At 43.6% G+C, this 123,537-nt stretch overlaps 5 protein-coding genes, 1 long non-coding RNA gene and 1 other non-coding gene across 18 annotated transcripts in view; 4 read left to right on the top strand and 3 right to left on the bottom strand.

Annotated features, from left to right (window-relative positions):
- Positions 1-4,617: 4,617 nt before the first annotated feature.
- Positions 4,618-6,796, bottom strand: LOC121573453 (notch-regulated ankyrin repeat-containing protein A-like). Its single transcript, XM_041885456.2, has one exon. It carries the CDS (start codon positions 6,280-6,282, stop codon positions 5,944-5,946), a length of 339 nt encoding a protein of 112 aa, XP_041741390.1. The 5' UTR covers positions 6,283-6,796; the 3' UTR covers positions 4,618-5,943.
- Positions 6,797-18,189: 11,393 nt separating this feature from the next.
- On the bottom strand, positions 18,190-77,025 carry LOC121573450 (exonuclease mut-7 homolog). Of its 3 annotated transcripts, none has more exons than XM_041885453.2 (21): positions 76,897-77,025; positions 73,845-73,919; positions 67,675-67,739; positions 66,957-67,118; positions 63,317-63,502; positions 63,055-63,108; positions 62,814-62,953; positions 62,612-62,718; positions 62,432-62,505; positions 62,211-62,249; positions 61,883-62,049; positions 61,106-61,253; positions 60,374-60,575; positions 60,015-60,124; positions 59,491-59,677; positions 57,305-57,462; positions 56,704-56,925; positions 56,530-56,583; positions 56,278-56,409; positions 19,485-19,551; positions 18,190-19,353 (listed from the first exon to the last, which is right to left on the bottom strand). In XM_041885453.2, exons 2-21 carry the CDS (start codon positions 73,867-73,869, stop codon positions 18,965-18,967), a joined length of 2,688 nt encoding a protein of 895 aa, XP_041741387.1. In that variant the 5' UTR covers positions 73,870-73,919; positions 76,897-77,025; the 3' UTR covers positions 18,190-18,964. The 3 variants fall into 3 exon arrangements, with proteins under 3 accessions (XP_041741387.1, XP_041741386.1, XP_041741388.1); XM_041885452.2 differs by lacking the exon at positions 76,897-77,025 and adding an exon at positions 76,684-76,756; XM_041885454.2 differs by lacking the exon at positions 76,897-77,025 and adding an exon at positions 75,043-75,118.
- trnat-ugu lies at positions 48,212-48,285 on the top strand. Its single transcript has one exon. It is a non-coding gene; the product is annotated as a tRNA-Thr (tRNA).
- An 84-nt stretch (positions 77,026-77,109) lies between the features above and the next one.
- Positions 77,110-88,517, top strand: LOC121573451 (hsp90 co-chaperone Cdc37-like 1). 4 transcript variants are annotated; one of them, XR_006661407.1, is made up of 9 exons: positions 77,111-77,401; positions 78,638-78,919; positions 80,963-81,053; positions 81,203-81,318; positions 81,913-82,035; positions 82,909-83,082; positions 83,219-83,290; positions 86,551-86,680; positions 86,902-86,990. XR_006661407.1 is itself a non-coding variant. In XM_045222511.1 (8 exons), exons 1-8 carry the CDS (start codon positions 77,294-77,296, stop codon positions 83,756-83,758), a joined length of 1,089 nt encoding a protein of 362 aa, XP_045078446.1. In that variant the 5' UTR covers positions 77,110-77,293; the 3' UTR covers positions 83,759-84,743. The 4 variants fall into 4 exon arrangements, 3 of the variants coding, with proteins under 3 accessions (XP_045078446.1, XP_045078447.1, XP_041741389.1); XM_045222511.1 differs by lacking the exons at positions 86,551-86,680; positions 86,902-86,990 and adding an exon at positions 83,636-84,743 and having other exon boundaries at positions 77,110-77,401; XM_045222512.1 differs by lacking the exons at positions 86,551-86,680; positions 86,902-86,990 and adding an exon at positions 83,631-83,773 and having other exon boundaries at positions 77,110-77,401.
- Positions 88,518-93,413: 4,896 nt separating this feature from the next.
- LOC121573447 (GTP:AMP phosphotransferase AK3, mitochondrial) lies at positions 93,414-105,308 on the bottom strand. 2 transcript variants are annotated; one of them, XM_041885450.2, is made up of 5 exons: positions 104,866-105,307; positions 102,386-102,505; positions 99,155-99,327; positions 97,181-97,299; positions 93,414-94,056 (listed from the first exon to the last, which is right to left on the bottom strand). In XM_041885450.2, exons 1-5 carry the CDS (start codon positions 105,011-105,013, stop codon positions 93,936-93,938), a joined length of 681 nt encoding a protein of 226 aa, XP_041741384.1. In that variant the 5' UTR covers positions 105,014-105,307; the 3' UTR covers positions 93,414-93,935. The 2 variants fall into 2 exon arrangements, with proteins under 2 accessions (XP_041741384.1, XP_041741385.1); XM_041885451.2 differs by lacking the exon at positions 102,386-102,505 and having other exon boundaries at positions 104,866-105,308.
- A 3,034-nt stretch (positions 105,309-108,342) lies between these two features.
- LOC121573449 lies at positions 108,343-111,975 on the top strand. 4 transcript variants are annotated; one of them, XR_006002048.1, is made up of 4 exons: positions 108,343-108,950; positions 109,447-109,481; positions 110,191-110,359; positions 111,934-111,975. It is a non-coding gene; the product is annotated as an uncharacterized LOC121573449 (long non-coding RNA). The 4 variants fall into 4 exon arrangements; XR_006002049.1 differs by having other exon boundaries at positions 110,191-111,043; positions 111,934-111,973; XR_006002050.1 differs by lacking the exon at positions 111,934-111,975 and adding an exon at positions 110,936-111,534.
- A 138-nt stretch (positions 111,976-112,113) lies between these two features.
- The window catches only part of LOC121573448 (probable RNA 3'-terminal phosphate cyclase-like protein), an 11,532-nt gene continuing 108 nt past the window's right edge, over positions 112,114-123,537 (top strand). The window contains exons 1-7 of one of the 3 annotated variants that reach the window (XR_006661406.1): positions 112,114-112,153; positions 112,687-112,834; positions 113,554-113,679; positions 115,188-115,273; positions 122,813-122,862; positions 123,099-123,222; positions 123,327-123,537. The exon at positions 123,327-123,537 is cut by the window's right edge and continues 108 nt beyond it. Coding sequence is in view for 1 of the 3 variants with exons in the window: in XM_045222510.1 (XP_045078445.1) it covers positions 113,579-113,679; positions 115,188-115,273; positions 123,099-123,222; positions 123,327-123,378 (363 nt within the window). In the remaining 2 variants the exon portion in view is untranslated. Of the gene's footprint in view, positions 112,154-112,556; positions 112,835-113,553; positions 113,680-115,187; positions 115,274-122,812; positions 123,223-123,326 lie in introns of those variants that run through there. The other 2 variants (XR_006002046.1, XM_045222510.1) reach the window with 2 other exon arrangements.

Genomic DNA, 123,537 nt, shown 5'->3' with positions numbered 1-123,537 from the left:
CTGGGAGAGAGGGGAGAGGGGATCCGGATGGCCTGGGAGAGAGGGGAGAGGGGATCCGGATGGCCTGGGAGAGGGGAGAGGGGATCCGGGCAGGCCTGGGAGAGGGGGGAGAGGGGATCCGGATGGCCTGGGAGAGAGGGGAGAGGGGATCCGGGCAGGCCTGGGAGAGAGGGGAGAGGGGATCCGGATGGCCTGGGAGAGAGGATCCGGGCTGGCCTGGGAGAGAGGATCCGGGCTGGCCTGGGAGAGGGGGAGAGGGGATCCGGATGGCCTGGGAGAGAGGGGAGAGGGGATCCGGGCAGGCCTGGGAGAGAGGGGAGAGGGGATCCGGATGGCCTGGGAGAGAGGACCCGGGTTGGCCTGGGAGAGGGGAGAGGGGATCCGGGCTGGCCTGGGAGAGGGGGAGAGAAAGGCGGAGAGGGGGTCTGTGCCCCTCACTATTCTTCTCTATGGGTAACGGGGGCTGGGACTGCCTGGGCTGGGGGGTGGGACTGCCTGGGCTGGGGGGTGGGACTGCCTGGGCTGGGGGGTGGGACTGCCTGGGCTGGGGGGTGGGACTGCCTGGGCTGGGGGGTGGGACTGCCTGGGCTGGGGGGTGGGACTGCCTGGGCTGGGGGTTGGGACTGCCTGGGCTGGGGGGTGGGATAGGGAAAAATAAACATAAGCATAGACACAACAGAGAGTTTAATGATTTTTTTACTGGCTTGTACACAAACGTACAAAAATATTACAGCACTCATTTCCTCAACACACATCATCATGATCACAGTGTTACAAATGTTCAAAAAGAAAATACAGAACAAAAACAAGAAAACCCAAAATCAAACAACACGATGGAACATCCGCATCACTCATGAAACGCAGACATTTGTTTTTGTTTCGCTCGAAAAAAAGCAAAACGAAAACAGAACTTGGTCCCCCCCCACAAAAATATGTCAGCACTTTATCTCATACATTTACACCTATCCAGTCATCCACTCTCGGGCCATAAATGTTATGACACTGTTGAGTAGAACAACCATACGCTGTGCAATTTTTTTTTGTAACAATGATCTTACCATCAAATGTAGGAGGAGGGCAGCACTTCAGAAAAGAAAGTGCTCCAAGATATTTTCAGCATATATATATATATATATATATATATATCACATACATATATATACATACATACATACATATATATATATATATATATACACACTACCGGTCTAAAGTTTTAGAACACTTACTCATTCAAGAGTTTTTCTTTATTTTTACTCTTTTTTGTGTTTCTAACTGTAAGTGGCTCTGGATAAGAGTGTCTGCTAAATGACTAAAATGTCAAATGTAGTGAAGACATCAAAACTATGAAATAACACATATGGAATCATGTAGTAACCAAAGAAGTGTTAAACAAATCAAAATATATTTTCAAATTCAAATATCCACCATTTGCCTTGATGACAGCTTTGCACACTCTTGCCATTCTCTCAACCAGCTTCACCTGGAATGCTTTTCCAACAGTCTTGAAAGAGTTCCCAGCTTCATGAGGTAGTCACCTAGAATGCATTTCAATTAACAGGTGTGCCTTCTTAAAAGTTAATTGGTGGAATTTCTTTCCTTCTTAATAAGTTTGAGCCAATCAGCTGTGTTATGACAAGGTGGGGGTGTATACAGAAAATAGCCCTATTTGGTAAAAGACCAAGTCCATATTATGGCAAGAATAGCACAAATAAGCAAAGAGAAATGACAGTCCATCATTACTTTAAGACATGAGGGTTAGTCAATCTGGAACATTTCAAGAACTTTGAAAGTTTCTTCAAGTGCAGTCGCAAAAACCATCAAGCGCTATGATGAAACTGGCTCACATGAGGACCGCCACAGGAATGGAAGACCCAGAGTTACTTCTGCTGCAGAGGATACGTTCATTAGAGTTACCAGCCTCAGAAATTGCAGCCCAAATAAATGCTTCACAGAGTTCAAGTAGCAGACACATCTCAACATCAACTGTTCAGAGGAGACTGTGTGAATCAGGCCTTCATGGTCGAATTGCTGCAAAGAAACCACTACTAAAGGACACCAATAATAAGAAGAGACTTGCTTGGGCCAAGAAACATGAGCAATGGACATTAGACCGGTGGAAATGTGTCCTTTGGTCTGGAGTCCAAATCTGAGATTTTTGGTTCCAACCGCCGTGTCTTTGTGAGACGCGGTGTGGGTTAACGGATCATCTCTGCATGTGTATTTCCCACCGTAAAGCATGGAGGAGGAGATGTTATGGTGTGGGGGTGTTTTGCTGGTGACACTGTCTGTGATTAATTTAGAATTCAAGGCACACTTAACCAGCTTGGCTACCACAGCATTCTGCAGCGATACACCATCCCATCTGGTTTGGGCTTAGTGGGACTATCATTTGTTTTTCAACAGGACAATGACCCAACACACCTCCAGGCTGTGTAAGGGATATTTGACCAAGAAGGAGAGTGATGGAGTGCTGCATCAAATGACCTGGCCTCCACAATCCCCCAACCTCAACCCAATTGAGATGGTTTGGGATGAGTCGGACGGCAGAGTGAAGGAAAAGCAGCCAACAAGTGCTCAGCATATGTGGGAACTCTTTCAAGACTGTTGGAAAAGCATTCCAGGTGAAGCTGGTTGAGAGAATGCCAAGAGTGTGCAAAGCTGTCATCAAGGCAAAGGGTGGCTATTTGAAGAATCTGAAATATAAAATATATTTTGATTTGTTTAACACTTTTTTGGTTACTACATGATTCCATATGTGTTATTTCAAAGGTTTTGATGTCTTCACTATTATTCTACAATGTAGAAAATAGTAAAAATAAAGAAAAACCCTTAAATGAGTAGGTGTTCTAAAACTTTTGACCGGTAGTGTATATATACCCGATCACAAAGATACAAACAATCTTTGCAAAAACACAACGTTTCACAAAGTTAACACACAAAACATTACAACCTGGAGTTGTTTTTATACAATAGTATTTTGTTGTGTTCCTTTTTTTCTATTCAGAAAAAAATAAAAATTTGACTTGATAAAAAGCCAACTTAAATCAACAACAGTCATCAGTGCAATTAAAATATATATCTAAAAAAATATCAAGTTTAAGACAAGCAATGCATATTTTTTTGTTCTGCTAATACCAATCTATTCCTTGATGTTTCTTTCTATCGCTATAGTTTGCTTTTCATGGAAGGACAGCCCTTAACCCCTGGTGTCTCTCTACTCACTGTAGGCAGGGAAGACCCCCAGGTAGCAACTTAAGACCACACACAGGAGAAGAAGAGCAGGCCACACAGGAGGAGAAGAGCAGGCCACACACAGGAGGAGAAGAGCAGGCCACACAGGAGGAGAAGAGCAGGCCACACACAGGAGGAGAAGAGCAGGCCACACACAGGAGAAGAGCAGGCCACACACAGGAGGAGAAGAGCAGGCCATACACAGGAGGAGAAGAGCAGGCCACACACAGAAGGAGGAGAGCAGGCCACACACAGAAGGAGAAGAGCAGGCCACACACAGGAGGAGAAGAGCAGGCCACACACAGGAGGAGAAGAGCAGGCCACACACAGAAGGAGGAGAGCAGGCCACACACAGGCCAAGGAAGGGGAACACAGCTCAGCTCACTCAGGACACAACAGTCAGATGCATGCAGCACACACAGACTCACACAGACATATATACACACACATTCATACGTGCACGCATGTGCACTTTCTCTCACACACAAGCACACACCTGCACACACTGGGCTTTTAATTGAATGACTCTGATGCTATCAGATTTGTATCTTACACTTACTGTTGGCCATTGAGTAAAATAAAAAAATGAACAAAAATAAAAAGTAACATACAAGCAGCATTGAAACAAACATTAGGGTGCCATGACTTTAAAAATGCAGCAGGCAGTTTTTTTTAAACTTTTTTTTTTAATATCCTGCAATAGTCATGTAGATGTTAGTCATCATAATATAACAGTAATAGTAGGTTTTCACTCCTGCTCAGTAGTAACTATTTCTAAGCCTCAGCTCCTGCAGTTACCCTTACAGGCACCAGGGGGCGTAAAAGGCTCTGCATTTTGTGCAATCAAACTCCCTGCATTTATAAGTCATGCAATAAAATTCAATTTTTGTGACTAATAGAAACTTCAAACAAAACGACTATATAATGCATTCGACTGATGAAAAAAAAAAACATTTGCAATGTGTGTTGGCAATGTGTGTTTGCAACCATACCTTTACAGAAAGGCAAAAAACGCTTTGCTTGTGAGATTAAAGTTTGGTTGTAGTGAGGGAAATAAATTGTCCCAGATGAAGATAAGAAAGAAACGGGCTTAATTAATATTAAATAGACATTATTGGTTTTGCAGAAGAAATACCATAGTTGTCTCCTAGCCTAAAATCACTGGATTGAATAACATTGGCTTGTGGTCTACTGCCAAAATAGCTGTTACTTAAATGTCTGTGTGGGTATGAGCATTATTTTGGCCTATAGACCAAATCAGCTAGATCAGCGGTTTCCAACTAGGAGTACTAGGACCCCTGGGTGTACTTGGCCTATCCACAGGGGGTACTTGAGAAGACTCATGAGACCATAGACCTACTGGTAAAATGCACATGATGGGGTACTACAGGAGTACTCCGGGCAGAGCAAAATTCAGTTGGTGGTACAGTAACCAAAAATGGTTGGGAACCACTGGGCTAAAGGATGTGTGTGACTCCCCATATTGGAGTGTTGTGGAGTGAGCAAGAGTCCAATGGTTTTGAATACTTTACAGTCGAGGTAGTTGGCAAAGAAAACCAAACAACAAGTTCATGAGGGACAAAGAAGAGTCTCTTTAGCACGGTCGAATGTAGGCTTATTGTGACATGATGGGGTCTCCTACAGGACAGTTTATACTATGATACGCATAGAGTCTGAAGCAGCTTTATAAGTCACCCTAAATATTCTTAAATGTAATAGATTTGATTTGAAAAAAATAACCACAGCATATTCTAAATGCATCTTGTCAATGTACCTTCATAAATAGAACCCAGCCTGCATTCACAGTGATGACCAGGGTGTTGTTCGTTAAAATACTGAAAGGAGATTATGCGACTTAATGCGACTTTCCTGACGTTTTGATACAAAGCGAAAGCAGCGGTTTATATCACATTAACTAACCATTGACACTGCGGTCGCACTGGCCTGAAAAGACATTGATGCATGCCCGCAGCCTGCTTGAAGAAGGCAAAGCCCATTTAGCTACTTTTTATAAAGAAACAAAGTAAAGCTATTGTGTAAAGTACTTAACAACATTTAAGTCAATAGTTGTTACAATGATTACACATCTGGAAAAGCGAATTGGATATATAGGCCTAATAATGCTGCTCTTTGTAATAGATCAAATCTTTTCATTTAAAACAGAAATATAATAGCCAAATACAGGATGGCCTTCATTTCCCGTGTTCACCTTTTCTTCCCTTTCATATATTCCAGCATGCAACCACAGCAACAAGTGACATCTTTTAGTATATAAAATAATTTTAAAGGGTCCTACAAGTGAACATCGCAGCTACAGGTCGACACCTCCATATGAAGCCCAATAAAGAAGCGTTTCAATGTAACCGCGGCAAAAAAATATATAGAAAGTATATCTCTGCGTAGAACTAGGCTGCTATCAGGTCTCGGGACCCAAACACTGGCTTACTTATTTTATACGTCCCAATCTATTACACATGTTCAAGAAAAAAGCTTTAGTACCAACCCACCAAAATGGCGTTTTTTTTTATGCTGAAGCGGATACAAGAACCATGTGGTGTTTGACTCACGAGTGAGAGAGACCCCCGTTTGGTTTTGATGAAAGGGAAGTTACTGTTTTTTGTAGGCTATAATTTGGCACAACTATAGATCGAAACGCAAATTTACAAGAGCCTGGCTTTCCGTGTGTTTACCTGACAGCAATGTAGCAGATCACCGTGCGCCAGAGGAGTACTTTGCCTTAGTGATGAGGTATAGGACTATGTCTTGGTGTCCTCCAAAAGCGGCAATGTGTAAGGCACTCCACCCTTCCCTGTTCGCCAATCGAATATCGGCTCCGAATTTCACCAGCAGTTTTACAAGTTCGAGATTCCCGTCGATTACTGACTGATGCAACGCCGTCTGTCCTTCGGGCCCGAAGGAGTTGACATTGAATTCGCAGTTTGTCATGTTCTGGAGCAAAGAGTGGAGTTCCTTTGTGTTGCCTTGCTTCACCGCCTCTTGGAATACTATCTGAGGCGCAGAGCAAGTTGATACATCCCCTTGACTCATGGCGAAACCGGGTTATAGGGATAGATCCTGTGATTTTCTATGTGATAATCACTGGTTGAGTCTCTGGTGTGGGAATAGTGCCCAAATACTGGATTACTACCAGTTCTAAGGCACTTTAAAAAAGTTTATACTATAGATAAGATGGTAAAAACACTATATATCCCAAAAAGGACATATACAAAATAACACACTTGGTGTGCAAAAGGTTGTCAATGGTTGCGAAATCCAAATCCCTACAAAGTGTGTTTATAAGAGATCCAAGTGTCGCAAAGTGTAGTCTCCCCCTCTTCTCCGTCGGTTGTACTAGCAGCAACAGGTAGTATAGGCTATATTGCAGAGATGGAGCAGAACGACAGTTGAAACTTTCTTCCGTAGGTATTCTGGATGAACGGCCACGGTATCTCCAAACGAGGTAAATGAATAGCAGTTCAATCTGGGCAGGTCGGTTGTTCTTGTGATTTAACCCTCTTGCCTGCAGGATACTGGAGCCGCCGCAGTTCGTCTGGCAAGGGTGGCTGTGTGAGACAGGTAGGATCCACATAAGTGCAATGAACAAGGCTATATTCCCCAACCGTTACATTACAACGTCCACATCAAAAACACTTTTATGCACACTTTACGCATACGGTTGAGATACAATTACCGATCATTATTATGTTATGATTTAAATAGAAAACATGTGGATACTACTTGCCTGTGACAATTGGACGGGTCCTGGCGATTTATGAAATTCCCCCGCGTGCCCCGTGCTTCGCGTCCTTCGTGCGCTCCCAGTGAGTCTCTGCTCTACAGTGCGCGCAAGGGGGATATTTTACGCGTCCTTTATTTGCATGACAATGGTACTCCATAGAATCAACTCATGTCAAATGGGCGGAAACCGAGCGAGGTAATTGGCTACTGGGTCCGTTTGGGGAGGGTCCGCAAGTGTGAAACCGTAGAGTAAGGCGTGGTCTGGTGGAAACAAATGTCCTATAGAAATAAAACCAAGCGGCATCTATAAAATTGACAATTTTACTCCCTCGCGAGAGAGACGTGACTCAAGGGAGGATGGTGTTGAAGGAGTCATAAACGACATCGTGAAAAAATGCAGAAAAGCAATATAATGTTGTTTAGGAGAGCGGCGGATCCAAGGGGTTAGCTGGAGTATTGCGCATGGAGCCATAATGCATGTTGCAAAAACTCTATTCGAATAATAATATGCCATTTAGCAGACACTTTTATCCAAAGCGACTTACAGTCATGTGTGCATACATTTTTACGTATGGGTGGTCCCGGGGATCGAACCCACTACCCTGGCGTTACAAGCGCCATGCTCTACCAATTGAGCTACTGAAGTCGTATTTCGACGGACAAATAGTGCAACCACACGAGCAGATTTTTAAAAAGTTAAATGCAAAGGAGTGATACTGTACTGTAAAGGGCCTGTTATGTGTCCTCTTTCATGTCATGGTGTTAATTCGGGCTCAGAAGGCGTTAAAAGTTACAAACTAGCAAAGCCGAGGTGTGATTTGCTACTACATGGCAAAAATGATGTCCAACTTCCTCTGAAACACTGAAAAGTAGCAAGGGAATGTCACCATTGGTGTAGAATAAAATACTGCGTGTGCTACTGCCTATGGTAGGCTGGACAATAAAACGAGTCAAAATTCTGAATTCAAAAGGCTGAAAAACGGCTGAAAAACGGCCAAAGAACATTTGCTGAGCTTAAACACTAGCGCGAGGCCATTTCATGTGTCCAGCCTACCTATAGGTAGAGATCTGATACTCTACACATAACATGTGGCCAAATATAGATAAGATATGCTTCTTCCATAGAGTCACGACTCTAAAATAGTAAAAACTAAAACTTTGTTAGGTTTATCAATTTCACATAAACAGATAATGTATACCCTTATCTAACATAAAAGAGGGTGACAAAATACGCATAAGCCTACTTTAGGAAATAAATAAATTGCCTTATTTACTTGTCTGCAGTCTAGCTCTTTTGGCAATAACGATGTATAAATTGGACAGAGAAAAACAAATGGCCACTTAAACTTCTATAAAACAACTGGAGCCCAAGTCTAGTGGTATAGCCACCCTCCATATAATAACTCCACGAGAAGAGACACCTCTATGGCGGTTACGATCCATCTCAATGTCAACTGCGGATATTCCAGTTGTTTTAAAGTGACATGAAGCAATAGAACTTCAAATAACAAAAGCCTGTGCGACTTCCTTTTGCAAGTGAAAAGAGGTGACGTTGCGCATAGAATGGCACGCAGTAGCCTAGTTCAACCACAGCATAGCTACCGTGGGAACCGGACGGCTGCGATTGTACGTTTTGTCGCGCCTTGCTGGCCTCGAAACCACACAAGGTATTTTGAGCCTTTTGCTCCGTTTGGTATAGGCTTCACTAGCCTGGGAGTCCTATCTATAGACCGATGTGTGATACCTTAAGAACCCTGTCTTTTCATGGTTAAACAGTTTCCGTTTGTCCTCAGGTTCCCACACGCTCCACTGTACACTCCATTTACATTTACATCATTTATCAGATGCTCTTATCCAGAGCGACTTATAAATTGGTGCATTCAACTTATGATAGCCAGTGGGACAACCACCTTAAAAAAAAAAAAAATGTATGGGGGTGGGGGAAGAAGGATTACTTTATACTATTCCAGGTATTCCTTAAAGAGGTAGGGTTTCAAGTGTCACTACACTCCGCTGTACATTTGGTGCACGTATGCGATGACTCCTTCAGTTGAGTAATAACATAGGCCTGTACATCTGATACGCAGGACTACTTTATCTCACCACCAGACTCACCACAAAGGTAAATGCACGTAGTAGCTTACAAACAATAAACAACTAGTAACTTTGCTGGCTATGTTAGGAAATCTATGATGTACTCATTAATATGAAAACAATTCAGCTGACAAATTCACATAACGGAAAAGCCACAGTTGAATGGTTTCATCATACACCTATGTGGTGTATTACTCATTCTGCATACGTTTCCATTTATTTGTACCATAGCTGAGAGAAACCCGAGAGAAACCGAGTGCATTTTGATATCACACATCACTAAGTGCAGACCTTTGGTTCTTGTTGAGACACAACGAATATCAAAATGCAGGCAATAATAGTAACCTTGACATACTCCTTTTGGAAAATGTATCATAGACTACTTTGCAGTGTCTGCGCTGTGTAGACCTATTTTATCGTTATTTCATGTCATGGCACCAAATATAGGCATCTTTAGACAATACTAAACCGAAGCACACAGTCATTGAACTCGCCAAACTAGCCAGCAGAGACCCTAAACATCCCAGGAACATCTGTCTGCTAATCAAAAAGCAGTGTCCTGGCCAGTTGGAAAACATTGACACAGAAGCCACGCTGTTTCCCAAACTGCGACATGTGCTCTCCTCTTGCTACTTGTCATGTCTAGGGGAGTAGGCCTATAGTTGAAGTCTGGACAATGTTAAAACGGGATTTTCTAATAGGTATTGTTCCTGTGGATACACTCCAATCCTCTCCACTTAAATTGATAGATTATCTTTTAGCAGCAGCAAGAAAATGTGTAACAAAATGCTGGAAAAATGAACACGCACCCTCAAAACATATGTGGTTAGATCTATGCCGGGAACTTGCTGACATTGAGAGAATTACATCAATCTTGCAACATAGACAGCATAGGTATGAAGGTGTCTGGTCAGAATTCCTGACATATCGTACTGGTCTTATTCTGTAATTTCAGTTTTTTTTTTTTTTTTTCTGGGGGTTTTCTGTGGGTTTATCCAAATTGTATTCTTATTCACTCTTGAAGTATTTGCTCTATACAGCCAAAATGTACCCTTAACATGTGAATGTTATTACGCTCCGTTGTAAAGACAGCAAAGATATGTTGTGTATGTATGGTACATGTTCTTTATGTGCTCTTGAATAAAAATAAAAATAATAAAAAATAATAAAATTAAGGGATTTTCTGTAGATGGAGCAAACGAAAGCAGTCAAACAGTAATTTTGGATACATTTTTTGATTAAATAAGTAAATTAATATTTTCATCAAGATGCAAAAAAACGAGTACTCTAACATTATTTGCTCACAATTTTCTCTAAAATGCTTTGACAGACTTGAACTAACTATTCGTTCTATTTGTAGTCTACATGTTACCAACTGGAGTGGAATCTTTGTCATTTTAACTCACACCATTATTCCAAATGTAGCATTTTACCCTACCCAAGCCCATGCGCAATCTGTACGTAAAGTAGAATCAGGGGTCTCCATAGGATGACCAATAAACAAAAATGTGAGAGGAATGTGACAAATGTGTCGGTGCTTGTAGCGCAACGGGTAATCTCCCATATTTGGAGGCCCTCCGTAATTTCAAGAGGGTGTCGAGTCGTAGAAGTCAAAACAACAACAGTAGCCTAGTAGCCTATCCTACTTTTCAAACTTCTAAACGGACAGCTACTGAATGGTCTATAATAAGCGGTGTGAAATAAATACCAGATCTATCCTATTTCTATTTCTGATAAACAAGACCATTTTTTTCTCATCGACAGAGCGCAGGGATTCTGTCAAGCGAGCTGTGACGTTTCAATAGAGGGAGGGGCTTCGGAAACCAATTCATTACAGCACCACGTGTTTAAGGAGCGTGGGAAAGAGGCGAGCTTTTCTTCCCAGCAAAGAAAGAGCGAGGATCAAATAACATAGTGCAGCAAAAACTGCGAACAGGCAGCTACTATACGCAGCGCGGCCAGACCTAGATAGACCCTGCAACCGGACAGGGACTGCCAGGCGAGGCAGTTTATTTCAGGAGGGCTGGAGAGAGCGCACGCGAAAATAATAGTTGTGCAAAATACTTAAAATACTATTCAGGGTTCATTGAAACATGTCATTTTTATTTATTTTTTAAACACTTCAAAGTTAGAAATAGACTAAATGGAACACAGTACACTTTCAGTCAGTTCGTGGAAACCATGAGAACGCACCATGAACTTCCGTTTTAGATGATAGATTATCCAAACACCAGTCTTCTCTACACTACAACAAAACCCGAATTGACCTACATTCTATTTTTATATAAATCCGTTTTTTTTCTCTCTACAGGAGGCTTCCTCAGCCAGACAGTGATCAAATGTTTCGGTCAAATTGCCAAGCAACAGTTTCGAGTTTTAATGTCACATGCACAAGTACAGTGAAATGCCTTTCTTGCAAACTCAAAACCCAACAATGCAATAATCATTAACAATGTATTACTAGAAAAAAAAAACGATAAATTAAAATAAGAAATATTAAATACACAATAAAGTAAGTAAGCATACTATATACAGGAAATATTTTTACAAAGTCAGTTCCAATACCATATTTACAAACGCAGGGATACTGGAGTGATGGAGGTAGATATGTATAGGGTAAGGGGACTAGGCAACAGGAGATACGATAAACACAGCAGCAGTGGCTTGTGTGTAGAGTGACAGTGTGTGTGTGACTGTGTAGGGCCCTGTGAGTGTGCATAGAGACAGTGCAACAATTGAAATAAAAGGTCAATAAAGATACAAGGTTAATTCAGATAGTCCGTGTAGCTATTTTGTCATATTGCTTGGGGATAGAAGCTGTTCAAGAGCCTGTTGGTGTCAGACTTGATGCCCCGGTACCTCTTGCCGTGTGGCAGCAGAGAAAATAGTCTATGGCTTGGGTGGTTGGAATCTTTCAACGATTTTCAGGGCCTTCTTTTGACACCGCCTGATATAGTGGTCCTGGATGGCAGGGAGCTCGGCCCCAGCGATGTACTGGGCTGTCCACACAACCCACTGTAGCGCCATTCGACCGAGGGCGGTGAATGTTGCCATACCAAGCAGTGATGCAGCCAGTCAACATGCTCTCAATGGTACAGCTGTAGAAATTTCTGCTTTGTCATTATGGGGTATTGTGTGTAGATTGATGAGAAGAAAAAAACAATTGAATCCATTTTAGAATAAGGCTGTAACGTAACAAAATGTGGAAAAAGTCAATGGGGTCTGAATACTTTCCAAATGCACTGTATCTACAACACAAAATCCATGTGTACGTGTGTGTTAGTGCGTATGTTTGTGTTTGTGCCTATGTTTTTGTTTCTTCACAGTCCCCGCTGTTCGATAAGGTGTATTTGTATCTATTTTTAAAAAATCTAATTTTACTGCTTGCATGAGTTACTTGATGTGGAATAGAGTTCCATGTAGTCATGGCTCTATGTAGTACTGTGCACCTCCCATAGTCTGTTCTGGACATTGGGACTGTGAAGCGACCTCTGGTGGCATGTCTTGTGGGGTATGCATGGGTGTCTGAGCTGTGTGCTAGTCGTTTAAACAGACAGCTCGGTGCTTTCAACACGTCAATACATCTCACAAATACAAGTAGTGATGAAGTCAATCTCTCCTCCACTTTGAGCCAGGAGAGATTGACATGCATATTATTAATGTTAGCTCTCTGTGTACATCTAAGGGCCAGCCGTGCTGCCCTGTTCTGAGCCAATTGCAATTTTCCTAAGTCTCTCTTTGTGGCACCTGACCACACGACTGAACAGTAGTCCAGGTGCGACAAAACTAGGGCCTGTAGGACCTGCCTTGTTGATAGTGCTGTTAAGAAGGCAGAGCTGCGCTATATTATGGACAGACTTCTCCCAATCTTAGCTACTGTTGTATCAATATGTTTTGACCATGACAGTTTACAATCCAGGGTTACTCCAAGCAGTTTAGTCACCTCAACTTGCTCAATTTCCACATTATTCATTACAAGATTTAGTTGAGGTTTAGGGTTTGGTGAATGATTTGTCCCAAATACAATGCTTTTAGTTGTAGAAATATTTAGGACTAACTTATTCCTTGCCACCCACTATGAAACTAACTGCAGCTCTCTGTTAAGTGTTGAAGTCATTTCAGTCGCTGAAGTAGCTGACGTGTATAGTGTTGAGTCATCCGCACACATAGACACACTGGCTTTACTCAGAGCCAGTGGCATGTTGTTAGTAAAGATTGAAAAAAGTAAGGGGCCTAGACAGCTTGTTAAAATGTAACGAATAAACTCTATAGACCTATAGACTGTAGCCCGTTTGAAGTGAAGTGGAAATGGATTCTGATTCAGACAAATCCAATGTTGATGCACTGTTATCGCATCTTCACATTCAGGCTTTTTCCAACACCTACAGTGCCTTCAGAAAGTATTCATCCCCCTTGACTTATTCCACATTTTGTGTTACAGCCGGAATTCAAAATTGATTAATATATTTATTTTTCTCACCCATCTACACACAATACCCCGTAATGACGAAGTGAAAACATGTTTTTACAAATGTTTGCAAATTTATTGAAAATGAAGTACAGAAATATCTCATTTACATAAGTATTCACACCCCTGAGTCAATATTTTAGAGTCACCTTTGGCAGCGTTTACAGCTGTGAGTCTTTCTGGGTTAGTCTCTAAGAGCTTTCCACACCTGGATTGTAAAATATTTGCACATTATTCTTTTAAAAATGCTTCAAGCTCTGTCAAATTGGTTGTTGATCATTGCTAGACAGCCATTTTCAAGTCTTGCCATAGATTTTCAAGACGGTTTAAGTCACAACTGTAACTAGGCCACTCAGGAACATTCCATGTCATCTTGGTAAGCAAATCCAGTGTATATTTGGCCTTGTGTTTTAGGTTATTGTCCTGCTGAAAGGTGAATTTGTCTCCCAGTGTCTGTTGGAAAGCAGACTGAACCAGGATTTCCCCTGTTGATTTTGTTTCTTGTAAGATTTTATTTGATCTTTTATAAACAATACCCTCAGACCCCTATCTCCAGCGCCCGCATCACTTTCCGCCAAATGGCTTCAAACTGCACCATTTTGTTTCTCTCCGTCTCCCACACACTTTAAATGTTTAGATAATAAAGCATTTCCATTGCGTTAACAATGGAGGATTGGTTGATTTCCAGTTTTTAAGTATATGTTTTTTTAAGATGATTGACGAGAAAAGTATCGTCCAACCCAGCGGGTATCTCACTGCACCCTCATTTGCCATGTCTTGAAATATGCAGGCAGATGGATTAAAAGTACATTTACATTGTTATACTTCTGGCAGCCAACTTTCTAACTCCGCCCATAACTTTTGGACTTCATAACATCCCCAGAAGGCATGGATTATTTAGTCATTATTAGTTTTACACTTCAGACATGATTCTGCCGTTGTGAGGTAGAATTTGTCAATTTATACTGGATTAAGCGTACATTTTCCGTTAACTGTAATCTCATTGGGAATGTTGGAACATATCTTCCATCTTGTGCCAATATCAGCTCTTTTCCTCTAGGATTTTGCCTGTGTTTAGCCCCTCAGGGGTGCGTGCTTAGTCCCCTACTGTACTCCCTGTTCACCCACGACTGCGTGGCCAAGCACAACTCCAACACCATCATTAAGTTTGCTGACGACACAACAGTGGTAGGCCTGATCACCGACAACGATGAGACAGCCTATAGGGAGGAGGTCAGATCCCTCAACGTGAGCAAGACAAAGGAGCTGATTGTGGACTACAGGAAAAGGAGGGCCGAACATGCCCCCAGCGTCATCCGGGTTAGGGGAGGGTTTCGCCGGCTGGGATGTCCTTGTCCCATCACGCTCTAGCGACTCCTTGTGGCGAGCCGGGTGCATGCATGCTGACTTCGGTCGCCAGCTGCGGCTGCCTTCCGGGTTAAGCGAGCAGTGTGTCAAGAAGCAGTGCGGCTTGGCAGGGTCGTGTTTCGGAGGACGCATGGCTCTCGACCTTCGCCTCTCCCGAGTCTGTACGGGAGTTGCAGCGATGAGACAAGACTGTAACTACCAATTGGATATCACAAAATTGGGGATAAAAATAAAACAATATGAAAGGTGGTACACAATGATGTGTTGTATTGGATTTGCCCCAAACATAACACTTTGTATTCAGGACAAAATGTTCATTTATTTGCCACTTCTTTTGCAGTTTTACTTTAGTGCCTTATTGCAAACAGGACCCATGTTTTGGAATATTTTTATTCTGTACATGTTTCCTCATTTTCACTCCGTCATTTAGGGTAGTATGGTGGAGTAGCTACAATGTCGTTGATCCATCCTCAGTTTTCTCCTATCACAGCCATTAAACTCTGTAAAAGTTTTAAAGTCACCATTGGCCTCATGGTGAAATCCCTTAGCGGTTTCCTTCCTCTCCGGCAACTGAGTTAGGGAGGACCCCTGTATCTTTGTAGTGACTGGGCGTATTGATACACCATCCAAAGTGTAATTAATAACTTCACCATGCTCAAAGGGATATTCAATATCTGCTTTTTAAAAATATATACAGTACCAGTCAAAAGTTTGGACACCTACTAATTCCAAGGTTTTTCTTTATTTTTACTATTTTCTACAATGTAGAATAAAAGTGAAGACATCAAAACTATGAAATAACATATATGGAATCATGTAGTAACCAAAAAAGTGTTAAACAAATCAAAATATATTTTATATTTCAGATTCTTCAAATAGCCACCCTTTGCCTTGATGACAGCTTTGCACACTCTTGGCATTCTCTCAACCAGCTTCACCTGGAATGCTTTTCCAACAGTCTTGAAGTTGTTCCCACATATGCTGAGCACTTGTTGGCTGCTTTTCCTTCACTCTGCCGTCCGACTCATCCCAAACCATTGGGTTGAGGTCGGGGGATTGTGGAGGCCAGGTCATCTGATGCAGCACTCCATCACTCTCCTTCTTGGTCAGATAGCCCTTACACAGCCTGTAGGTGTGTTGGGTCATTGTCCTGTTGAAAAACAAATGATAGTCCCACTAAGCCCAACCAGATGGGATGGCGTATCGCTGTAGAATGCTGTGGTAGCCATGCTGGTAAAGTGTGCCTTGAATTCTAAATAAATTACAGACAGTGTCACCAGCAAAGCACCCCCACACCATAACACCTCCTCCTCCATGCTTAACGGTGGGAAATACACATGCAGAGATAATCCGTTCACCCACACCGCGTCTCACAAAGCCACGGCAGTTTTGGACTACAGACCAAAGGACAAATTTCCACCGGTCTAATGTCCATTGCTTGTGTTTCTTGGCCCAAGCAAGTCTCTTCTTCTTATTGGTGTCCTTTAGTACTAGTTTCTTTGCCGCAATTCGACCATGAAGGCCTGATTCACACAGTCTCCTCGGAACAGTTAATGTTGAGATGTGTCTGTTACCTGAACTCTGTGAAGCATTTATTTGGGCTGCAATTTCTGAGGCTGGTAACTCTAATGAACTTATCCTCTGCAGCAGAGGTAACTCTGGGTCTTCCATTCCTGTGGTGGTCCTCATGAGAGCCAGTTTCATCATAGAGCTTGATTGTTTTTGCGACTGCACTTGAAAACACTTTCAAAGTTCTTGAAATGTTCTGTATTGACTGACCCCCATGTCTTAAAGTAATGATGGACTGTTGTTTCTCTTTGCTTATTTGAGCTGTTTTTGCCATAATATGGACTTGGTCTTATACCAAATAGGGCTATCTTCTGTATACCCCCCCTACCTTGTCACAACACAACTGATTGGCTCAAACGCATTAAGGAAATAAATTCCACAAATGAACTTTTACGAAGGCACACCTGTTAATTGAAATGCATACCAGGTGACTACCTCATGAAACTGGTTGAGAGAATGCCAAGAGTGTTCAAAGCTGTCATCAAGGCAAAAGGTGTCTATTTGAATAATTTCAAATATAAAATATATTTTGATTTGTTTAACACTTTTTTGGTTACTACATGATTCCATATGTGTTATTTCATAGTTTTGATGAATTCACTATTATTCTGCAATGTAAAAACTGGTAAAATGAAGAAAAACCTTTGAATGAGTAGGTGTGTCCAAACTTTTGACTGATCAATAGGTGCCCTTCTTTGCGAGGCATTGGAAAACCTCCCTGGTCTTTGTGGTTGAATCTGTGTTTGAAATCCACTGTTTGACTGAGGGACCTTACAGATAATTGTATGTGTGGGGTACAGAGATGAGGTAGTCATTAAAAAATAATGTTAAACATGATTATTGCACACATAGTGAGTCCATGCAACTTATTAAGCACACCTTTACCCATGAACTTGCCATAACAAAGAGGTTGAATAGTTGACTCAAGACATTTCAGCTTTCACTTTTTTATTAATTTGTAAACATTTCCAAAAACATTATTCTACTTTGACATTATGGGGTATTGTGTGTAGGCCAGTGACAAAACAATCTCAATGTAATCCATTTTAAATTGAGGCTATAACACAACAAAATGTGGAAAAAGTCAAGTGGTGTGAATACTTTCTGAAAGCACTGCAGAGTCAGATAGATATACAGTTGAAGTCGGAAGTTTACATACACTTAGGTTGGAGTCATTAAAACTCATTTTTCAACCACTCCACACATTTCTTGTTAACAAACTATAGTTTTGGCAAGTCGGTTAGGACATCTACTTTGTGCATGACACAAGTAATTTTTCCAACAATTGTTTACACAGATTATTTCACTTATAATTCACTGTACCACAATTCCAGTGGGTCAGACATTTACATACACTAAGTTGACTGTGCCTTTAAACAGCTTGGAAAATTCCAGAGAATGATGTCATGGCTTTAGAAGCTTCTGATAGGCTAATTTATATCATTTGAGTCAATTGGAGGTGTACCTGTGGATGTATTTCAAGGCCTACCTTCAAACTCAGTGCCTCTTTGCTTGACATCATGGGAAAATCAAAGGAAATCAGCCAAGACCTCAGAAAAAAAATTGTAGACCTCCACAAGTCTGGTTCATCCTTGGGAGCAATTTCCAAACGCCTGAAGATACCACGTTCATCTGTACAAACAATAGTACGCAAGTATAAACACCATGGGACCACGCAGCCGTCATACCGCTCAGGAAGGAGACGAGTTCTGTCTCCTAGAGATGAACGTACTTTTGTGCGAAAAGTGCAAATCAATCCCAGAACAACAGCAAAGGACCTTGTGAAGATGCTAAAAGTCAATGAACCCTTCCTGTTGAAATGGAGCAATAAGATAAGCACATAATGACATCCAAAACGTTATACTAATAATTCAAGAAAAGTAAAAAACAAACTAAGATGTTGGCTGTACCACCATCCTAATAAGATAAGAATGAAATAAATAATTGAAAGAAATATGGAACGCCATCAGTGATGACGAGAGTTCCCTTTTTATAAAACAACTTATTTTATAATCAACAATAAAATACAGGATTCAATGCATGAAGGCCACAGAATACAGAATAGTATGAAGCCCCTTGTCACTTATGGAAAAGTAGTTAAAATCAAACCGGCTTTGAGATGAAGAACATATATCTTCATAAAACATATACTACTAAAAAAGATTCCCAGACAGTAGACCGCAGTCATAACCTGATCCATACCCACATAAAAAGACAAACCAGTCTTTCAACTCATAATAACATATGGCTTCAAAACTGAAGGTAATTTGAAGGTAAAATTGAAGTTAATTCCATTGTAATAACATAATAACAGTCTCTGTAGAACGGGACGATGTAAACTAGGAAGATGAAAAGGTAGAGGAAATGGAAAAGCACCAAAATAGGTGTGTGAAGACAGTAATCAGTACAGTAGGCCTAGTTCAGTCAGCGGCCATTTTGATTCCTGCAAGATGGACTGAGAGTTTAGGGGTCAGAAGTTAGGGGTCGGGCCTGTTAGGTTGAAGAACTCGGAGTATCCTCAGTATCCTCAGTTATACACAACACTTCCTGAAACTGTGACAGGACCCTGCTGAAGTGGGAGCCCTCCCAGAAGACCTTGCCACAGCCGGTGCAGATAAAGAAGAAGGGTATCCTGGGTAGCAGGCCGGGGGGCACGGTGTGCAGCTGTAACACCGCTCCCCGAGGGAAGGTGAGGGTGGAGGAGTCCAGGTCTGACAGAGGGGCCCAGCGACAGTGAGGGGAGTACCTGGGGACCCCTGGGGCCAGGAACGGGACCGGGACAGGGGGGGTGGAAAGGGTGGGAAGGGTCAGAGGATCCAACGAGTCGTCCAAGGTCTCACCCTCCGGTGGAACAGGAGCCTGCTGCTGTTGTTGTAGAAACCCTGCAGAGAGGAACAGAAAACTCACTGAATATAAAATATTTGTCCCGCAGGAACTCCATTCATTTACTTTTCTAAATTAAACGTCTCACATTTGAAAGAAAAGGTGTCTGAGGAAGGGACAGGGAACGTACCTCTCTCCTTCAGCAGGCGTGTCATGTCTTCTCTAGGCATCTTCAGGTACTGGTCACTGTTACACACCTTTAAATACATAAAGATACAGGTCACTGTTAAGGTCTCCGCATGCTTCGGTTTGGCTGGAGCCTAGCCGAGAACCGAACAAGTGTTCTAGCCTACTCCCTTAATAGACCTTAGCTTGAAAAACGAGAAAACGCTTCCATAGTACTGTTTGTCCATCTTGAGACGCCGTAGCAAAAATAAACTTCCTCAAAATAGTCAGAATGAATCTAAGATAGCTCAAGAAATCTGTCATTCATTTTGACGTTTTTGCAGAGGAGATCTTAGTTGCGCAATTTTACATCTAACTAAGCTGTTTTGTGCAGTACAAACCCTTACCGAACACCAAAACGTCATACAATTTAGTCATAATATATGCAAGAACTGTTCCGAACTGTTTCAGATGGGAAGCATCCGGACGCCTTTACACACCCAGCCCTCCTACACACCTTGAAATACAGAAAGAAAAGTTAATATTTAACTACTGTATTACATCGGCATGGTATTCACAAGAGACATGAATGGAGCATGGAGCTGGCAACACCAGTGGGCCCACATGTACTGAATAAATGTGCCTGTGTGAACTGTAAGTCGCTTTGAATAAACACGTCTGCTAGCCAAAAAAAGAGACTGTGTAAAACTTCCTCTCCAAGGTAAGGCATTTCATGTGATGTTGTGAAGACCATCAGGCATTTCCGCAGCACCCACACACCAGACACAGACACACAGACACCAGACCAGGAGTCAACCAGTGTCTACCCCACTCTCTCTCTCACACACACACACATATACACACACCTCACCCCCCACCCAACCCAGGGGACAGAGAGGAACTGTGGAGACAACGTTGACGCCTGAGTAGCATTCACACGTCCTTGGTGCTTTTGTGTTCTCTAGTATACCGTTTGACATGGCTGAGCCCTCGTCTGTAGCCCCCTTGGCAGCAAGCTGGTGCTAAACGCCCTGTAAACACACCTGAACTCCACCCCTGTATAACAACACCACCACTTAAAGAAGGGGGCTGTAAATCAGACAGACAGACAGTAGAGAGAAAACAGGGTTGTATTCATTGGGGGAAAGTGTAGCAGCGAAAATGAGCGTCCCTCATTGTAAAAGTTTAGGTAGTCCCTCCCCGTTTCAGTCTTTTGAACTCCGTTTGGTGCCTAATGAAGACGACCCAGCTCAGTTCCTGGCCTCTGTGGACAGATTGAATTATAGTAGCTACAGTGTTAATTAATATACTTAGCATTAGAACATTAACAGTCTACGTTAATAACACGTATAATAATGTGTATATGATATGTTATGAGTTTGATCATTTTCTGGACTAATCGTGATCCTATTCTGTCTGTTACTAACACTGCTTTCACATAGGATTCACAGCATTTTGCCGGCATCCCTGGGACGAGTGCTAGTAGTGGTGTGCCGATGTGGGTGGGCGTCTACTTTAATAAATCCATTGAAAATATACACCATCAAAAAGAAATCCATTATTCATGTGTTTAGGCATGTCCTAAGAAAACATTAAGACTAATTCAATGATTTTTCAAAAGAATAGAATAGCATATTTTGCGTTTAATTAGGCCTGTTACAAGTCTGTGTAGCCATGGCTGCGCCATCCAAATGAAATCAATTGTTAGTTATTTTGTTCATTAAAACAGACAAGACACACCTACCCAATCACAGTCAACACACATATACACTGAGTGGACAAAACGTTAAGAACACCTGCTCTTTCCATGACATACTGACCAGGTGAATCCAGGTGAAAGCGATGATCCCTTATTGATGTCATCTGTTAAATCCACTTCAATCAGTGTAGATGAATGTGAGGAGACAGGTTAAAGAAGGCTTTTTAAGCCTTGAGACAATTGAGACATGGATTGTGTATGTGTGCCATTCAGAGGGTGAATGGGCAAGACAAAAGATTTAAGTGCCTTTGAACGGGGTATGGTAGTAGGTGCCAGGCGTACCGGTTGGTGTCAACTGGAACAATGCTGGGTTTTTCACGCTCAACAGTTTCCTGTGTGTATCAAGAATGGTCCACCACCCAAAGGACTTCCAGCCAACACAACTGTGAGAAGCATTGGAGTCAACATGGGCCAGCATCCCTGTGGAACTCTTTCGACAACATGTCGAGTCCATGCCCCGATGAATTGAGGTTGTTCTGAGGGCAAAGGGGGGCGGGGGGGTGCAACTCCATATTAGGAAGGTGTTCCTAATGTTTGGTATACTCAGTGTACATTATAGTAAAAATATAACAGAATAAAATACAAATAATATTCTTCCTATACAACTTGTGGAACCTCTAAAAAAGTGAGATTTTGAAATGGAGCCCAAGCCCATGCTTTTTTGATCCACATGGAATCTCTTTCCTACCCCACTCCACTTTGTTAGGGAGCAGGCGTAGGGTCTGATCTTCATGACACTGATAGAAAATAATAGCAATCTATATTTTCAAAAGCATGTCTCATGCTCATATTTCACAACCTCCTCAGGCTTTTGGAGTTGCCTATAAGTGATCGACGCAAAATAAAAGTCCTACTCTTGATTTAGGCTACATTGTTGCATGCTAAATGTTTCTGATCAGTGATAGATGAGCAAAGGAATAGATTAGCTGTACCGGCTCCACTTATTTGCCCAGCCAGAAACAGATGAACCAAATAGCCTATACAGACAGATTCAGTGAAACAAAATCACATTGATTGATTATCAGACAAGTCAGTGAAGTCACAGGCTTCTGGTCGGGAGTAGACCTAGGATACTAGGCGACTGCGAGTGAAGAGCAAAAATAATCCACTTGTTAAACTTGATTGGTTTATCAAGACGAGTCCCAACCCTTTTCTAAAAGCAGCGCGACCCAATCAAACCGGTGCTGAAATGATCATCTAGTTTATTACAAGGATTGGATGACTTTGGGAGTTTCAGTAAGCAACAATTTGATACATGCATTCAATTGCATTAAATCAAATCAAATGTGTATTTGTCACATGCGCCGAATACAACAGGTGTAGACCTTACAGTGAAATGCTTACTTACAAGCCCTTAACCATCAATGCAGAGTAAGAAAATATCTGCTAAATAAACTAAAGTAAAAAAAAGTAAAAATAAAATAACAATAATGAGGCTATATACAGGGTGTACAGGTACCGAGTCAATGTGCGGGGGTACAGGTTAGTTGAGGTAATCGAGGTCATATGTACATGTAGGTAGGGGTAAAGTATTTATGCATAGATAATAAACAGTGAATAGCAGCAGTGTATAAAAGGGGTCAATGCAAATAGTCCGGGTAGCCATTTGATGAACTGTTCAGCAGTCTTATGGCTTCGGGGTAGAAGCTGTTAAGGAGCCTTTTGGACCTAGACTTGGCGTTCCGGTACCGCTTGCCGTGCGGTAGCAGAGAGAACAGTCTATGACTTTAGGGCCTTCCTCTGACACCGCCTAGTATATAGGTCCTGGATGGCAGGAAGCTTGGCCCCAGTGATGGACTGGGCCGTACGCACTACCCTCTGTAGCACCTTGCGGTTGGATGCCGAGCAGTTGCCATACCAGGCGGTGATGCAACCAGTCAGGATGCTCTCGATGGTGCAGCTGTAGAACCTTTTGAGGATCTGGAGGACCAATGCCAAACCTTTTCAGTCTCCTAAAGGGGGAATAGGCGTTGTTGTTCCCTCTTCACGACCATGATAGTTTGTTGGTAATGTGGACACATTAGACTACTTTATTCCGGTATGTGTGTCATTCAGTGATATTCATTCCCACAGTCATTCTTTATGGATCCATCCAGTTGTGGTTAAGAAAACAGTGCATGCTTAGTGGTGGGCTATGCGATGAGATGGGTTAAGTGACATGCCGCGCAAAGTTTAGAACTGGCAGGAGGGGAGGATAGTAGTAACGGGCGCTGCCTAGCAACCATTAAGAGCGTAGTGCGTGTCAATGCTGCCTCAGCATTACGGCTACGTTTCATACTGAGCCGTAGGCAGAACTTTACCGAAAACATTACTAGGTCGTTTGGCGGAAATAAAAGCTTTGGCTTTGATACCGGCAATACCTTTCAGATCTAAAGAAAAGGAGGAATAAAGATGGCGGAAAAACGTCTTCGTATGAAAGGGATATAAGCGATGGGAGTGTAGATCCTCCATGGAGGTGTAGGAGTGACACCAGGTGCTAACCTCTGGCTGTCTGGTTGGAGACATCGCTCTCACGCCCTCAGTATTCTACCTTGGCTGATCTCTCTCACACACACACACACACACACACACACACACACACACACACCAGCGTTTCAGCCAGGAAAAGAGTCACTATTTACTCAGCTCAAAGTTTCCCATGGTTGAGCAAGTCAAAACCTGCTCCCGTAACTCTCCCAGCTTATCCATGTACTCACACACTCCATTCTTTCTTTCCATCCACGTTTGTTACACAGACACAACACACCGTCCTCACACACACAGAGACACACGGTCCTCACACACACAGAGACACACACTGTCCTCACACACACAGAGACACACACTGTCCTCACACACACCGTTCTGACACAAATACAGACAACATCATTCCCTCTCTACACACAAACACACACACACAATACAATAAAATGCCACCTTGGTGTTAAAATGTGATTTGCATTTTGCATTTGCATCTTTCTCAAAGTATATGAATAGCATATGAATCATTGTTTAAAACAGTAGAGGCAATGTTTTGTCTAGAGAGAGCAAATTAAGTAGCCTATGTAATACTAACTACTTAAAAAATTATGAAAGTAAGTTAAAATACACTTAGATAAGAAATACAAGTTGTCCATACATAGACACAAAATGTACACTGTGTAAAATGTTTCATGAGTGTTGCAAAGATACAGCTCTCTCTACTCTTCTTACAAGTCTGGGTATCTCACACTTTTTGGGACAAAGCCAAAGAGAATGTTCCTTGTTGTGACAAGGCTATCAGAATGTGATACTGTGTTTCAAAGGAGAGGTGGTAGAGAAAAGACTAGAGAAGAGAAAGACAGAGGGACAGCGAGTGAAGAGGGAGAGGAAAGGTGGGAGGTGGTGGGAGAGACTTTTCTTCAACCCACACAAACACACACACACACACACACACACACACACACCAACAGCACAGTCCCGCTCTCCTCTCCTCAGGCCGCTCCCATGGGAAAATCCTGGACCGCACACAGGGGGCAGGACTGGCCGGCTGCTGGGTCACATAACCCAGTGCTGCTAGCCAATGGAGAGCTAGTGAGCCAGCCGCTAGCCAATGGAGAGCTAGTGACCCGGGCCGCTAGCCAATGGAGCGTTAGTGACACGGGCCGCTAGCCAATGGAGAGCTAGTGTGCCGGCCGCTGGCCAATGGAGCACTAGTGACTCAGGCCGCTAGCCAATGGAGCGTTAGTGACCTGGGTCGCTAGCCAATGGAGCATTAGTGATTTCATTCAAACTGCAGCGAGCGGAGAGAGTCAGGTAAAGATCTGCTAGGGAGGGAGGGAAGGAGGTGTAACAGCGTGGGAACTGGGGGGAGGGGTGTTGGAGAGAGAGAAAGAGCGCGAGCGAGAGACTCTCCAGGACCTGCCTCTCTCTCCACTAGTAGTTACCTAACCTCTCTGCTATGTGGTGGTTGGTATGCTAGGAACTATGGCCAACACATAGACACTGATGCAAAATAAAAGCACATTATTTGTTTGTTTCATTGAAACCAAAATAAAAGCTAAGTACTGTGCTAAATACATGTGGGTTGTGGTACAAACCAAAGCTGTGCTTAAAATGATTAAATGAACCAAAATAAATACTATACAGTCAGTGCTCACACATGTGGGTTGTTGTGTACATGACATAAAAATAAACTGTATATATGCTTTACATGAACTGATATGTCAAATAAACAAAACCTTTCAAACCATCAAAAAGTGCTATTTTTTTTAGACTTTCCCAGTTACAACTATGGCAATTAGTTGTTTAAGGGGGTAATGAGTGCATTTAGCTGCACTCATTGGGTTTGAACTCCCCACTTTCACATCACAGGGACCCTGCAGCTCTGATTAGTGCATCTGGGTTAATGAGTAGGTCTGACCTGTGAACCCTGAACATGGAACAGCTAGGGGCCTGTCTTAACTGGATATCTATTATCTACAGACTACCTCAGGCTAACGTCACAAACAGACAGGTCGGCAGCCAGGCATGTTTTCCCCTTTGTGTTTCCACCAACATACAGCTGCGTGAAGTCAGATAATGTTGGGTTAGGTTGATAATGTTGGTTTAGGTTGATAATGTTGGGTTATATTGGGTTATGCAGCCTAGACAATGTTGGGTTATGTTGATAATGTTGGGATGTGCTGATCATGTTGGTTCATGTTGATAATGTTTGGTTATGTAGCTTAGATCATGTTAGTTTTGTTGATAATGCTGGGCTACGTTGATAATGTTGAGTCATGTTAATAATGTTGGGTTATTTAACCTAGACAATGCTAGGCTATGCCGATAATGTTGAACCATGTTGATAATGTTGGGTCATGCAGCCTGGATAATGTTGGGTTATGTAGCCTTGATAATGTTATGTACAGTGCCTTCGGAAAGTATTCAGACCCCTTGACTTTTTCCACATTTTGATACGTTACACAGCTTTATTCTAAAATTGATTAAATTGTTTTTTTTCCCTCATCAACCTACACACAATAGCCCATAATGACAAAGCAAAAGCAGGTTTTTAGAAATGTTAGCAAATTTATTACAAATAAAAATATCACATTTACATAAGTATTCAGACCCTTTACTCAGCACCTTTGGCAGCGATTACAGTCTCGAGTCTTCTTGGGTATGACGCTACAAGCTTGGCACACCTGTATTTGGGGAGTTTTTCCCCTTGTTCTCTGCAGATCCTCTCAAGCTCTGTCAGGTTGGATGGGGAGCATTGCTGCACAGCTATTTATAGGTCTCTCCAGAGATGTTCGATTAGGTTCAAGTCCGGGCTCTGGCTGGGCCACTCAAGGACATTCAGAGACTTGTCCCGAAGTCTGAGGTCCTGATTGCTCTGGAGCAGGTTTTCATCAAGGATCTCTCTGTACTTTGCTCCATTCATCTTTGCCTCGATCCTGATTAGTTTCCCAGTCCCTGCCTGCTTAAAAACATCCCCACAGCATGATGCTGCCACCACCATGCTTCACTGTAGGGATGGTGCTAGGTTTCCTCCAGACGTGACGCTTGGCATTCAGGCCAAAGAGTTCAATCTTGGTTTCATCAGACCAGAGACTCTTGTTTCTCATGGACTGAGAGTCTTTAGGAGCCTTTTGGCAAACTCCAAGCGGTCTGTCATGTGCCTTTTACTGAGGAGTGGCTTCTGTCTGGCCACTCTACCATAAAAGGCCTGATTGGTGGAGTGCTGCAGAGATGGTTGTCCTTCTGGAAGGTTCTCCTATCTCCACAGAGGAACTCTAGAGCTCTGTCAGAGTGACCATCGGGTTCTTGGTCACCTCCCTGACCAAGGCCCTTCTTCACCGATTGCTCAGCTCTTGGTGGCTCCAAACTTCTTCCATTTAAGAATGATGGAGGCCACTGTGTTCTTGGGGACCTTCAATGCTGCAGAACCTTTTTGGTACCATTTCCCAGATTATGTGCATCAACACAATCCTGTCTCGGAGCTCTACGGACAATTCCTTCGACCTCATGGCTTGGTTTTTGCTCTGACATGCACTGTCAACTGTGGGACCTTATATAGACAGTTGTGTGCCTTTCCAAATCATGTCCAATCAATTGAATTTACCACAGGTGGACTCCAATCACATTGTAAAAAAATCAAGGATGATCAATGGAAACAGGATGCACCTGAACTCAATTTCGAGTTTCATAGCAAAGGGTCTGAATACTTATGTAAATAAGGTATTTCTGTTTTTAATTTTTTATACATTTGCTAAAATTTCAAAAAGAATGTGTTCGCTTTGTCATTATGGGGTAGTGTGTGTAGATTGCTGAGGATTTTTTAATTTTTTTAAAATCCATTTTAGAATAATGCTGTAACGTAACAAAATGTGGAAAAGGTCAAGGGGTCTGAATACTTTCCGAAGGCACTGTAGCCTAGATAATGTTGGGTTGCGCTGACTTTTGATGCCAATGCAAGTTTCTGGGTTTCTTCAAACATGTTTTTCCCTTTCTGTTTTCCTCTAACTGTGAAGTGCGATAATGTTGTGTTATGTTAATAATCTTAGGTTATGGAGCCTGGATAATGTTAGGTTATTTACATTTACATTTTAGTCATTTAGCAGACGCTCTTATCCAGAGCGACTTACAGGAGCAATTAGGGTTAAGTGCCTTGCTTAAGGGCACATCGACAGATTTTTCACCTAGTCGGCTCGGGGATTAGAACCAGCGACCTTTCGGTTACTGGCACAACGCTCTTACCCACTAAGCTACCTGTTAATAGTGTTGGGTTATGTAGCCTAGATAATGTTGTGTTATGTTAATAGTGTTAGGTTATGGAGCCTAGATAATGTTAGGTTATGGAGCCTAGATAATGTTGTGTTATGTTAATGATGTTAGGTTATGGAGCCTAGATAATGTTAGGTTATGTTAATAGTGTTGGGTTATAGAGCCTAGATAATGTTAGGTTATGTTAATAGTGTTGGGCTATGAAGCCTAGATAATGTTAGGTTATAGAGCCTAGATAATGTTAGGTTATGTTAATAATGATAGGTTATGCAGCCTAGATAATGTTGTGTTATAGAGCCTAGATAATGTTAGGTTATGTTAATAATGTTAGGTTATGGAGCCTAGATAATGTTAGGTTATGTTAATAGTGTTGGGTTATGGAGCGTAGATAATGTTAGGTTATGTTAATAGTGTTGGGTTATGGCGCCTAGATAATGTTAGGTTATGTTAATAGTGTTGGGTTATGGAGCCTAGATAATGTTAGGTTATGGAGCCTAGATAATGTTGTGTTATGTTAATAATGATAGGTTATGGAGCCTAGATAATGTTATGTTAATAGTGTTGGGTTATGGAGCCTAGATAATGTTAGGTTATGTTAATAGTGTTGGGTTATGGAGCCTAGATAATGTTAGGTTATGTTAATAATGTTGGGTTATGTAGCCTAGATAATGTTGGGTTGTGCTCACTGTTGGTTTCAGCCAACTCTAGTTCAGAGAGTTTAGTTTTTTCTTGGCAGGAATGTAATCAGGACAACAGGATTTTGTCTAGGGATGGGTCAGTTCCAATTATATATCAATGGAGGAGAAATTCATGATTCATCAGGAAGAATCCCATCCTCTCTCTCACTTTCTCTCGCCTAGCATACGTTATGTTGGAGCTCAAAAGGGTACGTTAGGTTAGAGCGCAAAAAGAGGGCCAGTCAACTAGGCAACAGAGCAAATGATAATGAAGAGCCTTTATGGCCGTGGCTTAGCTCTCGGATCCCGGCCGGTAGGGGCTTTGTTTGGTAGTGGCTTGGGAACAGCCAGGGGCTCCACACACGCACAGAAACCCCCATTGATTGTTGCCCTCCTAGCCCTCAGTGTTGAGAACTCTCTTCAATTACTGGCCGATGAAGAGGATAATAGTCTCAGCATTAGATAGGTCACAAATACTGTTCCCTGGCCCTGAGTTAATTCTACTTTCCCTTTCACCTCTCTTTCTTTCATTCTTTCTTTCCGAGGCCAGATAGGTGAGGCTTACTAACTCCAGACAGCTCCGGACCTTCCGTCTGGCCACTCTACCATAAAGGCCTGATTGGTGGAGTGCTGCAGAGGTTGTCGTCGTTCTGGAAGGTTCTCCCATCTCCACAGAGGAACTCTAGAGCTCTGTCAGAATGGCCAACAGTTTGCTGAAGAGGATAAAATCAGCTATAACATAAATGGATTCAACTACTAGTCTGTGAGTGTTGCTGACTGGAAGAAACTGTTTTTGGAATATAGATTGAGGGACAAGTAGTAGCTATAGATTGAAACATGCTGCAACTGGAGCCTAGAATACTACATTCCATTTCATGGAATCTTGGATGACTGTAATTGTCCAGCCAAATGACTGCGGTCTCCGTAATAACCGTTGGAATAGCAATTATTTTTTACATGTATGTTTTTACGGAAATATTCTCCTCCGCTCCTGATCGCATGTGCTGCCATAGAAATGGAATGAATAGAACGGGTGTCCCCATTCAAGTCAATGATGGCATAACGGGTGGATCGGCAGCCATTGCGAGTGTACCTATAGGTACCCACAGTTTACCAATCAAATTGTCAGGATTAGAGGTTCCAAGCCCGTTCTAATCATTCTATTTCTACGTGTGCTGCTGCTGCATTGTGGTGGGCGTTGCCTAGTCATCCAAAATACTTGTTTACTACAACACCTTGCTTGTTTCAGCAACGAGCAACAAAGTTTCATCACGTTGTTAAGATTCCACGTTAGCTGTTATCACTGTGTTATCGCTGTGTTATTATTAGCAACACATATAGTTCTGTAATGGTCAGGTTCAATAGAACCACTAGTCATATCTCATAAAATACACAGCCATCTCCACACAATTCAAAGACCAGGGCCCGTATTTATAAAGCGTCTCAGAGTAGAAGTGCTGATCTAGGATTCCCCCACCTCATGTAATCTTATTCAATATGATCTAAGACACCAAACTGATCCTAGATCAGCAATCCTACTCTGAAACGCTTGATACATACAACCCCGTGGGTTTACTGAGTGAGATAAGAACAATGTTCACAATGTTTCAGATAGAAATAGAATGAACAGCGGACACGATTCCCTACGACAGACAATCCGATCATAACTGTTCCAAAAAACAGTTAGTGAGTGCACCCACCCCACTCACTCCAAGTCAACATTCGCTCATAATCTCTTCCGAAGCTTCTGTCTGTGACGGCTCCGTCATGGGAGCGCCACCAGATTCCGTTGCGCAACCCTGCTACCGCGGCCGCATATTTCACACCTTTGTTCTCATACAAGCACACACAAGCATGCACGGAATGATATTGTAACGTTCCGTGATTCATCCTCAACTGTAAATATTGACAGTGGCTGCTGCTCTGCCCCGCAGGAGCCTCTCCCTGAGAAAGCTGTGGGACGGGACTGGGAAGGGTGTGTGGGGTGGTGGGACAAGGACGTTGCCAGGGTAGGGAGACTAGGGTGAGGTCAGGAGAAAGATGAGAAAGCTGTGGGACGGGGAAGGAGAAGGGAATTTCTACACTTCGATCTCACGCCTCTTCAGGTACAACAATGCACATATCTTTGTTTCAGTTTCACAAAATTGTGGCTGCCACTAGGTGTTTACTGAGCATGAAACTACCTAGATAAAAGTATAATTGCGTTGATGGATAATATGCATAAATAGGGTTTTAATACCCTAGAAAAAATGTCCAATGATTGTCTTATTCATGAAAAAGTTGTTGAAGCGTACAGGCAGAGGTAATAAGCATTCTTCCATCAGCGTGTGAAATCAATGGATGACACACAACAATATGAATGACCACTGACAGCGGTAATCATGTGGTCCAGTCAGACCAGTCTATAGATGGGACATCTAGCTAGGTAAATAATGTGTGGTTAATCTGAGAACACACACACACACACAGGATGGCAGGGTTAAGTGGTAATGATGCAGGATAACTCATCAGTGTGTGTGTGTGTGGAGGAGAGAGGAGGGGGAGGAGGAGGTTAAGAAGGAGAGAGAGGGTAGAGGAGGAGGTTAAGAAGGAGGAGAGGGGAGGAGGAGGTTAAGAAGGAGAGAGAGGGTAGAGGAGGAGGTTAAGAAGGAGAGAGAGGGTAGAGGAGGAGGTTAAGAAGGAGAGAGAGGGTAGAGGAGGAGGTTAAGAAGGAGGAGAGGGGAGGAGGAGGTTAAGAAGGAGAGAGAGGGTAGAGGAGGAGGTTAAGAAGGAGAGAGAGGGTAGAGGAGGAGGTTAAGAAGGAGAGAGAGGGGGGAGGAGGTTAAGAAGGAGGAGAGGGGAGGAGGAGGTTAAGAAGGAGAGAGAGGGTAGAGGAGGAGGTTAAGAAGGAGAGAGAGGGTAGAGGAGGAGGTTAAGAAGGAGAGAGAGGGGGGAGGAGGTTAAGAAGGAGGAGAGAGGAGGAGGTTGTTAAGGAGTTGGGTTGGTATGGAAGGAGGGGGGGGGGGTCACCTCTGCTGCTCTGCTGGTGTGAAAGCAATGAGGTAAAGCCAATAGAAAGAGCAGAGAGTTCCTGTGTCACTGCTCTCCTCCCTCCCTCCCCCAACCGGCCCCGGCTAAATTCCCCAGGGCCAGCGGCAGTCCCTTTCAGTCTCCTGTGACACAGTAATTATAAGTGTGGGAACTGAATCTGTCCCTTTTTCAGTGCCCCTTCGCCCCCTAACCAGCTCTCCCTCCTCCTCCGCCTCGCCCCATCCTACCCCACCTCAGCCCTCTAGCTCAGCGGCAGTGCACCCCACCCCTCCCCCCCTCCCCAGCAGCCTGCACTGCACTGACATTCATGAGCTGCACACCAGCTTGCCTCCCCCTCACCCTCTCTCCCTCCAGCAACAGAGCTCTCAAAGCAGTCAGTGCAACACTGCTGTCTCTCCCGCTCTCTGTCAACCACCCCCCACCTCCCCCCGCTCCTCATCTCCAGCCACCCCCCCACTCCCTTAGCTCGCTATCTCCATGCTGATAACCATGGGAACCACACTGTGGGAAGTTCACAAAAATAGACAGACAGAGGACGAAAAGGAAGGGAAGAGAAAAGAAAGAAAGGAATCCATTCAGGGGGGAGGGGCTTATCTAGATGGACAGGTACGCGGGTGTCCAATCACCTCGACCGTCATCTCGCCCCAACAGACGTAGTGTAATCTTTCACATCAATGGAGCTGCTGCTTTGATTCGAATCAGTTGAATCTTTGTCACCCTGGTGATCACACAGACACACTGGCTCTGGGAAGCAGTGGACGGCCGAGAGGCCTGGTGTGGCGCTGTCCTAACTCATTAGAATGGGGATGAGAATCATTGGTTCTTATGGAGTAGCTAGCTTGCCTATAGTAGTCCCCACACTACACACCACAGTAGCTGCACTGGGACAGTTTACAATCCAGGGTTACTCCAAGCAGTTTAGTCTCCTCAACTTGCTCAATTTCCACATTATTCATCACAAGATTTAGTTGAGGTTTAGGTTTTAGTGAATGATTTGTCCCAAATACAACGCTTTTAGCTTTTGAAATATTTAGGACTAACTTATTCCTTGCCACCCATTCTGAAACTAACTGCAGCTCTTTGTTAAGTGTTGCTGTCATTTCAGTCGCTGTTGTAGCTGACGTGTAGTGTTGAGTCATCCACAATCTTTTTATCATCAATTTCTCTCAGCCAGTCATCAGTCATTTGTGTAAGTGCTATGCTTGTTGAATGTCCTTCCCTATAAGCGTGCTGAAAGTCTGTTGTCAATTTGTTTACTGTAAAATAGCATTGTATGTGATCAAACACAATTATTTCAAAAAGTTTACTAAGGGTTGGTAACAGGCTGATTGGTCGGCTATTTGAGCCAGTTAAGGGGGCTTTACTATTCTTAGGTAGGGGAATAACTTTTGCTTCCCTCCAGGTCAGAGGGCACACACTTTCTAGTAGGCTTAAATTGAAGATATGGCAAATAGGAGTGGCAATATCGTCCGCTATTATCCTCAGTAATTTTCCATCCAAGTTGTCAGACCCCGGTGGCTTGTCGTTGTTGATAGACAACAATCATTTTTTCACCTCTTCCACACTTACTTCACGGAATTCAAAATTACAATGCTTGTCTTTCATAATTTGGTCAGATATACTTGGATGTGTAGTGTCAGCGTTTGTTGCTGGCATGTCATTCCTAAGGTTGCTAATCTTGCCAATTAAAAAAACATTAAAGTAGTTGGCAATATCAGTCGGTTTTGTGATGAATGAGCCATCTGATTCAATTAATGATGGAGCGGAGTTTGCCTTTTTGCCCAACATTTCAGTTAAGGTGCTCCAAAGCTTTTTACTGTCATTCTTTATGTCATTTATCTTTGTTTCATAGTGTAGTTTCTTCTTCTTTTTATTCAGTTTAGTCACATGATTTCTCAATTTACAGTACGTTTGGCCAATCGGTTGTACAGCTAGACCTATTTGCCATCTCCTTTGCCTCATCCCTCTCAACCATACCATTTTTCAATTCCTCATCAATCCACTGGGATTTTAACAGTTTTTACAGTCATTTTCTTAAATGGGTGCATGCTTATTAGTAACTGGGATAAGCAATTTCATAAATGTGTCAAGTGCAGCATCTGGATGCTCGTCATTACACAACACGGACCAACAAATATTCTTCACATCAACAACATAGGAATCACTACAAAACGTATTGTATGACCTGTTATACACAATATTAGGCCCAGCCTTTGGAACTTTGGTTTTCCTAGATATGGCTATTATATTGTGATCACTACATCCGATGGATTTGGATACTGCTTTCAAACAAATTTCTGCAGCATTAGTAAAGATATGATCAATACATGTTGATGATTTAATTCCTGTACTGTTTGTAACTACCCTGGTAGGTTGATTGATAATCTGAACCAGGTTGCAGGCACTAGCTACAGTTTGAAGCTTTCTCAAGTGAGCAGCCTGATGAAAGCCAGTCAATATTTAAAATCACCCAGAAAGTATACCTCTCTATTGATATCACATACATTATCAAGCATTTCACACGTTATCCAGATACTGACTGTTAGCACTTGGTGGTCTATAGCAGCTTCCCACAAGAATGGGCTTTAGGTGAGGCAGATGAACCTGTAGCCATATTACTTCAACAGTATTTAACATGAGATCCTCTCTAAGCTTTCCAGGAATGTGGTTCTAAATATAAACAGCAACACACCCACCTTTGATATTTCTGTATATCTTATAACCATGTATTGCTACCACTGTATCATCAAAGGTATTATCTAAGTGAGTTTCAGAGATTGTCAGAATATGAATGTCAACTGTTACTAGCAAATTATTGATTTCATGAACCTTGTTTCTTAAGCTACATATGTTAACTTGGGCTATTTTAAAAACTTTTCTGGGATGCTTGATTATTTGTCATGCTTTACTGGGAAGCTTGGCAAAGGTAGACATGCTCTGGGTTATTTTTATTAGTGCAGGGTGAGCTGCACAAAGTGGACTTCCTACTAGGGAACACCACCTCAGTGCTAACAGTATTACTCTGGTTCATAGGCATATGATTACTGCATACAATAGCTGTAGGATCAGCAGAAGCATTCCAGGCAGTAAGAGGGACATAAATGAGTTTACTTACATTGTGTCTTCCAATGCCCCTAGGATAATGTACATTTGCTGAAGCATGATGACAACTCAGCGACACAATGGTAGGGATTAAATGAGCTGGACTTGGGTCATTGATAAGTCGTTGTCTCAACGCAGCCTGTGGTCTATGCATAAGCTTCTGAAAAAGTTATAATAACATCAAATTCTGTGGGGTTAGAGAGCATGGTGCCACAGCATGGTCTGGACTCTGTGGGGTTAGAGAGCATGGTGCCACAGCATGGTCTGGACTCTGTGGGGTTAGAGAGCATGGTGCCACAGCATGGTCTGGACTCTGTGGGGTTAGAGAGCATGGTGCCACAGCATGGTCTGGACTCTGTGGGGTTAGAGAGCATGGTGCCACAGCATGGTCTAGACTCTGTGGGGTTAGAGAGCATGGTGCCACAGCATGGTCTGGACTCTGTGGGGTTAGAGAGCATGGTGCCACAGCATGGTCTGGACTCTGTGGGGTTAGAGAGCATGGTGCCACAGCATGGTCTGGACTCTGTGGGGTTAGAGAGCATGGTGCCACAGCATGGTCTGGACTCTGTGGGGTTAGAGAGCATGGTGCCACAGCATGGTCTGGACTCTGTGGGGTTAGAGAGCATGGTGCCACAGCATGGTTGTCGGTTGGATTCATGTATGGGCCATACTGAACGGGACAGTTCTGTAAGTCACTTGGGATAAAACAGTCTGTCAAATGACCATATTTATACTTACTGTACTGGCACTGCCACGCTCTCAATACACCCTCACCCACCCCTCTATCTAAATAATAAATAATAATAATAATATGCCATTTAGCAGACGCTTTTATCCAAAGCGACTTACAGTCATGCGTGCATACATTTTTGTGTATGGGTGGTCCCGGGGATCGAACCCACTACCTTGGCGTTACAAGCGCCGTGCTCTACTAGCTGAGCTACAGAGGACCACAGCAGGTAGCCTAGCAGTTAAAAGCATTGGGCCAGTAACCGAAAGGTCTCTGGTTCAAATCCCAGAGCCGACTAGGTGAAAAATCTCTCGATGTGCCCTTTAGCAAGGCGCCTAAGTTAACCCTAATTGCTCCTGTAAATCACTCTGGATTAGAGTGTCTGCTAAATGACTAAAATGTAAAACTAGGTTTTTATCTCATTGAGACTAACCTGGTTAAATAAAGGTGAAATAAAAACATGAGGACTCCTCTTTCTCTTCTTCCTATGCCACAGCCTACAGTTTGTCACGTTCGTTGAATGACGGGTCAGACCAAGGCGCAGCGTGATATGCGTACATGTTTATTAACGTAATAAACAACACGACAAAACAACAAAGGAAACTAAACGTGAAGTCCAAGGTAGTACAGAACAACAAACCTTACACGGAACAAGATCCCACAACTAGACAGTGCCAATAGGCTGCCTAAGTATTGTCCCCAATCAGAGACAACGAGCGACAGCTGCCTCTGATTGGGAACCACACCGGCCAACATAGATCCACACATACTAGATCACAAACATAGAAAACGCACAACAAAGAATATACACACCCTGACTCAACATTTAAGCGTTCCCTGAGTCAGGGCGTGACACAGTTCCTGTTCCTGATCCAGTTCCTGTTCCTGTTCCAGTTCCTGTTCCAGTTCCTGCTACAGTTCCTGTTCCAGTTCCTGCTACAGTTCCTGTTCCTGTGAGAAAACTGCTTTTGTCTTGAGGAGAAGAGGGGTAAGGCGAAAGACGCAAGTAGCGCATCATCATCTCTTATTTTTGACCCTAACCGACCCAACCGGGGCTGGCTAGCTATTTTTCCATTCCATTTTTATACACTGACTTTCAGTACTGGTCCGGGTCTCTCCCTCTCCCAGCCCCAGCAGCCCTTTCCCAGGCCAAGGTCTTTAACTTCCTGGGCCCTCTACCTCGGCTGTCCCCTGGGGGTGTCTCGTTTCCACCCTTCCCACCCCGGACTGCCCAGCACTTCCAAAGCAAACAGACTCCCAACCCTGATAACATCACGCAGGCAGCATAGCAGGCTGGATAGAGGACTGAGGGGGAAACGCTGCCAGGCTCAGGCTGACCTCCTTTCCGAACACACACACACACACACACACACACATTAGCATGCACTTTTAACAGACGCACATGCATAGACATGGACACAGGCGCATGAGCATGCTCACACACACACACACACACACACACACACACACACACACACACCAACAATACATCACAATGATGGATGACACAAGAGAGCACATAGCCAAACGTCCTTAGACGAACAGCAATACGTCAAAAACACAATCATTCTGACGCACACGCATGGTCTGTGTTGGGTAGTGCTGAGCGATTAGTGCTTTTTGAGTCCGGTTAGGTTCCAATTCCATTATTAAATAATAAATCAAGATTCTCGATTTCGGTTTCCATATTTTATTTTCAAACATTAAATGCACTATGCATTATGTGGGTTGAATGCTGTAACACAGAATAAAACAATTAATACAGTCCCGTGATGGTAGTGACTTCCCATTACTGCTTATCACTTATCAACCATCAGTTATTCACATTACTTCACTAAAATATTTCAGTTGTTGTGTATATTACATTTGATGACTTTATCATTTCATTCCAAGTCCTCATCTCATCTCATCTCTATAGAGCTGCTGCCTCTGCTGTCTGACAAAATCACTATATTAGTAGTTCTTCAAAGTAAATAAGGCCTACTTTTATGACTGCTGAATACCAACTATCAATCACTTAGATAATGTATTTTCAGGTAGATACCTCATGAAGCAACTGCTCTCTATGTATCCCCTCTTGTCTAGCATAGCAGGCATAAAAGAAACAGACCGGACAAGTAGCCACGCAATGGATTATGGTTATTGTAGTTAATTATCACGTTTTCTGCGCTAAACTATGTAGAATATTGGCCCGTTGGAAACTACAACTCCCTACTACATTGCACAGTTCGGTCATGATCTGATTTATCTCTAGAGAAACTTCAGTGCAATGTGTGCATTGAGCTCACAGAAAAAAACTGAACAAAATGGATTTTCAAATAATTGAACCAAAGTCGGTCAATTAGTTGTTTAAAAACCGAAAAATAACCTACATTTCGGTTAATCGCACAGCACTAGTGCTGGGGGTCTCCTCAGGGATCAGCGTGTCTCAACCTGGTGCTGCTTACGCAACTAACATTCTCCTGCACTGTGTGTGTGTATGTGTGGGTGTCTCTGTGTGAGAGTGTGTGGATGTGTGGGTGTCTCTGTGTGAGAGTGTGTGGATGTGTGGGTGTCTCTGTGTGAGAGTGTGTGTGTGTGTGTAGATGTCTCTGTGTGAGAGTGTGTGTGTTTGGATGTGTGGGTGTCTCTGTGTGAGAGTGTGTGGATGTGTGGGTGTCTCTGTGTGAGAGTGTGTGTGTGTGTGTAGATGTCTCTGTGTGAGAGTGTGTGTGTGTTTGGATGTGTGGGTGTCTCTGTGTGAGAGTGTGTGTGTGTATGTCTCTGTGTGAGAGTGTGTGTGTGTATGTATCTCTGTGTGAGAGTGTGTGTGTCTGTGTGAGTGTGTGTGTGTGTGGATGTGTGGGTGTCTCTGTGTGAGAGTGTGTGCGTGTGTGGATGTCTCTGTGTGAGAGTGTGTGTGTGTGTGTGTGTGTGTATGTGTGGATGTCTCTGTGTGAGAGTGTGTGTGTGTGGATGTCTCTGTGTGAGAGTGTGTGTGTGTGTGTGGATGTGTGGGTGTCTCTGTGTGAGAGTGTGTGTGTGGATGTGTGGGTGTCTCTGTGTGAGAGTGTGTTTGTGTGTGGATGTGTGGGTGTCTCTGTGTGAGAGTGTGTGTGTGGATGTCTCTGTGTGAGAGTGTGTGTGTGGATGTGTGGGTGTCTCTGTGTGAGAGTGTGTTTGTGTGTGGATGTGTGGGTGTCTCTGTGTGAGAGTGTGTGTGTGGATGTCTCTGTGTGAGAGTGTGTGTGTGGATGTGTGGGTGTCTCTGTGTGAGAGTGTGTTTGTGTGTGGATGTGTGGGTGTCTCTGTGTGAGAGTGTGTTTGTGTGTGGATGTCTCTGTGTGAGAGTGCGTTTGTGTGTGGATGTGTGGGTGTCTCTGTGTGAGAGTGTGTGTGTGGATGTGTGGGTGTCTCTGTGTGAGAGTGTGTTTGTGTGTGGGTGTCTCTGTGTGAGAGTATGTTTGTGTGTGGATGTGTGGGTGTCTCTGTGTGAGAGTGTGTTTGTGTGTGGATGTGTGGGTGTCTCTGTGTGAGAGTGTGTGTGTGGATGTGTGGGTGTGAGTGTGTGGATGTGTGGGTGTCTCTGTGTGAGAGTGTGTGTGTGTGTGTGTAGATGTCTCTGTGTGAGAGTGTGTGTGTGGATGTGTGGGTGTCTCTGTGTGAGAGTGTGTTTGTGTGTGGATGTGTGGGTGTCTCTGTGTGAGAGTGTGTGTGTGGATGTGTGGGTGTCTCTGTGTGAGAGTGTGTGGATGTGTGGGTGTCTCTGTGTGAGAGTGTGTGTGTGTGTGTAGATGTCTCTGTGTGAGAGTGTGTGTGTGTTTGGATGTGTGGGTGTCTCTGTGTGAGAGTGTGTGTGTGTATGTCTCTGTGTGAGAGTGTGTGTGTGTATGTATCTCTGTGTGAGAGTGTGTGTGTCTGTGTGAGTGTGTGTGTGTGTGGATGTGTGGGTGTCTCTGTGTGAGAGTGTGTGCGTGTGTGGATGTCTCTGTGTGAGAGTGTGTGTGTGTGTGTGTGTATGTGTGGATGTCTCTGTGTGAGAGTGTGTGTGTGTGGATGTCTCTGTGTGAGAGTGTGTGTGTGTGTGTGGATGTGTGGGTGTCTCTGTGTGAGAGTGTGTGTGTGGATGTGTGGGTGTCTCTGTGTGAGAGTGTGTTTGTGTGTGGATGTGTGGGTGTCTCTGTGTGAGAGTGTGTGTGTGGATGTCTCTGTGTGAGAGTGTGTGTGTGGATGTGTGGGTGTCTCTGTGTGAGAGTGTGTTTGTGTGTGGATGTGTGGGTGTCTCTGTGTGAGAGTGTGTGTGTGGATGTCTCTGTGTGAGAGTGTGTGTGTGGATGTGTGGGTGTCTCTGTGTGAGAGTGTGTTTGTGTGTGGATGTGTGGGTGTCTCTGTGTGAGAGTGTGTTTGTGTGTGGATGTCTCTGTGTGAGAGTGTGTTTGTGTGTGGATGTGTGGGTGTCTCTGTGTGAGAGTGTGTGTGTGGATGTGTGGGTGTCTCTGTGTGAGAGTGTGTTTGTGTGTGGGTGTCTCTGTGTGAGAGTATGTTTGTGTGTGGATGTGTGGGTGTCTCTGTGTGAGAGTGTGTTTGTGTGTGGATGTGTGGGTGTCTCTGTGTGAGAGTGTGTGTGTGGATGTGTGGGTGTGAGTGTGTGGATGTGTGGGTGTCTCTGTGTGAGAGTGTGTGTGTGTGTGTGTAGATGTCTCTGTGTGAGAGTGTGTGTGTGGATGTGTGGGTGTCTCTGTGTGAGAGTGTGTTTGTGTGTGGATGTGTGGGTGTCTCTGTGTGAGAGTGTGTGTGTGGATGTGTGGGTGTCTCTGTGTGAGAGTGTGTGTGTGTGGGTGTCTCTGTGTGTGTGGATGTGTGTGTATGAGGCATCCACATATTGTCTTTATGCCCCTCTTACACTATGACCTGAGAGCAATTTCTTGAAATGCCTGTCATGTTATGTTTATACAAGATATATTTTCCAGAGATTAAGCAGCAAGAGACCAGTACACTGTTGACAAGAGCAGGAGACCCAACACAGAGCAGGAGACCCAACACAGAACAGGAGACCCAACAGAGAACAGGAGACCCAACACAGAACAGGAGACCCAACACAGAACAGGAGACCCAACAGAGAACAGGAGACCCAACAGAGAACAGGAGACCCAACACAGAACAGGAGACCCAACAGAGAACAGGAGACCCAACAGAGAACAGGAGACCCAACACAGACCAGGAGACCCAACACAGAACAGGAGACCCAACAGAGAACAGGAGACCCAACACAGAGCAGGAGACCCAACACAGAACAGGAGACCCAACAGAGAACAGGAGACCCAACACAGAACAGGAGACCCAACAGAGAACAGGAGACCCAACACAGAGCAGGAGACCCAACACAGAGCAGGAGACCCAACAGAGAACAGGAGACCCAACACAGACCAGGAGACCCAACAGAGACCAGGAGACCCAACACAGAGCAGGAGACCCAACACAGAACAGGAGACCCAACAGAGAACAGGAGACCCAACACAGAACAGGAGACCCAACAGAGAACAGGAGACCCAACACAGAGCAGGAGACCCAACACAGAACAGGAGACCCAACAGAGAACAGGAGACCCAACACAGACCAGGAGACCCAACACAGACCAGGAGACCCAACACAGACCAGGAGACCCAACACAGACCAGGAGACCCAACACAGAGCAGGAGACCCGACACAGGAGACCCAACACAGACCAGGAGACCCAACACAGACCAGGAGACCCAACACAGAACAGGAGACCCAACACAGAACAGGAGACCCAACACAGAACAGGAGACCCAACACAGACCAGGAGACCCAACACAGACCAGGAGACCCAACACAGACCAGGAGACCCAACACAGAACAGGAGACCCGACACAGGAGACCCAACACAGACCAGGAGACCCAACACAGACCAGGAGACCCAACACAGACCAGGAGACCCAACACAGACCAGGAGACCCAACACAGACCAGGAGACCCAACACAGACCAGGAGACCCAACACAGACCAGGAGACCCAACACAGACCAGGAGACCCAACACAGACCAGGAGACCCGACACAGGAGACCCAACACAGAACAGGAGACCCAACACAAAACAAGTGACCCGACTTTCGGTTGACCAAGTTTTTTTTCTTTTTTCTGGGGACAGCCCTACACTGTACTGTGAGTCGCTTTGGATAAAGAGAGTGGCATATTAATATTATAACTAAAGAATGGCAGGCAGCTCTAGAAGCTTGGTTAGTTGATTTTGCAGGATGTGTAACTGGGGTCGTTGTCTGTCACAGACACACCAGCGAGCTAGCTAGCTACCGTAGGCTATGACTAAGTTCCTTGCTGGTGTTCCCTCCGCTCCGTTCTGGGAACACACACTGCTCGGCTCTCTCCCTGTGCTGTGGGCGCAAAAAAGTGGACCCCCTCATCACTCCCTCCCTCCAGAGCGGTTTCTACTCTGGAGGACATAAACAGCTCTGTCTGCCCTGGGCCAGTTCTCATGACATCACCACATAGCAGGAATTCATATTTTCTCTCTCTCTCTCCATATTTTATCCCTCTCTCTCTCTTCCTCCCTCTAACTGCTCCCCCTTTCTCTCCCTCCATCTAACTGCTCCCTCTCTCCATCCAACTGCTCTCTCCCTCTCTCCCCCTCTAACTGCTCTCTCCCCCTCTAACTGCTCTCTCCCCCTCTAACTGCTCTCCCCCCCTCTAACTGCTCTCTCCCCCTCTAACTGCTCTCTCCCCCTCTAACTGCTCTCTCCCCCTCTAACTGCTCTCTCCCCCTCTAACTGCTCTCTCCCCGTCTAACTGCTCTCCCCCCTCTAACTGCTCTCCCCCCTCTAACTGCTCTCCCCCCTCTAACTGCTCTCTTCCCCTCTAACTGCTCTCCCCCCCTCTAACTGCTCTCCCCCTCTAACTGCTCTCCCCCCTCTAACTGCTCTCCCCCCCTCTAACTTCTCTCCCCCCTCTAACTGCTCTCCCCCCTCTAACTGCTCTCCCCCCTCTAACTGCTCTCCCCCCCTCTAACTGCTCTCTCCCCTCTAACTGCTCTCCCCCCTCTAACTGCTCTCCCCCCCTCTAACTGCTCTCCCCCCCTCTAACTGCTCTCCCCCCCTCTAACTGCTCTCCCCCCTCTAACTGCTCTCTCCCCCCCTCTAACTGCTCTCTCCCCCTCTAACTGCTCTCTCCCCCTCTAACTGCTCTCTCTCCCCCTCTAACTGCTCTCTCCCCCTCTAACTGCTCTCTCCCTCTCTCCCCCCTCTAACTGCTCTCTCCCCCTCTAACTGCTCTCTCCCCCTCTAACTGCTCTCCCCCCCCCCCCTCTAACTGCTCTCCCCCCTCTAACTGCTCTCCCCCCTCTAACTGCTCTCTCCCCCTCTAACTGCTCTCTCCCCCTCTAACTGCTCTCCCCCCTCTAACTGCTCTCTCCCCCCTCTAACTGCTCTCCCCCCTCTAACTGCTCTCCCCCTCTAACTGCTCTCCCCCCCTCTAACTGCTCTCTCCCCCTCTAACTGCTCTCTCCCCCTCTAACTGCTCTCCCCCCTCTAACTTCTCTCCCCCTCTAACTTCTCTCCCCCCTCTAACTGCTCTCCCCCTCTAACTGCTCTCCCCCCCTCTAACTTCTCTCCCCCCCTCTAACTGCTCTCTCCCCCTCTAACTGCTCTCTCCCCCTCTAACTGCTCTCTCCCCCTCTAACTGCTCTCCCCCCTCTAACTGCTCTCTCCCCCTCTAACTGCTCTCCCCCTCTAACTGCTCTCTCCCCCTCTAACTGCTCTCCCCCTCTAACTGCTCTCTCCCCCTCTAACTGCTCTCCCCCCTCTAACTGCTCTCTCCCCCTCTAACTGCTCTCTCCCTCATATTTCTCCATCTAACCCAGTCTTGCTTGTTGTCTCTCTCTCTGTCCTTATTTTTCTCACATATTTTCTCCCTCAAGTCAGTCTCTCTATCCATGCCCCCCCCCCCTCCCCTCCATCTCTCGCGATCTGTCCTTATTTTGCTAAAGGCCTCACATTGGCCCATCAGTCAGACCTTTTCCATTTAGACAGTGTCAGACCACACAGCACACACTGTAGTTTTTTTTTTACATTACAACATGACTACAACTCAGAACACACAGAACAGTAATTCAGAACACACACACATAACACTACAATGTGACTGACTACTACACAGAACACTAGGAACACACATACGGAACAGTAAGTCAGAACACTAGGAACACACATACGGAACAGTAAGTCAGAACACTAGGAACACACATACGGAACAGTAAGTCAGAACACTAGGAACACACATACGGAACAGTAAGTCAGAACACTAGGAACACACATACGGAACAGTAAGTCAGAACACTAGGAACACACATACGGAACAGTAAGTCAGAACACTAGGAACACACATACGGAACAGTAAGTCAGAACACTAGGAACACACATACGGAACAGTAAGTCAGAACACTAGGAACACACATACGGAACAGTAAGTCAGAACACTAGGAACACACATACGGAACAGTAAGTCAGAACACTAGGAACACACATACGGAACAGTAAGTCAGAACACTAGGAACACACATACGGAACAGTAAGTCAGAACACTGGGAACACACATACGGAACAGTAAGTCAGAACACTGTAGGTTAGAGAGGAGCGTCCGTTCCAGAAATGGAGAAAGAGCTCAGAGCAACTGGTGGAACGCTGGGGGGGGGGTTAGTACAGGGGAAATTACGCACTACTTCATTGTATTGGTGTTTGGAGGAAAAGCCCCATTGAGGGTCCCCCCCTCCCACAGACACCTCTCTGGTCTGGCTATAGGAGAAAGCAGGGTCAGGAAGCAGCTTGGCTCCCAGACAATGGGACACATCAGGCCAGCCCAGGCAGGCACTCTCTCTCTCTCCCTCTCTCTCCCTCTCATACTCACACACACACTCACACACACACACATGCTAGCCAGCCAATCAAAACACAGCGTACAAAAAGCACAAACAGAGCAAGACAAACAGGACATTCCAGCAGCCGGGTGCTCCGGATTCCTCGCCACGGCTAATCTGAATCAGAGAGAGCGGGAGGGCCCAGTGTGGGGGAGACACGGGAGGAAGGGGTGAGGAGGGGTGTGAACAGGAAGCGGTGGCCAGATTATTAACTCTAAAACCATCCCCAAGATCTTTAATGAAGTGTCCTTGAGCACGCCAACCCCGGGGTCCGTCCTCACACAGTCACAAGCTCTCACACCCACACACGTAGACACAGGGTCCGTCATTCTGGCTAACTGTGTAAGGTAACATGCATGGAACGCTTTCTCTCACACACGCCACACGCACAGACACACGGTTCACACACACACCCACACAGACATACGGTTCCCACACACACAGGTGTGCTATGTGATCCCCGGGCCAAAATAACTGTGGGAAAACAGACTAGACGTGGGTCTTTCGGACCAGATGCTTGCTGACAGACAGCTCATCTTATGGCTCATCCAGGGATGTCAACATCAGCCCACTTCTCTTCCGGAAACTCTACTCTATTGTCTTACAGGATAGACAGACAGCTGTGAGAATCAACTTGAACGTGGGACAGCAGTCACCCTGAAGATAAGCTGCACAGGTTCAATAACTGCAGACTGTCTCTCTAGGGGATTTTCCTCTCTCGACTTTCACACGCTCACACTCTCTATCAACTTTCACACGCTCTCTATCGACTTTCACACACTTTCTATCGACTGTCACACACTCTCTATCGACTTTCAAACGCTCTCTCTATCGACTTTCACATGCTCTCTCTATCGACTTTCACACACACACTATTGACTTTCAAACGCTCTCTCTATCGAATTTCACACGCTCTCTATCGACTTTCACGCGTTCTCTCTATCGACTTTCACACACACACACACACACACACACACACACACACTCTATTGACTTTCAAATGCTCTCTCTATCGACTTTCACACACACACACACACACACACACACACTATTGACTTTCAAATGCTCTCTCTATCGACTTTCACACGCTCTCTATCGACTTTCACACGCTCTCTATCGACTTTCACACGCTCTCTATCGACTTTCACACGCTCTCTATCGACTTTCACACGCTCTCTATCGACTTTCACACGCTCTCTCTCTCTCTTCTTTCTCACACACACACACACACACACACCAGGCAGAGACATATCAATCATCTACAGGGCCCCAGGCTTTTCCTCAGTCCGCAGACAGCCTGTCTGTCTGTCTGTCTGTCAGTCAGTCAGTCAGTGTGTGTGTGTGTCTGTGTCTGAACGGTGTGTGTGTGACTTCGCTCCGAGCCCAGTCGCTAACAGGAGACACGGACCCTTTGCCACACACAGTGGGAAATATTTGGGATGGTTTCCCCTAGGAATGTATCGGCGTGTCTGAGGAACGTCTCTCCCCCTCTTACCCTCCCTCACCCCTCCTCATTTTACATTGACAAGCAGACGCTCTTATCCAGAGCAATTAGGGTTAAGTGCCTTGCTCAAGGGCACATATTTTTCACCTAAATCAGCTCAGGGTTTCGAACCAGCGACTTATCGGTTACTGGCCCAACGCTCTTGAGACCTGCTTGTGCAAAGAAACACGAGCAATGGACATTAGACCGGTGGAAATGTGTCCTTTGGTCTGGAGTCCAAATTTGAGATTTTTGGTTCCAACCGCCGTGTCTTTGTGAGACGTCGTGTGGGTGAACGGATGATCTCTGCATGTGTATTTCCCACCGTAAAGCATGGAGGAGGAGGTGTTATGGTGTGGGGGTGTTTTGCTGGTGACACTGTCTGTGATTAATTTAGAATTCAAGGCACACTTAACCATCTTGGCTACCACAGCATTCTGCAGTGATACGCCATCCCATCTGGTTTGGGCTTAGTGGGACGATCATTTGTTTTTCAACAGGACAATGACCCAACACACCTCCAGGCTGTGTAAGGGCTATTTTACCAAGAAGGAGAGTGATGGAGTGCTGCATCAGATGACCTGGCCTCCATAATCCCCCGACCTCAACCCAATTGAGATGGTTTGGGATGAGTCGGACAGCAGAGTGGTCCTCTGTAGCTCAGCTGGTAGAGCACGGCGCTTGTAACGCCAAGGTAGTGGGTTCGATCCCCGGGACCACCCATACACACAAAAAAAAAAAAATGTATGCACGCATGACTGTAAGTCGCTTTGGATAAAAGCGTCTGCTAAATGGCATATTATATATTATATAAAAGTAGCCAACAAGTGCTCAGCATATGTGGGAACTCCTTCAAGACAATTGGAAAGGCAATCCAGGTGAAGCTGGTTGAGAGAATGCCAAGAGTGTGCAAAGCTGTCATCAAGGCAAAGGGTGGCTATTTGAAGAATAGCCACCCTTTGTTTAACACTTTTTTGGTTACTACATGTGTTATTTCATAGTGTTAATGTCTTCACTATTATCCTACAATGTAAAAAATAGTAAAAATAAAGAAAAACCCTTGAATGAGTAGGTGTGTCCAAACTTTTGACTGGTTGTGTGTGTGTGTGTGTGTGTGTGTGTGTGTGTGTGTGTGTGTGTGAGAGAGAATAGGTATTAATTGTGTTGCAAGGCCAAACCCAGATTCCGACACACAGATACCCTTTACTGGGAGTGTGAGAGTGTAACCCAGTGAAGGGTAACTTAAAACGTCTCATCCTCTCACATTCTTCCTTTTTTCTCTCAGCCTGTTGCCCCCCTTTGTAGATCAAAGCTCAAAAGAACAGAGTCCTCCAATCGTCTCTCTCTCTCTCTCTCTCACCCTCTTCTAGCTCCCTCACTCTCTTCTCTCACTATCAATCTCTCCCTTTCACTCTCTTCTCACTATCAATCTCTCAGTTTCCCCCACTCTCACGGTGTTACAGTTCCTGTCACTCTTGTTTTCACTTCTCACTCTATGGCTCGTGGGAACCTCAGTTCTGCAGTGCTGTGCGTCTGTCTAGGTCTGGGGCTAGGCAGGCAGGCAGGCAGGCTGATGTCTAGTCTCTCTCACTCACCATCTTCACCATGTCTGCCTCCTAAATGGCACCCTATTCCCTATATAGTGCACTACTTTTGACCACGGCCAATAGGTCTCTGGTCAAAAGTAGTGCACTACGCAGGGAATAGGGTACCATTTGGGATGCCGCCCACCTCAACACTTAAAAAAAAAGAAGGGATAAAAGGCCGGGGCAGACATCTGATGATCACTCGACGGAAAATATAGATTGGGATGGGTACGGCAGGGTCAGAGTTCTGCGTCCCAGAAGGCATCTTATTCCCTAAATAGTGCACTACGGCTCTGGTCAAAAGTAGTGCACTATAAAGCGAATAGGGACGCAGCCAAACCCAGAACAGTGGTAGTGGTGGTGAGAGAGTTAGGTGGACTGTGAACCTAACTCTATCCACCTATCCCCTCAATGGAATTCTGGGAGCGGAACGATTTCAGAGATTAAATGATATGGGCACGTCAAGGTTAAATTCTACAGATATCTGAAAGGATAGATAGGTCACCATAAAGGTCACCAGAGCAGAAGTGAAACCTCCTTGGTGTTATAGAACACATTTTGATATTTGATCTCTAGAGTGATGATAGCGGTAGTACAGTGTGATGTGACTTATTTAGTACAGCTCAACCCGTGTCTGGAAGGAACTCCTCCGTTCTGTTACTGTAGGAATCCCAAATGATTTCTATGAGTAACCCACAAACCTTTTCTGAGAGCCTTGGTTATCGTTGTGGTATGTCCCGTGTAGCTCAGTTGGTAGAGCATGGCACTTGTAATGCCAGGGTTGTGGGTTCGATTCCCACGGGGGACCAGTATGAAAATGTATGCACTCACTACTGTAAGTCGCTCTGGATAAGAGCGTTTGCTAAATGACAATTTTTTTTAAATGTAAAGTGTCTGGCTATACAGAGACCAAAGGCTGGCAGACAAACAATGATCTGATCTAAGCACACACTGCCTTCCCATCACTGAGTTAATCTCAGAAACTACTGTTACAGATAGCTGGTCTACCACTTCTCCCAGTTGTTACAGCGGTCGTTTCACAAAATACTGCAGTGTCATTTGAACGAAAGTCCTGCTAAAGAGAGTCAGAGTTGGGAATTATCACTGGGTTTGTACGACTGTGGTAAAGGTCAGCATTTAGAGAAGCAAAATGGAATCCAATCTCAGATTCACACACAACTTCAAACAGTAAAAGAGAAGTGAGTGGAGAGGAGAGATAGACAGAAAAAGAGCGAGAGAGAGTGCGCTACAATTTCCATCTAGACACCGTTGCCCTAGAGCACTCAAAAAACGATTCATACCTCGGCCTAAACATCAGCGCCACAGGTACCTTCCACAATGCTGTGAACTATCTAAGAGACAAGGCAAGAAGGGCCTTCTATGCCATCAAAAGGAACATAAAATTCGACATACCAATTAGGATCTGGCTAAAAATACTTGAATCAGTTATAGAACCCATTGCTCTTTATGGTTGTGAGGTCTGGGGTACGCTCTCCAACCAAGAATTCACAAAATGGGACAAACACCAAATTGAGACTCCGCATGCAGAACTCTGCAAAGATATCCTCTGTGTACAACAAAAAACACCAAATAATGCATGCAGAGCAGAATTAGGCCGATACCTGCTAATTATCAAAATCCAGAAAAGAGCCGTTAAATTCTATAACCACTTAAAAGGAAGCGATTCCCAAACCTTTCATAACAAAGCCAGCACCTACAGAGAGATGAACCTGGAGAAGAGTCCCCTAAGCAAGCTGGTCCCCAGGACAACAACACATTTACACCCAACCAAATCATGAGAAAACAAAAAGAGAATTACTTGGAAAGAATTAACAAAAAAACAGCACAAACTAGAATGCTATTTGGCCCTAAACAGAGAGTACACTGTGGCAGAATACCTGACCACTGTGACTGACCCAAACTTAAGGAAAGCTTTGACTATGTACAGACTCAATGAGCATAGCCTTGCTATTGAGAAAGGCCACCGTAGGCAGACCTGGCTCTCAAGAGAAGACAGGCTATGTGCACACTGCCCACAAAATGAGGTGGAAACTGAGCTGCACTTCCTAACCTCCTGCCAAATGTATGACCATATTAGAGACACATATCTCCCTCCGATTACACAGACCCAAAAAGAATTAAAAAACAAATCCAATTTTGATAAATTCCCATATGTATTGGGTGAAATACCACAGTGTGTCATCACAGCAGCAAGATTTGTGACCTGTTGCCACAAGAAAAGGGCAACTAGTGAAGAACAAACACCATTGTAAATACAACCCATATTTATGTTTATTTATTTTCCCTTTTGTACTTTAACTATTTGTACATCATTATAACACTGTAATATACATAATGACATTTGAAATGTCTATATTCTTTTGGAACTTCTGAGTGTAATGTTTACTGTTAATATTTATTGTTTATTTCACTTTTGTTTATTATGTACTTCACTTGCTTTGGCAATGGGCTCCCGAGTGGCGCAGCGGTCTAAGGCACTGCATCTCAGTGCTTGAGGCGTCACTACAGACCCCCTGGTTCGATTCCAGGCTGTATCACAACCGGCCGTGATTGGGAGTCCCATAGGGCGGCGCACAATTGGCCCAGGGTCGTCCGGGTTTGGCCGGTGTAGGCCGTCATTGTAAATAAGAATTTGTTCTTAACTGACTTGCCTAGTTAAATAAAGGTAAAATAAATAAAAAATGTTAACATATGTTTCCCATGCCAATAAAGCCCTTAAATTGAATTGAAGAGAGAGAAAAAAAAAGAAGGGGATTACTGAAATAAATGACATGGTCTTCTCTCAGGCGGTAGAGGGGTTAATCATTGGCCGTGTGTATCAATGGGCCACACAGGGGGTATAGAGGGGGTTCAGGACCAGGAATGTCCTCTAGTGCCTCCCAGAGAGAGAGAGAGGCTTTCAGGGGGAACAGGGGAGCAGAAAGGGAGGGGGTCTGAGTTGAGGCTGGTCAAGAAAGACACCCATCCACTGTGTGTGTGTGCAGAACGGGGGAGCTGGAAGTGGGGGCTCGGTAGGGCTTTGGTGGGAGTTGAGGCTGGGCCTGGTCAAGAGAAAGACACCCACCCACAGCTAATCAAAGGACTTTACAAAGGGGTTAACTTGGCCTGGGTGGGCTTTCAACAGTGAGAGCTCAGACACGCACCCTTCCTTCCCAATATCAACCTCTTTCCCCCTTCATATCACGCATCCCTTCACTGTTTCACCACTGACTATATAGAAGTGGTTTGTCAATGGCCTACGTCACACAAGGAACTGAAGTTCAATTGTGTATAGAATTCAGTCTATTGGATCTGTTTACAAAGCTGCTCACTTTGCTTAGTTTAAGACACTGGTTTTTGCAACTTTTCATGAGTCTTTAGCAGCAATCAAACATATTTCAGACCACAAACCAACTCTCAAACTAAACTAAACTGAGGTCCTCTCTCTTCCACATATACTGTATAGGTTAGAAGAAGCAGTGTAGTCAGAGTCAAAACCATTTGAGGCAAACAGACAAACAGTCTCTGCCTGGGACCAATGGTGGCTGGAGGCATTGAGGAGGGAGATATTTGTCCAGTAGTCAGTCAGTGACCACGAGCTAAGAATTTACAAGTGGGAAGGAGGGACCCTTGGAGGTCAGGACAGAACACCCAGGTCTTGTCTAAAATCTGTCCTGTAGTCTGACTGACTGACTAGCCTCAACTTACAGTGCATTCGGAAAGTATTCAGACCCCTTCTCTTTTTCCACATTTTGTTACGTTACAGCCTTATTCTAAAATGGATTAAATAAAAAAAAATCCTCAATCTACACACAATACCCCATAATGACAAAGCAAAAACAGGTTTTTAGACATTTTTGCAAATGTATAAAAAAAACTAAACAGATACCTTATTTATATAAGTATTCAGAACCTTTGCTATGAGACTCGAAATTGAGCTCAGGTGCATCCTGTTTCCATTGATCATCTTTGAGATGTTTCTACAACTTGATTGGAGTCCACCTGTGGTAAATTCAATTGATTGGACATGATTTCGAAAGGCACACACCTGTATATATAAAGTCCCACAGTTGACAGCGCATGTCAGAGAAGAAGGAAGGTCGAAGGAATTGTCCGTAGAGCTCAGAGACAGGATTGTGTCGAGGCACAGATCTGGGTAAGGGTACCAAAACATTTCTGCAGAATTGAAGGTCCCCAAGAACACAGTGGCCTCCATCATTCTTAAATGGAAGAAGTTTGGAACCATCAAGACTCTTCCTAGAGCTGGCCGCCCGTCTGATGAAACCAAGATTGAACTTTGGCCTGAATGCCAAGCGTCATGTCTGGAGGAAACCTGGAACCATCACTACGGTGAAGCATGGTGGTGGCAGCATCATGCTGTGGGGATGTTTTTCAGCGGCAGGGACTGGGAGACAGTCAGGATCGAAGGAAAGATGAACGGAGCAAAGTACAGAGAGATCCTTGATGAAAACCTGCTCCAGAGCACTCAGGACCTCAAACTGGGATGAAGGTTCACCTTCCAACAGGACAACAACCCTAAGCACACTGCCAAGACAACGCAGGAGTGGCTTCGGGACAAGTCTCTGAATGTCCTTGAGTGGTCCAGCCAGAGCCCGGACTTGAACCCGATCGAACATCTCTGGAGACCTGGAAATAGCAACGCTCCCCATCCAACCTGACAGAGCATGAGAGGATCTGCAGAGAAGAATGGGAGAAACTCCCCAAATACAGGTGTGCCAAGCTTGTAGCGTCATACCCAAGAAGACTTGAGGCTGTAATCGCTTCCAAAGGTGCTTCAACAAAGTACTGAGTAAAGAGTCTGAATACTAATGTCAATGTGATGTAGGTTTTTATTTGATTTTTCTCAAATAAAATAAAATTTCTAAAAACCTGTTTTTGTTTTGTCATTCTGGGGTATTGTGTAGATTGAAGAGGGAAAAAAACAATATAATTCATTTTAGAATAAGGCTGTAACAGAACAAAATGTGGAAAAAGTCAAATGGGGTCTGAATACTTTCCGAAAGCACTGTATCTTCAAACATCTGAAATAAGAATCATATCTTATTTCCCCACACTTAAATGTAGAAAACAACAATACATCAAAACATTACCCCAGTAATGTTTGTTGGTAAACATTATAGGTATTGCCCAATAGAACATGAAAAGATGGACTTCTGTAGTTAGAGGATCGTACAAATAAACAGATGACTTGACAGCATATGGTATTAAAGAATCAGGTCTGAACATTATCCCTCTTATTTCATGCCTGTTCTACCCCCTCTACCTCTTCCATTTGATCCTCTGTCCAACTCTCTCTATCCTCTGTCTGCATATTTCACCTTCTCTCTATCAATCTCTTTTATCCTGTCTGCATATTTCACCTTCTCTCTATCAATCTCTTTTATCCTCTGTCTGCATATTTCGCCTTCTCTCTATCAATCTCTTTTATCCTCTGTCTGCATATTTTGCCTTCTCTCTATCAATCTCTTTTATCCTCTGTCTGCATATTTCACCTTCTCTCTATCAATCTCTTTTATCCTCTGTCTGCATATTTCGCCTTCTCTCTATCAATCTCTTTTATCCTGTCTGCATATTTTACCTTCTCTCTATCACTCTTTTATCCTGTCTGCATATTTCACCTTCTCTCTATCAATCTCTTATCCTCTGTCTGCATATTTCACCTTCTCTCTATCAATCTCTTTTATCCTCTGTCTGCATATTTCACCTTCCTCTGCTTTACATCCATTCTACTGTTTCTTCCATCCTCCTCCCCGTCTCCCGCATCCTCCTCCCCGTCTCCCCCATCCTCCTCTCCGTCTCCCCCTCTGTCTCCCTACGCCTCCTCTATGCCCTCCTCCTCTCCTCTCCTCTCCGTGGCTGACCCCTCTCTCTGCTCTGTCTGTCTGTCTTGTCGGTTCCCAGCAGACACCTCCTGTTTACAGCACACAGTAAAGATCCCATTGTTCCAGTGATATTACCACAGTAGGCACTTCAAACATTATGATTTACAGGAAACTGGTCTCCAGCGCTGCCCTCTCTCTGCTACTTCCTGACACACTCAATTCCTTTCCACCATTCCAGGACATGACATGTGTCTTAGATATACTGTATAGTACTGGACATCCCTTGGGCAAATGACTGACTAATAACTCTGCTAACACGTCATAAGTGTCTTTTTTGTATCATTCATGACGAATACATTAAAAGGAACTAAACTACCATGAGCTGGCTTATTCCGTACACATCACCCTAGCAACCAATATTTTTCTGTTGTTTATGTTCATAAGAGTTCCACACCCTTCAGTTTCACACCCTTGTTCAACAGTTGCTCTGATAGTATTAAAGCTAAAGAATAATGTGCACAAGTCTATGATGACATAATGCACGACCACATTCACAAGTCCCCTGTAGCTCAGTTGGTAGAGCATGGCGCTTGCAACGCCAGGGTTGTGGGTTCGTTTGCCACGGGGGGCCAGTATGAAAATGTATGCACTCACTAACTGTAAGTCGCTCTTGATAAGAGCGTCTGCTAAATGACTAAAATATAAAATGTAAATGTAATGTTATGAACAGGAAGTGATACAGGGAGTTATCTGGAAATCAGATGAGTGTTCTTTCTAATGATTTCATTATGTAGATTATTATCTTCAGAGTGAAACAGAAATGATGAAACTGTCCATGTGAAAATGACTGTAAGTGAATACACATGCATGTGCACGTACCAGGCCAAACTGTCCGCTTGCCGGTAATTGGGGCTTTTAGCCGATAATACTTTTTTTTTGCCGGCCCTAACTGTCCGGGAGCAAAAAACATTTCATTGCAAAATAATGCTTTTCATTCATTGATGGAAATACAGAATCTGCTCTTTCTGACACCATATTGAAATCACAACGTCTTAACTGCATGTGACTCTGTAGGAGGATTTGACTCCGTGTCAATTCCAATCTGTGCCCTTCTCTTTATATACAATTTGACAATTGATAATATTGTCACCCATCAGACTGTCAATTTAATCTGGTCTTTAGGCTAACTCTTATTGTGTGTGTGAATTAGTTTAGATATATTACCGAACCAAAATATAAACACAACATGTAAAGTGTTGGTCCCATGTTTCATGAGCTGAAATAAAATATCCCATTAATGTTCTATACCCACAAAAACTTTATTTCTCTAAAATGCTGTGCACAAATTTGTTTACATTCCTGTTAGTGAGATAATCCATCCACTTGACCGGTGTGGCATATCAAGAAGCTGATTAAACAGCATTATCATTACACAAGTGCACCTTGTGCTGGGGACAATAAAAGGCCACTCTAAAATGTGCAGTTGTGTCACACAACACAATGCCACAGATGTCTCAAGTTGAGGGAGCGTGTAATTGGCATGCTGACTGCCGGAATGTCCACCAGAGCTGTTGCCAGAGAATTGAATGTTAATTTCTCTACCCTAAGCCGCCTCCAATGTTGTTTTACAGAATTTGGCAGTACGTCCAACCGGCCTCATAACCACAGACCACTTGTAACCACGCCAGCCCAGGACCTCCACATCCGGCTTCTTCATCTGCGGAATCATCTGAGACCAGCCACCCAGACAGCTGATGAAACTGTGGGTTTGCACAATCAAAGAATTTCTGCACAAACTGTCAGAAACAGTCTCAGTGAAGCTAATCTGCGTGCTCGTCGTCCTCACCAGGGTCTTGACCTGACTGCAGTTCGGCGTCGTAACAAACTTCAATGGGCAAATTATCACCTTCGATGGCTACTGGCAAGCTGGAGAAGTGTGCTCTTCACGGATGAATCCCAGTTTGAACTGTACCGGGCAGGGCAGTTTGCTGATTTCAACGTTGTGAACAGAGTGGTGGTGGGGTTATGGTATAGGCAGGCATAAGCTACGGACAACAACAACAATCAATCGCATTATTGATGGTAATTTGAATGCACAGAGATACCGTGCCATTCACCCGCCACCATCACCTCATGTTTCAGCATGATAATGCACGGCCCCATGTCGCAAGGACCTGTACACAATTCCTGGAAGCTGAAAATGTCCCAGTTCTTCCATGGCCTGCGTACTCATGTTTGGGATGCTCTGGATCGACGTGTACGACAGCATGTTCCATTCCCGCCAATATCCAGCAACTTCGCATAGCCATTGAACAGGAGTGGGTGAACATACCACAGGCCACAATCAACAGCCTGATCATCTCTATGCAAAGGAGATGTGTCACACTGCATGAGGCAAATGGATGTCACACCAGATACTGCCTGGTTTTCTGATCCACGCCCCTACCTTGTGACCAACAGATGCATCTCTGTATTCACAGTCATGTGAAATTCATAGATTAGGGCCTAATTTATTTATTTCAATTGACTGATTTTCTTATATGAACTGTACCTCAATAAAATCTTTGAAATTGTTCCATGTTGCGTTTCTATTTGTGTTCAGTGTAGTTTAGGTGTAGATTCGATGGGCCATCAGCTGCGCAGGCTGACTGGCGGTGAATGAGGGGCAAATTCTTACAAACTGCTTATAAACACAAATTCTGTTAGTGATGTTAAGATTCTAACAACGACAGTGTGTTCTATAGACTTATTTAGGAAAAGTCAAGGACAGGGTGGACATTACTTAAAAAATGGCAGAGTAATTTAAAATGTAAATGTCCGGTAAACTTCTCAAATATCCAGTAAATTAAAATCTTGCCGTTCACATTGTCCGGTGCCAAACTTCCCTAACGGAAACCATGGCACGTACGCACACGCACATACAAACGATTACACCCACACACACACTGTTGACCGACCTGACAACGGCTGAATATGTCTGACTGGGTTGGCTGGACGTTGAAGTGTTTCAGGACTCGTACTGCCTGGTCCCGGGCTTTTTCTGAGCAGTCCAGCGCAATGCAGCGCCCCTCTCCCACCTGGGACTTCAGCTAGACACACAAACACACAATGAACATCTCCTGACTCCGCATATACAAACTGTTCAGTTAGAACCCAGTTCAACCACAGACATAATGAGACATTCACTCGAACATGCAGTTCATATTTACCGTCTGGTACGGCTGACCACAGGTGAGTATGACTCGTCCGTCTTCTTGGGCTAACTGAGGAACAGAAGAAAATATAGAGAGAGCGTCATTCTCCAAGTTTCTGCCTCAGTGAATATGTGTGTGTGTGTGTGTGTGTGTGTGCCTCTCTATTGTCAGTCCTACTGTGTATCCTACCTGTGCAGCCACCCTGTGGTCGTCAGTATTCTCCAGCAATACCACGTCGACCCCCAGACAGCGCAGGTAGCGCCCCAGACCCTGTAGCATGTTGTCACACACCACACGCAGCTGCTGAGGAGCCATGGGGGGGGGCAGTGGACTCTGACTCTCCTCCCCAGGCTGGGGAGTTCTCTCTGGGCCTAGGGTCGAGGTTGGGGCTGGGGCTGACTCCCGGCGTGCCTGATATTACAGAGAGAGAAAGCTTTAAACATGGGTTGTGTTCAATAGAGAGAAACGTTTTGAAATAGGGAGGTACTTCCTGACCCTGTCCAATAAGACCTAAACCCTGCTCTGATTGGTAGAGGAGACATTCTAAAAAGAGCCATTCTATCCCTGCTTGGTTCTACGTAGCCTATGAAGTAGAATCAGAGTACTGAAACCACCCAGGACTAAGTTGTGTGAACTTGTCATCACCTCATTGAGCTTTATAGGGAGTAACACTTCTTGGAATTCAAGTTTCATGATGTTTAAAAAATTTAGCCATGACAACCCTGGCTAACCCTTAACCAAACAAAACAATAGTGGCGGCGATGTGGCGAAGTTGTAGTTAGCCTCTGACCCGGGCTTGCTTCTTCTTCTCCTCTTTACTCTTCTTCTCCGCTTTACTCTTCTCCGTCTGAAGTGAGGAGATCGAGCACAAGTCCTGTGGCAGCCCAAAGCATGCTGGGTCACAAGAGAGGGCTGAGTAGACGTCCAGTAAGCAGTACGCGTCGACAGCTGGAGAGAGAGAGAGAGAAAAAGAGACCATATTAGAGACCCATATTTCCCTCAGATTACAGAGATCCACAAAGAATTTGAAAAAACAAACACATTTTGATAAACTCCCTTATCTACTGGGTGAAAAAACCACAGTGTGCCATCACAGCTGCAAGATTTGTGACCTGTTGCCACAAGAAAACGGCAACCAGTGAAGAACAAACACCATTGTAAATACAACCCATATTTATGTTTATTTATTTTCCCATTTGTACTTTAACTATTTGCACATTGTTACAACACTGTATATATACATAATATGACATTTGAAATGTCTTTATTCTTTTGGAACTTCTGAGTGTAATGTTTACTGTTAATATTTATTGTTTATTTCACTTTTGTTTACTATCGACTTCACTTGCTTTGGCAATGTTAACACACGTTTCCCATGCCTATAAAGCCCTTAAATTGAAATTGAAATTGAGAGACAGAGAGAGAGAGAAGGGTGAGAGAGAGAGAGAGAGGATGGTGAGAGAGAGAGAGAGAGAGAGAAGGGTGAGAGAGAGAGGAGGGTGTGAGAGAGAGAGAAGGGTGAGAGAGAGAGAGGAGGGTGTGAGAGAGAGAGAGAGAGAGAGGAGGGTGAGAGAGGAGGGTGTGAGAGAGACAGAGAGAGAGAGAGAGAGAGGAGGGTGAGGAGGTAGACGTGAGAAGGCGTGAGAGAAAATAACTGGAAAGAATATGTGATGAAGAGATAAGAGAGTTCATAAAGATAAGAGGAAGATCAAAAGAGAGAGATAGTATCGTCTGTCCCTTTATCTCTTCAAAGACAGACAGCATTTAAAATGTCTACACTAGGATACTACTGAAGTATGAGGACATATATTGGGCAGGCATTCTAGGAAGTAGCTATGGACATTGGAACGAGGCTCCAGTTCAGTTCCCTTTATTGGCCTTCGCAAGAATGAGAGAGAGAGAGAGAGAGAGAGAGAGAGAGAGAGAGAGAGAGAGAGAGACGGAGAGAAATAACGCATGCAGAGCAGAATTAGGCCGATACCCGCTAAATATCAAAATCCAGAAAAAAGCCGTTAAATTCTACAACCACTTAAAAGGAAGCGATTCCCAAACCTTCCATAACAAAGCCAGCACCTACAGAGAGATGAACCTGGAGAAGAGTCCCCTAAGTAAGCTGGTCCTGGGGCTCTGTTCACAAACACAAACAGACCCCACAGAGCCCCAGGACAGCAACACAATTACACCCAACCAAATCCTGAGAAAACAAAAAGATAATTACTTGACACATTGGAAAGAATTTACAAAAAAACAGAGCAAACTAGAATGCTATTTGGCCCTAAACAGAGAGTACACAGTGGCAGAATACCTGACCACTGTGACTGACCCAAAATTAAGGAAAGCTTTGACTATGTACAGACTCAATGAGCATAGCCTTGCTATTGAGAAAGGCCACCGTAGGCAGACCTGGCTCTCAAGAGAAGACAGGCTATGTGCACACTGCCCACAAAATGAGGTGGAAACTGAGCTGCACTTCCTAACCTCCTGCCAAATGTATGACCATATTAGAGACACATATTTCCCTCAGATTACACAGATCCACAAAGAATTCGAAAACAAATAATATTTTGATAAACTCCAATATCTATTGGGTGAAATACCAGTGTGCCATCACAGCAGCAATATTTGTGACCTGTTGCCACAAGAAAATGGCAACCAGTGAAGAACAAAACACCATTGTAAATAGAACCCATATTTATGTTTATTTATTTTCCCTTTTGTACTTCAACTATTTGCACATCGTTATAACACTGTATATAGACATAATATGACATTTGAAATGTCTTTATTCCTTTGGAACTGTTTTTTTTTTTATTGTTGATGATCTATTTCACTTGCTTTGGCAATGTAAACATATGTTTCCCATGCCAATATATCCCTTTGAATTGAATTTTGAGAGAGAGAGTGTGTGTGTGTGTGAGTGTGAGTGTGCGTGTGCGTGTGTGTGTGTGTGTGTACCTCCGTAGCGTGTGGGTTTACCTGCGTATCGTAGCTGACTCGTCCTCAGTGGTCGTCTCTCCCAGTTAGACAGCTGTTCCATCTTATCCAGGGGTTTCCCCAGGACCTGCTGGACCAGGAGACTAAGACCCTTCTCTGATGGGCCCTCCCCAACCAGCACTCCACGGGGACCCCCACTGCCACCCCGACTGCTGGCACTACGCTGCATCTAGGGATCACACACATACAGGATACTGGTCACGCTTAGAAGAGGGGAGGCCTATTTTCAATAATGTAGTAACACGGCCTGTTTTTATATAATCTTATAATGTAGTTTTGCTGCTTTTTAACCTATATAGCCTACCATCTACAAATACAAATACAAATCTATACCCCCAGAAGAACTTGAATGTAGTCTTGACTGTGCCTCAAAGCTTGCAGCTAGAGAGTGAAAATACTCAGATGATCTTGGTAATGTATAGTCAGATATGCCGTATGTACATAACCCTCTCTAGGGCCAACACGCTCCAGTAGACCAGGTGGGTCTGAGGTGAACTGTACTGTACCTGTTGGTGCACGTTCAGTAGATCTAACACTCCTTCCATCTTCAGAGGTTCCTCAGAGAACTGGGACCATGTGGCCAGGAGACACTTCAGGTCCCCTGCCATCCCATAACCTGGACACAGACAGAGTCATGTCAGACCAGGGTTCAAAATAGTATATAATTGAGCCTGCCTGGATTATTCCATTGGTTCATTCCATTGTGTCAGACGAGCTCAATAAAGCACATCTAAAGTATTAGGACAATCATTTGAACATAGGTCTGGCCGACACATGGACAGACAACCTAAGGCACATCAAGACCCTTTCCCCAAATGTTTTGAAGACAAAAATAAATCCAATATAGACCGATCCCTCCACTCACCCAGCTTGAGGACTGTGGGAGCAGAGAAGAGGCTCCTGATAAAGGTGACAGTGATGTTGTGTTGAGAGAATCCATGGGCACACAGGTCCAACAGGAACACCTGGCCTGGCACAGCCAGCTGGATCAAAGCTACCCTCTGCTGGGGAGACACTGCACCGAACCCTGCCCTCCACTCCATGTCCACACCTACTATACAACCAGGCTGGAGAACAGGGGAGAGGAGGGGAGATATTTAGGGGTTGGGAATATTCAGACATGCTTATATAATTAAGCAATAAGGCCTGAGGGGGTGTGGTACATGGCCAATATACCACGGCTAAGGGCTGTTCTTTTGCACAATGCAACGCGGAGTGCCCTGGATACAGCCCTTAGCCGTGGTATATTGGCCATGTACCAAAAACCACAGAGGTGCCGTATTGCTATTGTAAACTGGTTACCAACGTAATTAGAGCAGTATAAATAAATGTTTTGTCATACCCGTGGTATACGGTCTGATATACCATGGCTGTCAGCCAAATCAGCATTCAGGGCTCGAACGGCCCAGTTTATAAATGCTATTATTTTACCACAGTTAACAGTTTTCATAGGTGTTTAGTGCTTACATGGGATTTAGGCTGCACATTTTCTACAAGAGAACCTTTATAAACTAAGCTTATTCAAATTATTACATGCTGTCGTGTACACACACACACACAAGCCATCAGTGGAACCACCTCTCTGATTGATTGATACCTGTAGCACTGTCTCTCTGCAGAGCTGCAGCCCCTCCAGGGTCTCCAGGAAGTGGACATGGTCCCTGGTGATTGGCAGCTGGTAGAACCTATCACGGTGTGCCTGGGGCGGGTCCCACGACTCAGCACTGCAGCCTTTAGATACCTCCCTGAAGAAGAGGCACAGGATTGAATGTGTGTGTGTGGACAATGGACCACACACAGACGTTGATTGACTGATTGATAAGATGACATTATTTTCCTTCATTCCTACATTCTCTCCACAGCTCCTTCCCTAAACAAGGGTGGTAGGCTCTCCACAGCTCCTTCCCTAAACAAGGGTGGTAGGCTCTCCACAGCTCCTTCCCTAAACGAGGGTGGTAGGCTCTCCACAGCTCCTTCCCTAAATAAGGGTGGTAGGCTCTCCACAGCTCCTTCCCTAAACAAGGGTGGTAGGCTCTCCACAACTCCTTCCCTAAACAAGGGTGGTAGGCTCTCCACAGCTCCTTCCCTAAACAAGGGTGGTAGGCTCTCCACAGCTCCTTCCCTAAACAAGGGTGGTAGGCTCTCCACAGCTCCTTCCCTAAACAAGGGTGGTAGGCTCTCCACAGCTCCTTCCCTAAACAAGGGTGGTAGGCTCTCCACAGCTCCTTCCCTAAACAAGGGTGGTAGGCTCTCCACAGCTCCTTCCCTAAACAAGGGTGGTAGGCTCTCCACAGCTCCTTCCCTAAACAAGGGTGGTAGGCTCGCCACAGCTCCTTCCCTCAACGAGGGTGGTAGGCTATCCACAGCTCCTTACCTCAACGAGGGTGGTAGGCTCTCCTGTGTGTCCCACACCCCAAACGGCAGCCGATCTTTGGGGAGACCGTAGCGTAGTGACCACTGGGCAGCACTGACCATCCCACCATATTTGACCATCAGCTCCACCAACTGGATTTGCAGCTCTGGGTCGTCTGCCACTGTGGACTGACCATACTCGTCAATATAGTGAACACAGAACACACACACACACCATCAATCAACCAACCAATGACTGAGAAACTGAGATTATATCATGCATGGGCCCTGTTGTGCATTTTTAACAAACTAAACTAAGCAAAAATTGAAGCTAATTTCACATGGCGTACCTGTACATGGTCACTCCAGTTCTCCTCTGACATGCCTTTCTGAAAGACAGAGGGGTGAGAAGTGAGGACATGTGAATGGGGTGAAAAGCAGAGGCCTCACAGAACATAAAGAAACATACTTTAATTGAATGACCTGATTGCAAGTGACACTGCATAAGAACGCCTGTTAAATTACTCAAATGTAAAGGTATCATGTTAAAGGCCCCAGGCCTGCCGCTTACCTCCACAAACCTTTTATACATGAGGAAACGCATGGAGTCCGATTTACGCTTGTACACAGAGTTGGGACACAGGCCTGCAAAGTGAAAAATGAAACCACTGAAAATATTGATTAGGCACACTGATACACATGGGCACATCAGAAAACGCACACACACACATGCGCACGCACACAAACACACCTGGGTCGATGTTAAATTTCTCCATCAGTCGAAACACTTGTTTGCTGAGCATCTTAGGCTGGATTTGATCAGTTTGATGTTTGGAGAGGGACAAGCGGGGGAACTGCCTGCAGTGAAGCACAAGGAAACATAAACCACCCAACTAATGTCACAAACGCACACACACACACCGCACAGAAAAAGAGAGTCAAACAAACCATACCTGCATAGTTGTGCTATGCTGAAGTCAGGATGGCACCAGGAGTCCAGCAGTGTGACCATATGTTCCTCCAGTTTAGGATGGCCGCTTACAAATGATTCAGCCATAGGAAGCTTGTCCTGTAGAATCAGGGGGACACACATCTGCAACACACACACACACACACACACACGAGGGGGTTATGGTTTAGTAGCAACACACACAGACACACCTTTGCTTTTGATAACAAGTTCTGATCTCTCACCTCCTCCATATCCAATTCATTCTGAAGCTCCAGTTTCATGGTTAACAACGCAGCCTGAAAAACAATTATAACATTGAATCAAATATACGTTACTAATTGTTCATATCTAAAAACATTCATTTCGATTCCAAAACAAGAGATTTATAGTTTCATTAATTCACCTAATACAGCTTTGTCTGACTCCATCATGATTAACTCATTTGATTCCCATCCACCCCGCCACAACAACCAGATGAAGGAGAACAGCAGAACACTAACCCACCTCCCTGTAGCAGTTGAGAGCCTGCAGTCTGATGATATGCAGCCTCAGGGTGCTCCGGTCCAGACTACCCAGCTGGTAGATGTCTATGAGAGGATCCATGAAGCTGGGCTGGGCGTCCGTGAGGAGGATGAGAGCACGACGCTGCAGCCCCAGTTTAGAGACCTCCGGGACGGCCTGGAGGGTCACCTGGGGTTAGGTTTGAATTACAAATGACGCTTTGTGATGGTTTCCTTTAACTCATAGTAGCGACATGTCTTAATTAATAAACCACAAGCATACAGTGCATTCGGAAAGTATTCGGGCCCCTTCACTTTTTCCACTTTGTTACGTTACAGCCTTATTCTAAAATTGATTTAATTGTTTTTTCCCCCTCATCAATCTACACACAATACCCCATTATGACAAAGCAATAACAGGTTTTTAGAAATGTTTGCAAATGTATTAAAACACGGAAATATTACATTTACATAAGCATTCAGGCCCTTTGCTATGAGACTCGAAATTGAGCTCAGCTGCATCCTGTTTCCATTGATCATCCTTGAGATGATTCTACAACGTGATTGGAGTCCACCTGTAGTACATTCAATTGATTAGACATGATTTGGAAAGGCACACACCTGTCTATATAAGGTCCCACAGTTGACAGTGCATGTCAGAGCAAAAACCAAGGTCGAAGGAATTGTCCGTAGAGCTCCGAGACAGGATTGTGTTGATGCACATAATCTGGGAAATGGTACCAAAAAGGTTCTGCAGCATTGAAGGTCCCCAAGAACACAGTGGCCTCCATCATTCTTAAATGGAAGAAGTTTGGAACTACCAAGACTCTTCCTAGAGCTGGCCGCCCGGCCACACTGAGCAATCGGGGGAGAAGGGCCTTGGTCAGGGAGGTGACCAAGAACCTGATGCTCACTCTGACAGAGCTCCAGAGTACCTCTGTGGAGATGGGAGAACCTTCCAGAAGGACAACCATTTCTGCAGCACTTCACCAATCAGGCCTTTATGGTAGAGTGGCCAGACGGAAGCCACTCCTCAGTAAAAAGGCACATGACAGCCCGCTTGGAGTTTGCCAAAAGGCACCTAAAGGACTCTCATACCATGAGAAACAAGATTCTCTGGTCTTATGAAACCAAGATTGAACTCTTTGGCCTGAATGCCAAGCATCACATCTGGAGGAAACCAGGCACCGCTCATCACCTGGCCAATACCATCCCTACGGTGAAGCATGGTGATGGCAGCATCATGCTGTGGGGATGTTTTTCAGTGGCAGGAACTGGGAGACTAGTCAGGATCGAGGGAAATATGAACGGAGCAAAGTACAGAGAGATCCTTGATGAAAACCTGCTTCAGATCGCTCAGGACCTCAGACTGGGGGCTAAGGTTCACCTTCCAATAGGACAACGACCCTTAGCACACTGCCAAGACAAAGCAGGAGTGGCTTTGGGACATGTCTCTGAATGTCCTTGAGAGCCCAGCCAGATCCCGGACTTGAACCCGATCAAACATCTCTGGAGAGACTTGAAAATAGCTGTGCAGCGACACTCCCCATCCAACCTGACAGAGCTTGAGAGGATCTGCAGAGAAGAATGGGAGAAACTCCCCAAATACAGGTGTGCCAAGCTTGTAGCGTCATACCCAAGAAGACTCAAGGCTGTAATCGCTGCCAAAAGGTGCTTCAACAAAGTACTGAGTAAAAGGAATGAATTCTTACAGTACCAGTCAAAAGTTTGGACACACCTACTCATTCAAGGGTTTTTCTTTATTTTGACTAGTTTCTACATTGTAGAATAATAGTTAAGACATCAAAACTATGAAATAACACACATGGAATCATCTAGTAACCAAAAAAGTGTTAAACAAATCAAAATATATTTTATATTTGAGATTCTTCAAAATAGCAAACCTTTGCCTTGATGACAGCTTTGCACACTCTTGGCATTCTCTCAACCAGCTTCATGAAGAATGCTTTTCCAACAGTCTTGAAGGAGTTCTCACATATGTTGAGCACTTGTTGGCTGCTTTTCCTTCACTCTGCCGTCCGACTCATCCCAAACCATCTCAATTGGGTTGAGGTCGGGGGATTGTGGAGGCCAGGTCATCTGATGCAGCACTCCATCACTCTCCTTCTTGGTAAAATAGCCCTTACACAGCCTGGAGGTGTGTTGGGTCATTGTCCTGTTGAAAAACAAATGATAGTCCCACTAAGCCCAAACCAGATGGGATGGCGTATCACTGCAGAATGCTATGGTAGCCATGCTGGTTAAGTGTGCCTTGAATTCTAAATAAATCACTGTCAGTGTCACCAGCAACGCACCCCCACACCATAACACCTCCTCCTCCATGCTTCATGGTGGGAACCACACATGCAGAGATCATCCGTTCACCTACTCTGCGTCTCACAAAGACACGGCAGTGGGAAACCAAAAATCTCTAAATTGGACTCATCAGACCAAAGGACAGATTTCCACCGGTCTAATATCCATTGCTCGTGTTTCTTGGCCCAAGCAAGTCTCTTCTTATTATTGTTGTCCTTTAGTAGTGGTTTCTTTGCAGCAATTCGACCATGAAGGCCTGATTCATGCAGTCTCCTCTGAACAGTTGATGTTGAGATGTGTCGGTTACTTGAACTCTGTGAAGCATTTATTTGGGCTGCCATCTGAGGTGCAGTTAAATCTAATGAATTTGTCCTCTGCAGCAGAGATAACACTTGGTCTTCCATTCCTGTGGTGGTCCTCATGAGAGCCAGTTTCATCATAGCCTTGATGGTTTTTGTGACTGCACTTGAAGAAACTTTAAAAGTTATTGAGATTTTCCGGATTGACTGACCTTCATGTCTTAAAGTAATGATGGACTGTCGTTTCTCTTTGCTTATTTGAGCTGTTCTTGCCATAATATGGACTTGGTCTTTTACCAAATAGGGTTATCTTCTGTATACCACCCTTACCTTGTCACAACACAACTGATAGGCTCAAACGCATTAAGGAAAGCAATTCCACAAAATAACTTTTAACAAGGCACACCTGTTAATTGAAATGCATTCCAGGTGACTACCTCATGAAGCGGGTTGAGAGAATGCCAAGAGTGTGCAAAGCTGTCATCAAGGCAAAGGGTGGCTACTTTGAAGAATCTAAATTCTAAAATATATTTTTATTTGTTTAACACTTTTTTGGTTACTACATGATTCCATATGTGTTATTTCATTGTTTTGATGTCTTCACTATTATTCTACAATGTAGAAAATAGTAAAAATAAAGAAAAACCCTGGAATGAGTAGGTGTGTCCAAACTACTGAATGGTACTATATGTAAATGTGGTATTTCCGTTTTTTATATTTTTTATAAATGTGCAAACAATTGAATCCAACTTAGAATATGGCTGTAACGTAACAAAATGTGGAAAAAAATAAAGGAAAAAGTAAAGGAACAGTCTGAATACTTTTCGAATGCACTGTCCATTTCGGCTTGCACCTTCCTCAGTGTGTGTGACAGTGTGTGGTGTGTGCAAATCATATTCAAGTGAAATAAAGTGCTGGCCTTTTTTATTTTATGTGATTGATTTTTGGTTCCTAGCACCCTTTTTACTTGTTTACAGAAGAGGATCTTCAGTCGAGTTGAGCGTGTGTTTTTCCTTTACTGGGACTGACCTTGGGGTGGGTGCGTCTCCAGCGCTCAAACTCCATGAGGATGCTGTGGCCCATGGTGGTAGCCTTCCCCTTCTGCCTGCCTGGACAGCCCTCCAGGACACACAGCAGGTCCTCTAGGGGTGTCTGGAAGTCTGAAAAGCCCTTGAAGGCTACAGCTCGCAGCTGAGAGGACAGGGGAGGAGATGGGGGGGGATTAGATACACTCTCTCCATCTGGGCTGAATCCTAACATCTGTGCATATTAACTTTTTTGCTCAAATCTCCCATCTCCAAGTTACACATAAGCTGTCAATTGCCTAACACTTTGTTTGGCATGGCAATAAAATATTGAATCTTTAATTTTGTTTAGATAGAATTTAGTACTCACAGTACTTCGCGCTCACCGTCACACACTTCCCCTTTCTCATTCAACATCTCACCATTTTTTTGTGCCTCAGTTAGTCAATATCTACAAACAATGCATGTCTGTTTGAGAGATTGTAATCTTGAGGCTTGATCTTTTGCACAATATTTCAGACACACAGTCATTCGCTCAATATTCTCATAGATATCTCCAGTTTAGACCTGGCATGTGACATGACATTACACTGCTCGCTCATTCATTCCCTCAAGCTTTTTTCTCACACACACACACACACACACGCTCTCTCTCTCTCTCACACACGACCTGACTGTGAAGTTGATGACAGACACACTGTAAATGCAGCTTTCTGTCTCACCGCCTCTAGCTCTTTCCTGGTCCAGAAGTCAAAGAGTTGTTCTCTCAGCGCCGTGGGGTCAGCACCTGGAGGTCACACAGGTGATATGGGGTTACACACTGACCTCTCACTCCAACCTGTCATTGGCATAGGGGTTACCAGCCTAACCCTTCACCCAACCCATTGGAGCAGCCCACCCACTTTCATACTTTCCCTTTCTCTCCATGTTTCACTCACACTAGATATGCCTAACCTCCTGAATCCTGAAGCATGGCAAACTGAACAAATCACACACACATTAGCACTTGTCCTTTTTGACGTTAGCCTATTGCTACACTATCCACTCCGTCACTATGTGTCACTACGCCTTAATGTTTATATCACTGCTACTTAAAGTGGAACTGACAGAATTTTAGCAACATGACATCTTATTAAAATCTGTTCATATACACCCCCCAGGAAGAATATGACATTAAAAAAAAAAAAATCTGACAAGCGAGCACTTAGATATTGTCATTTTCATAAATTCTTAGAATGTTTGGGAATGACGTACAGTAAGGCCTTTGTGAACATTCTATAACAATGTAGAGTGGGAAGGCAGCCGTGCATTTGGACAATTAATAGACACTGCAGTAAATAAAACCTATTAAAAACATCTGTCTCGTCCAGGACCGGAGTCGACGCAGACCGGTGCGCCACAGCCAATCAGAGCTACGGTAGGCTTTTATGTAAACAAGCCATTTTGCCACACAGGCCTGCCATCATTCACTTTTAACTGGACTGTGTATTTACAGGCAGTTGCAACAGCGCGACTTTAGATCATTAGAACGTATTCGCCAAAAGCCACAAAATACACCTGAATAGATTTCTGCAAATATGTCAATACCACGGGAGTCCTCTTACATTTGGGAACTTTACAGTCCTATTGATCAAACAACCATGAAAAGGTAGGCTCTCTCTAATGCTTGCCAGAGCAACTAATGCTATCCAGATCGAGATAAGCAAAAATCTAACAAAGGAATATTAGATAAACCCTCTCAAACTTTTTCAGCTAATTGGCTGTCAAAATTGCACTGATAAAACCATGGGGAATTGTAGCCTACTCGTCCTTTTTCAGCTTGCCTGCCAATGCATGCTTATCCCAATCAAGCACCCAAGCTAAAGTTGGCTAGCTAGCTACTTTCAGACACAAATGAGAGAACACCTCACTCTGACCATTTTACTCACCCTAGCAGAGCTGGTTAGCTAGGCTGTTTACATGTTATCTAGAGCGTTTGTGTCTAACTATTACTTTCTTTGCCTACGTTTACTGACACCGGTCATATTCAGCAGGTGTTGCGCGTTCGTAAATTCATCAGCTATTCTGTGCTCTGGCACACAGACGAGAGTGCTCTGAAATCAGAGTAGATAGTCAGAGTGAATTTGCGAATGCACAAGATGTGTCGTTCAAGTTCTTGCTAGCTAACCAAATTACACCTGCATCTCTAGCTGTGTATAGCCACCGAAAACAACGATGAGGGGAAAAAGTCACTCACCCACTCCTCCAATGACATGACATGACATCCTCCTAGCAGCTAGCTAGCTAACGTTAGGCTCCGTGTTTTTAGCTTGCTACCTAAATAGATACGCTAGCCTATTAGCCACGTTATGACTGACTTGTGATCATTGTCCTTGCTAGTTTGATTGTATATACATCTGTTTTTATCCAAAATATTGAGTCATTGAAACTGAAACAGTGCATCCCGAATGGAGGCAGCAAACAATGTACCACGCCACCTGTGACTTACAACTTGATAGCAATATTCTTTGGACTACCAAGAAATGTATTGGAGAATTATATGAATCATGCATTGAACTGCAGCCATCTATTCTGATAACAATGCGTTAGTGTACATCAAGGAATGTTTATTCAAATATAACCTATTTTTAAAACCTCTAATAAAGTTGGTTTTATTGCATAAACTGGGAATTTGATGTTTTTAACTGATATAAATTGTATTAGTCACGTGCCGACTACAACAGGTGTAGACCTTACCGTGAAATGCTTACTTACAAGCCCTTAACCAACAATGTAATTTTAAGAAATTAGAGTTAAGAAAATATTTACTAAATGAACTAAAGTACGGTATCGAGTCAATGTGCGGGGTTACAGGTTAGTCGAGGTAATTTGTACATGTAGGTAGCGGTAAAGTGACTATGCATAGATAATAAACAGCGAGTAGCAGCATTGTAAAAACAAAGGGGGGGGGGGGTCAATGCAAATAGTCCGGGTGAACATTTTATTAATTGTTCAGCAGTCTTATTGCTTGGGGGTAGAAGCTTTTAAGGAGCCTTTTGGACCTAGACTTGGCGCTCCGGTACCGCTTGCCGTGCGGTAGCAGAGAGAACAGTCTATGACTTGGGTGACTGGAGTCTTTGACAATTTTTTGGGCCTTCCTCTAACACCGCCTAGTATATACAGTACCAGTCAACAGTTTGGACACACCTACTCATTCCAGGGTTTTTCTTAATTTTTACATTGTAGAATAATAGTGAAGACATCAAAACTATTAAATAACACATATGGAATCATGTAGTAACCAAAAAAGTGTTAAATCAAAATATATTTTATATTTGAGATTATTCAAATAGCCACCCCTTTGCCTTGATGACAGCTTTGCACACTCTTGGCATTCTCTCAACTGGCTTCACCTTGAATGCTTTTCCAACAGTATTGAAGGAGTTCCCACATATGCTGAGCTCCCACATTGTTGGCTGCTTTTCCTTCACTCTGCGGTCCGACTCATCCCAAACCATCTCAATTGGGTTGAGGTCGGGGGATTGTGGAGGCCAGGTCATCTGATGCAGCACTCCATCACTCACCTTCTTGGTAAAATAGCCCTTACACAGCCTGGAGGTGTGTTGGGTCATTGTCCTGTTGAAAAACAAATTATAGTCCCACTAAGCCCAAACCAGATGGGATGGCGTATCACTGCAGAATGCTGTGGTAGCCATGCTGGTTAAGTGTGCCTTGAATGCTAACATAAATCACATAGTGTCACCAGCAAAGCACCCCCACACCATAACACCTCCTCCTCCATGCTTTACGGTGGGAAATACACATGCAGAGATCATCCATTCACCCACACGGCATCTCACAAAGCCACGGCGGTTGGAACAGAGGTATCAGAGGTAACTCTGGGTCTTCCATTCCTGTGGCGGTCCTCATGAGAGCCAGTTTCATCATAGCGTTGATGGTTTTTGCGACTGCACTTGAAGAAAGTTCTTGAAATGTTCCGTATTGACTGACCATTATGTCTTAAAGTAATGATGGACTGTTGTTTCTCTTTGCTTATTTGAGCTGTTCATGCCATAATATGGACTTGGTCTTTTACCAAATAGGGTTATCTTCTGTATACCCCCCTACCTTGTCACGACACAACTGATTGTCTCAAACACATTAAGAAGGAAAGAAATTCCACAAATTAACAAGCCACACCTGTTAATTGAAATGCATTCCTATCTCATGAAGCTGGTTGAGAGAATGCCAAGAGTGTGCAAAAGCTGTCATCAAGGCAAAGGGTGGCCATTTGAAGAATCTCAAATATAAAATATATTTTGAAAAACCCTTGAATGAGTAGGTGTGTCCAAACTTTTGACTGGTAGTGTGGGTCCTGGATGGCAGGAAACTTGGCCCCAGTGATGTACTGGGCCGTACGCACTACCCTCTGTAGCACCTTAAGGTCGGATGCAGAGCAGTTGCCATACCAGGCGGTGATGCAATCGGTCAGGATGATCTCGATGGTGCAGCTGTATAACTTTTTGATGATCTGGGGACCCATGCCAAATATTTTCAGTCTCCTGAGGGGGAATATGCTTTGTTGTGCCCACTTCACGACTGTCTTGGTGTGTTTGGACCATGATAGTTTGTTGGTGATGTGGACACCAAGCAACTTGACACTCTCAACCTCTCCCCTACAGCCCCATCAATGTGAATGGGGGCATGTCCTTTTCCTGTAGTCCACAATCATCTCCTTTGTCTTGCTCACGTTGAGGGAGAGGTTGTTGTCCTTGCACCACACTTCCAGGTCTCTGACCTCCTCCCTATAGGCGGTCTCATCGTTGTCGGTGATCAGGCCTACCACTGTTGTGTCATCAGCAAACTTAATGATGGTGTTGGAGTCGTGCTTGGCCACGCAGTCGTGGGTGAACAGGGAGTACAGAAGGGGACTAAGCACGCACCCCTGAGGGGCCCCCGTGTTGAGGATCAGCGTGGTAGATGTGTTGTTGCCTACCCTTACCACCTGGGGGCGGCTCGTCAGGAAGTCCAGGATCCAGTTGCAGAGGGAGGTGTTTAGTCCCAGGGTCCTTAGCTTAGTGATGAGCTTTGTGGGCACTACAGTGTTGAACACTGAGCTGTAGTCAATGAACAGCATTCTCACATAGGTGTTCCTTTTGTCCAGGTGGGAAAGGGCAGTGTGGAGTGAGATTGAGTCATCTGTGGATCTGTTGGGGCGGTATGCGAATTGGAGTGGGTCTAGGGTTTCCGGGATGACGGTGTTGATATGAGCCATGACCAGCCTTTCAAAGCACTTCATGGCTACCGACGTGAGTGGTATGGGGCGGTAGTCATTTAGGCAGGTTACCTTCGCTTTCTTGGGCACAGGGACTATGGTGGTCTGCTTGAAACATGTAGGTATTACAGACTCGGTCAGGGAGAGTTTGAAAATGTCAGTGAAGACACTTGCCAGTTGGTCCGCGCAACTGGCAAGTGCATGCTTTGAGTACACGAATGTGTACATGAATGTTGACCTGTTTAAAGGTCTTGCTCACATCGGCTACGGAGAGCGTGATCACAAAGTCGTCCGGAACAGCTGGTGCTCTCATGCATGCTTCAGTGTTGCTTGCCTCGAAGCGAGCATAAAAGGCATTTAGCCCATCTGGTAGGCTTGCGTCACCTGGGCAGCTCGCGGCTGGGTTTCCCTTCGTAGTCCGTAAAAATGTGCAAGCCCTGCCACATCCGACGAGCGTCAGAGCCAGTGTAGTAGGATTCAATCTTAGTCTTGAATTGATGCTTTGCCTGTTTGAAGGTTTGTGTGAGGGCATAGCGAGATTTCTTATAAACGTCCGGATTAGTGTCCCGGTCCTTGAAAGCGGCAGCTCTAGCCTTTAGCTCGGTGCGGATGTTGCCTGTAATCTATGGCTTCTGGTTGGGATATGTACGTACGGTCACCGTGGGGACGACTGCAAACTAGTTAAAATGCTGTCAGTTCCACTTTAAGAATAACTGGGTTATCATTAACTCAAAAGGAGTGGGATAGGATAATATTAACAGCAGTTGTTTAGGGCTACTGACCGAGTTTTGGAGGAGTTCTGCTTTGCTTTTGGTTTGATTTAAAGCCATAACACCCACTGAGAACTGAGAGGACAGGGCACATTTCTGGAGGGCTGGGGTTTAAAAAGGCCTGGTAACAAAAGGGGAGGTGTAGACTGGGTATGTTCCTAAGCATTCCCAAAAGTTCCTGCCTCGCGCCCCCCCCCTCCTCTCCTTCCCAGGCCCAGTGTTCCTGTTCCCCTCCCCCCACTGCTTTCTGTTTGTCTCGGATTTCCCCAGGAAAGGGCAACGCGGTGGTCACGGTGTAAAAAAAATCCAGCCTTCCTGACGGACAGCCTGGGAAAGCAGACCAAAGGGCTTCGCTCTCTCTCTCTCTCTCTCTCCCTTCCCACACTTTTATTTTCAGGTCCTCATGGATCGGACACTTTTCAGACTCCCCAAAGCAAAGCACAACACAACGTATGGCGGAAGAACACTGCACACTTCATAGAAATCGTATACATCTCTTCCTCCCTCTCCATTGCTATTCTCCCTACTTTAGCGGTTATCCCCAACCCCCAACCCAGTTCCACAGAAAAAAAGAGGGGGGGGGGGTCAGGAATGTGGAACATGTAGCTTCTCAATTGTATGGGTGAGCTGCTGAGTGATAGGTAAGCTGGGACTCCGAGCTGTATATGGAAGAGCACTCCACCTGGGAGAGTTTGTTTGTGTGTCGTTCAACTTGTATACCTTTACACCTGCCGGGACTATCCTTCCTGTCTTTCCGACAGAGGCAAAAACATATTACAACATGTGTGTTTGTGTATTTGAGCTTGGTGTCTGGCCTGATGCGTGTGTGTAGGTCCCAGACAGGTGTTTGTTTGGCTTAACTACTGACCCAATGGTTGCGTAGCCTGGCTCATTCCTCTCCAGTGGGTGGCGCTGCGTCGTAAGTCTGAGGGGTCTTACGTTCCTAGGGGGGAGGAGGGGAGACAAAGTGAGGGAGGGGGAGACAGTAGTGGGGGGAGAGACGCCAAATTGGAGTTAGAATAGCGTGTAGACACTTCCTGACTGGGGACATTTAATTAGTTATTTACTAATTAAGTTCAGTTATGCATCCCAAACTCAAACCGTAACACTTTCATCCACATTAGAAATTCAGCTTTCTTTTCTTTCTGTGTCTGATCAAATCATTTCTGATTGTTTTATTCATTTAAATGGCATAGTTGCTACCCTAATACCAGAACCTCTCACAAGCTGCATTCATATAGTGATGGGGGAAAAAATAGTTACATATCGGGATATTGTATTTGATGATATATCGTATCGTTTTGACAATATCGCAATATTATTTTTGCGTTAGTTGGCTGTAGCTGCACCAAAACTCCAGTATTTTTCCTTCATAGCTTGTTCTCCATCTTCTTTTTAAATAGGGAGACAATTTGTTTTCAGCACTTATTTCCATGACTGATAAAAACTTATGGTGAGCAATATGTTTGGAACATCGAGCCGCAATACTTAAAGAATCGTGAGAATCGCAAAACATATGGTATCGGCAACCAAAGTATTGTGATAGTATCGTATCCTGGCAATTCCCAGCCCTAATTCAAATGGCTTTGTATAAAAAAGGGTCTTTAAAACACTGAAAGGCTCTTAAAAACTAGGGCTGGGAATTAACAGGGACCTCACGATACGATGTTATCACAATACGTAGGTACCGATATGATATGTATTGAGATTCTCACGATTCTATATGTATTGCGATTCGATACTGCGATTTTATTTGCGATCCATGTTCAAAACATATTGCTCACCATATGTCTGCTGCAGAGAGACAAGAGAGAGCCATGAGAAAACGAGTTTTGATCAGTCAGGGAAATAAAAGTGCTGAAAACAAATTGGCTCCCTATTTAAGAAGAAGATGGAGAACAAGGTATGAAGGATAAAAACTGAGTTTTGGTGCAGGTACAGCTGACTAGCGCAAAAATAATATTGCGATTTTGTTAAAAATAATATCCCGATATGAGACTATCAATTTTTTCCTCCATCACTATTAAAACCCCAAACTTGTATTAACTTGAAAACCCTTATCTTACATCAGGGGTATTCAACCGAGGGTCCAAGGTACTCCAAGGGGTCCACACGTTTTTATCTCTCAATGTTTTCATGAATATCTCTAGCAACAACAGAATAAACACATTTTGAATGACATACCACCTACATTAGGAAAAGAGGAGAATATCTTATTTCTAATGATGTCAACTTTATTTCTCAACTCCTAATATTGAGCAAATTACACTCATTGGAGTCAATTACACTTACTGGAGTATCTGACATAGGCTTTGAAAAAGCACCTGCTAATAGGCTACCAGTGCAGCATGTGCCGCTGGCTGCTGGTTAGCATTCTTGACTTGGACATACATTTTTGCCAACACATGGCTAACCTTTGTTTAACCAGCTAAACAGCTGCTCTTAGTGAAAATGTGTTTGGAGTTATCTTTCTAGCTAATAGGCTATGTTAGAGTTTACATTTCCTCTTCTTGTCGTGATGTGTGTTTTGTCCTATATAATTTATATATTTTTTAAACCCAGCCCCGTCCCCGCAGGAGGCCTTTTGGTGGGCCGTCATTGTAATTAATAATTTGTTCTTAAATGACTTGCCTAGTTAAATAAAGGTTTAAAATATATATATATATATATATATATATATATATAAGACTGTGGGGAGGGAAAATAATTAAACTATCTTTTCAATCTATTCATTTTCAAATGTTAATTACTTCTCCTTGCTATTATCATTCACCTGATGATAAGACAAGACATTTGGAGAAAAAAATGTTTGCTAAGGTATGATGAGGGTCCCTGGGTCGCCATTTTGCCTGGGAGGGGGTCCCTGCGCAAGAAGAGGTTGAAGACCCATGTCTTACATTCACAATTTCACTCTTGAGCAAGTTATGAACCAGAGCTGAAACCCGAAGGTCTAACTCTCCCTCTCTTTCAAGTGTGCCCGCGCGCACGCACACACACATTTACAATGTAGGCCGTCATTGTAAATAAGAATTTGTTCTTAACTGACTTGCCTAGTTAAATAAAGGTTAAATAAAATAAACACGCACAGCACAGCACACACCCTGTAGGAACAGCAGACCTAGAAAGGGCATGCTGCCAGCTGGCTGTGAGACATGCTTTTGAGGCTGAGGATGTTTTTTAGATCTGAAGTCTGGACTGTTTCTCTCCCCGTCGTAGGTTCTTGGCTCTCACAACTCACTCTTACAGCAGTAGCTACTCCGCTGCCACCTACTGGCGACTATTGAACAGTACAGCATGGTGGGAAACCCTCTGCTAGGCGGCTCCTACTAGATGAGGGAAATACACAACTTGTACCCAAAGAGAATCCTCTCTGTTGTAACATCCTGTTATGTTCACTAATTTGACAACTAGCCCACAGCGGTGCGAGGTGTGACAAATTATGCTTGGTGGGTTGTTTGTAGTAGCTAGCTAACCCACGTCCCCATGTCTAGCTAGCTAGCTGGCCCACCCAGCTGGTCACAAATTAGCAAGGTAGCTTGCTAGCATTTTAAAGCATTTATCTCACGTGTGAATGTTTTCTAGCTAAAAATATGTAAACTCTATGTCATTGTGACATGTTTTTACATGGCTTGAATGTTAACCGAATTAACCACATGAGTCAAATACATGTTATCTTACAATGTTTTGAAGGTGAAAAATAGACTTACGTTATAACTTGCTTCTAGCACTAGCAAGGAAATGACATGAAATCGAAACGATAAGGGAATGGACACTGCCAAGTTATCGTTCTCGTCTATGGCTCGCGAGTTTTAGAAAATAACAGAAAAGAAAAGAACTGAACAGAATATAATATAATAAAATAGTATAGTGATGGAAATGGCTGCCTGGTATTTTTTACCTTGATGCAATTTTATACTTACACAGATATTTGAAAACAGGTAAAAGTTTCCTCCACTTAATAAAATAATCTTACGGCGATTTCACTTATTTTAAGTACAGTAATGCACGGCTATTTCTATTCTGAAACGTTCTCTATATTACAATATGTATAGTCATCTTGGTCATCAATACAAATAAAAACACCGAAACAGATTTACCACGTGATCAAAGTTCAACGCCACGTGGTACTTGTATAAAAGCATGGAGGCTGAAGTTGTTATGGCTAAAAGAGGCTGCTGTATTTTTGTGCTCTGAGCCAAATATCACCTTTGCTAGCGCATTGCCTTTCTTGAGAAGAGCTTAGGCCATTTAACTATTTTCCCAAGTGACAGATTCCAGAACTCGGCGTTTTGGGCGGCTCGAGCCGGAGCAGCAGCGATGGAGTGGTTCGGGACTGGAAACTCCCCCATGTTTCCCGAAGAAGAAGAGGGCTGCAGTGCCTCCGCCTCTCCTGTGCCAAGTAGCTTTCACAGCTCCTCACTGAAGGTATTGTGGGGCTAAATGCCAATGTACATTTACCAATTGCTTATTTTCTTGACTGGTAAGCTAGCTAGCTTGGTAGCTACGTCAGTCATCGAGGAATAAAAGCCAGCCAACCGGCCATCTCCCATGTTATTTAGCCTGCTACTAGTTATTCGACAAACCCTTACGTGATGTTAGATCTCTAATAATAGCTACAGTCAGTATGTAATTGGTTAGCTAGCTAACAAGTCAAGCTCATTACATAATGTCAACAATGGAAACGAGTCTGAGCTATTGAGTCCGACTCCATCTGTAACTTTACTTAGCTAACGACGTTTAATAACTGAACATACACTAACGTTACAGTAGCTAGCCGATTAAACTCAACACGATTTAGCTAGCTTGTCAGGTCATTTTTCATGGTCCTCAGCAGAACAACCGGCTGTAGACACTGTAATTGCCAGGTTTGACATCAGCGAGTTTTCGCCAGTCCTCCTTACCCCACCAAGTGAGTGTCACTGGCTAATTTACAATGGTTTACCGGTATTACACAGTAAATTGGGGAATAGGGCACTAGCTAGCTACACCAAATGTGTTTCTCAGTAGTACTTGCTGTAATGCTGCTTTAGCCTGTCAAGCAGTAACGGCTTGCTACGTACTTAGCTTTCCCAACTACTGTGGATAAGATAAGCCCCCATAACTAGTATATGCTGTCATCTCTCTATTCCCTGATAGTTATATCTGTTAATGCGGTATTGAGTTGACAGCTGAAGCTAGTGGGTGGTGTTCATGTTGTTATTATTAGCTTGCAACCTGAGTTTTTACATGACCATGTATAACTATTGCACACAGTTTGCCAAAACAGAGTTACTGCAATGCATCGTCATCAGGAGGAGCGGGAGGATAATGAGAGGCTTTAGGAATACTGGCCCTGATTATTGTAGATGTAATATTCTGCAGCAGAATGTAACGTAAGAAATATTTTTCAGATATCAGTCGTAATAAGTTACTGTCTTCTCCTCCTCTGTGACCATGGAGGTGTAGAGAGCATGGGGTTCCTGTGCCAGAGACGGCAGCAGAATGTAATATAAATATACTTAGATATCAGTAGTTTATAACCTCTTCTCCCCTCTGTTCTGTGACCCCATGGTGCTGCTGCAGCGTCCCTGTGCCAGAGCCAGCAGCAATGTGTGAGGGCCTCCTTACAAAGATATTAGGATATCAGTTGTTCTTAATAAGTTAATTATCTTCTTCTTCCAGGAGGTTGCCGGTGCAGAGTCCATGGCGTCCCTGTGCCAGAGCCAGCAGCAGTGTGTGAAGGCCTCCATCGTCTCCAGATGGCAGCTGGTGGAGGCTCAGGACCAGCTGTGTGGGCTGGAGCTGCACGGCTCCGAGAGCGCAGAGCAGGAGCGCGCCCGCGCTGTCGCCAGCCAATCAGAGCTCTCGCAGACTGAACAGGAGTGGCGCCGGAAGGAGAGCATGCTGGGAGGCAGCAGGAGCCCCGTGCTCAGCTCTGACAGCAGCCGGGACATGTTTGACAAGGTAACTAAGGTCGTGTCTACACTTGACACTTACGTGCGACTTCTGCTATCAGAATGCGAAGATCGCATTGAAAAGACGGATCTAGATGTACAAAAGTCGCTTTGTGGTCTGATAGTGTTCAGATCTGGCTGACCACTTCAAGAGGTGGTTAGGGATGCATTGTGTGTGGATTTCTCCTCAGTCTGGACACAATCAGGCTACCGAAAGCACATACAGTGGACGACGTCATCAACACTCCTCCCACAAGTCTCCAGAAAATGTGTGTTTTGGGACTGAGCGGCACCTTTTCATTATAACGTAGAAGGAAATGCGTTCCTAGCGTGTGAGAAACGTGTTTGCTGGCCTCATAAATGCTAGCTAATATTTAGAAAAACTATTTTTTTGTTTGGCCAGAGTTATGCTAACCTGTTTTCAATCCCTTTAGCGTTGCTTGCTAGCTAGCTCCAGAGGTTAGCTGGCTAGTTAGCTACAGTAGTTAGCTACTACCTATTCCACCGTTTGTAGAATGCATACTGGCATTTGAATATAGCCCGGGAAAAGGGAATCCGGACACATTGGAAGAATCTCAATTGCATTTCCTTGATTCCTCAAGTTTTCTCGCCTCCTTCTCAAACTTTGAATGAAAAGGTCCATGATCCCTCCGCTCTGACCTTCTGATCAAATGGGTTTTAAGGAGGAGAGGATGTGAAGAATCAAGGAATTGCAATTCATATTTTCCCATTGAAACAAGGTAAACCAAGTTAATGTCCCTGATAAGCCAACTACCTAATCAGTACACTTCTGAGCTTTCTCCAGACGGTAAGGGGGCCAATCTCAAATGTATCTCCTTGATTCCTTGTGTGCGCTCTTCTCACCTCTTTATCAAAACACATTGAATGAGAAGGTCAGAGGAGGAGGAAGCAAGGAATTAATCAAGTATGGGTAGCTGCAGACCAGTATGCCGACCAGAGTATGGGCGAGTGGGTGTGTTGAAAGGAGTGGGTGTATGGAAAGCGAATCAGCTAATTGGGCAGATTTATTGCCACTCAAGACCGTTTTGCGTGGCTGATTGGGCTGCACGATGAGTCGATAAGCCGGCGACCAGTGCACCAGTGTTGTATCGACGTGCTTCCTACTGGGTATCACGGTCATGTCGCCGGCAGTAGCTAACGTGGCCATTTTAGTTTTTTTTCTCTCGCATGATATTTCAAGTAGGATAGCAGCCTACACAATAAATAACTGATTGATTACCATCTAGATGCCACCTTGAAACATAGTCTACTACTCAATGGGGAGGGCATGAATGGCAACACCGGGACACAGTGCCCTTCACTCCCGCTTGACATGCACTGTCTGGCAACAGGGTGGGAAGTAACTACGTAGTAGCAAATATTAGGGTGACAGTCCACAGTAAGCACATGCATACAACGCGTGACGCAACAGTATACCCATCATCAATACTTAATAGTAAAAAATAAACAATTGTCAGTTGAATAACTGAAAATGTACAATTATGTGTAAAACTAACAGTGAAATACAACTGACTCATCCTCTGGCTTAAAAACAGAAGTCCAAACTCTCGCAGAGTCTTTTCGACACGCCCACTCCTTACCTTTTCGACACGCCCACTCCTTACCTTTTCGACACGCCCACTCCTTACCTTTTCGACACGCCCACTCCTTACCTTTTCGAACACGCCCACTCCTTACCTTTTCGACACGCCCACTCCTTACCTTTTTCGACACGCCCCACTCCTTACCTTTTCGACACGCCCACTCCTTACCTTTTCGACACGCCCACTCCTTACCTTTTCGAACACGCCCACTCCTTACCTTTTCGACACGCCCACTCCTTACCTTTTCGACACGCCCACTCCTTACCTTTTCGACACGCCCACTCCTTACCTTTTCGACACGCCCACTCCTTACCTTTTCGACACGCCCACTCCTTACCTTTTCGACACGCCCACTCCTTACCTTTTCGACACGCCCACTCGCCCATACTACGGTCACAATATTGGAATGCCGCTACCCCCTTCTCAGTGTGTCTCTCTTTCTCCTATAGAGTATTATTAATAGTAAAAACTTTGAATTGGAGGATCACGACAAGAGCAAAACCTTTGTTCAGAAGTACGAAAAAGAATTGAGACATTTCGGTGAGTGACAGGTTTAATCTACCGCTTGTCATGGTTTAATATTGAATGATGCAGCAGATCCATGCATTGTGATACCTGATGTCCCTCTATAGTAGGTGCTGAGGGTGGATGTGGTATTGGTCCAATGTGTCTCCATTGTGATTGGTCAGGCATGTTGCGGAGGTGGGATGACAGCCAGCGCTTCCTGTCTGACCTGCACCACCTCATCTGTGAGGAGACGGCCAACTATCTGATCCTCTGGTGCTTCAGACTTCAGGCTGAAGAGGTCAGAACAATCACACACTCACACTGTCCTGTGAATTTATTTGCTGTTAGTATTTGATACTATATATTTGATCTAAAAGCCAATATCAGCCGGCCATATGTTTCCTGTTCAGGGTTAATGTATAAACTATTACTACTGACAGACGGATCTAACTCTTGTGAAAAGGCCAGACTGATCCTACCCCTTCACCATCTTTCTAACTAATTCAATTTCTGAGTGAGCAATTGTATAGTTATGACTATGGGTGACCTATGTAATAATAATAATAATATGCCATTTAGCAGACGCTTTTATCCAAAGCGACTTACAGTCGTGCGTGCATACATTATTTTTTGTGTATGGGTCGTGCGTGCATACATTATTTTTTGTGTATGGGTCGTGCGTGCATACATTATTTTTTGTGTATGGGTCGTGCGTGCATACATTATTTTTTGTGTATGGGTTAGAGGTTCTATCCTGTTCCCTTTCTCCTGACTATATGTTTTACAGTTCATGTTTACAAACATTTACTTATAGTATAGCCTACACAGACTTGATTTGTGTTTATACAGATGAATTCACATTTTCCCCCCACTTTGATATATTCAACCACAGAAAGAGGCGTTGATGGAGCAGGTAGCTCACCAGGCTGTTGCTATGCAGTTTATCCTGGAGATGGCCAGCACCTCCCAGCAGGATCCCAGAGGCTGCTTCCGTCAGTTCTTCAACAAAGCTAAAGTAGGCATCGAGCTATCCTGGTCTGTCTGCTGAGTCACGGTTAAGTCATTATACCACACCAGGCACCCTACGAATGGGGTGAAATCAATCCCTATTCCTTATATAATAGTGCACTACTTTTGACCAAGGGCTTACGTAGGGCTTTTGTCAAAAGTAGTGCACTATAAAGTGAACAGGATCCTATTTGAGGCATCTTAAGACTAGCAAAGGATCTGTAATTTTAATTTAAGTTCACCCACCATATAACCAGTTGTTATTGATAAGCTAGGTTGAGGAATGATCAAATGTTTTAATGTGTGATTTAATGATAAAACTTGTCCAAATATTTTGACTGATTTTGTTATTATTGAATGTTATGTAACTAACGTGTCATTCACTAAAAATAGTTTGCTGGAGGAAGGAAGGTGTACAGACAGTGATGTAATGTGTCAGATGACCACTAGAGAGAGACAGGAGTCACGACAGACTCCTACAACACGGCAATGATATACAGATACATGCTTTCATGCCAAAACATTGTTGCTTTCATGTCAAAACATTGTAAGCATTTCTGTATGGTTGCCAGTCTTTTACATATTGATATGAAAATAATGTATGCACTCACTAACTACGTCGCTCTGGATAAGAGCGTCTGCTAAATGACTAAAATGAGAATTTATATGATTTTAAGAGGCTGCATGGTTTAATTCCAAAATATTTGTTGCTTTTCTCAGCCGTAAGCATTTATCTATAGCTGAATAACACACTCTTAATATAAGCCATTTTAGAAAACACTTTTTACATTATAGTTATGATTCCAAGTTCCTCTTGTCAACCGAGGATGATTAAGTAAGTAAGTCTCTAATACCGTTGTCATTTTCCCCCCCATGTAAGGCAGGACAAGAGGGGTACTTAAACGTCTTCCATACTGAGCTAGAGGCCTTTAAGCAGAGAGTAAAAGAGTACACTGTCAAGTTCAAAGGAGCGACACTCTCCGACACACAACACCAGAGCAGTACAGCACGCTGTCGTCTGGATCCCAAAGAGGTTCTAGAATCTTTACCCCCAGTGAGTATTCTAAATTACATCTTCGAATTTTTGACATGCACCTTTATGGTAACAATTTAATATAGGGTATTCTGATATAGTACAGTATAGGTTCTGATATATTCAGTATATTACTCTTTCTACCATTCTGGAACAGGAACTGAAGGCAGGGTTCCAGCTGCAAGATATGCAGATTCTCCAGAATGTTCTCAGCACCATGAATCCACAGGTAATGGCTACAGTTCTCTCCTCAGTTTTCTTAGTAGACTGACTACAGAGTCAGACACGTACTGTACATGAGAATCAGATCTGTTTATTCAGCCACACTATTATTTGTTGATAACTATTAGTTAATTACTCCTATGCCAATTGATACCACATGTACAAGGTATAATCTTGAAACTTAGAAAAATGTCAGCTATACTGTGAGAGGGGCCTTATTTCTTACATGTATTTCTTATATAAACATTGAGTTAAAATATGGAAATATATCCCAAGAGCCCAAGTTAATGTTCAAGCCGTGCGCTCTAATTTACGAAAGTAAATTAACATTCAGTGCGTTCCTCTAGAACAGAATTCCTTCCTGGAGAGAGGGAGAGGAAAAGAGAGGAAGAGAGTGAAAGAATATCACCCCCAACTGGCCCCCCGAAGTCTGACTCCATGTCAAATCCTAAAAGAGAGTGAAAAGAGGAAATGAAACAAATGTCATGTCCTCTCCTCCTCCACAAATAACACTTAGTTAGCAGTTGGGGCCTGGTTGGAACTCTAGATGTGGGCCAATGAACGCAGAAGAGAAACTCCTGTTACATAAGCATTATAATCTGCTTGAGCAGCTCAGTGGGTTAATCCCATTATGTCCCAAATGGCACCCTATTCCCTATATAGTGCATTACTTTTGATCAGGACCCATTCAAAGGTAGTGCACTATAAAGGGAATAGGGTGCCATTTGGTACATATCCCATGTACATTCACTCAGAGCAGCTCAGACAGGTCTAGTCTCCAACCCTCTCCCCCACAGTATCACTAAGCACTGGGCCTATTTCACAGTGTGTTCCAGAGTAAGAGTGCTGCTGGTATAGGATCAATTTGCCTCTTAGATCATAATAAATATGGTTCTATGGACAGGGGGTAGGGAGCTGATCCTGGATGAAAACATCTCAGAAAAGGTCTTAGGAATCCTGTTAAAACCTGTTTTTTAAGACTAAAAAAGTTTTTGGATGATGTTAAGACACTTCCCAGACAAACTCTGAGGCAGGAGTAAAATCAACTCATAAAGGTTTATAATCACAACAGTTTGAGGTACCGCAAAGGAAAGATGGTGATGACGCTCATTGACATTGTTGCAAATGATGGAGAATAACCAATTGCGACGAGCCATCGCCAGCTGTGAACTCGCTTCAGACAACCACGGTGAATGTGACGGTACATCAAATGTTGCAATGATAAATGTTTGATATAACTTTCGCCTGACACGATCACTTTGCCTACTGTTAATTATTGCCTAATATGGTGGCATGCATAACCTTTCTTTAACCAATTCTGATGGTTGTTAAAAGTAGAATTTTGACAATATTACTGTTCTATCAACACACTCATCACTCCCGTTTTTTGGTCCTCTGTAGCTCAGCTGGTAGAGCATGGCGCTTGTAACGCCAGGGTAGTGGGTTCGATCCCCGGGACCACCCATACGTAAAAATGTATGCACACATGACTGTAAGTCGCTTTGGATATATATTATATTATTATAACTCTAAATCGCTTTGGCACAGTAGGCATCAAGTCACTTGCAGATAGTGTTGCATGCAACGTTTCAAAGATCTATCATTTCCATCTAACACAATCAAAGTTAACATAAGCCCTAGATGCCTTCAATTGCCCAAATTATAGGCATGCCCAATGTAGGCATATTTTTTTAACGTGTTGTTGCACTCCAAAGGAACTGGAAATAACATGATGTAGGTAATTAAATAATCTAAGGAGAAAAAAAAAGTATATTACCCTAGTGGTTATAAGTATTTAGGCATGTCATGTGAAATAGGCCTCAAGTTAAATCACTGTCAAAAGCGCAAGAGATACTGTTGCATGTAGGTGTAGATTATTAATGGATTGATCATCACAAAACTGAAATATAAAAATCAACTCCAAAGCAATTGCATGTGGCCAGGGTTGTGGGTTCGTTTCCCACGGGGGGCCAGTATGAAAATGTATGCTCTCACTAACTGTAAGTCTGTAAGGAAACACTGACTTGCTGCATTTTTCTATTATCAAGACACCTGCTGGTAACTCTTAACCCTTTTCACTCAAAATGGTAGATTTGGGCACTGATAAACACATAAATTGTAATGCAGTGACTGTGCAGTAACATGCTATACATGACGCTTTGGCTCTCTGCCTCACAGCTCTGTATGGGTTTTGACTGACCGCTGTTCTGAACTTGAGCACCGCGCACAACAAGAAGTCCCCCCCATCCCTCCCACTAATTGGGCAACTTTAGCACATTTTTTGTCTTAGTGAGGGAAATGCTGTAAATTTAAGAGGACTCAATGTATTTTTCGAAAGATGAGATGTTGAGGATGGTAATAAATACTGCTTTGATGTCATAGAAGCAAGCCAAACACCCGTTAATCCAAATGTGCACTTCACATTTCCATATCATAAAACTCATGTCATATACAGTGTCAACGTTTCTGATCACCATTTGATCCAAGATAACATGGTGTCATACCCTGGGTTGTTCTGAACAGAATGAGCCTATGTTTCTTTATGTAAGGAGTTTTCCGCTGCACACGAACCTGAATGCACTCATGACTCCTTTCTATGTGCTCCAAAATGATGATATTTTTCCCTGAATTGTATTGTGAAAGCCGAACACAAATATCATATTTTATAACTTAGCTAGTCATGTTGGCAATAGAACAAGCTTTTAAATTATGCCTACCTGACCCAGATTGTGATTTTATAATGGACCGTTTTTAGATTGCATAAACATCAACAGTCGTTCTGTGATTGTGGGGATGCAGGGTTGTGTCCAAACAAAACCACTACTAGTGCGTTTGCCCTAGTTCCTAAATGGTCCAGCTATGAGAGCGCAAAAAAGCACTTTATAATTGAAGAATCTTCTTTGAGCCATGAAAGTGCATTTAAATTACTTCAGAACAAATTCTTATTTACAATGACGGCCTACACCGGCCAAACCCGGTTGACGCTGTGCAAATTGTGCGCCGCCCTATGGGACTCCCAATCACGGCCGGTTGTGATACAGCCTGGAATCGAACCAGGGGGTCTGTAGTGACGCCTCAAGCACTGAGATGCAGTGCCTTAGACCTTTCTGTTTAGCCCTATCCATATAGGCCAATTCCCACGAGTGTAAACGGGTTAACTGGTTAGGACAGCTCATGAGGTCTCCTAAATATCTGTCTACAAGGTGAGACTCTTATGACATGCATAGCTTTTATTTTTACCCATAAGAGTAAAATGTCTCTCCTCAGAACTTATGACCAATTTTCTACTCTGAGGCGTGGATACGGGCCCAGCACTCCTATTCCGAGATGGTTGTTGAATACGGGTCCTGATGAGTGCTGCTGAAAGGTGTTAGTGTCAAGATGCCCCACAGAGCAGGTGGATTATGGTCCTATACTACACTTCCCAGGGGGCATAGTGTTTGGAACAGGCAACCTTAGAACTAACACACACAGATTAATTAATCAAATTGCATAAGGGTGTCTGTTTCTTCTTTAGATTACAGAGTTATGGTTTATAGCATTTATTTTTTATTTTTTTTGAATTCTCTCATGAGTTGAAGTTGCTATTTCATTGTCCCTGTCTGGTTGTACCACCAGGTGGCAGAGTACCATGTGAAGCGTTGTCTGGAGGCTGGCTTGTGGACTAACAAAGAAGGGAGATGGTCCAAGGAGGAAGTTACTTGCGAAACAGACGACCTGCGCATGATGGAGACATAACGACTGTGGAGCAAGCTCCCCGCCCCCCCGTCCCCCCGTCCCCCCAAATCATCTCACCTCTAGGAATTGATTCTCTCTCAATAGGAATATTACAAAATGGAGGAGAAGGGCTGAGCTCTCCACAGACTTATTTTTGTATGCAACAGAATCTGCGCCTGAATGTGTACTGCACTTTATATTTGTTCAAAACAGAAAACTATTTAAAGAAGGCGAGTGGTAGGTATTTTTAGGCACTTAACGTACGTTTTCTCATATAGCTAGAGTATCTCTTTTCATGTCATATCTTGATTGTTTTAGCAGTGAGCACTTGCTTTGGAATTAAGTCATCTTTACACAGGAATCTAGAAGAGCTACTTCAGAAACTTTAGAGAATTTTTTTTGTTTATATATATTTTTGGTATTCTTGTGACTCCGTTTATCAAACTTTGGCGTGTGAAGAAGGGAGTTTTTAACAGTTCATCTACAGTAGGCTTCACTGGACTCACAGGTAGGTAGCCAAGTGGTTAAGAGAGTTTAGCCAGTAACAGAAAAATCTGCCATTCTGCCCTTGAGCAAAGTAGTTAACCCCCAACAATAACTACTGTTCCCCGGGCGCCGACTACGTCGATTAAGGGTGCCCCCCACGCCTCTGATTCAGAGGGTTTGGGTTAAAAGCGGGAGACACATTACAGTTTAATGCATTCAGTTGTGCAACAGGGGGAAAACCTGAGCATTACAATCAAACCCGCTCTTGTAAATAAAAGTGCACGTTGTTTTGCTTGAAGAAACAAGAGGCCTGATCCTGGAGTCCTATTTCTGCAGTGGACGTCTCTAACGTTCTGTCCAACACCACTGAGCGTTGGACAGTATGTGGTTAAAACTGTCATAGAAACCTGCAAAAGCTCAGGGCCCATATTCACAAAGTGTCTCAGAATAGGAGTGCTAGTCAAGGACCCCCCCCGGGTTATTCATTATGGTTTAAAAGGCTAAACTGATCTCAGATCAGCACTCCTACTCTGAGACTGTGGAGAAGGGCCCTGTGCTCCTTTCAACCCCAGTGTGTGTCCACTTCGTCGTCATTAGGCCAACATTTAATGCCAATATACTACCACTGTGTAGCTATGACGACTTCACTATGCAAAGCAATGAGTTGGCTGTTATTACTTTTATTTTTGTTACTACTGGTCACTCCTCCTCAACCAACACTCCCAAAAATTTTGTATTTCTCTGTCCATCACATAAGAATAGGATTCTCAACACATCAGTGTATGGCTGTTAAACTCAACTGCACACATAATTGATTGTGAAACTGAAACAAACTGTAAAACTTCCTCTGGCTGACATAACGTGATAACATCTTGTACTATTCTCTGCATCTGTGCTCTGTTTTGAAATAGTACAGCTTTAAAACAACTGTGCAGGGTAAATAGCTGTGATACATTAGGTCTACCTGACCACATTTGAGACATTCTGCAAAAGTCTAATGAAATAAATGGAAAGCTGTTTGTTGCTTTTAACTGGTTTGTTTCATTATAAGTTATAATAAATACAAAATCTTAGCCTGACAAGTCTCTTCCAGAAAGTGAGACTCGATCAAAAATAATGAACTTATTTTGTAATAAAAGTTATGTAAAGGTACTGTATATTCATACATTTATGGATATTTAATAAAGCAATTATTTATCTCAATGATTATCAAAGAGCTAATATCAGTTAACCCAGAACTAAAGTCTCTGCTCTATTAATTTCTGGGTCCATATGATGCTAGAACGAGGAGGTCTTTGCAAGTTATGGGCCGAATGTCCCCTGACCTTCCGAAATTGGAAAAATGCTAACACCTCAGAAATTGTGATTCGTTCGAAAACCTTAAGCACTAGAACTATTGCTACTCATTATCTATCAGTGCCCATAGTATAAAGACAGAGCTATGGTACCATTTTATGTTTACATATTCTGCCCACAAGAGATTTATCAAAGAGCAGATAATAATGTGCTATAAAAATACTGCATATAATTTACTGGTAAGACATATTCAATAGAACTTTTTCAGTATAGAGACTGAAAAAGCTATACTCCCAAGGCAAGGCCTCAGTCAGAGCAAATACATGTGATATACACTGAGTATACAAAACATTAACACCTGCTCTTTCTATGACAGACTGACCAGGTGAATCCAGGTGAAAGCTATGATCACTTATTGATGTCACCTGTTAAATCCCAAATCCACTTCAATCAGTGTAGGATGAAGGGGAGGAGACAGGTCAAATAAGGATTTTTAAGGCTCGAGAAGATATTTACGCCGGTGTGGCCATGAGGTGGGGGTAAGATGGCAGACAAGGAGAAAAGTAGAACATGTTTTGAGTGAATATGGAGTGGTGGATCACACAGAACTTTTGGTAGAGCTACAGAAGAAACTTGAACGTGACGAGAGTGAGGATGAATTAACTGCGGTGGCAGGTGCAGTGAAGATCAGCAAGTTTGAGCCTTGTCCTGATGATAAAGGTGATTCTGGTCCTGTGGGAGTGCACATTTTGGAGAGAATGGATCCTTGCCTTCTGGTAGATCCATATGTGGTGTCAGGTTGGGGAATGTTGGTGAGGTGAAAGTGACTCGAAGTGGAATCGTGTAGATTTTTTTTGCATTTCCAATGTCCAGAGGGAGCGTGCGTTCCGCACCACGCGACTGGGGACAAGAACACTGGGTTGCCGTTATGTGTTGAGGAGGGTCCTGAGTGGCGCAGTGGTCTAAGGCACTGCATCGCAGTGCTAACTGTGCCACTAGAGATCCTGGTTCGAATCCAGGCTCTGTCGCAGCCGGCCGCGACCGGGAGACTCATGGGCGGCGCACAATTGGCCCAGCGTCGTCCAGGGTAGGGGAGGGAATGGCCGGCAGGGATGTAGCTCAGTTGATAGAGCATGGCGTTTGCAACGCCAGGGTTGTGGCTTCGATTCCCACGGGGGGCCAGTATAAAAAAAATATGTATTCACTAACTGTAAGTCGCTCTGGATAAGAGCGTCTGCTAAATGACTAAAATGTAAATGTAAAACTGAAGTTGAAGAATCCCGGTGTCTGTGACGCCCGCCGTTTGGTGCGATGCAGACCCGGTGGAGAGCGTGGTAAAACAGAGAATACACTGTCTGTACTACTGAGTTTTGATGCAGAGTCTTTACCAGATAAAGTCAAGTTAGGATGTGTCAAATACATTACAGTGTTTTAGGTGTCAAACTTATGGTCATGTGGCAGCAGTGTGTAGAAGGGAGATTCCTAGATGTGAGAAGTGTGCAGGAGGATATGAGAGAAAGGAACGTGTAGTATCGGTGGAAAAATTTGAGTAAACTGTAGGGGTACCCATGGTGCCGGAGATCAGAGATGTCTGGTGAGAGAAAGGCAGGTTGCCAGGATCAGAGTAGGGCAGAAGGTGTCGTATGTTGAGGCAGTGAAGAAAGTAGTAGAGGAAGATGGGTCCAGGGTGAGGGATCCTAAGAAGATCCCTGTAAGTAGGCCGAGGTCAATAGAGAATGATAGGAATAACGTGCTTCAGTAAGTTTTTTTTTTTTGGCGTTCATGGCCACGATGGTCAATCAGAGGATAGATGTTGTGGTGGCAGTTGAAGAGAAATACTTGGGTGTATGAGATTTTACTGCAGGAAAGTTACAAGATGTTTTGAACGCTGGTGTCCCGTCCTCCCAGGCTGCTGGCCTGCAGTAGGATCAGATGGGGCCAAAGTAATTGAATAGTGATGACGTTTTAATGGTTGCAACTCAATATTTGGAATGTGTTCCTAATGTTTTGTGCACTCAGTGTGTATATTATTTAATTATTACAACTAGGCATCAGCTAATTACAGCTTTTCAAATAAAATCTGTCACTAGCTAGGTTTCTATCCAATTGGCGACAGATTTTCATGTGAATATTCTAGAATCCGCATAAAGTGGTACGTTTCCACCAAATGAACTTGTTGCGGATAAAAATCAGTGCGTGAAGACCGTTTTCAACTCTACCAATAGTTTTGTCACAAAAACTGTTGCGTTAAATAGCAAATGTGCCTACTCTGGTCTTGGCACCTGAGATCTAGCCAACAGCTCGCAGATACAGTGTGGGTAGGCTGTGTGGGTTGGCTATCTACATGATGAGATTATTATGGATGATAGCGAGAATATTTGTATTTGTCAAACGGCAGTCAAGCATCAATCATCATGTCACCAGATTAAGACCCTCAATATTTATTGAACTTACACCACCCTTCATCATAACTTATTTCATCTGTAGCCGAATAAACTGCATGGTTTTCCGAGTCGTAGTGAGAGAACCACACACCATATCATCGTGTGACTCCAAATTTACAGATATAGCCCCTGGTTCACCCCAGACTTGACTGCCCGTGACCAGCACAAAAACATCCTGTGGCGTACTGCATTAGCATCGAACAGCCCCCGCGATATGCAACTTTTCAGGGAAGTCAGGAACCAATATACACAAGCAGTTAGGAAAGCAAAGGCTAGCTTTTTCAAACATAAATTAGTATCCTGTAGCACTAACTCCAACTGGCTACCCCTACCCCAGTCATCAGCTCTGCACCCTCCGCTGCAACTTGCCCCCCCCACCCCACCCACCCACCCCTCCTTCACCCAAATTCAGATAGCTGATGTCTTCTGAAAGAGCACAAAACATTCTAGAGTTAGCCGCCGAAGTTGTCACAACCCCTATTACTAGCCTGTTCAACCTCTCTTTCGTATCGTCTGAGATCCCCAGAGATTGGAAAACTGCCAAGTTAAACAGATCACCGACCATTTCGAATCCCACCGTACCTTCTCCGCTATGCAATCCGGTTTCTGAGCTGGTCATGGGTGCACCTCAGCCACGCTCAAGGTCCTAAACGATATAATAACCGCGATCGATAACAGACAGTACTGTGCAGCCGTCTTCATCGACCTGGCCAAGGCTTTTGACTCTGTCAATCACTGCATTCTTATTGGCAGACTAAATAGCCTTGGTTTCTCAAATGACTGCCTTGCCTGGTTCACCAACTACTTCTCAGATAGAGTTCAATGTGTCAAATCGGAGGGCCTGTTGTCTGGACTTCTGGCAGTCTATGGGGGTGCCACAGGGTTCAATTCTCGGGCCGACTCTATTCTCTGTGTATATCAATGATGTCGCTCTTGCTGCTGGTGACTCTCAGATCCACCTCTACGCAGACGACACCATTTTGTATACATCTGGCCCTACATTGGACACTGTGTTAACAATCCTACCGATCCTTGACATTGGCGATGTCATTTACAAAATAGCTTCCAAAACTACTCAGCAAATTGGATGTAGTCTATCACAGTGCCATCCGTTTTGTCACCAAAGCCCCATATACTACCCACCATTGTGACCTGTACGCTCTCGTTGGCTGGCCCTCACTACATATTCGTCACCAAACCCACTGGCTCCAGGTCATCTATAAATCACTTCTAGGCAAATCCCCGCCTTATCTTAGATCATTGGTCACCATAGCAACACCCACCCGTAGTATGCGCTCCAGCAGGTATATCTCACTGGTCATCCCCAAAGCCAACACCTCCTTTGGCTGCCATTCCTTCCAGTTCTCTGCTGCAAATGACTGGAACGAACTGCAAACATCTCTGAAGCTGGAGATACTTATCTCCCTCACTAACTTTAAGCATCAGTTGTCAGAGCAGCTTACCCATCACTGCACCTGTACACAGCCCATCTGTAATTAGCCCACCCAACTACCTCATCCCCATATTGTTATTTATTTTCCTAATTGGCACCCCAGTATCTCTATTTGCACATCATCTTCTGCACATCTATCACTCCAGTGTTAATACTAAATTGTAATTATTTTGCACTATGGCCTATTTATTGCCTTACCTACATAACTTACTACATTTGCACACACTGTATATAGATTTTCTATTGTGTTATTGACTGTACGTTTTGTTTATTCCATATGTTACTCTGTGTTGTTGTTTTTATCGCACTGCTTGGCTTTATCTTGGCCAGGTCGCAGTTGTAAATTAGAACTTGTTCTCAACTGGCTTACCTGGTTAAATAAAAGGTGAAATAAATATTTACAAATATATATATATATATCAATATTTGCTCATAAAGGCATTTCCACCACCATTTACCGCATAATTAATTCTGACACAAAAAGATCCCACCATGTAGAACAAACAAATTATCTAAATTTCACTGAAACGTCTGGTTTCCATCACAGCTGTCGTGATAATTTAAAAAAAATATGATATGACTTTACTCACATAAAAACTGGATGTTAACGTGGGTACTGTGATAACTTAATAGCCTGTCACCCAAGTTAATATTGCTACATTTCACTTTAACCATGCTAACAATTTAAAATGGTGACAAATGTTTCACTACAATCAGTGTGGTCAGTCATAAAATCAGATTTTTTTTTTTTATGTATTAATTGCATGGTGATTCACATTTATCATTTAAAAACTACTACATGATAAAGTATACAGTCAACAACAGGCACTTGGCCCTACAAACATAATAATATAACGGCACTTTACCCTCAAGTCCTGTCCTGTCCACACACAGAGAGACCAAGGACCGCTAGAAATTGGACACAAAACCACATCATCTGGCAACAAGTTACATTTGGAATAGCCTGGTCCCAGATCTGTTTGTGCTGTCTTGCCGACTCCTACGATCGATGTTTAACTTGACAGTGACCATAGGAGTTGGTGAGACAGCATAAACAAATCTGGGATCAGGCTACATATGGAATGAATAGAGCTAGAATGTGACATATTGGTTTAACAAGTGGTCCTCATCCAGCTATGTTGTAGTTCGTGGCATGGTCTTATATAGGCACAGAGATACTGCTACGGTTTGGACCGAAGAGTTGAGTCCCATTTAAGTTTTGGTAAACTGATCCTTCCTTTTCCATAGAGTGGATTCTAGGCTTTCCCAACAACATTTTCATTTTGGGAGAAGAGTGTTTCGGACAGAAATGCCTGAATGTGAGGCCAGATCTTGTTGGTTTCCGTTCCTGAGAATGTCTCCAACATCCCTTTGCTCCTGTTGGTAGAAACAGACATTAGTACCTCATGACGGTTATCATAATAAACAGGGTCATGTTCAGTAGGTAATACAATGCAAATTAATTACTTAAAAATCATACAATGTGATTTTCTGGATTTTTGTTTTAGATTCCGTCTCACAGTTGAAGTGTACCTATGATAAAAATTACAGACCTCTACATGCTTTGTAAGTAGGAAAACCTGCAAAATCGGCAGTGTATCAAATACTTGTTCTCCCCACGGTATGTATATAAACTCAGCAAAAAAAGAAACGTCCCTCTTTCAGGACCGTCTTTCAAAGATAATTAGTAAAAATCAAAATAACTTCACAGATCTTCATTGTATAGGGTTTAAACATAGTTTCCTATGCTTGTTCAATGAACCATAAAACAATTAATGAACATGCACCTGTGGAACGGTCATTAAGACACTAACAGCTTACAGACGGTAGGCAATTAAGGTCACAGTTACGAAAACTTAGGACACTAAAGAGGCCTTTCTACTGACTCTGAAAAACACCAAAAGAAAGATGCCCAGGGTCCCTGCTCATCTGCGTGAACGTGCCTTAGGCATGCTGCAAGGAGGCATGAGGACTGCAGATGTGGCCAGGGCAATAAATTGCAATGTCTGTACTGTGAGACGCCTAAGACAGAGCTACAGGGAGACAGGACGGACAGCTGATCGTCCTCACAGTGGCAGACCACGTGTAACAACAGCTGCACAGGATCAGTACATCCGAACATCACACCTGCGGGACAGGTACAGGATGGCAACAACAACTGCCCGAGTTACACCAGGAACGCACAATCCCTCCATCAGTGCTCAGACTGTCCGCAATAGGCTGAGAGAGGCTGGACTGAGGGATTGTAGGCCTGTTGTAAGGCAGGTCCTCACCAGACATCACCGGCAACAACGTCGCCTATGGGCACAAACCCACCGTCGCTGAACCAGACAGGACTGGCAAAAAGTGCTCTTCACTGACGAGTCGCTGTTTCGTCTCACCAGGGGTGATGGTCGTATTCGCGTTTATCGTCGAATGAAATGAGCGTTACACCGAGGCCTGTACTCTGGTGCGGGATCCATTTGGAGGTGGAGGGTCCGTCATGGTCTGGGGCGGTGTGTCACAGCATCATCGGACTGAGCTTGTTGTCATCGCAGGCAATCTCAACGTTGTGCGTTACAGGGAAGACATCCTCCTCCCTCATGTGGTCACGTCTGTGGAACTTGTTCAGTTTGTCTCAGTTGTTGAAATTAGTTATGGTCATACAAATATTTACACATGTTAAGTTTGCTGAAAATAAACGCAGTTGACAGTGAGAGGACGTTTCTTTTTTTGCTGAGTTTATATATACACTACCAGTCAAAAGTTTGGACACACCTACTCATTCCAGGGTTTTTCTTTATTTTTACAATTTTTTACATTGTAGAATAATAGTGAAGACATCAAAACTATGAAATAACACATATGGAATCATGTAGTAACCAAAAAAGTGTTAAACAAATCAAAATATATTTTATATTTGAGATTCTTCAAATAGCCACCCTTTGCCTTGATGACATCTTTGCACACGCTTGGCATTCTCTCAACCAGCTTCATGAGGTAGTCATCTGGAATGCATTTCAATTAACAGGTGTGCCTTCTTAAAAGTTAATTTGTGGAATTTATTTCCTTCTTAATGCGTTTGAGCTAATCAGTTGTGTTGTGACAAGGTAAGGGGGTTTAGAGAGGATAGCCCTATTTGGTAAAAGACCAAGTCCATATTATGGCAAGAACAGCTCAAATAAGCAAAGAGAAACGACAGTCCATCATTACTTTAAGACATGAAGGTCAGTCAATACGGAACATTTCAAGAACTTTGAAAGTTTCTTCAAGTGCAGTCGCAAAAACCATCAAGCCCTATGATGAAACTGGCTCTCATGAGGACTGCCACAGGAATGGAAGACCCAGAGTTACCTCTGCTGCAGAGGATAAGTTCATTAAGTGTTACCAGCCTCAGAAATTGCAGCCCAAATAAATGCTTCACAGAGTTCAAGTCACAGACACATCTCAACATCAACTGTTCAGAAGAAATTGCGTGAATCAGGCCTTCATGGTTAAATTGCTGCAAATAAACCACTATTAAAGGACACCTCTGTAGCTTAATTGGTAGAGCATGGCGCTTGTAACGCCAGGGTAGTGGGTTCGATCCCCGGGACCACCCATACGTAAAAATGTATGCACACATGACTGTAAGTCGCTTTGGATAAAAGCGTCTGCTAAATGGCATATTATTATTATTATAATAAAGGACACCAATAATAAGAAGAGACCTGCTTGGGCCAAGAAACACGAGCAATGGACATTAGACCGGTGGAAATGTGTCCTTTGGTCTGGAGTCCAAATTGGAGATTTTTGGTTCCAACCGCAGTGTCTTTGTGAGACGCGGTGTGGGTGAACGGATGATCTCTGCATGTGCAGTTCCCACCGTAAAGCATGGAGGAGGAGGTGTTATGGTGTGTGGGGGTGCTTTGCTGGTGACACTGTGATTTATTTAGAAGGCACACTTAACCAGCATGGCTACCACAGCATTCTGCAGCGATACGCCATCCCATCTGGTTTGGGCTTAGTGGGACTATCATTTGTTTTTCAACAGGACAATGACCCAACACACCTCCAGACTGTGTAAGGACTATTTTACCAAGAAGGAGTGATGGAGTGCTGCATCAGATGACCTGGCCTCCACAATCCCCCGACCTCAACCCAATTGAGATGGTTTGGGATGAGTCGGACGGCAGAGTGAAGGAAAAGCAGCCAACAAGTGCTTAGCGTACGTGGGAACTCCTTCAAGACTGTTGGAAAAGCATTCCAGGTGAAGCTGGCTGAGAGAATGCCAAGAGTGTGCAAAAGCTGTCATCAAGGCAAAGGGTGGCTATTTCAAGAATCTCAAATATAACATATATTTTGATTTGTTTAACACTTTTTTGGTTACTACATGATTCCATATGTGTTATTTCATAGTTTTGATGTCTTCACTATTATTCTACAATGTAGAAAATAGTAAAAATAAAGAAAAACCCTTGAATGAGTAGGTGTGTCCAAACTTTTGACTGGTACTGTGTATAGTTCAGGTTTGGGACTCTACCTGTAGTACTCTAACACAGGTTGTGTCTGGTTCTCGTAGGACTTTAGCCTCCTGGTGATGGTCTCTGGTCTGTCATCATCTCTCTGAATCAGAGGCTCTCCAGTGACGTCATCAAGGCCCTGTAGGCAGGAGGGCAAACCAAAACAGACCAAGCAGTGAGTGTGTTAAGATATATGACATTTAAAGATGCTTTTATCCAAAGCAATTGACAATTGTGCGTGCATACATTTTCGTATAGGTGGCACCAGCAGGAATCAAACCCACGGTACTGGCATTGCTAGCATCTTACGAACTCAGCTACACTGAGGTATATTGGACGATTTAGTAATCCGACATTCTGACATAGTGGTATGGTATGTAAAGTGTAAACACCACAGCCTAAGCCAGTGCTGCTTGTTCATAGAAATGCAGGGAAGGGGAACTGAATGTTCAAGCAGAAACCTGTATGGTTAGTAGAAAACAATGGCCTATGATGACCTTGTCTTAGGTGACGTAGAAAGCAAACGTGAACAGACCCTTGAAAGAGAGAGAGAGAGAGAGTAGACTATATACACCTCCCTCCCAGACCATGCAGCCTCTGAAATGCAAAGATTAGTAAGAAGCTGTAATCTACTGAAGTTTCATCCTGTTTGCACAATTCACGTGAAACGCTGCTTTTTGACGACATTTGCACCTCTATTGTATGAAACACTGGTCCTCTCAGTTTCAACAAGTCGGAATACAAACACTAGGTAAATGTTTAGCCTGAAATGTCTAACTATTCACATTGCATTCAACCTCCTACCAGCATGTTTGTAATCGCAAAAAACAACACTGGGGGCGGCAGGTGGCTTAGTGGGTAAGAGCGTTGTGCCAGTAACCGAAAGGTCACTGGTTCTAATCCCCGAGCTGACTAGGTGCAAAATCTGTCGATGTGCCCTTAAGCAAGGCACTTAACCCTAATTGCTCATGTAAGTCGCTCTGGATAAGAGCGTCTGCTAAATGACTAAAATGTAAAATGTAAAATATAATGCACAGGCACACAATGCACATGGTCTAAAAGAGTAGAGCACAGAAAGCTGGGAGTGGTGAGGGAGATTTCATTCAGTGTTCTTTTCATGTTCAAGAACCCTAGAGAGTAACTCACAACATTTCCCCTGGCACTGTCTTTTTACACTACTAACAATCTGACCTGGGTTCAAATACTATTTGAAATCGTAACGCTTTGAGCATGTGCCTTAGCCTGTTTGGAGTGCCAGGTGGGCAGGGTTTGCAATTTATGGATTTTTCTATTGGTTCCATTGTGCTAGGCAAGCTCAATCAAACACAGCTAAAGTATTTGAAATGATTCAAAATAGTATTTGAACCCAGGTCAGCTAAAAATGGCTTGTTTGCTCCAGTTTAATTGCTTGGATGAGAGCAAAGGTCCCCACTTGGATTGCCACAGCAAACAAATGCCACCCTGGATAAGTTCGGAAATGGCACCCTATCCCCTGTATAGGCCATAGGGATCTGGTCAAAAGTAGTGCACTATATAGGGAATAGGATGCACACTTGTTTTATCTGTCTAATCCCTTAATCTGTCTCTCTCTCCTCTAAATCTCTCCAGGTCCCAGGGAGACGCAGTCTGTGCCCTACTTTAACGTTCCAGGAAATACCCATATTTTGATAACATGACTTGTAAGGGAGACAGGCGCTGTCAGGTGGTTGCATGGTGTCAGGTGGTTGCTAAAGCTAGCTGACGACAAGATCAACTGTGTGGTGGGAGAGATGGAACAATAAAACAGTCTTATCACATCGTTTTAAAATATCCACACAGTGTATAAGTGTGTTGTTACTATCCTGTCATATGGTTATTACATGTGTAATAACATTCTAATGAGGTTGTAATAAGGCCTGTGTAAAACTTGGCCACATACATTTGGAGCAGAAGCTTCAGTATAGCTCAGTAGTATCTAGCCCGTCAAATACATCCGAGACTCAGACTATACTTACAGATATCTTGGGTGGGTTGAAGTCGATGTTGTAGACGCGTCCGCTGGGGAGGTGCAGCCAGCGAGAGGTCAGTCTCTGTTTGATGGTCTGGAAAGGAACGTCCAGGTTGATGACTCTGTCCACACTGCACACGCCGTCTAGAGTCTCCGCCTGAGCCAAGGTGCGGGGGTACCCTGCCAGACAGAAGAGACCAGTCGTAACCATAGAGATTTTTAATACACTAGAGTGGTTTAAGTTATAGACCTTCATAGCTCGAGAATGTCCATTCTAGAGTTCTATGTTCACAATCTTCACAAGGGGGAACCCTGACAGGAAAGGAGAGGCCCAGAGTCGGGCTCTTTTCCAATTCATCTTTCCGCGATTCTTCTCATCTCTCCTCGCCTCCTTCTCAACCGTATAGTTGGAGAACCTTCTTCTCCAATGCGTTTCAAGTTCCTTGGTGTCCACATCACCAACAAACTTTCATGGTCCAAACACACCAAGACAGTCGTGAAGATGGCACGACAACACCTTTCCCCCTCAGGAGACTGAAAAGATTTGGCATGGGTCCCCAGAACCTCAAAAAGTTCTACAGCTGCACCATCGAGAGCATCCTGACCGGTTGCATCACCGCCTGGTATGGCAACTGCTTGGCATCCGACCGTAAGGCGCTACAGAGGGTAGTGCGTACGGCCCAGTACATCACTGGGGCCAAGCTTCCTGCCATCCAGGACCTATATAATAGGCGGTGTCAAAGAATCCAGTCCCCCAAGTCATAGACTGTTCTCTCTGCTACCGCACGGCAAGCAGTACTGGAGCGCCAAGTCTAGGTCCAAAAGGCTCCCTAACAGCTTCTACCCCCAAGCAATAAGACTGCTGAACAATTAATAAAATGGCCACCCGGACTATTTAAATTGACCCCCCCCCCCCCTTTGTTTTTACACTGCTGCTACTCGCACTGTTTATTATCTATGCATAGTCACTTTACCCCTACCTACATGAATATAGCCTCATTATTGTGTTACTTTTTATTATTTTTTACTTACATTTATTTAATAAATATTTTCTTAACTATTTCTTGAACTGCATTGTTGGTTAAGGGCTTGTAAGTAAGCATTTCACGGTAAGGTCTACACCTGTTGTATTCAGCGCATATTGATTTGTTTGAGAATGAGACGAAGAGATGGGATAAGAGAAAGTAGGCAAGGAATCATGGAAAGATGAATTGAGAAAACTCCAGCTCAAGTGTCACTCTCCAACAGCACCCTGGGAATGGACAAGAGCAATATTTTGCCTCCCTGCCTTTGACAAAGTGGGCACTGCTTATCATAGGGCGGCATCAGATCTCACCTAAAAAGCCCATATGCCACTGGTTCAGAGAAATTGTCATTAGTTTTGGGCAGAATTATGTGAGGTTTTATGTGTTGTTGGAGGTGTGTCTCAGTCAGTTTAGCTCAGGAAAATGCTGCCCTCCTCAATCTGCAGCCATAGGCTGCCGCCATAGGCTGCCGCCTAATCCTGCCGCCTAATCCTGCCTAATGAGCGGGCCGGCCCTGGACACAGAGACAAAAATGGTATCCAATAGTTCATCTGACTATGGGGTAGTAAATGAAGGGCCTCATTGCCAAAATCCGCGAAGTATCCCTTTAACATGATGCATGCATGACTGTACTATTTGCCTTTATCTCCCACTTTGACAGCTATTTTGAAATGGAAAACCGCCTTGGGCCAGGATGAACACAAATTGATCTGATAGTCCATCTGCCTTAGTGGTCTAAGGTTATTTAACCCTTTAAGAGCCATTTTCATAAATATTTGATTTTTCCCACAAAAGAGAATACATCTGTCATCTATAAATACATTACAAAGTTGTAATAAATAGTATGAAAGCTATCAAGACGTATTCAATGTAGACATTTCCAAAGCGTATTCCTACTCACCTGAAGGTTTATGGCGTGTATGCCTTTTTACTTTAAGTAAAGAGTGACCCATTTTAAATGTTATTGTTTTTGTGATCTCTGGGTGATGTTCTATCGATTCCCTGGGTCATTTCACGTTTTCATGTGTATCTGAGCTATTGCCGTTCAAGCAGGCAGAAATTCGGACGGTATGGCGTGGCATTGCGATAAAGGCGCTCTCACTACAATGGAAGTGAATAGGAATACGACTTTAAGATCGCGAAAACGTCTATCATACATGGCAGATTTCAATACTGGCCGATGTCATAACGCGGGAGGTTGTCTTCTCTCGAATGAGCCATTGATCATTTTTTGTGATATTCCTACACGCCAGAAATGTTTCATTTAACAGAGGGTCTAACTTTTAGCCTATTTGTCTGCCTCTTCAGTCCAGGGTGCATTGCATGATACCGTTGCGAATGTCAGACTCCACTCTGAGGCACATCGATCTGCACGTTGAACATGGTGAGATTATAGACTCCTAAATTGATAGTGCAGTTTATTTAAGCGATTTTACAGCTAACTAGCTACTTGACATGCTGATATTGACTTTGGTATTATTGTGTGTAGCTACGTTTGCTAGCTAGCCAGCCAGCCCATAGAGAGAGCATTGCATTGTGGTTTTTGTAGTCGACTTGAGCTGCAACGGAATTCCACAATGATTTTCACGTTGCTACCAACCTTATTATAACGACAAAATGAAACATTTGTTAACAACAAATATTGTTCTCACACTGTAAATTATATGAATGAGTGGTTTTGGGTGGACTTTTCCTTTAAGCCTGTGTTGGTGTAACTTAGTCCCCAGGCTAATGGCTAGAGAGTCAGCTGGTGGAGGAGACTGTTGGTGTGCCTAAATATGAGTAGCTTAATGAGCGGTGTGTGTGTTGTGTGTGTGTGTGTGTGTGTGTGTGTGCGCGCGTAAAGACCAATAGCTTAATGAGTGCAGGTGCTGTTTACTGTTCAGCAGCAAGCTGTTCCAAGTAATGTAAATGTTTCTTAGAAACACATCCGAAGCATATTCCTACTCACTTGAAGGTGTCTGGAGTGTACTGAATGCCTTTTAAAACATAAGCCTATTGCCTTGTCTATGCCTATAAAAGGTGTGCCTAAAGATGAGTAACGGGTGGCCTGGCTGGTCTAGCGGTAATGCTGCAGCCTCCGGCACACATGTCATCGTTTAAGTCCGACCTATACTGCCCTTTGATACAACCTTTCTATCTTTCCCCATTGTCATCCTCTCGCTCTCTCTCTGTTGGTGTAATGAGTGTGGTGCATTGTGCTTACTGCTTACCGTCCAGCAGCCAGCTGCTCTGCTCTATGCTCCTCATCTCTGTTAGGATGAGACGGGAGATTATGTCATCAGGTACCAGCTGACCCTGGTCGATGCATGACTTCATCAGAAGACCCAGCTCTGCAAGAGTCACGGTGGAACATAAAGCTCAGAGCTGTCATCTTTAGTTTTTAAACATGTACACATTATGCACTTAAATCAGAAGACCCAGCTCTGCCAGGAGAGGAGACAGAATAACACAAGGATCAGAGCTGTGATCTTTACTATTTATTCTCTCAGAAGACCCAGTTCTGGAAGGATAAAAAACAAAGCTGTCATATATATTTCCCTGCTCTGCCAGAAGAAGAGATACAGGAACACAAACAGCTCAGATCTGTCATCTTTATTATATATTCTCTAGTGAGAACATATTCTACCAAATATTATCCTGTCCAGAATACATTAAAGAAAAAAACATCCTGAATCTTTACCAAGTCGAGAAAAGAGACAAAATCACCCAAATGGATTACGATATGTACTCAGAGTATATTTCTAATAGGTTTCTAAATACTTTTGTAGATTATTTCCTTTTCAGGCCAGAATCCCCCCCCCTCCCCTCATATTAAGGATCTACAATTTATATTCTGGGAGGCTCACAGGGATATTGGTATCCACAGTACTCCACCAATTGTATATTTTTCAACTGAATACTTCATGTATTGTCCAGAAAGTATTATTATTATTTTTTTTTACATAAATGCACTGTAATTTAAGCTTTAAAACTGCCGAAGTCATAGTAACTCCTTGTATGCTATTTTTTTTATCTCACTCGAGTTGTGTTCTGATTATGAAGGGGTCCCTGATTAATTTGCTATCACAAAAGGGGTCCCCGGCACCAAAAAAATTGAGTCTTTGTCTGACTCCAACAGCAGAAAGGAATTTCTGTAACAGTCGGAGGAGGCGGCTGTGCAGGCCAGGGCCATAGAAGGAGCAGCATAGGTATACTAGCCTACTGTGCTCAGTGGCGCTCATCTCAGGCTAGAACAAATAAGCTGCACACTAGACTGAAAAAAATACAGGCTTGCATTCTTTTAACTATTGCATTCTTTGAGGACTTGGCACATGGCTTGCTGTGTGCCAAGTGTGTACATACTTACAAAATGTACTATTAAACTGATAACTAGATCACAGATTGTATGGGCAATAAAACTAAGTATTCTCGTCATGTTTTCATGTGGGTGTTCAGAAATAACTTTATAGTCCTTAATGTGTTTCATATCATTCCAGTGTGAAAAAAAGGAGCAAGGGGAAGTGGGAACAAAGTCCTTGAATGTCAGTTGTCTGCTATAGGCTACTCCTCAGTTTATGATGGTCTTCACATCTGATGGGACTTCAGTCAAGGTAAAAGCTGGAGCAGTGTGATAACAAGTTGCAGTTACATACAGAACCACATGACCTTCACTGTAGAAAGCTCAGGTGGCAGGTGATTCAGATATCAGGTTACCTGTGCACAGGTCTACTATAGCTGTAGATCTGCTGTATAATAGAGGTGTGTAAATTGTTTCAAAATAAAACATTCTTTCCACTCAATAATGAGAGCGGGGTCTTGTCAGCTCTCCAAACTAGTCAAGCTCGACCTTATTGCAGCAAGATAAGAATATGAACTGGACTTAATTTAACTGTTTCTATTATCATAGTCAGACCAGAAACACACTTTTGGCTACTGTAGGGGAGGTATTTTGTTTGCAAGGTATAGGTATATTACCATCTCTGTAATAGTTGTCAAGAGCAACTTCAACAAAACAACAACTAGTTAGACAGAAAATCCAGATGTTTAGGTCAGGGGTCATTAGAAAGTAAACTTTTTAAACTCTTGATCTGTATCTTTCTCCCCAGGAGAGTAGGACAATGAGCAACCACCATCGTCGTTTTCAGGACATCGCATGCTTCATTGCATCATCTTGTGGATAACAATTTGTTTATTCTCTCTGTTACATTTTGCATAACATCCCAAATAATCTGATTGCATCCCACATTTTCATATTCATTTTGGTTTATGAATGATTATTTGACAATATGAATATCACACATACAATTTACCCACTGGGCACACACTGGTTGAATCAACGTTGTTTCCACGTAATTTTACGTTGAACCAACGCGGAATAGACGTTGAATTGATGTCTGTGGGTCAGCACATGGTACTGGTAGCAACATCAATGCTATCTAATGTGTCAACTGCTGCTGTTCATGCATGACAAACACCTAACACAAGCAAGTGGGAACAATCTGACTACTTCGAAGAAACTGACTAGTATGAAAATGTATGCACTCACTAACTGTAAGTCGCTCTGGATAAGAGCGTCTGCTAAATGACTAAAATGTAAATGTAGACAATGCATTACTTCAAATTCTGCTTAATTTAATCTTCAACCATACCAGCCATTTCCATTATCTGCGTATGTGGAGAGGTTTAGAACTGCACCCTGATCTAATTTTACCTGTTTTGGCTTTAATGTTGGCCCTCAAAAGGTCCCCACTTGAAAGATGCGTTAATCCGAAACGTTTTACTATGCGCCCCGACACTGTGCCCTTCCCGGAGCCCGGAGGTCCCATGATAACCGTCCGGAATATCCTTTTTAGAACCATTTTCCAATGTTATTGTTGTAACCAGCACGTCCTTCCCATAAAACTGTTCTTTGTGCGTTTAGACAAGAGAACTTCTGTTCAAGCGGAATTCTGGTGTCCAAACCTATCCACTGTGTGCAAGAGTGCAATCGCCTACAGTGGGCGACTCCTGTAGCAATCCTAGCTTGGCTCTTGAAATCCTCAATTTGACGCGGATAGAGAAGGAGGAAGAAGTTCTTAACGAGAAAACTGCTTCGGCTCGCTGCACGGTGAGGACACGTGAGGACGCTCGCATCCACACAGCCCCAAGTCTAACGACGCCAGGAATAATAGCGCACTCTGGCGGACGTTGGGGCTGACATCCACCAAGACGTGCGATAATAAAACACCCGACATAAAAACACCCGACATTAAAAAAAATCATAATATCATGGTAGGAAATGTCCTCTTCATTGTATAAACACTTTTATGTAATTCGTATGGTGCCTGGGTTAAATAGAAAAGCTTGTTGGCAAGTGTTAATACTGCCTGGCTGGCTGCATATTAATCCCTCATCATACTTCATTTTCGTAAACTGTACATTGGATTTGCTGGACACCGGGAAGGTGCGCAGTAGACTGTATTCCGTTACAGAGCTGGCTGTAGTAGCCTAATCCCCATCACAATTTCCCCCGATATCTGTGCATGTGGTGAAATACGAGTTTTTTTTGTTGCCTACTCTGTAGTAATTAAAAATAATACCCTTTGCCCAAGATATGCACCACATGTTTTTTCTGTTGTTTAGTGTTTTCTACTGTCCACCCTAGATAAGGGTAGGCTACGTTATTTCTTTGCATTTATAGCCTTCTATTTTGACCAAAATAGTCGTAGGCCTATTGTTCTTTAGTCATAGTGTTCTTAGTTTAAATTTGTGTTGCTGTTCTGGTCCATTAGTGTTCTGTATTTTGTCATGTTTTATGTTTTGTGTGGACCCCAGGAAGAATAGCTGCTGCTTCAGCTACTGAGGATCCGAATAAAAATCACAATAAAATAAAATACCATTTGGAGAGAATGGGTTTTATCGAGCTATGTCCACATGCTTCCCAGCAGAAACAGTTCAGAAGAGTCCCTGCATATATTATGACGACATTTTGTGACGTTTTGTTCGTCGGTAAGGGTTTTTTCGGCTGTTCTGGCACACAACATTTTTTCTCGACACCAGCCGAAATTCGGGAGCCGAAGTGTACGCCCCTTCGTCAATGATTGGTCAAATGTAGATATTCTTCAATAAAGTCTTTGTTGTCATTCAACAAGAGACAACTTGTTTTCATGCATGTGGGTATGTTCAAGTCAGCAAGTGAAATCGGGGGAGGTGCGTCTATAATCGCCGGAAGTCGGGCACGGTAGTGATTCTCCAACTGCAAGGGTCATACCAACATGGCAGTGTCAACATAGCTGCATTGTTTATTAAAGTTTTTCTGTATAAATGTCGAAATAAACTTTTCTATAGGCTACCCCCATATCCCACACGCACAAACTGAAAACATAACATTTGTAGGCTACAATTAATTGAGGTCTCAAATATCACTTTCATTTGTGTCCCCTGTAGCTTAAATGCAGCAAAATTGGTTCCTGTTTCAGTCAAGTCTTTGGCCAGGTTTGTGTGATTGGTTGACCAAAAAGTGCCTCATACAATAGTCCTGCACAGGGAATGTGTCATAATAACAGATAAAACCTTAGTGGTAAAACCAGGTAATGGTTCCAATAGTTTTTTTCACCATTAATTTTTAGCGTCTGGGATTTTAGAACTACTTCATATAAGGTCTGTGTTTCATGTAGGCTTATCCCTGGCGTGAAGTTTTGATAACGTGTAATTCTCTCGGACAAGGTGAGTTTGATCAATATATTTGCCTCAATTTACTCTAAAAATGCAAAATGCTAATTAGCAACAGATTAGACCTCAGCAAGAAAATAAATTCCTGCAGGAATCTCCTACACGTCATCTCTAGCCGACACTGTCAGCTACCATTCACCAGCACGATCAGAGACCTTCTGTGTCCATTCCATGAACTTCTTATGTCCCCTTTCTCTGTTTTAGCTAGCCACTGACTACACTTTAGCTAGCTAGTTAGCAGAGCAGTAGATTAAAACATGTTTTGTTTTACTTAGCCTAGATAATAGTTTGTACAGTATGTCGACTTTGGTGTCTATTTCAGACCTTATGGCATTTCAAGGATGAGCATAAGAGCATTAAAAGGGGAGAAGACCGCTATAAGTCTGGCCATGTGGAAAAGTACAGCTATAGTGAGGGGCAATTTACCGGTTTGGTCAGGGTCAGCATGAGGGATAAAGTTTATCCTGTTTCGGTGAGTGTAGCTCAGTGGAGGCTCCTCAGAGGAGGAAGGGGAGGACCATCCTCCTCAGTGAATTTCATAAAAATAGTGAAACATTTCCAAAGTTATCCTTTTTAGATAAAACTATACAAAATATATTCACGTCACCAAATAATTCATTAAAACAGTAGCCTCAACAGCACTCTGTAGGGGTAGCACCATGGTGAGCCAGAGGACAGCTAGCTTCCGCCCCCTCTGGGACATTCACTCAATACAAAACCTAGGAGGCTCACGGCCCTCACCCCCCTTCAAGACCGTAATTATGACAACTTCCGGAGGATGTCCTCCAACCTATCAGAGCTCTTGCAGCATGAACTGACATGTTGTCCACCCAATCAAAGGATCAGAGAATGAATCTAGTACTGAAAGCATAAGCTACAGATAGCTAGCACTGCAATGCATAAAATGAGGTGAGTAGTTGACTCAAAGAGAGCAGTGGATGGTGAAAAAACGATTGGAACCATTTCTGGGTTTTACCGCTAGTTTTTATGGGTATTAGGACTCAAACTGTGGTACTCAATGCATGTGATGGCTGCATGGCGCAGTTTGTGAGAAGCGACTTGAAGGCGATTTCATAAAAAACTGCATGCAGTTAACATATTTTGTGCTTTCAAGACAACTGGGAACTCTGAAAAACCTCTGTCAAATTATGATGTCAGGTGATCTTCAGGTCATAAAGTCTGAGCTATAGAAAGACTTGGAATTTCGTTGATGACCCAAAACGACTTTCCCAGTCGGAACTTTTTTTCCCTGAGTTCCCAGTTGTATTGAACGCAGTGAAGTCAGAAGTCTGAAGTCAGAGATTTCCGAGTTCCCAGTTGTTTTGAAAGCGGCAGTAGCCTAGTGGCAAGTGGGACCATTTTTATAAACATAATGCAACACACTTTGAAGAAGTGACAAAAGTGATCCGCTCGAACGCGCCCAATGATTTAGGCTACATCAATTAATGAACAATTGCTGATATTTACTTACCCACGGCACGTTCAACAGGTTTCTCAACATTGTGAGAAAGCATTTCTGTCACAGTGTGAGCAGCGTGTGGATGGTGAAACTGAGCGCTATGCTGTTTGATAAAGCCTATGCTCGGATAAAATAATGATAATAAAGCAGCGTTGGAGCGCCATCTGGAGAAATACTCCTTCATCCCTTTCATATACGCTTCAATCTCTTGCTTTTGGCTTGTCACTAGTTACCACAGACACAAAGTCAAAATGGTCTATATCGTAAAAAATTAATGAATACAAAGAAATAGCTTTTTGGTCTTAATTTAAGGTTAGCAGTGTGGTTAAGGTAAGGGTTAGGTTTAAAATCTGATTTTAAGAAGATAAATTGTAGAAGTTGGTGGGGGTTAGGCAATTATGCCTTTGTGGCTGTGGTAACTAGTGACGACCATCATCTTGCTTCCTCAAATCGAGAACATGTGTGGAAATAACAACAACAACAACACGGCAAGCCAGGGGCTCACCTACGATGGTTGTAGTCTTTTCAGACAAATACTAACGTTAGTGATGTTATCAACGCTAAGTGGCAAAAGAGTCAAAATACAATACATACGATCTAAAGATGATAACCCAGGACTTTTAGAGGTAAGTGGGCTACAAAACATCGTCGCATATGGCGTTGCAGTATTTCAAGTTAGCCTTAGCAGCTAGCTAGCTGTTCCTACGCAGTTACAAGTTCATCCATGCCAGCACGCCCAAGTAGACTGCATTGTTGCTTGTTTGCACAAAAACCATAGTTATTAGTCAACGAGACAAGTTATTGAACAACATTTTATGCAGGATGAATTAGGAACATAATAATGAATATTTATGTGAACCTTTTTGATGACATGTTGTTTGTACTCTAATTTATAATCTGGTATTTGTGTTCAACCAAAGACTAACAATGTCAATGCTCTTTGGTTCAGCTCCATAGAAGATGCTTTTTTCATCACATACACTTTTAATCCTGCAAATTAGCCCATAGTTCTTTGTAGATATGCAGTCAATTTAATGCTGCATATGCCATAGATAGGATGTGGTTGTCTCTGGGGTGGAGCTAAACCTTTCTTGACTGATTGTAATGACTCTTATCTTCTAGATTTTGAAGCCAGTTTCATCAGGCTTCTGGACAAGGTAACCAAAGGGGCCAAAATTGAAAATCAAGTCATGAGGGGATGCATGGCTACAGCCAGTGCATGTCACACCTCCAAAAGACTGATGTAATTGGTGTTGTTTGTAATCTGCAGCCACCTACCTGTGAATGCATGCATGTACATCAAACTGTCCATGGCAGTCCACACTTCAGTGTCACACACGAACTCATCAGCCCTTCAAGGATAATTAACATATTGGTATTACCAAAACATGCGTAATATTTTGTAAGCCTGGCCCTGTAATAGTATTGATTATCAGTAATGATCTTTCCTTGTAACATGAATGTTGCTCTCCAGCTCTTGAATGTATTTTAAGTTGGGAAATGTTTCCAGCATATTTTGGAGACCTTGGACCCCCTCATAGTGTCATAATGTTGAAACACAGCATTTGCAAGGCACATGCTAGAGTGGGTGTAGTTGTGTTTGTTGACATGCACCTAATGTCCACTAGGCATTATGTAAAGTGTAAACCCCTTTAGACGCAGAGGCCAGACCCAGACTGGTCTCCCTGACCTGGGCCATGTTCATAAGGGCACATCGTAGCAAAAACGTTTTTGCAGCCAAAAACAAAAATCGGTGTTCTTACTTAGTGGACACAGATAAAGTAGATCAAGTTGAAGTAGAACCTCCCTGTTTCAAAACATGTTCTCCCTACTGAACACAACCGTATCCTGATTCTGTCCCTGCAGGAACGGTGCTGTTCTACCAGCCAGGCCTGCTGGACGGCGGCGTGGTGGAACATGACTGTACCACCTAGTGCTCTGTGGGTTGCTACCTGGTTTCCCTACTCATGCTGGCTCCCTTCATGAAGCATCCTTTTGAAGGCTGTGCTGAAGGGGGTCACCAACGACCCCCTCGGTGAGACCATGTTCCTTTCCTACCTTAAAAGTACTTTACGAAAACTGCTGGCGTAAAAATGGCTTTATAAATACATTTGATTGGTTATATCAGCCTGCTGAATTCTTCCCCCTTCTCTCAGAAGTGTGCACTCGTAGAGAATCGGACCGCAGCCTTTATTTTTGCTTTGTCCCATTTTCCACACCTGTGGGCTGCCATTGTAGTCACGCGAGAGTAAGCTACAACGTAATCTCCCACATCTACAGGCGGAAAATGGGAGACCTTGGATAAAAACGTGTTTTAAAAGCTTATTTTAATTACCACGTTTTCTGCGCTAAACTATGTAGAATATTGGCCTGTTGGAAACTATAGCTCCATACTACATCGCAGTTCAGGCTTGATCGGATGTATCGCTACAGAAACTGCACATTGAGCTCACAAAAACAAAAAAATGAACGAAATGGAATTCAAATAATTGAACCGACGTCGGTCAAATAGTTGTTTAAAAAAACGAAAAATAACCGACATTTCGGTTAATGGATCGGTACTATAATTTTTTTTTACATTTGGTACTACTGTCAAATGTGTCTCACGTAGTCTACTGATTGAGAGAAGATCAAGTCTATCAGCGCAGCTGATGTTCCCCGTTGTGCCTGCTCCACATCGCTAGCTCTAGCCCAGGGATCTCCAACAGGCAGCCCACCAGTGAGTATCTCACCAATCAATTCTGAAAGTACATGCTTTTTTTCACGTGTTTCATTTCAAACTGTCATAAACCTAAAGCTCCTGGCTACTATCCAATCAAAGCCACATTGACATTATCCCACACCTGGTTAACCCCTACTTAAAAAGCCAAACGTAACACAATATCTGCCAATTAATTTCAAGCAATATTGCCCGTCTGTCTGTTTGGTGCGTGCATTTGTCTATCACTCAGTATGTAGCCAGTTAGCGACGCTAATGATAACTGTCTTGTGGGTGGTAGACTTTCCCCCAAAAAAGATTTTGAAAGCTATCAACAAAAAAAAAAAAGAGTAGCTCGTGACGTTTTCATTTTTGAAAAGTACCTCTCATGCTAAAAAAGGTTGGAGACCCTCTACTCTAGCCTGTCCTGAGGAACCACTGCACTCACTGGGAGTCTGGCCTGCATCACCACTCATGCTGCACAGAACTGTTAATTACTGTTTGCAAAACAATGTCCATTACTGGCTAGAACACTTTACAATCAAGGTTCGAAATCACAGGAGGCTGCTGAGGGGAGGACGGCTCATAATAATGGCTGGAATGGAGTAAATGGAATGGCATCAAACACATGACTTTGATACCATTCCATTAATTACGTTCCAGCCATTACTATGAGCCCGTCCTCCCCAATTAAAGTGCTATCAACCAATCAAGAAGACAAGAAAGGCTACTAAAGTGTGACTTTGTCTTCGTGTTTCTTGGCTAGTCATATCGTTTTGGTCGCACACTAGGTTGTTTTTCAATGTTAGTTTGAGTTTGTGGTGGAATGTCAGGAGCATTCATACAGGTGGAATATTCAAGACGCTGAAGAAATTTGGCTTGGCACCTAAAACCCTCACAAACTTTTACAGATGCACAATTGAGAGCATCCTGTCGGACTGTATCACCGCCTGGTACGGCAACTACGCCGCCCGCAACTGCAGGGCTCTCCAGAGGGTGGTGTGGTCTGCCCAACACATTACCGGGGGGCAAACTACCCGCCCTCCAGGACACCTACAGCACCCGATGTCACAGGAAGGCCAAAAAGATCATCAAGGACATCAACCACCTGAGCCACTGCCAGAAAGCGAGGTCAGTACAGGTGCATCAAAGCTGGGACCGAGAGACAGAAAAACAGACTGTTAAATAGCCATCACTAGCACATTAGAGGCTGCTGCTGCCTATATAAATCACTGGCCACTTTAAGAAATGGAACACTACTCACTTTAATAATGTTTACATATCTTGCATTACTCATCTCATGTATATACCGTATTCTATAATATTCTACTGTATCTTAGTCCATGCCGCTCTGTCATTGCTCGTCTGTATATGTATATATTCTTAATTCCATTCCTTACTTAGATTTGTATGTATTGGGTATATGTTGCGAAATTGTTAGATATTAATTGTTAGATATTACTGCACTGTTGGAGAAGCACAAGCATTTCGCTACACCCGCAATAACATCTGCTAAACACGTGTATGTGACAAATACAATCTGATTGATTTGATTGAATGTGTTGGTGTGTGGTGGAATGTGTTGGTGGTGCATATGTTCCTTTGGCTCTTCTCTGCCTATGTTGATGCTGATGTTTTGAACTGCTTTCTTTACTTCCGTCCAGGTGGTGAAGAGGGGGTTGGCTCCAGGTGGTGAAGAGGGGGTTGGCTCCAGGTGGGGGAGGAGAGGTTCTGTTCTCGTGTCCCGTTCGCAAAACCCTCTTACGTCCAACTGTGGGACCCCGGCAAGATCAAGAGAATCAGAGAAATAGTGTATCCTTCACACTATTAATCACTTTCTCTTATGGTCTTTGTCGAGAGTCTTGTCAGTTATGTCATGTTTTAGTCTTTGTCAAGTCCTCCTCTTGTTCACCATCCAAAAGACACAGGGACAACTCAAATTTCTGACTCAATCTTTTTTTTTTTTAGTTTGCTTTCAGTTGATTGGTCTGTCCAGTAAATTAGCCAGTAAATTAGGTTGTAAACCTTTAAAGACAGAACAAAAAGTTACAATTTTAATTAAACATTTTAATGAACTTAAATTAGTTTAAACATTTAAATAAACATTCTAAATAACTTAAATGAATTAACCATTTAAGCCTTTTACCATTGGCGTCTTTGGACTGAACCTGTGAGTGAACTTGGAGTCTTCTCTCTGAAGTTTGTTCTTCTGAATGACTGAGCTCCTCCATGCCTTCACAGGTGCTCCAGATCAGTGAAAATGATTGATCAGGTGACAAGCAGCCGGTTTGCTGCTGCTGGTGCACTCTGGGAAGTGTAGTTCTTTGACTCAATCCTGAGATTCAGCTCAACAGTCTTTGTTTACATTCTTGTATTTTTCAAACTTCAACTGTCATTGCCACCTCATTGCTTTACCTGACTCTGTGTTTAAGTGATTGAACTACTGCTTGACAATAAAATACAACTTTATTGATCCATTCATTATACAGCGAAAACAGAAATTGTTACACACCTTGACATTGGTCATAAAGGTACTTTGTAAGTGTCTCTCCTCAGATGGCCAACAGAATAGTGGACTCTGCCAGAAGCGTACTGAACAAATTCATTCCAGATATTTACATCTACACAGACCACATGAAGGGGGACAATTCTGGGAAGTAAGTCCTCTCTCAGCCTAACATTAGTCTTCCTCTGATAAGGAAACTATGATGCTGAAACATTGTCCACTAGATTTTAGACATTTTAGTCATTTAGCGCACACACACAGAGTGACTTACAGGAGCAATTAGGGTTAAGTGCCTTGCTTAAGGGCACATAGACATATTTTTCACCTAATTGGCTCAGGGATTCAAACCAGCAACCTTTCGGTTACTGGCCCAACGTTCTTAACCTCTTTGCTACCTGCCGCACTAGATCAATCAAATGTATTTATTTCAATCAATCACATTTATTTATAAAGCCCTTTTTACATCAGAAGATGTCACAAAGTGCTATACAGAAACCCAGCCTAAAACCCCAAACAGCAAGCATTGCAGATGTAGAAGCATGGTGGCTAGGAAAAACTCCCTAGAAAGGCAGGAAGCTAGGAAGAAACGTAGAGATGAACCAGGCTCTGAGGGGTGGCCAGTCCTCTTCTGGCTGTGCCGGGTGGAGACTATAAGAGTACATGGCCATTAAGGCCAGATTGTTCTTCAAGACGTTCATAGATGACCAACAGGGTGAAATAATAATCACAGTGGGTGCAACAGGTCAGCACCTCCGGAGTAAATGTCACTTGGCTTTTCATAGCCGATCATTCAGAGGTTGAGACAGCAGGTGCGGTAGAGAGAGAGAGTCGAGGCAGGCAGAACAGTTGAAACTGGAGCAGCTGCACGACCAGGTGGACTGGGGACAGCCAGGAGTCATCAGGCCAGGTAGTCCTGAGGCATGGTCCTAGGGCTCAGGTCCTCCGGGAGGAGAGGGAGAGAGAATTAGAGGGAGCATACTTAAATTCATACAGGACACCAGAGAAGACTGGAGAATTACAACAGATATAACAGGCTGACCCTAGCCCCCCGGCACATAGACTATTGCAGCATAGATACTGGGGGCTGAGACGAGAGGGGTTGGGGGACACTGTGGTCCCGTCCGACGATACCCCTGGAAAGGGACAACCAGGCAGGATATAACCCCACCCACTTTGCCAAAGGACAGCCCCCACACCACTAGAGGGATATCAACAGACCACCAACTTGCTACCCTGAGACAAGGCTGAGTATAGCCCACAAAGATCTCCTCCACCGCACGAGCCAGAGGGGGTGCATACTTCTTGGGGATATACCTTTTGAAGATTTACTTTCCAAGAAAATTGGGGGGCAAATTGTATTCAACACAGATTTACAGTGTTGCCATTGAAGTTATTTATAGTTTTCACTGCTTAATCAAAATCAATAGCATACATTTTCTGATGAGGCACAATCTGTTTATCATAGAGAAACATTTTTAATCAGTCATGTTGATCACACTAACAATAGTTGTTCTAGCATACTTCAAGGTTCAAGGGTACTGTTTAGCTAGTATTTCACTTATGGTGAGGCATACGCTTATTGATAAGGTTGTTATTGATAAGTTCCCCCTTGATTGATTGTTTGGGTTGGTTGATCGATTAATTGGTGTACCCCCTCAGTTCTCCAGGTTTTGAGCTGACCCTGGTGTTAGAGACCATGAATGGGACGTTCCTGTGCAAAAATGCTGCTGGAGGAGATCTCCAAGGTGGGTGACACACATACACCATCAATCCAACCCCACGTCACAGGACGGGGTGCACTTCCTATCAATAACGTAAGAATTGCCTGACGCATAACAAAAATAGCGACAGGGCTTTTGGAAACAGGACATGTCAATTTCATAAATGTCAACAGACAATTTGTTTGTTGGACATTGGTGGGATCTTTTTGTCTGTAAAAATGAATTATGCGGAAAATGGCGGTGGAATCACGTTTATGCGCAAATATTTATATTATAACCATCATATCCAAGTAAACTTGGAGTGACGTGATGATATGGGACAACCACCACGACGTGGAAAAGCATGAAAAGTTTATAGGCAGATGAAATAAGTTATGATGAACTTCACATGGTGGTTAAGTGCACTATGATCATTCAAGTTTCCAATAGGCTAAATATCGAGGGTAGGCTATTATTTGAATCCTGGTGACATTATGATCGGTGCTTGGCTGCCAATGATCAAATAAAAGGATCTTGCTCTTATCCATGTCTCATATAACCCCCTGTCCACTATCAGTGGTCCTCTGTAGCTCAATTGGTAGAGCACGGCGCTTGTAACGCCAGGGTATTGGGTTCGATCCCCGGGACCACCCATACGTAAAAATGCGCACATGACTGTAAGTCGCTTTGGATAAAAGCGTCTGCTAAATGGCATATTATTATTATTAAATGGCATATTATTATTATTATTATTATTATTATTATTACCGGTATTATTAAATGGCATATTATTATCAGTGAAGTCTTGTCTAGAGAGCATGCACCAAAACCAGACTGGGCAAGTTTGCTATTTATTGCAACAGTTTTTGTGACAAAACCATTGGTGGAGTTGAAATTGCGATGGAAGCCTATTTAACTTATCGTCACTGTCGGATGAAAACCTCTTCTCCAAAACAGAAACTTTTCAGGAAATGGAAAAAAAAACTGCCATAATCTACCATTAACGAACAAACAATTTCGAAACTTAAGAAGCTATGTTTGAATACATTTTCTTGGTCCTAGAGTCATGAAATGTTAAGAGTACATTGAGGGGGTTACTGCTTTCAAAACATGTAGAAATATGAAAATTGGTAAACATTGAGTTATGCGGTTTCCATCAGCGACGGTATGTTTTTTTTTATTCGGTACATGGGAACTTAACAACAAAAGTCATTTTTATGTGCACTACGTCATCACGCACAGACTATTATCCTCAAAAAGTCAGTTTGATGGAAACACCAATGGTGGGAAAATGTGCATATTGTTTTTATGCAGATTTTAGAATATTCGCATGACAATCTAGCTAATGAATAGCAACAAAACTGGTTCTTCGTTTGTAGCTCTTTCAAGTCACGTTTAAGCTCTTATTTTTTGTTGGTGAAGGTACTATTTATTTAGCCATGACGTCCCATAGAGGTCAGAAGACCTCTTTTCCAAGGCCTGTATCCACAGAGCATCTCAGAGTAGGAGCGCTGCTCTAGGATCTGTCCATATAATCTTATTCATTAAGATCTAAAAGGCTAAAGGCTGGGCTCCGGAGTGTTTCCTCCGACACATTGGTGGTGCGGCTGTCTTCCGGGTTAAGCGGGCGGGTGTTAAGAAGCGCGGTTTGGCGGGTCATGTTTCGGAGGACGCATGACTTGACCTTCGCCTCCCGAGCCCGTTGGGGAGTTGCAGCAATGAGACAAGATCGAAATTGGGGAGAAAAAAGGGGGTAAAATATAAATAATAAAATTATCTAAAAGGCTAAACGGATACTAGATCAGCACTCCTACTCTAAGATGCTTTGTGGATACGGGCCCTGGACTATGTATACAGTGAGGGAAAGAAGTATTTGATCCCCTGCTGATTTTGTACGTTTGCCCACTGACAAAGACATGATCAGTCTATAATTTTAATGGTAGGTTCATATGAACAGTGAGAGACAGAATAACAACAAAAAAATCCAGAAAAACGCATGTCAAAAATGTTATAAAATGATTTGCATTTTAATGAGGGAAATAAGTATTTGACCCCTCTGCAAAACATGACTTTGTACTTGGTGGCAAAACCCTTTTTGGCAATCACAGAGGTCAGACGTTTCTTGTAGTTGGCCACCCGGTTTTCACACATCTCAGGAGGGATTTTGTTCCACTCCTCTTTGCAGATCTTCTCCAAGTCATTAAGGTTTCGAGGCTGACGTTTGGCAACTCGAACCTTCAGCTCCCTCCACAGATTTTCTATGGGATTAAGGTCTGGAGACTGGCTAGGCCACTCCAGGACCTTAATGTGCTTCTTCTTGAGCCACTCCTTTGTTGCCTTGGCAGTGTGTTTTGGGTCATTGTCATACTGGAATACCCATCCACGACCCATTTTCAATGCCCTGGCTGAGGGAAGGTTCTCACCCAAGATTTGACGGTACATGGCTCCGTCCATCGTCCCTTTGATGCGGTGAGGTTGTCCTGTCCCCTTAGCAGAAAAACACCCCCAAAGCATAATGTTTCCACCTCCATGTTTGACGGTGGGGATGGTGTTCTTGGGGTCATAGGCATTATTCCTCCTCCTCCAAACACTGCGAGTTGAGTTGATGCCAAAGAGCTCCATTTTGGTCTCATTTGACCACAACACTTTCACCCAGTTCTCCTCTGAATCATTCAGATGTTCATTGGAAAACTTCAGACGGCCCTGTATATGTGCTTTCTTGAGCAGGGGGACCTTGCGGGCGCTGCAGGATTTCAGTCCTTCACGGCGTAGTGTGTTACCAATTGTTTTCTTGGTGACTATGGTCCCAGCTGCCTTGAGATCATTGACAAGATCCTCCCGTGTAGTTCTGGGCTGATTCCTCACCGTTCTCATGATCATTGCAACTCCATGAGGTGAGATCTTGCATGGAGCCCCAGGCCGAGGGAGATTGACAGTTATTTTGTGTTTCTTCCATTTGCCAATAATCTTGTCCCTGACATCCTTGGAGAGCTCTTTGGTCTTGGCCATGGTGGAGAGTTTGGAATCTGATTGATTGCTTCTGTGGACAGGTGTCTTTTATACAGGTAACAAGCTGAGATTAGGAGCACTCCCTTTAAGAGTGTGCTCCTAATCTCAGCTCGTTACCTGTATAAAAGACACCTGGAAGCCAGAAATCTTTCTGACTGAGAGGGGGTCAAATACTTATTTCCCTCATTAAAATGTAAATTAATTTATAAAAATGTTTACATTCGTTTTTCTGGATTTTTTTGTTGTTATTCTGTCTCTCACTGTTCAAATAAACCTACCATTAAAATTATAGACTGATCATTTCTTTGTCAGTGGGCAAATTTACAAAATCAGCAGGGGATCAAATACTTTTTTCCCTCACTGTAACTGTCATTACAGCTGGTCAGTACAGTAAAGTACAGTGCATGACAGGCACAGAGTGGCTTTACTCATGTAAATATACTCCTTAATTAATGTATTTAAATCACCATCTGTTTATGTATAAAACAAAATTCTCAGTGTGTGGTATGTACCATCAGGGGTGCACAGAGGGAGACAGACAGACAGACAGACAGACAGCCAGCCAGACAGACAGACAGACAGCCGTCCCTTAGATAGAGATTAGACTCGGCTCATCATTACTAGGGAATGTGGGTAAAGGCAGGATGGAGTGGAGTGGAGAGTTTATAAATGGAGTGTTCATTAAAGTTCATACAGGGCCTTGCAAAAGTATTCAGACCCCTTGGATTTCTTCGCATTTTATTGTTACAAAGTGGGATTGAAATGGATTTAATTATATTTCTTTGTCAACAATATACACACTCATAGTGGAAGATAAATTATATATATACTTTTAAAGATAAATAAAAGATTCATAACTAAGTATTCAGCCCCTTTGTTTAGGCAAGCCTAAATTAGTTCAGGAGTAACATTTGGCTTAACAAATCAAATCAAACTTTATTTGTCACATGCGCCGAATACAACAGGTGAAATGCTTACTTACAAGCCCTTAACCAACAATGCAGTTCAAGAAAGAGTTAAGAAAATATTTACCAAATAAACTAAAGTAAAAAATAATACAAAGTAACAATAACGAGGCTATATACAGGGGGTACCGGTACCGAGTCAATGTGCGGGGGTACAGGTTAGTCGAGGTAATTTGTACATGTAGGTAGGGGTAAAGTGACTATACATAGATAATAGACAGTGGGTAGCATCAGTGTAAAAACAAAGGGGGGGGTCAATGTAAATAGTTTGGGTGGCCATTTGATTAATTGTTCAGCAGTCTTATGGTTTGGGGGTAGATGCTGTTAAGGAGCCTTTTGGTCCCAGACTTGGCGCTTCGGTACCGCTTGCCGTTCGGTAGCAGAGAGAACAGTCTATGACTTGGGGGACTGGAGTCTTTGACAATTTTTTGGGCTTTTGTCTGACACCGCCTGGTATATAGGTCCTGGGTGGCAGGAAGCTTGGCCCCAGTGATGTACTGGGCCGTACGCACTACCCTCTGTAGCGCCTTACGATCAGATGCCGAGCAGTTGCCATACCAGGCGGTGATGCGACCGGTCAGGATACTCTCGATGGTGCAGCTGTATAACTTTTTGAGGATCTGGGGACCCATGCCAAATCTTTTCATTCTCCTCAAGGGGAAAGGTGTTGTCGTGCCCTCTTCACGACTGTCTTGGTGTGTTTGGACCATGATAGTTTGTTGGTGATGTGGACACCAAGGAACTTGAAACTCTCGACCCGCCTTTTCCTGTAGTCCACGATCAGCTCCTTTGTCTTGCTCACATTGAGGGAGAGGTTGTTGTTCTGGCACCACACTGCCAGGTCTCTGACCTCCTCCCTATAGGCTGTCTCATCGTTGTCGGGCATCATGGACCACTATGTGTGAAATAATAGGGGTTGACATGATTTATGAATGACTAACCCTTCCTCTGTCCCCCATACATACAACATCTGTAAGGTCCCTCAGTCAAGTATTGACTTTCAAGCACAGATTCAACTACAAAGACCACACAGCAAATTCTCATTGACGGGGCTGTAGTGGAGCAGGTTGAGAGCTTCAAGTTCATTGGTGTCCACATAACCAACGAACTATCATGGTCCAAACACACCAAGACAGTCGTGAAGAGGGCACGACAAAGCCTATTCCCCCTAAGGAGACTGAAAAGATTTGGCATGGGTCCTCAGATCCTCAAAAAGTTATACAGCTGCACCATCGAGAGCATCCTGACTGGTTGCATCACTGCCTGGTATGGCAACTGCTCGCCCTCCGACCGCAAGGCACTACAGAGGGTAGTGCGTATGGCCCAGTACATCACTGGGGCCAAGCTTCCAGCCATCCAGGAACTCTATACCAGGCGGTGTCAGAGGAAGGCCCTAAAAATTGCCAAAGACTCCAGCCACCCTAGTCATAGACTGTTCTCTCTGCTACCGCACGGCAAGCGGTACCGGAGCGCCAAGTCTAGGTCCAAAAGGCTTCTTAACAGCTTCTACCCCAAAGCCATAAGACTCCTGAACAGCTAATCGAATGGCTACCCAGGATATTTGCATTGTCCCCACCCCCTTTTTTATGCTGCTGCTACTCTGTTTATTATCTATTGTGGCGTACCGCCGACAAGCCACCAGGGGGAGACTCGTTGAGGCCTGGTGACAGACGGAGTCTACATCACACGGCGGTGGCTCCCTCTGCTGGATGTGCCAGGTCTCGACGGGTCCTCTGGCCAGGACTAATTGGGGCTGATTGAGGCTGGTGAGTAATCAAGGGGCTGATTGCTCACCAGCCGTACGGGGCCCATAAAGCTGCCAGGAGGGCAGCACAAGGGGAGGTTGGAGGTAGTGAGAGGTTGATACCGGATAGACGTCCTCACGGTCTGCTAGAACCGAGGGGCTCGCTGTTCTACCCCAGAGGAGAGTAACCCGGAAGAGGTCTCCTGGAGGATACTTTTCTTCTTCTCTTTTTCTTTATTGTTTTAAATAAACACCCTTGAAACTGAGGTATCACACTTGTGTCCGTGTCTGATCTGTGTAAACATTTAGATCAAACCACCTGGTCTGCCACACTATGCATAGTCACTTTACCTCTACCTACATGTACATATTACCTCAATTACCTCGACTAACCTGTGCCCCCGCACATTGACTCTGTGCCGGTACCCCCTGTATATAGCCTCGTTACTGTTATTTTATTGTTGCTCTTTAATTATTATTTAAAAAAAATATATATGTTTATTTTAGTAAATACTTTCTTAACACCTATTTTTCTTAAACTGCAATGTTGGTTAAGGGCTTGTAAGTAAGCATTTCACTGTAAGGTTTACACCTGTTGTATTCGGCGCGTGTGACAAATAACATTTTATTTGATTTTGATTTGAAAGGAATATACTTTCTGGCCTAAATGCAAAGCCTTATGTTTGGGGCAAATCCAACACCACATCACTGAGTAACTGCCTCCTTAATTTTCAAGCATGGTTGCATCATGGTATGGGTATGCTTGACATAGGCAAATACTGGGGAGTTTTTCAGGATAAAAAGAAACTGGATGGAGCTAAGCACAGGCAAAATCCAAGAGGAAAACCTGCTTCAGTCTGCTTTACACCAGAGACTAGGAGAGGAATTCCCCGTTCAGCAGGAAAATAACATACAACACAAGGCCAAATCTACACTGGAGTTGCTTACCAAGAAGACAGTCAATGTTCCTGAGTGGCCAAGTTACAGTTTTTACTTAAATCTGCTTGGAAATCTATGGCAAGACTTGAATATTGCTGTTTAGCCATGATCCCCAACATCTTGACAGAGCTTGAAGAATTTTGAAAAGAATAATGGGCAAATATTGCACAATCCAGGTGTGCAAAGCTCTTATAGACTCGATGCCGAAGTTGTTTCTAACAGTTATTGACTCAGGGAGCTGAATACGACTATATTTTAGTTCATATAATTTGTATTAATCTTTCAAAAATGTTAGAATTTATCTTCCACTTTGACATTACAGGTTATTTTGTGTAGATTGATGACAAAAAAATCACAAACCAATTTTAATCCCACTTTGTAACACAATAAAATGTGAAGAAATCCACGGGGTCTGAATACTTTTGAAAGGCACTGTAGTTTTGTGATTTAATGTGTGAAGAAATGTGTTCAATCACCAGCGGAATGCTAGAATTTGTAAGACGCTCTGGATAAGAGCGTCTGCTAAATGACTTAAATGTAAATACAGTGAGGGAAAAAAGTATTTGATCCCCTGCTGATTTTGTACGTTTGCCCACTGACAAAGAAATTATCAGTCTATAATTTTAATGGAAGGTTTATTTGAACAGTGAGAGACAGAATAACAACAAAAAAATCCAGAAAAACGCATGTCAAAAATGTTATAAATTAATTTGCATTTTAATGAGGGAAATAAGTATTTGGGTTTTGGGTTTTGACACGCTCCACGTGCAAATCGCCCCTCAGCCCACTTCGCTTCCCTTCATTGAATGGGGCTCCATTGTTTCATCGCCTCAACGCGTTCAAAGGATCAGTGCCGCTTTGAGACTGAAAATCCCTATTGGATTGGATTTTGGATTGACCAACTATGGTTTGCATGCCCTTCCGAAGGACCCTATCATGCGGAATAGGTGGTTGGAGTTCGTTGGTCCCCAGTGGTGGTGAGTATAATGGTAGCTAGACCATAGACTGCTGCTTATGTATCTGGTTATGTATGTTTGAAAAGTTGTATTAAAAAATACCTGGCTTGATAAACTAGTAGGCTAATTCCCCAGCCAAGCAGATACCACTAGTAGAGTCATTTTGGTTGTGAAGTGCATTATCAAAAAGCTTTGTTCTTTCTTTAGAACAAAAAATGCAATTTACCACTCCTGTCTATTGTATCACCCTGTCACAGACCCTCCCAGTCAACACCACCTCATCAGATTGCCTGCTGCAGTTGTTTTAGAGATGTCCAGTTTGCATCCGAACATGCAGCATAGAGAAGACCTTCATCAGCATCATGCAGACTTGACTTCACTGTGAGCATTATTTGTTGCTTGTTTTCTACTTCTTAGATGCATATACAGTGCCTTCAGAATGTATTCATACCCCTTGACTTATTCCACATTTTGTTGTGTTACAGCCTGAATTCGAAATTGATGAAATTGACTGGACAGCTGTGGACAAGGTTCTGACAGATGGGTGTGTCTTGGTGGCGGCAAGGACACACCCAAGAAACACCCACATCAAACCACACCCTCAAGCAAACTCACGTTTGGCTTCTGTCATGGACGCCAGCATTTCTTGAGGAGCAAGCAAAAAAACGAAGCCAAATCAGCGTGTGCAGTTTCCCT

The sequence above is a fragment of the Coregonus clupeaformis genome, chromosome 9 (genome assembly GCF_020615455.1).
Source record: "Coregonus clupeaformis isolate EN_2021a chromosome 9, ASM2061545v1, whole genome shotgun sequence".
Taxonomy (NCBI): domain Eukaryota; kingdom Metazoa; phylum Chordata; class Actinopteri; order Salmoniformes; family Salmonidae; genus Coregonus; species Coregonus clupeaformis.
This window is presented reverse-complemented; position numbering and strand designations above follow the sequence as displayed.

Excerpts from the sequence above, each read along its gene's own strand:
- LOC121573450 (XM_041885453.2), bottom strand. The coding sequence starts at position 73,869 with ATGAGCCAGGCTACGCAACCATTGG. Across the intron at positions 61,254-61,882 it reads AGCCTACCACCCTCGTTGAG|GGAGGTATCTAAAGGCTGCA; the intron begins GTAAGGAGCTGT and ends CCTCTTCTTCAG. Across the intron at positions 57,463-59,490 it reads GAGTCAGCTACGATACGCAG|CTGTCGACGCGTACTGCTTA; the intron begins GTAAACCCACAC and ends CTCTCTCTCCAG.
- LOC121573447 (XM_041885450.2), bottom strand. The coding sequence starts at position 105,013 with ATGGTTCTAAAAAGGATATTCCGGACGGTTATCATGGGACCTCCGGGC. Across the intron at positions 102,506-104,865 it reads CAACATTAAAGCCAAAACAG|AGCTGGGTCTTCTGATGAAG; the intron begins GTAAAATTAGAT and ends TGACTCTTGCAG. Across the intron at positions 97,300-99,154 it reads TCAACCCACCCAAGATATCT|GGCCTTGATGACGTCACTGG; the intron begins GTAAGTATAGTC and ends TCCTGCCTACAG.
- LOC121573451 (XM_045222511.1), top strand. The coding sequence starts at position 77,294 with ATGGAGTGGTTCGGGACTGGAAACTCCCCCATGTTTCCCGAAGAAGAA. Across the intron at positions 78,920-80,962 it reads GCCGGGACATGTTTGACAAG|AGTATTATTAATAGTAAAAA; the intron begins GTAACTAAGGTC and ends TTTCTCCTATAG. Across the intron at positions 81,319-81,912 it reads TCAGACTTCAGGCTGAAGAG|AAAGAGGCGTTGATGGAGCA; the intron begins GTCAGAACAATC and ends ATTCAACCACAG.
- LOC121573453 (XM_041885456.2), bottom strand. The coding sequence starts at position 6,282 with ATGAGTCAAGGGGATGTATCAACTTGCTCTGCGCCTCAGATAGTATTC.